This window comes from Onychomys torridus, chromosome 8 (assembly GCF_903995425.1).
Source record: "Onychomys torridus chromosome 8, mOncTor1.1, whole genome shotgun sequence".
NCBI classification, from domain to species: Eukaryota; Metazoa; Chordata; class Mammalia; order Rodentia; family Cricetidae; genus Onychomys; species Onychomys torridus.
In genome coordinates this window covers 85,642,854-85,783,396 of record NC_050450.1, presented here as the reverse complement: position 1 = coordinate 85,783,396, position 140,543 = coordinate 85,642,854, and the positions used below count along the sequence as shown (strand labels likewise).

General features: G+C 51.8%; 2 protein-coding genes and 1 pseudogene across 23 annotated transcripts in view; 2 read left to right on the top strand and 1 right to left on the bottom strand.

Moving 5' to 3' along the window:
• The first annotated feature begins 17,315 nt into the window (after positions 1-17,315).
• LOC118588441 lies at positions 17,316-17,899 on the top strand (annotated as a pseudogene).
• A 13,822-nt stretch (positions 17,900-31,721) lies between these two features.
• Srcin1 (SRC kinase signaling inhibitor 1) lies at positions 31,722-115,157 on the top strand. Of its 22 annotated transcripts, none has more exons than XR_004945690.1 (22): positions 48,802-49,079; positions 56,175-56,237; positions 71,159-71,460; positions 74,460-74,558; positions 81,039-81,062; positions 85,603-85,798; positions 86,339-86,537; positions 86,990-87,083; positions 87,575-88,437; positions 89,000-89,092; positions 89,337-89,380; positions 89,650-89,840; positions 90,908-91,083; positions 98,877-99,007; positions 99,119-99,266; positions 99,543-99,789; positions 100,222-100,456; positions 102,528-102,682; positions 102,956-103,108; positions 103,684-103,806; positions 104,884-105,048; positions 105,852-105,902. XR_004945690.1 is itself a non-coding variant. In XM_036197387.1 (22 exons), exons 1-22 carry the CDS (start codon positions 48,956-48,958, stop codon positions 113,143-113,145), a joined length of 3,813 nt encoding a protein of 1,270 aa, XP_036053280.1. In that variant the 5' UTR covers positions 48,802-48,955; the 3' UTR covers positions 113,146-113,487. The 22 variants fall into 22 exon arrangements, 21 of the variants coding, with proteins under 21 accessions (XP_036053272.1, XP_036053267.1, XP_036053270.1 ...); XM_036197387.1 differs by lacking the exons at positions 104,884-105,048; positions 105,852-105,902 and adding exons at positions 107,206-107,355; positions 113,143-113,487; XM_036197384.1 differs by lacking the exons at positions 104,884-105,048; positions 105,852-105,902 and adding exons at positions 107,206-107,355; positions 113,426-115,157 and having other exon boundaries at positions 48,803-49,079.
• An 8,776-nt stretch (positions 115,158-123,933) lies between these two features.
• Positions 123,934-140,543, bottom strand: part of Arhgap23 (Rho GTPase activating protein 23) — an 87,236-nt gene continuing 70,626 nt past the window's right edge. The window contains exons 22-25 of the mRNA XM_036195296.1: positions 134,638-134,691; positions 133,582-133,678; positions 131,738-131,769; positions 123,934-126,155 (exon numbers count right to left, since the gene is read on the bottom strand). Coding sequence (XP_036051189.1) covers positions 125,139-126,155; positions 131,738-131,769; positions 133,582-133,678; positions 134,638-134,691 — 1,200 coding nt within the window. The 3' untranslated portion in view covers positions 123,934-125,138. The remainder of the gene's footprint in view (positions 126,156-131,737; positions 131,770-133,581; positions 133,679-134,637; positions 134,692-140,543) is intronic.

Genomic DNA, 140,543 nt, shown 5'->3' with positions numbered 1-140,543 from the left:
CTTGTCTCCTGAGTGCTGGGATTAAAGGCGAGCACCACCAACACCTGGCACCCTCTTTCTCTCCCTCTTTTCTTCCTTACCTTCCCTGACAGCATCTTCCTGCTTCAGCCTCCTAAACCCTGGGATAACAGGAGTGTACCACCACTGCGTGTGCCTCCCTGTAGCTCTTACACACACACACACACACACACACACACACACACACACACACACCGCCTACTTCTGTTCCAGCCTGCTCCTGTGCACGCTCCCTGCACCCTGGACTGTTGCCGCAGCTACCTCTGGATCCAGTTTCTGGAAGTCTGCCTTTTCTCTGACTCCTTTCCACCAGGCTTTCTTCTTACTTAGTGGGTTCCTCGGTTTTACTCAATGGAACCCCCTCGGCCTGTCATTTGGGGCCCTGTATTGTTTGGCCTTGACTCCCCTGTACAGCCTGGACACTTTACTTCATTTTACACACAGTGGGATCTACCACGCTGGAAAGTACTTCCTTCCCTATATATCCACTCCTTCCTTTATACTCATTCTCCAAGACCCATTTGAAAATGACGTATTTTCCATGGAATCTTTGATTCTCCAGTTGAATGTGACCTAAGCCACACCTAGATTTACTTTAGTGTGTGTGTGTGTGTGTGTGTGTGTGTGAGAGAGAGAGAGAGAGAGAGAGAGAGAGAGAGAGAGAGAGAGAGGAGAGAGAGAGAGAGAGAGAGGATGTGTGTCATAGAGGTCAGAGGACAACTCTGCAGAGTTGGCCCTCTCCAGCCACCTTTCCATGGTTCCCAGGGATCACACTCAGGTTGTCAGGTTTGCATAGCAAAAACTCTTCCAGGCTTTGGCGGCGCGGCGGCGGCGCCATCTCACTGGTCCTGGACTCCTCAATCCTCATTTCCTGGGAGGCACAGAGGAAAATAGGGCTTTGGGGTCAAATGCCCCTCCCCCTCCCTGTGGAGGACCTGGGTCAGGATTCTACTGTGCAGTCAATGGCCTGAGATAGCATGGGAAACAAGAAGACATTATTCCCTCCGAAAGGTCTCTCCGTAGACCCTCCGTGCTACTCCAGCTGAGTGGATTACCTTCTCTGGGCTTCCGTGTCTTCTCCTCAGACTCCTATTTCCTGGTGTTGACCTGCACTGAACTGGTCATCAACTGCCGAAGGGCAGCAACTCAGAGTCTCCTGTAGCTGAGCTGTCCAACTTGACAAGTTCTCTACGGAATATGTATATATATATTTTGGTTTTTAGAGACAGGGTTTCTCTGTGTAGCTTTGCGCCTTTCCTGGAACTCTCTTGGTAGACCAGGTTGGCCTGAACTCACAGAGATCTGCCTGAGTGCTAGGATTACAGGCGTACGCCACCACCGCCCGGCTAAAAAATGTTTTATTTTATTTTCAGAGCTGAGGATTGAACCCAGGGCCTTGTGCTCGCTAGGCAAGTGCCCTACCACTGAGCTAAATCCCCAACCCCTGTATATTTTCTTTAAGATAAAGAGTTAGGCCAGGCGGTGGTGTTGCATGCCTTTAATCCCAGTGATTGAGGGTGAGGGCAGAGCCAGATGGATCTCTGTAAGTTCGAGGCCAGCCTGGGCTACAAGCGAGTTTCAGGACAGGCACCAAAACTACAGTGAGAAACCTTGTCTCAACTCCTTCCTCCCCCGCCACCCCTCACCCCCCACCCCCCCCCCCGCAAAAAATGAGTTGGGGCTGGGCTAGTGAGATGGTCAGTGGGTAAAGGTGCTTGCTGCAAAACCAAAGGACCTGAGTTCAATCCCAGAGACCCATCGTGGAAGAAAAGACAACCCCTGCAAGTTATCCTCTGACCTCCACACTCATGCTGTGGTGGTGGTGCAAAAACATGTACACACGCATCCAATCACACACGCGCACGATCAGTCTCTCTGTCTCTCTCTTTCTCTCTCTCTCTGCCTCTTTGTGAGTGTGTCTCTGTCTCTCTCCTCTCAAGCTGGGCATTAATAACAAGGTTATAATCCTCTTGAGGTTTTCCTCACTATCCCGTGTTATCATTTAGTCTCTCTTGATTTGTTTATTCTAGGCCTTGGACTCAGCACCCTGAAGGCTTGTTTGATGTTAAGTGGGTATTCCACAGCAGAGTTGGGAGCGGCGCTTTGGCAGGGTGCAGTTCCAGAGTTTCCCCACAAGATGCCACTGTCTGCTAGCACCAGCAGAACACTGGCTGTGGATTAGCAGGAGAAGAAATTAATTCTCAGAAACCATTGAGTGCATTGCAGTGCTGGTCCTGGGCTAGGTCCTTCGCCATGAAGATGACTTACAGGGCCTCTGCTCTCAAGGACTTGAATCTGATGTCCAATGCTGTGCATGCATTATTTTGCTTTCTAAGCAATAAACAGTAACTACTCAAAGGATGAGGAACTGAGACTCAGAGAGGTCAATTGACTTGCCTGAGGTCACACAGCCATAGAGGAGAGTTTATCCTTAGTTGGCCTGACTGTTTTTCTCCTTGTAGATGCTGTAACACAGCATGCATTTTGATGGCACTTGCATGGAACCAGGCTTTGTTCTAAGTGCCTTTTTAAAATTTTATTATTATTTTTATTATTTATTTATTTATTTATTTATTTATTGGACCAGGGTCTCACTATTTATCCCCAGCTAGCCTGGAACTCACTATGTAGACCAGGCTGATTTAGAACTCACAGAACTGGCTGCCTCTGTCTCTATTCTAAGTGCTGTGTGTGTGTGTGTGTGTGTGTGTGTGTGTGTGTGTGTGTGTTGGGGGACATACACATAAACCATGGTGAACACACATGTGGAAGAAGTCAGAGAACATCTTTGTGGAGTTGGTTCACAGCTCTGTGCCAGAGCCAGAAAGACACAGAGTATGTGCTAGACCTGCCTGTGATAGCACAGGAAAAGCAGGTCACGTGTCCATTCTTTAGGACGTGGGGACTTTTGAGATGTGCTTGTCAACTCTGGCTGAGGGGTTTACTCTCTGAGCCTCGGCGTTGCCTCCTAAAATCAGTGGATTTGGTGACACACACAGTGGGTTCTCTCTACTGTTGTGGCTTAGGTTTTTGCCAATTTGACAGAGCCTGGGAAGAGAGAACCTCAGTTGAGGGACTGCCCAGGTCAGATTGTTTTGTTTTGTTTTTGATTGATAATTGATGTGGGAGGACACAGACCACTGTGGGCAGCACCATCCCTAGGTAGATGGATTTGGGCTGTGGAGAAAGCTGGCTGAGCGTGAGCCACCAGGCACTCCTCCATGGTTTCTGCTTCCCTTCCTGTTTTGACTTTCTTTCTTTCTTTCTTTTTTTTTTTTTTTTTTTCTGAGACAGAGTTTCTCTGTGTAGCTTTGCGCCTCAAACTCACAGAGATCCACCTGCCTCTGCCTCCCAAGTGCTGGGATTACAGGTGTGCACCATCACTGCCTGGCTGTTTTGACTTTCTTTAATGATGGATTTAATGAACATGTAAAATGAAATAAACCCTTTCCTCTTCAAGTTGTTTTTGGTCCTGGTACTTATTACAGGGATAGACAGGAAACTAGAACATCTCCCATGATGAATTATCACCAAATCAGAGCGGAAAGAGGAAGTGAAGGTGCTGTTCAGTGTAGGGCACCTGCCGGGCATGCTTGTGATCCCGGTTTCAGTCTTCTTTGGCACCGGGGTGGGGGTGAGGGGTGGGGGTGAGGGGTGGGGGTGAGGGGTGGGGGTGAGGGGTGGGGGTGGGGGGTGGGGGTGGGGGTGAGGGGTGGGGGTGGGGTGGGGGTGAGGGGTGGGGGTGGGGTGGGGGGAGGAGTGGTGGGGGCGTGTGGTAAAGAGAGTGAGGGGAGAGGTCAAGACTGAAATTGCACACAGTTTACCGTGTCTAACTTTACTGTCTGGTCCACATGAAGACCTAGGTTCACAACATTTCCCCCGGGGCTCCTTCCAGTCAATTACCCTATCATGTTGGCTCCTGGGTTGGCGTACGGGACAGGCTGAGAGTTGATAAAGTCCTGTTATGAACCAGGGTCTGGCCCAGGTGCCCAGGTAGGTGATGGGGCTGACGGGAGGTTAGAAGGATACATCAGCGCAGGACTGCTCAAGAACAGCCCAGGAGCCGAGCGATGGTGGCGTACATCTTTAATTCCAGCATTCGGGAGGCAGAGCCAGGGGGAATCTCTGTGAGTTGGAGGCCAGCCTGGTCTACAGAACGAGATCTCCAGGACAGGGAGGTTGGGGATTTAGCTCAGTGGTAGAGGGCTTGCCTAGCAAGTGCAAGGCCCTGGGTTTGATCCTCAGCTCAAAAAAAAGAAAAAAAAAGAAAAAGAAAAAGAAAAAAGAGAAGAGCCCAGGAATGTGTGGAGAGAGAAGAGGGACCAAGGACAGAACCCTGATAACATCAGAGGGCAGGGAGCCGGGGGGGGGGGGGGGGGGATGCAGGGTGCCCTGGGGCCATAGCTAATTGTCCACCAGTTTAGGTGCTTAAGGCCTGTCCAAGGGAACTCTTTCATACCTCCCTTGCAGTCAATGTGGCTGTGTGTCTGCATTCTCATTAGTGGGCTGCAGGGGGCAGTGCTCTGTACCATCCAGCCTGGCTGCGCCCTTTCCCCTTCTGGCTTGCACACCCCAGGATGGCAGTCACCCAAAGTGGTCATGAGACCAGGAGGGTGTCCTAGAGGGTGGTACAGTGGTACATGGAAAGAGCTGGAGTTTCTAAGTAGCCCTGACAACTGAGTCCCAGCTGACTTGTGCTCACTTGGAACTGGAGGTAGAAACTTCACATCTTTAAGGACCTGTCTTTTTTATTTTATTTATTTTAAATAGTGTCTCCCTATATATAGCCCTGGCTTGGCTAGAACTTGATATAAAGCCCAGACTGGCCTTGAATCTGCAGTGGTCATCCAGCCGGTGTGCCTTCCGAGTATTGAGAGTCAGGCATTAGCCACAACTACCTGTTTGTTTTCTGAGCTATAGTGTTTATACTTTGTTCTGAGACAGGGTCTCTAATAGCCCAGGGTAGCCTTAAACTTTATACTTTGTTCTGAGACAGGGTCTCTTATAGCCCAGGCTAGCCTTAAACTCTATACTTTGTTCTGAGACAGGGTCTCTTATAGCCCAGGCTAGCCTTAAACTCTATATGCAGCCACAAATGACTTTGAATTCCTCATGCTACGAAGAACACACCTGTCTAAGATACAGGTTGTTTGTTTTTTTTTTTTTTTTTTGTTTAGTTTTTGGTTTTTCTTTTTCTTTTTCTTGTTTTATTTATTTATTTATTTATTTATTTATTTACTTATTTTGGTTTTTCAAGACAGGGTTTCTCTGTGTAGCTTTGGAGCCTGTCCTGGAACTCACTTTATAGACCAGGTTGGCCTCGCACTCACAGAGATCCTCCTGGCTCTGCCTCCTGAGTGCTGGAATTAAAGGCGTGCACCACCACCTCCCAGCTAAGATACAATTTTAATTGAGAGTTCAAGCATTAGGAGATAGAAAGGCACTTAGGAAAAGGACTCCAGTGGGGAGGCAGAGGCAGGTAGATTTCTGTGAGTTCAAGGCCAGCCTATACACAGACTATACACAGAGAAATCCTGTATCAAAAAACAAAACAAAACAAAATAAAACAAAACAAAAAACAAAAAAAAAACAAAGCAAAACAAAAAGGACTCCCCAGACATCGTCTTCTATGTTACAGTATTTAATTAACTAATACCATTTGGCCTAATTAAGAGAATGCAGTTTAGCATAATCCAACTATATGACTAATTCATCTAATTAGCAAAATTTGTCTAATTAGCCAGGTGTGTGGTGCACATACCCCCACACCTATAATTCCAGCATTTGGGAGGCAGAGGCAGAAGACTGTCCTATTTTTGAGACCAGTCTAGTCTACACTCTAAGTTCTAAGCCAACCAGAGCTTCATGTGAGACGCTGTCTGGAAAGGTGTGGAAGCAGGAGCAGAAGGGGCCTGACCAGATGACTCAGCAGGAGCAGAAGGGGCCTGACCAGATGACTCCTTAGGAGCACTTTACTCTTGTCCTAGGTGGCTTCCTGTTGCCATGACAAACACCAGGACCAAAAACAGCTTGTGGAGAAAAGGGTTTATTTGACTTACGTGTCCATCATGGAGGGAAGGCAAGGCTGGAACTCAAACAGAGGGGAGCCTGGAGGCAGGAACTGCAGCACAGCTCATGGAGGAGAGCTGTTTACAGACCTGTTCCACGAGGCTTGCTCAGCCTGCTTGCTTAGACCGGCCAGGACCACCCACAGTGAATCCAGCCCTTCTAGGTCAATTATTAATTGAGGAAATACCCGATAGGCAATCAGGGGAAGTCATTTTCTTACTGAGGTTCTTTCTTCTCAGATGACCCTAGCTTGTTTTAAATTGACAAAAAAACCTGACCAGGACGCTGCTGCTCTTGCAGAGGACCAGAGTTCAGTTCCCAGAGCCCATATCAGGTAGCTCAAAACTACCTGTGACTCCAGTTCCAGGGGACCCAAAAAGTGTTTCTGAGAACAGTTGCATGTGTGTAGTGAATGTGTGTGTGTGTGTGTGTGTGTGTGTGTGTGTGTGTGTGTGTATTTATATATATGCAGACCTATATGCATACACACATCCTTCTTCCTATTTTAGGCAGAAAGTGTCAGGGAACTTTAGAGAGGGAGCAAGGATGATTCAAAGTTTGGGTCGGATAGGGAAGGAGGCTGAAACCAGGGACGAAAGGCTTCTGGGTAGGACTATGAATCCAGTACAAAGTAGAGAAGTGGAGGGGGTGAGGGGTAGGATGGGGGTGATGGGGTGGGGGGTGTCAGAGGAGGCTTCCTACTGCCTGGATTTTGCCCGACCCTCCCCCCACCCCCAGCCGCCTGCTCCATACTCAGGAAGACAAGTTAGAGAGGCATTGTGGAAGTGAAGGTCCAGAGGTGGGTGGAGCTCCCAGAGACAGCAGACGTGGCTTCTTTTCTCCTTCTGCCTCCTGCCCCCCCCCATCTTCCCTGAATTCCCAGCTCATCCACTTAGGAAGGACTGCCATGTGCCTGGTGGTAAGGCCAAGCACATCACTTGTTTATTATTGATTTATTATTATTTATTTTTAAAGCATTGAATATTTATTCCTTATTTATTTATTTGTTTGTTTGTTTATTTATTGGGTGTGAGTAGACACGGTGCGCATACATGTGAACATTAGAAGTATTTACAGGAAATGGTTCTCTTCTCTCACCTCGTGGGTCCTGAGATTGAACTCAGGTAGTCAGGCCTGGAGGCAAGTGCTTTTACCCACAGAACTCTCTCTCCTACCCTTTCTACCCCCTTTTTTTTTTTTTTTTTTTTTTTTTTTTTTTTTTGCTTATGTTCTTTGAGACAGAGTCTCTCCTGGTAGTCTAGGTTGGCCTTAAACTCTATAGCTGAGGCTGGCTTTGAACTTCTGATTCTCTTGCCTCTATCTCCCAAGTACTGGGATTATAGGTGTGTACCACCATACATAGCCATTTTAAGTTTTTATTTATTTGTTTGTTGTTTTTTTTTGTTTTTGTTTTTTTGAGACAGGGTTTCTCTGTAGCTTTGGAGCCTGTCCTGGATCTCACTTTGTAGCCCAGGCTGTCTTTGAACTCACAGAGATCCGCCTGCCTCTGCCTCCCAAGTGCTGGGGTTAAATGTGTGTGCCTCCACTGCACCCGGCTTTTTCTTTTCTTTTCTTTTCTTTTTTTTTTAAATTGATCTATTTTTATTTTATCTTATTGCCTGCATGTACTTAAGTACCATGTATGTGCCTACATGTACTTCTGTGTACCACATGTGTGTACATGTACTTCTGTGCACCACGTGTGTCCCTGCATGTGATTAAGTACCATGTGTGTCCCTGCATGTGATTAAGTACCATGTGTGTGCCTGAATGTGCTTCTGTGCACCACGTGTGTCCCTGCATGTGATTAAGTACCATGTGTGTGCCTGAATGTGCTTCTGTGTACCACGTGTTTGCCTGCATGTACTTCTGTGCACCATGTGTGTACCTGCATGTACTTAAGTACCACTTATGTGCCTACATGTACTTCTGTGCACCACGTGTGTGCCTGCATGAACTTCTGTGTACCACTTGTATGTCTGCATGTACTTCTGTGCACCACGTGTGTGCCTGCATGTACTTCTGTGTACCACTTGTGTGCCTGCATGTATTTCTGTGTACCACATGTGTGTACATGTACTTCTGTGCACCACGTGTGTGCCTGCATGTACTTAAGTACCACATGTGTGCCTGCATGTGCTTAAGTACCACATGTGTACATGCATGTACTTAAGTACTGTGTGCCTCCATGTACTTCTGTGCACCATGTGTGTGCCTGCATGTACTTTTGTGCATGTGTGTGCTTGCATGTACTTAAGTACCATGTGTGTGTCTGCATGTACTTCTGTGTACCATGTGTGTACCTGCATGTACTTAAGTACCACATGTGTGCCTGCATGTACTTCTGTGCACCACGTGTGTGTCTGCATGTACTTCTGTCTACCACCTGTGTGCCTGCATGTACTTCTGTACACCACATGTGTGCCTGCATGTACTTAAGTACCACGTGTGTGCCTGCATGTACTTCTGTGCACCATGTGTGTGCCTGGTACCTGCAAAGGCCAGAAAATGTTGCTGGGTTCCCTGGAACTGGAGCTAGAGCAGTTTGTAAGCTGTCATGTGGATGCTGGAAACTGAACCAACCAGGGTCCTCTGCAAGAGCAACCAGTGCTCTTGACCACTGAGCCATCCCTCTAGATCCCCTCCCACCCTTGTTATTTATTTTGTTTATTTATTTTTTAAAATAGCTTCAGGAAGTCCCTGAAACTGACCAGATTCTTCAGGCCCATCTGTCACAGTAAGCAGTAAAAGTGCAGGGTCCCTCTCAGAGGAGCAAAGACCCTGAGACCCCAGCCTCCCACCTTTCCCCATTGTACCTGCCTTAGGTAGCCGCAGGGGCTGCTCTCCTGACAAGAGGAAGGGATCCTTCCCTGCTGCTTTCTCAGCAGCAAATTTAAGGTCAAGTGACAGTGTCCGTGAGGGATACAGAAAAACACCCTGAGAGATCCTGAGCCTAATTATCATTCTGGTCTACTCCGCTTCTTTGTATCTACTGCAAAGGGACCAGGACTGTGGGTGTAGGGAAGATGGGCTACTGCACTAGCCCTGGCCTGGGGAGAGTGGGTATGGGTCCAGCTGCTGCCTGGAACAGCCATCTGGAACTCTGATCGTAAAGCCTGTCCCTTTCTAGACAGAGTGGTAGTGTACACCTGTAATCCTAGGACTTGAGAGGCTGGGACAGGAAGAGACTCAGTGAGCTTGAGACTAGCCTAGGCTACATAATGAGTTCAAGATCAGCATGGGCTACATAGCAAGACCCTGTCTCCAAACAAAAACAAAGAGGAACTGGAGAAATGGCTTAGCAGGAAGAGCATGTGCAGCTCTTCTAGAGGTCTGGTTCTGTCCCCTGCATCCATGTGGGGCACCTCACAACAGCCTGTAACTCCAGTTCTAAGGATCCCGACTTCCTCTTCTGGTCTTGGAGGGAAACACCCCTCAGCAAATATATAAAAAAGAAACTGTAAGCAATCTATAAGCTAACAACAACAACGTTGCTAGAGAGATGGCTCCCCAGTTACAGACTTGCAGAGGCCAAGAGTTCAGTTCCCAGCACCCACTTGAGGTGGCTCCTAACTGTAGTACAACTCAAGATCCAGAGGATGCAATGCCCTCTTCTGTAGCAAGCTTTCTTGTTCCCACTGCCTTTGCGTCACCAATCCCCAAACATGGACACTTATTATTAATTATGAAATTTTGGCCTTTAGCTTAGGTTTGTCCCCAACTAGCTCTTATAACTTAATTAACCCGTTTTTTTGTTTGTTTGTTTTGTTTGTTTGTTTTGTTTTGTTTTTCGAGACAGAGCTCTGTGTCGCTTTGGAGCCTGTCCTGGATCTCGCTCTGTAGACCAGGCTGGCCTCAAACTCACAGAGATTCACCTGCCTCTGTCTCCCTGTTGCTGGGATCAAAGGCATGTGCCACCACTGCCCAGCTAACCCATATTTTTTCATTTATATTACGCCATGTGGCTGAGTTGCCTCTGTTCTGTACCATATGTCCAATCTCACCAGCAACTCTGCGCCTCTTCTTCCCAGAGTCCTCTCTGTCCCTGGAAGTCCTGTCTAACCTCTTCCTGCCTAGCTAATTGGCCACTCATCTCCTTACTAAACCAATCACAGTGACACATCTTCACACAGTGTAAACAAATATTCTGCAACACTCTTCTGGTCTCCAAGGGCACCCGAATACATGTGCATGTACACACACACACATGCACTAAAGTAAAATAAAAATAAAAAGTATTATTTAAAAAAGGTGTTTTCTTGGAAAAAAGGTTGGTGTCTTTCCTACCCAGTGCCCTCCAACAAGACCACTTGCCACCCCAGCCTCCCTAACATTCTCTTGATCCTAGGGAGAACTGTAGGTAGACCTTGGCTGAGGAAGAGGACAGAGCGGTAACTGACTGGGGGAAGAGTCAAGACAAGGCTCTATTGCCCTCTCCAGCTGTTGCTCCACCCGACCCCCCAGGTGGGCAGGGGAACACACAGTCTGAGCCCTTGCCCAGGGATCAATAGCATGGAAAGAGCTCCTACCCCAGGAGTGGAATACACCAGCCAGGGAGATGCCTGCTGTCTGTCTGTCCAGTGCTGGGCACTGTGCTCTGGTCATACTGGGGGCTGGGAGGGTGAAGGTCGGGGTTATGCCTCTCAGTTCCTCCCTGTTTGAATTCCTGCCTTGGCAATGGGTTGTCCAGGTGCCAGGCCTCCTGGGGGAGCCTGCTCTTCCTGTGCCAGGGCCCTGTGCCCACCCTGCATCTGCTTCCCACTTCCTCCACAGTCTGAGCTGGCACAGTAGCAGCAGCAGCACCTCCCGTCAGCACCTTCCAACTGGGCACAGCCAAGTTGCGCTCAGCCCACAGCAGCAGGAAGCTTGCAGCAGCCGGGAGCTGGCAGGCTCCCAGGTGCCCGATCCTCTTCTTTCCAGCCTCCTTCAGCCTCACCTCCCTGTCTTCCATGTCCTGGGGGTCTGAGGAGAGCCCCCTTCCCATGCTTACCTGCACTGGGGCCCTTCCTGGGTTAGGGGCTCTGTTTTGAGTATGTCGTCAGTCCTGGTCATGGTGGGCTCTAGGCCACCCTGGGTCAAATGTAGGATCTCATTAGCACAGGCTCTTGAGGTAAACTAATTCTGAGACAGAGCAGGCTACCCTCTAAATCCAGCATGGGTTCTGTGATACCTTGAAGTGACATGAAAACTTTCATTTGTCATACTCAGAGCTTGGGTCACTAGGCCCTGCGGTCTCTTCTGAGTGCCAGCCCTGTGAGCTCCCTGAAACTCTGGCTTGGGTTTTTCAGGTCACTGTGAGGAAACAAAGACACTATAGTCCTTGGCCTGCTGGGTACTGTGGACAGATGTCACACGTACAGGGTCACACATATTCTAGAGTCCTCTCCTAAGGCTGGGCTTTTTGTTTGTTGTTTGCTTGCTTGTTTGTTTTTGGTTTTGTTTTTCAAGACAAGGTTTCTCTGTGTAGCTTTGGAGCCTGTCCCAGAACTCACTCTGTAGCCCAGGCTGGCCTCAAACTCACAGAGATCCACCTGCCTCTGCCTCCCAGTGCTGGGATTACAGGCCTGCGCCACCACCGCCCGGCTTCAATTGAGTTTTAAGACTCTTGGCTTTGTGCCCAGAGTGGTGTCACACGCCTTTGATCCCAGCACTTACGGGGGTGGGGACAGAGACAGATGGATCTCTGAGTTGCAAGCCAGCCTGGTCTACAGAATGAGTTCCAGGACAGACAGGGCTGCATACTGAGACATTGTCTCAAAACAAACAAACACACACACACACAAACAAAACAAAACAAAGAACTTGGATTCCTGTGGATCTCTGGGATTCTGGAGCAGATGCCCAATCAAGTTTCTGGAAATATAGGTTTAGCCCCCAAACCCTCTTCATGGTCAGTTTGGGTTAGCCCAGACTCAGGCGTGAGCCCTACTGATTCATCTCCATGAGCTTCATGACACCATAGCCAGCACAGTGCCACGTCAGAGCCCCGGTGGCACAGGGGAATTGAGGCATGCTCCCTGACTCTCTAGCCCCCCTCTTCTCTATTGCTTTTTGGCCTTTCTATCGTGAGGCCTTGCCTCTAACCAAACTCCTGTTCCCTTGCTGAGGCGGCCAACCACACTGCACAGAATACAGGCACAAAGGGCTTTTGTCACGCCCCTCCCAGCTTGGCTTTGGGGCTCCTCCTGACCCCCTCCTGCCGGCCTCCTGACTCAGGCCATCCCAGCTGGAGGCTGCTGAGGTATTTTTCCACAGGCACTGCTCTGCCTTGCACACATTGGAGAGAGAGATCCAAAGTCTGTGTCTATATATATATATATACCTCCCCACCCCCGGACAGCGTGCATCTCCCTCGCCAGGCTGCGGTCGTGCAGTCTGTCGCTGGTGACGGTGCTTCTCAGATTTGCGTGTTTAATATTTTATCCAGGAAGCACTTCTGGCTGGGTGCTCTGGAAGGTGGTGTGAAGCTGACAGAATGTCCAGTCCTTGCTTACAGCCGCTGCTGCTGGTGGGACAAACATGGGGGTCTGGAGAACAGTGACAGTGGCTTCTGGCTGTCAGAGGCTTCCAAATTGTGGTCCCAAGGCAAGGTGGCATTGGGGAGAGCATACTGGCTATGGGCGCTTGCAGGTGGCACAGAAACATCCCTTTCTTGGGACGCGTAAGCAAGGATGAAAGTGGCTTCTTGGGTCCAGCTGCTCAACCAGGTCTTGGTCAATCAAGTCCAGGTTGGGGGAAGTCTCCAATGGGAAGAAGTACTTCAACTCCATGGGGAAGTCACCCACTGCCCACGGTCCACAGTGCAGGGACACACAGGGGGAAGGAGTAGAGGGCTGGATCCGAGGGCCTGGCCACTGCTGTGTCCCTGAACTCTCTGGGTTCCTGTGGGTGACAGGGAGGGCCATCAACATCTAGCTTCCTCGCTAGCATGTTGGGGAGCAGAGACAGTGCCAGCCACACAGAGAACTAAAGACAGCCCCTCTGTTTCCAGCAATCTGTGTAAGACACAGGGTCTGGAGGGGAAGGACTGAGAGGGGGGAGGGTGTGACCCAGGGGCACATGGAACAATCCCGAGATGGAAGGGAGTGGGGAGCAGACAGACACTGGCCTTTCATTCTGACCCTTCTGAGACATGAAATGCCTGATTGTGCCTGGGTGCAGAGGGTGCGGTGTTTGGGGAAAGCCTGTTCCATCCCCCAGCCCTTGGGGAACAAGATCTCCATACATCCCACTGCTCCTGGCAAGGCTCTGACAGAAAAGAGTTCTCAGGCAGTGGGGTGAGGCACAGCCCCCCAGTCTGGCTCTACCCCTTGCTGAGCTGCAGGAGATTTATCTGGGTAGGATTCTGGGACTGGGCTCTGATGGGAGGGATACCCTCTTATCCTATCCCAGACAGCTCTTCCCCCAGGTGCTAAGTTGGAAAGTTCTTCCTGGTATCAAACCTCAGTTCTTTTTTGAGACAGGGTTTCTGTGTTTTGGAACTCACTCTGTAGATCAGGCTGGCCTCGAACTCACAGAGATCCACCTGGCTCTGCCTCCCGAGTGCTGGGATTAAAGGTGTGCGCCACCACCGCCACCACTGCCCTGCTAATCCTCAGTTCTTTCCACAGTTGATGGAGTACGATGACTCTGTTCTGCTTGGGAGACAGTTAGTAAAGGACCCTCACTTCCATCCTGGGCATCATGTTCTGACAGGGATGCCTGCAGATTTGCTCTTCCCATCCTGTCTGTTTTCTATGCATATACACAGAGCCCTTGGCTTTTCGGTACAGTGTTCTTTCACATGCACATTCTGTTCCTACCAGTGGCAGGAGCTGGGCAGGAGGCTGAGAGAGCCCCCAAACAGCCACTCCAGAGACACCAAACCATGCCCTCCAGAGCAGACATGTTAAGACAGGGACTCTTGCCAGGCATGGTGCCGCATATCTTTAATCCTGGTGCTCGGGAGGCAGAGGCAGGTGGATCTCTGTGAGTTTGAGGCCAGCCTGGTCTACAGAGTGAGTCCCATAATACCCAGGGCTACACAGAGAAACCCTGTTTAGAAAAACAAAACAAACAAACAAAGGCAGAACAGAAAGGGAACCTTTTGCTTCTCATTCCCCATCTGGCTGAATGGCTGGCGACTGCTCTTTGGGACTTATGTCCACTTGGGACTTTTTTTTTCTTCCTTTTTTCTGAGACAGGGTTTCTCTCTGTGTAGCTTTGTACCTTTCCTGGAACTAGCTTTGTAGACCAGGCTGGCCTCAAACTCACAGAGATCTGCCTGGCTCTGCCTCCCGAGTACTGGGATTAAAGGCATGTGCCACCACCCTCACTTGGGACTTTTTATCCAAAGGATATGATACAGAAGCTCAGAGAAACAAAACCTAGAAGGGCCGAGCTGCGGGCTGGCTCTACCCCTGCCAGCACCTCCCATCATCCCTGGAAGATTTCAGGGGTCCCTCAGGACTCCAGGGCCTGGCATGGTAGCAATGGAAAGCAATGGTTGGCAAAACTGACTTTTTCAACTCTTGGTAACTAACTATGGAGGTAGGTATGGAGCCCACAGACCCACGGAAGCCAATTGGAAGACAGACAGAGGGACAAAGGAAAGCACTGAAGGACAGCCTTGCAAACCAAAGGTCTCTGGAGACATTTTTAGGGGTTACTTTGCTCTTCAAGAACCTGCATGGCTGGATGAATCCCAGCAGGTGCTCGGAGTGTGAACCAGCAGTCAAGGCAAGATCGGTTCTGTGGAAAGAAATTAAAAGAGGAAAAAAAATTTTTTTTGGAGGCAGGGATTCATGAAACCCAGGATGACCTTCATCTCACTGTGTAGTCTGGGGTGACCTTGAACTTGCCTCCAGCTCCAAAGTACTAGGATTTTAGACATGTGCTACCACTCCTGATTTATGTGGAATTTGGGATTGAACCCAGAGCTTTGTGCATGCTGGGTATGTATTCTACTAACTGGGCTGTATCCCAAACCAAGATTAGCTGACTCTTTCTTTCTTTCCTTCCTTTCTTTCTTTTCTTCCTTCCTTTTTTCTTTTTTGAGACAGGGTTTCTCTGTGTAGCCCTGACTGTCCTAGAACTCACTCTGTAGACCAAGCTGGCCTGGAACTCACAGAGAAGCTGGAACACACAGAGATTCTCATGTACCACCACCGCTGCTGCCACCCAGCTTCTTTCTTAAATTTAGACAGTCTTTTCTGTGTAACCCTGGCATGGTTGCAATTTATTATGTAGGTCAAGATGGCCTCAGGGATGAAGTAATCCTCCTGCCTCTCCCTCCTCGGTTTTGGGATTACAGGTGTGTAATACCACTGTCTATCAAGAAGAGAAATTTGAAAGCCTGCTACAATATTTAAAAATAAACATATAGAACACTAAGTCCTTAGCTCAAGGAGTATGCTGACTGGTCTTAGGTATCTGAGTGTCCTTCTAAAAATTGTTTTTAATTAATTAATTTTTGTGTTTTTGTTTGTCTGTTATTGTTGTTGTTTGTTTTTTTTTTTTGTTTGTTTTTGTTTGTTTATTCGGAGCTGAGGACCACACCCAGGGCCTTGCACTTGCTGGGCAAGTGCTCTACCACTGAGCTAAATCCCCAACCCCTTGTTTGTTTTTAATACAAGGTCTGGTGTAACCAGATGGGTTCACACTTTCTATGTGGCTCCTCCTGCCCTCACCTCCAAGGGCTTACAGGACACACCACCATGTTTGGCTTGAGTGGTGGTTTTCAACCTGGGTATTTTTTTTTTTTTTTGTCGAGCTGAGGATCGAACCCAGGGCCTTGCGCTTGCCTATCACTGAGCTAAATCCCCAATCCCAAAAGCGTTTTTTTTTTGTTGTTGTTGTTTTGCTTTGTTTTTTTCAAGACGGGGTTTCTGTGTGTAGCTTTGCACCTTTCCTGGATCTCACTCTGTAGCCCAGGCTGGCCTCAAACTCACAGAGATCCGCCTGGCTCTGCCTCCCAAGTGCTGGGATTAAAGGAGTGTGCCACCGCCCCCCCCCGGCCAACCTGGGTACTTTTTCTGCCTATTCCATACTAGACAATGTCCGGGGACATGTTTATTTGTTCCAGGTCAAGGGTTGCGTCTATCACTCATCTGGTGAGCCAAACCCAGGATGTTGCTAAATAAAGATGGAAAATGTCCAGCGCTCTGAGGTTGGGAAAGTCTGCCTTAGCTTCGAGAAGATGTGAGAGTCTTCATCGTTTATGCCACCAACCCCCTGCCCCAAAGGAATGCACCTAGACCTTACTTACAACAGTGAGTGCCTCCTTGTCTTCGGCATTGGCCTCAGCCCTCACACCCAGTAGGCGCTTTACAAGCATTTGTTAGCTGAATGTGAGAATAAATGACTCAGGGGGCGGGGCTTCCCTTTCTCCGCAGAGCCCTGCTGTCCATGGCGTCTGTCAGGGGTTCCTGACCCTGGCAACTCTGGGAGAAAGCTGGGGAGAGCTCACCCAAAAGTCCTTGAGCTGTTGACTCAGAAATAACAGATGCTCATTCCCAACTCAATTTGCATCTCATTTGCATATCGCTTTGCCTAAAATTTGCATGCTGCTCCTTTAAAGGCAAAAGGCATGGATCTCCCGGCCTCTCTCTGTCTTGTCTTTCCTCTCTTCCTTAGGGATACCACCTGGCTCCACCCCTATTTCTGCTCACCTGGGAATCACCCACTTGGTGAATTCTCCGTAAATTTTTGTACAGCAGAACCGACTAGTGGGCCTTTTAAATTCTACCTACCCTTCCTTTATTGTCAAAAGCCTGGCCTTTGGTGTTTCTACCCCTCACACTGTGGTATTGTGAGTTTCTTCATCTCTGAAATGGAGATTGTGGGTTTTGACCACCCAGAATTACTCCGAGGCTTGATCAAAAGACTGTTGTTCTTCTGGTTTGTGGAGATCCAGTCTTGCTGTATCCTCTAGTTGAGGTCTCTCTTCTTCCTCAGCCTTCGAGTGCTGCAATTACCACTGCCTGGCTTGAATTACCTCCTTAACCCCATCCATCACCAACCATATCTACTTCCTACTCTCCCTCATCTCTGGTGGCAGTGGTGTCCCAACTCAAACAACAAAAAAAAAAGTTTAGCCAGGTGTGGTGGCTGAGGCCTTTAATCCCAGAGTTGGGAGGCAGAGGCCAACCTGGTCTACAGAATGAGTTCCAGGACAGCCACAGCTACACAGAGAAACCCTGTTTCAAAAACAAACAGGAAAGGTAAAGCCACACTTACCCGGCTGTAATATGGATACCGCCTGCGAAAGTGTAGAGCAAGTTTCTGGCGAAGTGGTGTCAGTGGCCCATGCTCTTTCTCTCCCAGCCAAGTCATATGGCAACGACACTGATATTGAGATGGCTTGGGCCATTTGAGCAATGCAACATGCCGAAGTCAAATTGATTTCATCAGCTGACCCACAGTTCCTGAAACTCACCCAAGTAGATGACCGAATCCACTCTAAGTTCCATGAAAATTTTGAGCAGCTCAGGGTAGATGTACTGGACCCAGAAGAACTCAAATCAGAATAGCTAAAGAGAAGTGGAGGCCATTCTGCTTAAAGTTTGAAGGGATCGTGGAAGAGTACAGCTATGGTACTTTGCTGTGACTGGATTGTTCCCAGGGTTACACTGAGGAGAACACCATCTTCGCACCCAGGATTCAATTTTTTGCAGTTGAAATTGCTCAGGACCAGGAAGGCTATAACAAAGCAGTTTCCATCAGTCTTCAGGACAAAGAAGGAGAGAAAGGAGCTGCCAATGAAGAAGAGGAAGCTGAGAAAGGAGCTGCTAGTGGAGGAGACAAAGAGGAAGGAGTCAACGGAGAAAAGTAAAAACTAGCCAGGGAGGAGAGAAGGAAACATGTGACTCAGCTGAGCCCACGAGAATCAGGTGCTACTTGCCCTGACCCTTGGATTGCCCTGTGCAAATGGAGGACTGAGACGGACTTCTCTCTAGCTAGGGAGAGAAGTTGCTCGGGTGTAATAGATTAACACAATTAGCAGAGTCCTTAGTTAACTGCTGCTTCGTACCCTGTTTCTTCGCTCCAACTGTTGCTGAAGTAAGACATTTTGTAAACAAATTCCTTTTGGTTTGTATTATGACTGGTTTTGGAGAGTATTTACATTTATGTGAAACTTCAAAAAAATTCAGGTATATGATCTCATCACCATGTCTCATATAATACTGTCTATTTGTTCTCACTGTTTTCAGTAATGACATTCTCTTAATGTATTAGCCTGTACCCGGTATTGGCATTAGAAGGCCATATGCAGGAACTGTAATTCCAAGGAAGGATGAAATAAGAGAATTACATGACTTTGAGGCCAGCCTGAGTTATAGAGTGAGACTGTGTCTCAAAAACAAATTGTTTAAAAAAGAAAAACAAACAAAAACACACAAAAAGGTTTAAATTTTTATTTTTATTATTTTAACTATGTGTAGGTGTGTGTATCCGCATTTGGGTATGTGCACATGAATGCAGGTGCCCTTGGAGGCCAGAGGTGTCCGATCTCCTGAAGATGGAGTTAGAGATACTCCTGCACTACCATGTGGGTGCTGGCAATGGAACTCTGGTCCTCTGGAAGAGCAGCAAGTGTTCCTGACTATTGGGCCATATCTCTGGGCACCCTCAGTTGTGGATTCTTTTCTGCTGCTTTTGTCTCTAGGCAATTATTATCTACAAAGTGGCAAATGGCCTTGGACGCTGCTGTGGCTCAGAAGTAAGGGTTCTACTTAGTGATGAACTAACTGCATCTGCCTTTATCCTGCCTCCTTTTACAAGCTCACTAGGATGATGCTCTGTCAGGAAAAAGGAGGGTACCAGCTCATGTATCAGAATTGCTAATTCTGGGGAGAAAGATTTTCAGCATTGTCCTGGGTGCTTGGACAGGATACAGGAAGAGTCATCCATTCAGTGACTAGGATGGTGTCAGGGGATAAAGAGGAGGAAAGGGGTCAGGCATAGGCACGTGCTTGTAATTCCAGTGCTTAAAAGACTAAGGCTGCAGGATGAGGGGTTTGAGCCAACCTAGGTGTCTCAAAAACAAAACAAAACAAACAAAGAACCCGGTTAAACAAAAACAACTCTGTGAGTTGGAGGCCACCCTGGTCTACATAGTGAGACCCAGTCTTTTGTTTTGTTATCTTGAGATGGGGTTTCTCTGTGTAGTCCTTGCTGTCCTAGAACTCACTCTGTTGACTAGGCTGGCCTCGAACTCAGAGATCCACCTGCCCCTGCCTCCCAAGTTTTGCCTGTGCACCTGGAGAACCCTCATCTTAAAAATAACAAAAACAAAAAAGCAGGGGCAGGTTTGGGGGTGTAGTTCAGCTGGTAGAGCATGCACAAAACCCTGGGTTTGACCCCCAGCACAACATAAAGCAGGCATGGTGGGGGCACCCAGCGCTAGGAGGTGGAAGCAGGCAGAACAGGATTGCAAAGCCGTCCTGGGTTATACATTGAGTTCCAGACCAGCCTGGGCTAGACAAGACCCTGTCTGAAAACAAAACACTGAAAAGGAGGAGGAAAGGGATTTGGGGGTGCCCAGTGAGGCAGAGGCGTGGCACCTGATGGACAGAGGTTGACTCTCCCTTTCCATTGCTGCCTTGACAGAAAGCTGAAGACTGGAGCTGTAACTCAGGAGCAGGAGTGCTGGCCGAGCATGTTCAAGGACGTGGGTTCAATCCTCAGTATCCAAGGGGGGAAAAAAAGAACTATTTTGCTGGTGCACCTTTAATCCCAGCTCTCAGGAGGCAGAGGCAGGCGGATCTCTGAGTTGGAGGCCAGCCTGGTCTACAGGGCCAGTTCCAGGATAGCCAAGGTTACATAGGAAAACCTTGTCTTGAAAGAAAAAAAAAAAAAAGACTGAAGTTTTCTTATCTGGAGGAACTGAAAGGCTTCCAAGAAGCAATTTCAAATCCTAACACTCGGAAGGTTTTCAGTGAAACCACTGCTGGCTGAACGCCCGGTCACGAAAGAGCCAGCTCCGCTGCTGTGACACCCATGTCAGTCTCTCTACAGAATGCACTTAAAATCTGCTTTCTAATGCTTTCCCCTTAAGTTCAACCAAGGACCACCGACCAAAACTCCTTTGTTAGTACCTGTCCTCAGGTTAAGATGTGTCTCTCAACGAAGCCTCTTGTCTGTCTTACCTTCCTGTTATATGGGCTATGGTGTTAAGATATGATGGGAGGAATTTCTGCTGCCATATTGTAGTCATGGAATGAAAAGTTCTCAAAATGCTAAAGATGGTGTATAAATGGAGGTGGAGCTTTTCTGCCCAGACCGCCTGGTCTCAAATAAACACACAACAGCTTAAAAAATAAAATAAAATAAAATAAAAGATGTGTCCCTCAAGGGCCCGGGGCGGAAGGCTCTGTCCTTGGTCTCATCTGATACTATGGGGAAGTGGGAGGACATTTGGGAGGCAGAACCTAGTGAAAGAAGTTAGCTCACTGGGCCTGTGGCCTTGATCAGGTGGAGGTGGTGGTAATAGGCATCTTAGCCCTCCTCCCCTCTTTGCTTTCCAAGCGCCTCCTCTGCTGCATTCTCCCGTGCTGTGACATGACCAGTCGAAGGCAACAGAGGCTGGGGACTGAAGCAGAATCCAACCTTTCCTTTACTGAGTTGATTTGTCCCAGGTGTTTGTTATAGCAAAGAAAGCTAACTAACACATCTTGGGGTCAGGGGACAGCTCCACACAGAATTAGAAGTACCAGAAATGAGGTGGGCTGTGGTGGTGCATGACTTTAATCCCAGCACTCGAGAGGCAGAGGCAGGCAGATCTCTGTGAGTTTGAGGCCAGCCTGGTCTACAGAGAGAGTTCCAGGACAGCCAGGGCTTTGTGTAGAGAGATCCTATTTCTAAAAACAAAACAAAACAAAACCCCAAAACAACATTAAACAAAAAGGAAGGAAAGAAATTCAAGGACATTTTTGGCTACATGGTGTGTTCCTGTAGAGGGCTCCAAAACAGCTTGACCACACAGCAGCCATGAGAGACTTAGGGGCCTAGACACAGCTTCTGTGACAGGCTTACTGGCAGGCAACACCAGGATCCAGGAAAAGCCTTAAGCTGATACTACCTAGAGATGAGGAAATACCTAACATCCCAAACATTCCACATTAGATAAGGTGGCCAGATGTACCTGAGTTTAGCACACACCTATTTTTGTCTTACAAATTACTCCTAGACAATTGTCAGCCAATCAGGGTCCTGAACCCTGGTAATCCCCTCACCCCAACCTCTGCTATGGTAAAAACTCTACCTGAGCTCAGGGCTCTCTGCTCTCACCGCTGTGTTGGACAGAGAGATCAAGCTCAGAGCTTGAAGATAATAAAGGCTCTTTGCTTTTACATTTGGGATTCGGTCTCCATAGTCATCTTTTGGGGGTCCCTGAAATCTGGGTATAACATTCCATGGCATACTTGAGACCTTATCTCAAAATGTGCACACACAGGAATAAAGAAAAAAAAAAGGCTAAGTGAACAGTATCTCTAAAACTTTTTATATCCAAACTAAAACCCAGAGAACTGAATGAGGTTAAAAGAATCAAAATGGACCCGGGCAGTGGTGGGCACGCCTTTAATCCCAGCACTGGGGAGGCAGAGGCGGGTGGGTCTCTGAGTTCCAGGCCAGCCTGGTCTAGGTGAGATTCCTAATCGTGTGAGTGTTCACAGAGTGTCCACCACACTAGCATGCAGTGGTGCTCTCCAGCAATGCTCCACAGCAATGCTCCACAGCAATGCTCCACAGCAATGCTCCACAGCAATGCTCTCCACAGCAATGCTCTCCAGCAATGCTCTCCAGCAATGCTCTCCAGCAATGCTCTCTCCAGCAATGCTCTCCAGAGCAATGCTCTCTCCAGCGATGCTCTCTCCAGCGATGCTCTCTCCAGCAATGCTCCACAGCAATGCTCCACAGCAATGCTCCACAGCAATGCTCCACAGCAATGCTCTCTCCAGCAATGCTCTCCAGCAATGCTCTCCAGCAATGCTCTCTCCAGCGATGCTCTACAGTGATGCTCTCTACAGTGATGCTCTCTACAGCGATGCTCTACAGCAATGCTCTCTACAGTGATGCTCTCTACAGCGATGCTCTACAGCAATGCTCTACAGCAATGCTCTCTACAGCGATGCTCTCTACAGGATGCTCTACAGTGATGCTCTCTACAGCAATGCTCTCTACAGCGATGCTCTCTACAGCGATGCTCTACAGCAATGCTCTACAGCAATGCTCTACAGCAATGCTCTACAGCAATGCTCTCTACAGCGATGCTCTCTACAGCGATGCTCTCTACAGGATGCTCTACAGAGATGCTCTCTACAGCAATGCTCTACAGAGATGCTCTACAGCGATGCTCTACAGCGATGCTCTACAGCAATGCTCTACAGCGATGCTCTACAGCAATGCTCTCTACAGGATGCTCTACAGCAATGCTCTACAGCAATGCTCTCTACAGCGATGCTCTCTACAGCGATGCTCTACAGCAATGCTCTACAGCAATGCTCTACAGCAATGCTCTCTCCAGCGATGCTCTCTCCAGTGATGCTCTCTCCAGCGATGCTCTCTCCAGTGATGTTCTCTACAGCGATGCTCTCTACAGCGATGCTCTACAGCGATGCTCTCTACAGTGATGCTCTCTACAGCGATGCTCTCTACAGCAATGCTCTACAGCGATGCTCTACAGAGATGCTCTACAGTGATGCTCTCTACAGTGATGCTCTCTACAGTGATGCTCTCTACAGCGATGCTCTACAGCAATGCTCTACAGCAATGCTCTACAGCAATGCTCTCTACAGCGATGCTCTCTACAGGATGCTCTACAGCAATGCTCTCTACAGCAATGCTCTACAGAGATGCTCTACAGCGATGCTCTCTACAGCGATGCTCTACAGCGATGCTCTACAGCGATGCTCTACAGCGATGCTCTACAGCGATGCTCTCTACAGCGATGCTCTACAGCGATGCTCTCTACAGCGATGCTCTACAGTGATGCTCTCTACAGCGATGCTCTCTACAGTGATGCTCTCTACAGCAATGCTCTACAGCAATGCTCTGCAACAATACTCTCTGCTCTGCCGTGTAGCTCCAAGAAGAGGGGGCTCAGGAGGAACCAGGCCTCTGGGCATTCTCCTATAATCCCAGCACTTGGCAGTAGGCACAGAAGTAGAAGGCTATCCTCAGCTACCAAGTGAGTTGGAGGCCAGCCTGGGTTACCTGAGACCCTGATTCAAAACAAACCCACAAACAAAGGAGCAGTCAAGATGTAGATGGATTTCCAGTGTTATACAGGGTGTTCCTGAGAGGTGAACACAGGAGAAGAGTGAGGACATGCCACAGAGAGAGGAAAGCTTTTAACCCCTAAAATGAACAGGCAACATAGCTTCTATCCAAGATGAGTAACAAGAGGTGGGTTTATTTATTTATTTGTAGCAGAAATCTTAAAAGGTCTTATTAATAAAATCAAACCTGGAGTCAGGTATTGGGGTGAATGCTGAAAGATCAAAGAAGCAGATTAAGCCACAGCTTCCTCACCTCGCCAGTTCCTCAGCTGGTCTTCTTTCCTCAGACTGGAAGCTTCTGAGTCCAAATGAATTTCAGCTGAACTGTGTTGTTCAAAGTCTAAAAGTTTAACCAGCCAAATGTCTCTAGTTTCTGGTCCTCATGCCTTATATACCTTTCTGTTTTCTACCATCACTCCCTGGGATTAAAGGCTCACCTTCTTGGATTAAAGGCATGAGTCACCAAGCTTGGCTGTATCCTTGAACAGATGGATTTCTGCCTCTGGAATGCTAGGATTAAAGGCGTGTGCTACCACTACCTATTCTCTATATTTAATATTGTGGCTGTTCTGTCTCTGACCCCAGAGAAGTTTATTAGGGTGCACAATATTTTGGGGAACACAATACCACCACATTTATTTATGTTAGTTTTTTGAGACAAAGTTTCTCTGTTCTGGAACTCACTTTATAGACCAGGCTGGCCTTGAACTCACAAAGATCTGCCTGCCTCTACCTTCCAAATGCTGGGACTAAAGGTGTGCACCACCACTGCCTGGCTGGATTTTTTTTTTTAACCTTCCTGCTTGAATCAAGTACAAACATAGGCTAAATATATGGTGTTTTCTTCTTGGTTTGAGAAAGGTTTCATATAGCTCAGGTTGGCCTTGGACTTGTTAAGTAGCCCAGGCTGGACTTGAATTTCCCCATGTTCCCATCTCTACCTCTCAAGAGCTAGAATTAAATGCACACAGCACCAAGCCTAGCTAGTTGTGTTTTTGGTTGTTGTGGTTATTCTTTTCCAGATGGAGTCTTGTGATATAGTCTAGGCTAGCCTCAAGTTGGTGATCCTCTTGCCTCAGCTGCCTGGCTCACTGTGCTCAGCTCAACTATGGGGTACTGACACTAGGGTTCATTTCATAGTGTTTGATTAGGTTCAGATGACCACAGGTTACTGTAACAGTCTTTCTTTTGGGTCACCAAAAGCTCCCCAATCATGATATAGAGACTTATTATTAGTTAAGAGTGTTTGATCTTAGCTTAGGCTCATTTCTTACTAGCTCTTATAATTTAACCTGTTTCTCCTCATCTACATTTTGCCTTAGGGCTTTTTACCTTTCTTTCCTCTGTATATTTCACTTTCACTGCTTCTCATGTCTGCGCTAGTGGCTGCCTGGCTTCTGGCCCAGGGTGCCTCCCTTTCCTTCTCCCTGGTTCTCTCCTCCTCTCTCTTGAACCTAGATTTCTCCTACTTATTCTCTCTGCCTGCCACCCTGCCTATCCCTCTCCTGCCTAGCTATTGGCTGTTCAGTTTTTATTAGACCAATCAGGTGCCTTAGGCAGGCAAGGTGAAACACATTTTTACATAATTAAACAAACCCAGCATAAACAAATGTAACACATCCTTACATCATTAACAAAGGCAACAGAAACAATTATAAAATTGTAACACACCTTCACATAGTTAAAGTAATATTCCACAGCATAAACAAATCTAACACATCTTTGCCTAGTTAAAATAATATTCCACAACAACTTACCATAGCTGTATGGCTTTAAACAATGAAGTTGTAACTATCCCAAGACCATGAAAGTAATTTTCCATGACATTTCTTTTTTGAGATTCTATTTTTAATCTTTCATACTTTTTTTTTTTTTTTTTTTCGAGACAGGGTTTCCCTGTGTAGCTTTGTGTCTTTCCTGGAACTCACTTGGTAGCCCAGGCTGGCCTCGAACTCACAGAGGTCCATCTGGCTCTGCCTCCAGAGTGCTGGGATTACTGGTGTGCACCACCGCCACCCGGCCCATACTTTTTTTTCTTTTTTTGGTTTTTCTTTTTCTTTTTCTTTTTTGGTTTCTCGAGACAAGGTTTCTCTGTGTAGTTTTGGTGCCTTTCCTGGATCTCCCTCTGTAGCCCAGGCTGGCCTTGAACAACTCACAGAGATCCACCTGCCTCTGCCTCCCAAGTGCTGGGATTAAAGGCGTGTGCCGCCGCCGCTGCCGCTGCCGCCGCCACCACTGCCACCACCATCACCCAGCTAATCTTTCATACTTAAGCTTACTGTCCATTTCAAATTGATTTTGGAATGTATTTGAAATAAGAGCCAGGATTAAATATTTCATTTGTAGATATCTAATTATTTATCATTTATTCCTGCAGCTGTGTCTATGTGAATTAGGTGATGATATATGGAAGGCTTTTCAAGCTCTATTCAGCACTTAGGGTCTAGCTGCACCCTAGATTCATCCTTTACTATTGCTTTATACATGTACACATATAAAATTCAAAGAAACTGACTAATCTACTTTGCATTTCCATACTAATTTGTTTTACTTGGGTCTGGAGAGATAGCTCAGTGGTTAAGAGCACCTGCTGTTCTTGTAGAGGACCTGGGTTCAGTTGCCAGCATCCACATGGTGGCTCACAATCATCCTTAACTCCAGTTCCTGGGACTCTAACGACCTCTTCTGACCTCCACTGGCCCATGCAGCTGAAATACTCACACACATAAAACAAATAAATCTAAAACAAGTCTTCAAATTTAGCGGGTGACAGTGAAGCATGCCTTTAATTCCAGCACTTGGGAGGCAGAGGTGGATCTCTGTGAGTTCAAGGCCAGCGTGGTCTACAGAGCGAGTTCCAGGACAGCCAGGGCTACACAGAGAAACCCTGTCTCCCTGTCTCGAAACACAAAAACAAAAAAGATTTAAAAATTTTTTGAGGGTTGGGGATTTAGCTCAGTGGTAGAGCACTTGCCTAGCAAGCGCAAGGCCCTGGGTTCAATCCTCAGCTCAAAAAAAAAAAAAAAAATTTTTTTTTAAAAATTTTTGTTTTATGTGTGTGAGTGTTTTGTCTGTGTGTCTGTCTATGTACCTCATGTATGCAGTGCCTGTGGAGGCCAGAAGAAGGCATCTGGAACTGGCGTTTAGACAGTTGTGAGCCTCCATGTGGTTGCTGGGAATCAAACTTACATCCCCTGGAAGAGCAGGCATTGCTCTTGACTGTTGAACCATCTCTCCAGATTCTTTTTCTAAGATTTAATTTCATTTTTAGTCATGTGTCTGTGTGTGGAACATGTATGTGAATGCAGCGCCTGTGGGAGACAGAGGGCAGTGCCAGATGCCCTGGAGCTGGAGTTACAGAGAATTGTGAACAGCTGCTGTGGGGGGGTCTTTCTGTATACTGTGACTATGTGTTGCTACTATTGGTTAATAAAGAAGCTGTTTAGGCCTGTGGCAGTGCAGAATACAGCCAGGTGGGAAATCCGGGAGAGGTACACGAAGAAAGGTAGAGTCAGGGAGCCATAGCAAGCTGCCAGAGGAGCAAGATGTAATAGAACACAGGTAAAGCCACTAGACACGAGGCAATACATAGATGAATAGGAATGGGTTAATTTAAGATATTAGAGCTAGCTGAGCCATAGACCAGTTTGTAATTAATATAAGTCTCTGAGTGATTATTTTATAAAAAACAGCTGCTGCCCACGCAGGACCGGACAGGACTGAGAAACTTCAGTCTACAAACAGCCTTATATGAGTGCTAGGAACTGAACGTGGGTCCTCCGGGAGAGCGGTGTATGCTCTTAACTGCTGGGTCATCTCTCCAGCCCTCCAGCAGCCATCTTGAGTCAGAAGTCCAATGCTGGTTTGTCAGAGGAACACAACCATCACAGACCAGGGCAGGGAATTGCAATGATTTGGTCAATCGGGTACTTTGAGCCAGTGAGGGAAGAGAGCAAAGAGCCAGGGGAGCTGGGGAGAGCATCCCTGTGTCTGTTGCTAGGACGCTGAAGGAGATTGTATGTGCGAGGATTGTGTGAGTAAAAGGCGTGGAGGACACAGCTAAAGATATTACTGCAGTGGTTACATCTCCATTAGAACAAGGCCGGAGAGAGCGTTCGGACCCGGGATGGGGGTGGGGGTGGGGGGTTTGCACAACCAAGAGACTGGAACTTGGGAGTTTCCCAGCATACACTCAGAAGCAAATGAAAGGCCAGTGGGAAGAGCTAACAAGTGGGGAGGAGGGAAGGAAAATGATGGACAGGATTCCAGAGGTACCATCTTGAGGGAAGGCCTGACATCACTCTTGACCCTGAGGGTGGCAGTGAGACTCACCAGGCAGCTACCCCTCAAGGGGATGGATGAGGAGGCAGCAATAACCAGGGGGAGCTGAGAGTCAGTGGAGGGTGTTCTCCTCAATTCTGGGAGCCCTTCCTCATCCTCTACAGACTTCAGCATTGAAGAAGAGCCGTGACCCCATTGCTCCAGGACGAAAGTGTCCTCTGAACAGCAGGGGCTTGCAACTTTCACAAAAATGCACAGAGCTGAGCTCTGTATGGAATTTGGGGAGCTGTCCATTAGCCATGAAAGGAGCCAAGGAGGCTGTGAGTCCTAGAAAGACCTGAGGGATGGGGTTGTATATGCCATTATTACCAGCCTGGGCCACTGGCGATGCCTGAACAGACATGGCCCGATGGAGCAGTGTCTTGTTAGGGTTCTATTGCTGTGACCAAACACCACGACCAGAAAGTGAGTTGGGGAGGAAAGGGTTTATCTGGCTTACACTTCCACAATGCAAGAACTCAAACAGGGCAGAATCCTGGAGGCAGGAGCTGATGCAGAGGCCATGGAAGGATGCTGCTTACTGGCTTGCTTCCTCTGGCTTGCTCAGCCTGCTTTCTTTCTTTCTTTTTGTTTTTTGTTTTTCAAGACAGAGTTTCTCTGTGTAGCTTTGCGCCTTTCCTGGAACTCACTCGGTAGCCCAGGCTGGCCTCAAACTCACAAAGATCCGCCTGCCTCTGCCACCTGAGTGCTGGGATTACAGGTGTGCGCCACCACCGCCCGGCCAGCCTGCTTTCTTATAGAAAAGAAAAGATGGCTGGGCCCTCCCCCCCTGATCACTAATTGAGAAAATGCCTTGCAGCTGGGTCTTACGGAGACATTTTTCTCAACTGAGGCTCCTTCCTTGACTCTAGCTTGTGCCAAATCGGCACACCAAACTAGCCAGTACAGGCAGCAAAGTGAAGAAGGGGCTGGTCTCCCTGGGTTAAAATGAGGCTGCTCAGCAGGGTTCCCACTGGTGCCCTTGTTTTCTTGATCCTGGAGACAGGCAGAGTGAGTGGCTTATGCCGAGCCAGCTCAGATGTAGGCCCATAGTGATAACAGTTACTGCTTACTGTCTCTATCCTTGGTCCAGCCTCTCAGCTCATCTTAGCACCTACTTCAGGAGAGCAGAGGCTCGGCGTGTGTTTCCACTGGCATCCCAACACCAGCAAGATGGTCCTGCTCCTAGTAGGTGCTCAGGAAATTCTAGTCGAACGCTGAGCCGACGGAAGGAATATGGCAAGCAGCTTCTCTCTGTGTGTTCTCACTCCATCTCTCCAGATCCACTTGATGGATGAAAAGTCTGGAAGTCAAAATGACCAAGTACTTAGGGAGACAGAGGTGCAGACTGTTTCAGGCAAAGGGACCTGAGTTGGAATCCCCCCTTTACAATACACATGTGTCCATGGGCAGAGTCTTGGCTTCTTCATCCTAATGGCTATCATGGGGTTGCTGTGGCTAGGTCTGGACCTGGAGGTCTGGGCTAGGTAGAGATGGGGTAGTGATAAAAGCTGAGACACTTGTCTAGTTATTTTGGGTGTGGTGAGGGGGCGAAGGGGATACGTGGACCTAAATTCTTAAGCTGGGGACAGGACTTGAGCTTTTTTTTTTTCCCCTTCTGTGACAGTGTCCTTCTGTGTAGCTCTGGCTGTCCTGGAACTCCCTCTGTAGACCAGGCTGGCCTCGAACTCACCAAGATCCACCTGCCTCTACCTCCTGAGTGCTGGGATTAAAGGCAGGTGCCACCATGCCCTGCTGACACCTATTTTATTTATTTGTTTGTTTGTCTGTTTTTGTTTTTTTTTCCAGACAAGGTTTCTCCATGTAGTTTTTGTGCCTGTCCTGGATCTCACTCTGTAGCCCAGGCTGGCCTCGAACTCACAGAGATCCACCTGCCTCTGCCTTCTGAGTGCTGAGATTAAAGGCGTGCGCCACCGCCGCCCCCTATTTATTTATTTATTTATTATTATTATTATTATTATTATTATTACTAGTAGTAGTAGTAGTAGTAGTAGTAGTAGTAGTAGTAGTGGGGCTGTAGAGATGGCTCAGTGGTTAAAAGCACTGGCTGCTCTTCCAGAGGTTCTGAGTTCAATTCCCAGTACCCACATGGCAGTTCACAACTGTCTGTAACTCCAGTTCCAAGGGATCCAACACCCTCACACAGACATATATGCAGGCAAAACACCAATGCACATTAAATAAATAAATAAGTAAATAAAAAAGTAGCAGTGGTGGTGTGTGTGTGTGCGCACATATACATTCATGTTACGATGGCAGCTGGTTCTCTCCTTCTATTATGAAATCTAGGGATTAAATTTAGGCCATTGGTTTCGCATGGTAAGCAATTTTATACTGAGCATCTTGCTGACCCTGGACTTGAACTTCTTAACCTTGTTTCCACATCAGGAAGAAGTGCACCCATGGCATAGGCCTCTGGTAAGGACCAAATGAAGCTATGTATCAGAGTGCCCATAGCAGAGCCTTAGGAAGCCCTAACTTCCAGGGCTCTCCTCTGCCAGCTTTTCCAGGAAAATCTCTGGAAATGCGGTCCCCATCCTGACCTTAGCCCCTGAAGACAGTAACTTTATCTCTACAGAGACCTTTTTGTTCACACAGGCCTCCTGTCCGCAGCTGGGAGAGGTCCAGGGCCAGCCATTTGGAGGAGGATGAACAAAGTTCCTCCCACAGTCCCACCTCTCCCAGCCTGTTGCCTCCCTGCCCACAGCCACATGCTCTTTCTGAATCATGTTACTTAAAAGCCTGGGGTAGGGGAGCTGGAGAGGCGGCTCAGTGGTTAAGAATGCTTGTTGTTTTTGCACAGGACCTGTGTTTGGCTCCTGGCTCACAACTGCCAGCAACTCCCGTTTAGGGGGTCTGATGTCTCCAAGGGCTCCTGCATGCATATGCTGCACACACATTCCCTCAGACATGCACGTACACAGAAAATTATATATATATTGTATTTTGAGACAGGGTTTCTCTGTGTAGTTTTGGTGCCTGTCCTGGATCTCGCTCTGTAGACCAGGCTGGCCTCAAACTCACAGAGTTCCACCTGGCTCTGTCTCCTGAGTGCTGGGATTACAGGTGTGTGCCACTACCGCCCGGCTGGCACACACCTTTGACTCCCGAGTTCAAGGCCAGCCTGGTCTATAGAGAGAGTTCCAGGGCAGCCAGAGCTACACAGAGAAAACCCTATCACAAGCAAACAAACAATGCTGGACAGCCAAAATAGACAGTAGGTGAAGGTGTTTGTTTCCTGGGCTGCTAACAACAGAGCTCCATCTCCAGTATCCACCTGAGCCCACATGGACCCATCTGATGGGAGGATTCCAGCCATAAGCTGTCCTCTGACCTCCACATGCATGCTCCTCTCACCCCACCCCAAATAAGTAAATAAATGTGAATTTTCTTTAGAGTCTTTCTGAGTGCACCTGCAGGGCACACCCAAAGCTGGCCATTATGCATGCAGCTTCTCCAAGGATCTCTGTCCTCACCTGCCTCTCCTGCTGCTACTCCCGAGCCAGGTTCCCACCCCAGCCCTATGACTCCAGTACACCCCAGGGGCCCTGGCTCCCCCCCCCCCCCCCCCCCCCGCCCCCTGCCTGCCTTCCACAACCCAGTCACATACCAGTCACCCCATCCCTCCCCCAGGACTGTTTACTCTTCCCTAAGGGCCCTGCTGTCAAGGTGACGCCCCAGGACCCAGCTGTTCCACTTCTGTCCTTCCCATCCTGGCTAAGGGTGCTTGCACAGAATCCGGGGGTGGGGGGGCGGTGGCTCTCCCCAGCCCCAGTCTGGGCTCTGAGCCCCAGAAGCAGCAGGTGTACCCTCATCCGGCAGGAAGCCTCTGGCTCCACCCTGCTTGGCTGCACGAGAAGCTTTGGTACAGATGGGGATGTCGAAAATATCTGTGACATATTCCAAACTGGCCTACTTTCCTATCACAGGAGTCTGAGATAGAGGCGGGTGAGGACCAGAGAGGTGGGAGTTTGGGATTCGCTCCGTCCCTCCCCAGCTCAGGTGTTAGACCGGAGATGGACTCATGGCCTTCCCTGCCGACTCCTCTCTTCTGGGGCTTCGTGGCGGGGCTCTTGGGAGGTGAGTGGTACCATGAAGCAGAGGTGTAATGGACTTGAGGGAGTGGGTAGAAATACAGAGTCCTGGGTCCTGTCCAGGAAGCTTCCAGTTCAGGAGGAGGGCTCTGGCAGTCCTCCCATTGGCTGTGAGGACGGAAGGCCTGGGCCCAAGCCCTGGCTCTCCTAGGAGGCCTTAGACAGGCCTGCGACTTCCCTAGGCTTCCGGTTTTTGTTTTTCGTTCTTCAGCAAATGCGTTGCTCATAAGTTTGGCTTTCCCTCCTGCAAACAGTGGTGGTGGGTGGCTTTGGGGCGATAAATTTCTGGGACTTGCTTCCCTAACCCAGCGCTTGACCTTTTGCCCTGGGGACCGCCAGGCTGTATGTACTCTGTCAGCTTTAGTGATCACCTGTCCCTGGGCCCCGCCTCCCAGCAGGCCTGGCTGGGCCGCTACCCTTCATCCTCAGCTTAATGAGCTCGGTGAAGAGTCCTCCAGAGTCCTTCCCCCTGACGCCGGGGCTGCATCATGTCACTCCTGCACTGCCGGGAAGTTCACACTCAGAGCTAATTTCAGTCTCTCTTGCTGACATGAAAGCCCTTGGGTGTTCTGCTTGCCTTCTTCCCACACGAAGCGATTGTTATTTTAGTTTCTCTCTTTGCAGGGGAGATGAGCCCTCTGCTGATTCTGGGGTGGGCAGGATCCTGGAGGCATTTTTTTTTCCTTCTTTTTTTTCCCCCCTCGCTCTCATGATGCTGGGCTTTTTCCAGATTTCATTTAAGTACTGCTATGATTTAAGTGTCCCCCAAAGAAAGGTTGGGGATATACCTTGGTGGTACCTAAGTGCAAGGCTTTGAGTTCAAGTCTTAGCATGGCCCCCCAAAAAAAGTTCCCTAAAAATACATGTGTTAAACGAAGAAGAAGAAGAAGAAGAAGAAGAAGAAGAAGAAGAAGAAGAAAAAAAAAAAAAAAAAAAGAAAAAGAAGAAGGGTATGGTGGTGCATAATCCCAGCATTCAGGAGGTAGAGGCAGTGGATCGCTGAGTTTGAAGACCAGCCTGGTCTAGAGAGAAAATTGTAGGACAGCCAGGGCTACACAGTGAAATTCTGCCTTGAAAAACAAAGAACAGGAAAACAAAACAAAACAAAAATCCATGTTTTAGGGGCAGGAGAGATGACTCAGCTCTTAAGAGCCTGGCTGCTCTTCCAGAGGACCCATGTTTGAGTCCTAGTACCTACGTAATAGCTCACACCTGTCTATAATAGGGGATCCAGCACACTCTTCTGGCCTCCTTGGGCACCAGGCAATAAGTGTTACACACACACATGCAGGCAAAACATCTATGTATGTAAAATAAAAACTTAAACTTGTAAAATTTTGTTTTGTTTTGTTTTTTCGAGACAGGGTTTTCTCTGTGTAGCTTTGGAGCCTGTCCTGGAACTCACTCTGTAGACCAGGCTGGCCTCAAACTCACAGAGATCCTCCTGCCTCTGCCTCCTGAGTGCTGGGATTAAAGGTGTGCGCCACCACTGCCCAGCAAACTTTTTTAATTTTGGAGATTATAATACAGTTACCACATTTCTCCCTTTCCTTTCCTCCCTCCAAACCTTGCCATACACTTCTCCTTACTGTCTTTAAATTCATGGCCTCTTTATATATATATATATATATATAATGTTTATATGTATATATTCCTAACTATATCCTGCTCATCTGTAGAATATTAGTTGTATGTATGTTTCCAGGGCTGATGATTTGGTAACAATGGTATGCTCATCCTCGAGGAAGACTATCCCACACCCCCCCCCCCAAAAAGTCTGTATAGTATGCCAGGCAGGCGATGGTAGCCCACACCTTTAATTCCAGCATTCAGGAAGCAGAGGCAGGCAGATCTCTGTGAGTTCAAGGCCAGCCTGGTCTACAGAGTGAGATCCAGGACAGCCAGGGCTACACAGAGAAACCCATCTCAAAATACCAAGGGGAAAAGAAAAAGGTTCCTATACTAAAGGTTTGGTTTCTAGGGTCTCTTATCGGAAATAGTGGAGCCTTTAGGAGCTGGGCCCTAGTGAGAGGGATTAGACCATCGGAGGGGCGTCCTTGAGGGGCGTCATGGGGGCCTCATTCTTTCCCTCCCCTCTGCTCTTCGGCTCACGATGTTCACGGACAGTTTTGCGCCCCACGCGCTTCTACCATGATGCACTGCTTCACCTTGTGGTTAAGGTGGTGGGGCCTCCGGTGCCGGACTGCAGCCAGCAGCCCTTCTCTCTCCAACACGACCAGCTCGGGTATTTTGTGACAGTGAGGGAAGAGGCTGACTCTCACAGCTTTGGATCCCGCAGCGGTCCTTCTCTCCCTCAGTTTCTCCGACTGCCACATAACTAGGAGACGGAGTGACCAAGAGAAAGGTTGGCTGCTATGGGTCTGGGAGTCAAGACAAAAGTAGGCGTAACGATTCATGGTTAAATTGTTTTGAACTGGCGGTGTGACTCAGTGGTAGAGCACCTACCTAGTATGTGTGAGGCCGGGGGTTAGAGCCTCAGCGCCACCAAACAAAATAAGGGGAACCAACACTGGCTGGGGCGGTCCACACCTTTCATCCTAGCGCTCTGGAGGCAGAGGCAGGAGGATCTCTGTGAGTTCAGTGGTAGCCTGGTGTACAGAGTGAGTTCCAGGGCAGCCAGGGCTGTGCAGTGAGATCTTGTCTCAGGCAAAACAAAGCACAAGAGAACAACAACAAAGTAGAACAAAGTGGAACAGCAACCCGAGAACTCACCTCCCTTCTCCTGCCATCGAGCTTTAGAGACTGGATCCACAGACGCGCTCTGCCCACTCCAGGGAGAACCAAGGAGGGTTTTTCCTGTGCTGGAGGCCGTTGAACATCCATTAAGAGGCACCTCACCTGCACTGACAAAGCAAGAACTCCGGTGTGAGGTGTTGGTGTGCATCCTGTCCATGTGTGGGTAACAGAATACAACGGCCCACATTATGGAACCCCTGCAAGGCTGGGTCGGAGCTGGCTACTTCTGGGGCGGGACCTGGGCAGGGAAACTGACTTCTTACTATATTCCTTTAAAACATTTTTTTATTGTTGAAAATTAATCAATTACTTTTTTGTTTCTTTGTTCAGTTGGCTTTTTGAGATGGGTTTCTCTGTGTAGCTGTCCTGGAATTTTCTCTGTAGACCAAGCCTTGAGGCCTTGAACTCACAGAGATCCACCTGCCGAGTGCTGGGATTAAAGGTGTGCGCCACCACTGGCCGGCTCATAATTAGTTTTTGAGACAGGGTCTCACTGTGTAGCCATGGCTGGACTGTAACTTACTATGGAGCTAAGAGTGACCTTGAACTCTGACCCTTCTGCCTCCACATCTACAGACGAGTGCTTTCTCTTTTCACTGTTTGAGTTTTGTATCACACATATACACACACACACACACACACATACACACCCACACACCCACACACACACAATACACCCCCCCACTCCCCCCTACACATACACACATACACACAAACACACATACACACACACATACACACATATACACACACATACACACACATACATACATATACACACACATATACACACACATACACACACACACACACACACACACACACACACACCCAACATGATTTCCTACTCAACAAATATGAAAAAAATTCATACCCCCAAACCTGCAGTTCTTAATATTTTATATGTCACTATATTTGTCCCCAGTCGCATATCAACAGTTATTGCTGAGAGAGTCAGACCCCAGAGGGAAGGGGCTATGACACCAGGGCTGGGACAGAGAATATGAAGGAGACTTAGATCAAAAGAATCTACCCACCTAGCACAGTGCTAGGTGCTCTGGAGGGTGGAGAGGCCAGGGCGCAGGGGAGCAAGGCTCTGGCTCATTTAGAGCCTCGAACTCACTCACGGAGATCTGCCTGCCTCTGCCTCTGCCTCTGCCTCTGCCTCTAGAGTGCTGGGATTAAAGGCGTGGACCACCACACCAAGCAAAATAAATCAATCTTGAAAAACAGAAAGAAAAAAAAAAAGAAAAAAAGAAGAAGAAGAGAAAGCTAAGTGTGTTTTTCAAGAGCCTGAGGGAATTTTAGCTAGAACTTGTTGGTGTGTGTTTCTGAGGAGAGGGGCGGGCTCTGGAAGAACTTTCTGGAGGAAATGAATCTGAGCTGGCCTCAGAGTGGGAGTCAGGTATCCACGGGTGCAGAGGAAGGGAAAGATAAGCCCGTGCTGGGGAACAGTATTAGGCTGCTGGGCAAAGGCCTGGGCTGTGAGGGGAAGGTACAGGATGTGTGCTCCTGTCCTGTGTTGCAAGAGGCAATCAGAGATAAGGCTGGCAGAATTAGGCCAGATCCTGTAGGCTGGGGCTTCGGACCCTGAGATCATCCCATCCCACACCACTCACACTCCCTGGTTGCTCAATCTGTGTTCTGAGGATCATCTATAAAGGAGGGTTCAGTGTTAGTTCTTTCAACTGTTTGCAGAATACAGGGAAACTCTGAAATACTTATTTACATTTACTGGTTGATACTGTTTCTTTCTTTCTTTTTTTTTTTTTGTTTGTTTTTCAAGACAGGGTTTCTCTGTGTAGCTTTGTGCCTTTTCTGGAACTCGCTCTGTAGCACAGGCTAGCCTCAAACTCACAGAGATCCACCTGGCTCTGCCGAGTGCTGGGATTAAAGGTGTGTGCCACCACCGCCCAGCTATACTGTTTCTTATTTATTTTCTATCTATCTATCTATCTATCTATCTATCTATCTATCTATCTATCTATTCTTGAGACAGGGTGTCTCTGTATAACTCTGACTGTTCTGGAACTCACTCTGTAGACCAGGATGGACTTGAATTCACAGATTCACCTGCCTCTGCCTCCTGAGTGCTGGGATTAAAGGTGTGTGCCACAATTGCCTGGCTGATTTTATTTATTTATTTGAGACAAGGTCTCATATAGCCTTGGCTGACTTCCAGCTGGATATATAGCTAAGAATGGTTTAGAAGTCCTGACGTTCCTGCCTCCACTTCCCAAGGGCATGGGATGCACCCGTGCCAACCTTTCTTTCTTTTTTTTTTTTTTTTCATTTTATGAGACAGGGTTTCTCTGTGTAGCCTTGGCTGTGCTGAACTCACTCTTAGACCAGGTCTGCCTTGAAATCAGAGATCCGTCTGCCTCTGCCTCCCAAGTGCTGGGTTTAAAGGTGTTCGTCACCACTGCCTGGCTTCCTTTTTTGTTTGTTAAAGATAAAATCTTGTTATGTTGTTAGGCTGTCTTCCTGTCTCAACTTCCCCAATGCTGACGTATCCTGCTGCTGATTTATCTTTTATAAAAGGTATCACCAGAGCTGGAAACAGTTCAGCGGGTAGGAGTGGTTATTATAAAAGCATGATGACCTGGCTTCAAATCCCCACACCCATGTAAAAAGCCCAGTGTGGCAGCTTGTACTCAGTGGGACACGATGGGGAAGAGTCTGGAAGATCTTTTTTGGACTTGCTGGCCACCAGCCTAGCTCCAGGTTCAGGGAGAGACCCTTCCCCAAGGGAATAGATAGAGCGATAGAACAAGACAGCCTGTCTTCCTTCAGCCTTTGTGCATGCTCACAAGCATGTGAATGTGCACATACACATGGGCATACACCACACACACACACCACACACATTCATACACACACATACACACACACACACACACACATACATGAACAAAAATTAAAAAGTAACAAATAGGGGGCTGGAGAGATGGCTCAGTGGTTAAGAGCACTGGCTGTTCTTCTAGAGGATCTGGGTTCAATTCCCAGCATCCACATGGCAGCTCACAACTGTCTGTAACTCCAATTCCAGGGGATCTGACACCCTCACATAGATATACATGCAGGTAAATACTAATGCACATAAAATAAAAATAAAAAAATTTAAGTAAGAAATAAGCCAGGCGGTAGTGGCATACACCTTTAATCCTAGCACTCAGGAGACAGAGGCAGGTGGATCTCTATGAGTTCGAGGCCAGCCTGGTCTACAGAGTGAGTTCTCCGGGACAGGCTCCAAAGCTATAGAGAAACCCTGTCTCGAAAAAGCACAAAACAAAACAAAACAACAACAACAACAAAAAGAAATAAAGGCTATTCCACAGAACGGATGAATTGCTGCACGTGTGAGGCATCGGGAAGGGCACGGAACTCCCATATCGTCTTCTGGGCACCCTTCAGCAACCTCCACATGTCTAGCCATCCAGAAACTTCCCAGATCCTGTCCTGGGTTTTCATGGAGGAGTCAGGGCAGCATCATGATAGTTACATACACAGAACACATACACACAACACATACATACGCACACACACACACACATGCACACATACATATATATATATACATACTCATACACACATAACACATATATTCACACACACATAACACACACACGCACACATACATACACATACATCCATACACATGCATACACACACATAACACATACATACACACATAACACATACATACACACATACACACATGCACATACATACACACATACATATATATATATACATACTCATACACATATAACACATATATTCACACACACATCACACACACACAGACACAGCAGTGCCTTTTCAAACCTTTATGATAGAGGGACTTGGTTTTTAAGTGTCCCAATGGCTGTGCATCATGCTTTTGTAAAACACAGCAGAAATAGTCATGTGCTTCAATGTCAAATGGCTGCTGTGGTTTTTTCAAGGTTATTCTCCGTTTCTGTCTCCTTGGCAAACAGCAGCTAGGCCAGCCCCAATCCATAGACCTCACTCTGAGTGGCTGTGCCCTGGGGTCCTTGGATGCGCTGCAGAGGTCAGGAGGGCTTGGGCATTTATTAGAGATGAACATGCATGTCAGTTTGACTGAGAAGAAGATGAGAAGCTTGTCAGGACCTCAGATTGCTGAGGGTCTCTATCCTGTCTGTAGAGCTGGTGGGAGTGGAAGCCTCTGTGAGGGGAGCAGTGTGCTAGTGTGGATTATTCTGGAAGGCCTTGTACTGCCAGCTCCCTAGCAGCCAGCCCAGGGCCTAGCACCTTGGAAAGGGACAGAGAATGTGAGCAGTGTGAGATTCCAGAGGTCTTAGCTTAGTGGTGATAAAAATAATCACAAGTGGGCTGGAGAGATGGCTCAGAGGTTAAGATCACAGGCTGCTCTTCCAGAGGTCCTGAGTTCAATTCCCAGCACCCACATGGTGGCTCACAACCAACTGTAATGAGATATGGCGCCCTCTTCTGTATACATAATAAATAAATAAATCTTTAAAAAATAATAATCATAAGTGGTTTGTTTGTTTTTTAAAAAAGATTTACTTATTTATTATGTATACAGCATGTATGACTGCAAGCCAGAAGAGGGCACCAGATCTCACTACAGATGGTTGTGAGCCACCTTGTGGTTGCTGGGAATTGAACTCAGGACCTCTGGAAGAGCAGTCAGTGCTCTTAACCTCTAAGCCATCTCTCCAGCCTCCAGCCTGGTTTTTTTTTTTTTTTTTTTTTTTGAGAAAGGGTTTTCCTGTGTAGCCCTGGCTGTCTTGGGACTCACCCTATAGATCAGGCTGGCCTTGAACTCAGAGATCTGCCTGTCTCTGCCTCCCATTATTTTACAGTGCTGGGAATAGAACCCAGGTTCTTGGATGTGCTGGGTAAGTGCTCAACCTATAATACTCAGCCCTTTAAATTTTTCTTTTGCTTTGTTTTGTTTTGTTTTGTTTTTTCCTGGAACTGAGGACCGAACCCAGGGCCTTGTGCTTGTTAGGCAAGCATTCTACCACTGAACTAAATCCCCAACCCCAAAGTTTTATATACATTATCTTTTTTATTGTTGTTTTTTGTTTTGTTTTGTTTTGGGTCTCTCTCTCTCTCTTTTCTTTTTGAGACAAGTTTTCTCTGTATAGCTTTGGAGCCTTTCCTTGAACTTGCTTTGTAGACCAGGCTGGCCTTGAACTCACATAGATCTGCCTGCCTCTGCCTCCTGAGAGCACCACCGCCTGTGCACCACCAGGCCCCTAATTAAAAATTAAATTAAAGCTGGCCAGTGGCCAGGTGGACGTGGTGCATGCCTATGATCTCAGCACTCAGGAGGCAGAGCCAGGTACATCCCTGTGAGTTCAAGGCCAACGTGGCCTACAGAGTGAGATCCAGGCCAGGCACCAAAACTACACAGAGAAACCCTGTATCAAACAAACAAACAAAAAAGAAGAAGAAGAAGAAGAGAAAAAAGCTGGGCGGTGTTAGCACACACCTTTAATCCTAGCACTGGGAATGCAGAGGCAGGTGGATCTCTGTGAGTTCGAGGCCAGCCTAGTCTACAGAGCAAGTTCCAGGACAGGCTCCAAAGCTACCTAGAGAAACCTTGTCTTGAAGAAGCCAAAAACATTTTTTTTTTAATTAAAATTTTCTAACAATGTTTTTAGATTTATTTTACTATTTTTATTTTGTGTATATGTGTATGGGCTTGCATGTGTTTGTGTACTGTGTGCATGTAGGTGCCTGTGCAGACCAGAAGTGGGCATCACATTCCCAGGTACTGGAGTTCAAGTGATTTCAAGTGACCATGTGAGAGCTGGGAATCAAACCGGAGTCTCTTGCAAGAGCCGCAAGTGCTCTTAACAACTGAGCCATCTCTCCAGCCGCCTTTCATTTATTGTATGTTTGTGTGTGTGTGTGTGTGTGTGTGTGTGTGTGTGTGTGTGTGCGCGCCATGGTGCATGTGAGAGAATCAGAGGACAACTTGTGGGAATCATTGTCTCCTACCTCACCTCGCAGGTCCTGGGGAATCAAACTCAGGTTTGGTGACAAGTCCCTTTACCTACGACAAGGAGGAGGTGGGCCTGGTGGGGGCAGCAGATGGTTCAATGATAACTGAAGCACAAAGCTGAGCTTCTCAATGCAGATCGGTGCATGCCACCTGCTCAGGAAGGCAGCAGTTCTGGAAGGCAGGGCCTGGAAGGGAGGCTCTCACTCCCCAGTGGAGGAGGAGATTTTGGGACAGGCCACCTCCCCGCACAAAGAAGCATCTTGGGGCCTTTCAACCACCATCCGAGACTTCAGAGCAGGTGTTTGCTGCCCTTGGGCATGGGGAAGGTAGTGACATGTGGGCGTAAGCGCTAGTTTCCAAAGAAGGTTGGAGAAATGTTGAAAGACGTAGACTCAGTGACTCCCTGACCAACTCTTAGTTGCTTTACTTTTTAAATTGAAAAGTGTTTTTTTTTTTTTTTTTTTTTTTTTTTTTTTTTGAGAAAGAGGGTCTCACATAGCCTTGAGCTCACCACGTAGCCAAGGTGACCTTGAATTCCGGATAGCCTGCTTCTACCTCCCAAGTGCTGAGATGACAGGCATTTTCTACCAAAGCCAACTAGCCTTTCATTTTTTATTGAGGTGAAATTCACATAACATAAAACCAGCCATGCTAAAGTGAATAACTGCCAGAGCCAGGGGAGATAAAATCAAATAAAAAGGACTCCAAAGGGCCTCCTTCTTTCAGGATGCTGGGCAAACCCTGCTTCCCATCTTATTTCTAAATACTCCCTTTACTCCAAAAGGAAGCCAGACCCACTGGGCCATTGCCCCCACTTCTGCCTTCCGATGGGCAGGTCTACAGCTGCACCCATTGTGAATCTTTCACATAGAGGGACTCATAGAGCATTCTTCGGATGTGTCTGGCTTCTTCCCTTAGCACGGTCTTCCAGACTCAGCCACCTTCAGTCCTTTTTAGGGTGGAACAGAGGTTCCACTGCGCAGACACAGCACAACTTGTTTATCGACTCCCCCACCTGAAGACAGGGAGACGCTGGCTGGGCTGTTGGATTCCGAGGGAACTGTCACGTGACTTTCCACCCGTGGCTGCTCAACTATTTTCATTCTTATCCGGAATACCCAAAAGGTTCATCTCCCTTCATTATTAAACAAGGGATGGTTAAGACCTTGGGGGTCAAAGAGGGTCACCAGGTGCTAGTATGTGTGAACTAGGTCGGTATGACATCTGCCCCGTTCCCTCACCCCACCATAGGCTTGTCAGGTTAGCCTGAGTGGACTGGTGGAGGGTGTCTTCCTTTCTCTCACTCATCAAGACGTAAGCTGGTTAGATCTAGAACCGCAAGGCAAGCTAGGGGTGATCCTGCTGAGCGAGGCCCTCTTCTCTTACTGGTCCTTTCGCTCCTTCCTCCCCCTCCTGCCTCCTCACTCCTACCCCCTTCTCTCCTTTCCTCCCCCTCCTGTTCTACATCCTCACTTCTGTGGGCCTCCTCTCCCTTCCCTCTCATATTTTCACCTTGCTCAGCCCCATTAAAGTTCATTCACCCCCTTCCCCATGGCAATTTCTTCCTTCTCTCTGTCTCTGTCTCTCTCTCTCTCTCTTTTGGTTTTTCAAGACAGGGTTTCTCTATGTAGTCCTGGCTGTCCTGGAACTCACTCTGTGGACCAGGCTGGCTTCAAACTCACAGACAGATACATGCCTGTGTCTGCCTCCTGAGTGCTGGGACTAAAGGTGTGTACCACCACCACCACCCAGCTAGCTCGCTCTTTCTTCTTTTTCTTCCTTTCTTCCTTCCTTCCTTTCTTTCTCTCTCTCTCTCTCTCTCTCTCTCTCTCTCTCTCTCTCTTTCTTTTCTTCTCCTTCTCCTTCTTCTCTTCTTCCTCCATCTCCTCCACCTCCTCCTCCTTCTGTTTTAATTGACAAGGACTTACTGGGTATTCCAGGCTGCCCTCACACTAATTTCGTAGTTCAGCTTGCCTTAAACTCTTGGTCCATGTTCCTCAGCCTCCTGAGTAGCTGAGATTACACATTGACACTACCTCGTGTCCAGCTCAGAACAACAGGGGGGTGGGGGAAGGGGTGCCGGAGAGTGAGGGTAGAGAGTTGCATGTGTTTATGGACTGCAGTCAAAAGATCCCTCCCACCCCCATCTAGTCCCCAGGAAGTTCCCCAGAGGGGTGAGGTGCTGGGAAGCCACTCTCCGTTTTTGATTGTTAGGATAGAATGCCAGCATCACGAAGCATGGACCTGACACACAGCAGGGTTTCAGGAGACCACCCCCATCTCTCAGTGTGGAGGGTTAAAGTTTCGGGAGACAGGAATGGCCAAGGGTGCTCCAGACAGCAGGGAACTTCCTTGATGGTGTGAGGAAATCAGAAGAGATTCATGAGAGCTGGGAAGGCCTCTTAGACACTTCCCATGTGGGCCAGGCCCTGCCAGGACTTGCCTCTGTGGGCAAAGCCCTAAACTGGGAGAGCCAGATGGCAGTCACCACCCAACTAGCTCGGCAAGTGTGTCCTGGCCCTGCAGCAGCCCCACTCCTTGGGAACTTGCACATCCCCTTGAACTTACCAAGTCTAAAACTTGGGGGACAGAACCTCTCTTCCAATAAGCCCACCAAAGGGCTCTGCTTTTCCATTCAGTTTGCGGAGACCTCCTCTAATGAGGGAGATGCAGCGTCTACCACAAGGAGTTCCCAGTCTGAAAGGAGAGCTTAGGTTCCTTGCTAGGGGACAGGGCAGCCAGAGCCTGGGGCTCTGAGAACGCTGCCCATCACTGTGGGGGCTGGGAGGCTGAGTGACGGCTGAGGGTCTGTGAAGGGGACCAGCCTCAGAGAACCCCTTCTACTTTCTCCATCTTTGGGAAAGCAGTTTGATGTGCTAATGAAGGCATCAATTATTGAGCACCGTTTGCATTCCCTACAATAACAAGAGGGGGGGGGACCTGAGGGAGGCAGGAGAGTCTTTTGAAATTTACAGCCACTTACTGCCATCCTGTAGAGTGGGAGTGGGGGTGAACACCGAGCTCCATGAGAAGAGAGGTATCCAGGATTTAGGGTCCCAGAGGCTAGCCTGGCTGAGGGGCAGCGCTGTCTTCCTCCTCAGCTGCCCTGCCTCATCTTCTACCTCAATGCATGGTTACTGCTTTGTGCTTTCTGGATGGCTCTACGGGGCTCATGGAATGCCCTGGCCAGACAAACGGGGGGAGGGGGGCATTCTTTTTTGTTTGTTTGTTTTTTTCCAGACAGGGTTTCTCTGTGTAGCTTTGCGCCTTTCCTGGAACTCGCTTTGGAGACCAGGCTGGCCTCGAACTCACAGAGATCCGCCTGCCTCTGCCTCCCGAGGGCTGGCCACCACCGCCCGGCTAGGGGGGGCATTCTTAGGGAACCTCACCTCACGCAGATGCTTCAAGGTGCAGAATGGGCCGTTCGAGGGTCAGCCTCGATTTCCTCACCACCCGCTTTTCTCCGCGAATCCCTGGAGTCCTCGTGCTCCTTTATGCCCAGATGTTTGTCAAGGTGTCAGGCCCTACTGCTACAGTGTCTTGGGGAAGAGGAGGAAAGGGTGAGAACTCCCGACTCTCCTTTCTGTCGCCCTTAGAGTGGGCCAGGGCCCTGGAGCATTTCAGAAGGACAGGAGCAGTGGTTAGAAACTGTTTTCCCAATCCTCAAACATGCCAGCTGCTGGCTAGGAAGAGCATCGCCAGCGCCACAGGGGAGGAGGACCAGAGGGAAGTTATGTTGAGGAATGAGAAAAGGCGGGGCAGCACCTGAGGCATCTCAGGTGGAGGCAGCTGGCACTAGGGTTGTGCTGGGCACCATGCCAGCATGGAGAAGCCATTCTGCTTGCTTCTGCTGGATAAGGAACACCCAGGCTGTTCAAGCCCTCAGCAGCGTCCTCCTAGGGACTCTCCTCTTTCATAGGCCTCATGGGAGGTGGCATCCCTGAAGGGTGATGGTCAGTTCCTTGTTTGGGACCGTGAGACCTATATTTCTGTTTAGACTCTCTGTTTACTATCATGCTTCCATGGAGCCCCAGGGCTAGTTGTCCTGGTGTATGTGTATGTATAGAGAGGGCCTTTGGAGAGTAGAGGGTGTGTGTGTGTGTCAATGAGTTCTTAGCTCTGAGACATCAGAAATGTGAAGGATTTACCTTATTAAAACATGACCTTGGGGTTGGGGATTTAGCTCAGTGATAGAGTGCTTGCCTAGCAAGCACAAGGCCCTGGGTTCGGTCCTCAGCTGGGGGGGGGGGGGGAATATATGACCTAGAGATAGAGCATGTGCCCAGAATGTGTTGTGTGGGCTCTGGGTTCAATCCCAGCACTGAATTTTCAGCACTGAAAAACAAAACAAAACAAACAAACAAACAAACAAACAAACATGAGCTACATGAGCCACACCAGGTGTCCAACGTCTTTGATCCCAGCACTAGGGAAACCAGTGCAGGAGGACTGTGGGCTGAAGGTCAGCCTGAACTATGTAGATTGTTTCAAAAACAACACCACAACAAAAATAGAGAGGCGCCCCACAAATGAAAAACTACTTAAACCTGATGATTGTGTCTTGCCATGGAGGGCTTCCTCTGGAGCCCTCCTTGGAGCTAAGATTCCCAGGTGCTGATTCAACCTCCTTTTCCACCCATGAGTCAAGTGTTAAATGCAGCAAAGAGTCCACAGAATAGAAGAGAAGAGACATCTTTCCAATTCTCACCTCAGAGAGAGTGCTCAGGTCCTTGGGGACGAGACAGCGAGACAGCCCCTGTCCTAACTCTGCTTCATTGGTCCGCTGCTGTCTGCTAATAGTTGTATGGGTGTGAGACTTGGGATGCCAGGGCTGCTCTCTGCTTCCGGTAGTCACAGGGAAGACGGTAGTGGAAGCAGAAAAGAGGCTGGGAGTCCTAGAGTCAGGCCAACCTGGGTCTCAATTTTTGCTTGGAGGCTCTTGGATTGATCAGTTGTCTAAACTTTTTTGGAGACTTCCTTCCTTCCTTCCTTTCTTTGTTTTTTGTTTGTTTTTGAGACAGGATTTCTCTGTGTAGTTTTGGTGCCTGACCTGGATCTCACTCTGTAGACCAGGCTGGCCTCGAACTCACAGAGATCCGCCTGCCTCTGCCTCCCGAGTGCTGGGATTACAGGTGTGTGCCACCACCGCCCAGCTTCTATTTTGTTTTGATTCTTGGGCAAGGTCTCATCATGTATCCCTGGCTAGCCTAGAACTCACTTAGGAAGATCAGACTAGCCTAAAATTTGTGTTGATCCTTCTTCTGCCTTTACCTCCCAAATCTAGGATGGATGACAAGTGTGCACCTTTATTTCTGATATGTGGCTAATGTGGCAGGATTAAATTAGAGACTATTGGATAAAGTACTGGCTGATGCCCTTCCCCTTAGATGGGCACAGAATAGGGACGAAAAGACATTTTGTTCCTGGTGGGGGGGTTCTAGGTTGGGATGACCTCAAAGGCAGAGTAGTCTTATGGAGCACTGTGAAGTTCTGAAGGGGGGAGAGGTGTGTGCCAGACTGTGACCCCTCCCATGCACAGGGCCTGCGGTCTCCTAGTGCCCATCTTAGGCAGACAGCCAGGCAGAGAGCTGGCAGGGTGCCCAGTGAGTGCCCAGAGGCCAAAAGATGGGCACCATCCAGTTGGCAGAGGGAAAAGCAGCTGGCCCAGGAGAGAAGTCATGGTCTTAACTGCTGGGGTTGTGTGCCCAGACCATGTGTCCAGGACACAGTTCTTGGCTGTCCTCCTGAGACGGCCAGCTGGAGCCGAGTCCCTCTTACCACCTTGTCTTGCCACCTGAGTTAGTGGATCTGGAATTGATTTGTAAGGGGCATTTGGGGCCTTGCCCCTAGCTGGGCATGTGGCTGGCTCAGAGGCAGGCCTGGGGGCGGGCAGAAAAGCAGGAGAGCCCAGATTAAGGCTGGGACTGGGTAGATGAAGAAGTGGGGAAACCGGTTTGTCATCTGGGCCACTTGGGGTGGGGTCTCCTCTCCTGGGCTCTGTCTGCCAGCCATTCTGCTGGGTGGACTGAAGGGAAAAGATGTGGGCACTGGGTGGCCTCTTCTTGACCATCTGAACTCCCTCTGGGAATGCCAGGAGTAAATAAAACGGACAGAGGGCTTAGCCCACCTGCCCCTCTTGAAGAGAGGGTTCTGAGAGGGGGAACTGGCCACAACACTCGAGGGAAGGAAGGAGGGAGAAGCCTGAGCACAAAAGGTCAACGAGTGTCTGGGTCCAAGCTAGAGATGGAGAAGTCTGCAGAATTACCAGGTAGGCCAAGGAAGGTGAACCAGGGTGGGGCGTGCCGAGATGGCGCTTTGCAGGCTGCCGTGGAAGTGGCAAAGGTGTCACCAGAAGAGGCGTGAGAAGACTGTCTGAGCGTCCTACTTTGGGGTCCACTTCAGAGTGAATCGATGTCTCCTCCCTCACTCGCATGCAAGTACCTGCTCGCGCCTGAGGTAGGGGCGGGAAACCCATGTAGGGGCTAGGAGGCTGTCCAGCAGGGGGCGCGGGAGAGCTGGGTCCCTGGCCGAGGGGTGGCTTTAGAAGGGGGAGCGGCAGGGATGAGGGGGTGCGACCGAGGAGAGGCACACTGGGGGTCTCGACACTGGGTGTAGAGCAACTGTGGCGTTCCGAGGTCACCTTGGCTGAAGAGTGCTCCCCCTTCTCTCGTCCCCTCCCCCATCTGCTCCGCCGCGCCCGGAGTGCTTGTCTGTCTGTCCCAAGGCGTGCTTAGAGACCCAAGGCGTCACCTCCCCAGGTGCCTCCTTCGAGGCCACTCCGGGGTCAACGCGTTTGTTTCGACCGCGGCTGGAGGACGGCTTAGGGTGTGTGTGTGTGGGGGGGAGCAGGTGGAGTGGGGGGCGGAGCGTGAGCGCGCCCCGCACCCCAGTCCGGGCCGTGTGCTGCGGGATCCCGGCGTGCTGCTGGAGGGCGCGAGGAAGCGCAGTGCCCCTTCCCCCTCCCCCGCTCCCCGCCACCCCCGGCGGCCCTTTGTACCATCCGGCCACACGCGCGTGCCCGCGTCGCGCGCGCTCCCGCCCGCAGTGACACACCCGCGCCGGCCGCACGCGCGCACTCGCGCGCGCGCGCACACACACACACACACACACACACACAGACACACAGACACACACACTCGCTCTCGCACACTCGGTGACACGCCCGCGCGCGCGCGCACCCACACGCCCGGCCGCCGGCGCCCTCCCAAGCTGGTCCACCCCGGCGGGGCCCGCGCCCCCGGCCCGCCCGCCTGGCACCGCGCCCCGGGGCTGGGGCAGAGCGAGGAGCCCGCGAGGCGGCGAGAGGGCGAGCGCCAGGCAGGCCGGCCCGGGGCCCCCGCCCCCCGCGCCCCCGCCCGATGGGGAACGCTCCGTCCCAAGGCATGTCCCTGTCTCTCTCCTCCCTAATGTGCCTCCATGCTTAAGTGGAAGGTATTTCTGTTTTCTTTGTGTGTTTTCCCCTCGGCCGGGGGCGGGGGCGGCGGCCGGCCGGGTTAGGGATGCTCCGGGCGCAGGTGTTGCAGGGGGGCGGGGGGACAGGGGACAGCTGCGCGCCGGGCTGGGGAGGACCAGGGCGGGAGAGCGCTGGGAGCCGGGAGGGTCTGGAGCTGGCGAAGCTGGCGACGGGGCGAGGAGGGCCTCTCGGTGCCCGGGGGGGGGAGGGGACCTGGGGTTACAATGTAGGGGGGAGGGGTGGGTGAAGGGGGATGGCGAGGAGAGTGGGGGGAGGGGAGGGGTCCATTCGAGGAGAGGTCAGGGATGTTTGGGGGGGAGGGGTCGGGGATGAAGGGAAGAGCATCATCCCCGCCTCAGCTCTTAGGATGGGGTGCAGGCGCTGGGCGGGTAGTGCTGGACCCTTCGCGCCCTTCCCTTAGGGAAGCAAGGGACTGCGAGCGCTCTGGGCTTGGCTGTGTTGCCAGGAGACAAGGCTGTATTCTACACCCCACCCCCTGCACCTCGAGGCCCTAGCCCTGGAGACCTCCTAGCCTCCCCAGCAGTGGCAGAAACTGGGGACCTGCTCCCCGCTCGCCGGGCGGGTAGGGAGGGCCCTGGAGAGGGAGGGGCTGAGGGAGGGGCTTCTGGATCTTAAACCCTCCCCCTGCAGAGGCAAGGGGCAAAGGAGGGCGCCCCCAGCTGGGGAGGGCGTCCGGGGTGATGAGGAGGTGGGGACTGCAGGGGGCTGGAGAAGTAGAGGGGCGGGGCTGGGGAGGGGATTCGTCGTGGCTCCCCCTCCTCTCCCACGCACCCCCCTGCTACGTCAGAAGCTCCCGGGCCAGCTCCGAGTCCTGTCGGTGGGGGCAGCAGGATGCTGGTGGCAGTAGTGGGGGCCGACCGGGTGCCTCCGCAGCTCAGCTGGCAGGGCCCGGTGGGGCGTGTGTGGCTGCTGGTGCGCACCCCCAGCCCCACGCCTCCCCATGCAGCCCTGGCAGTGCCTCCGGCGCTTTGCCCTGGCCTGGTGGGAGAGGACCGCGGAGGGTCGTGCCCGCTCTCCCAGGGAGGAGGTTGGACCAAGGGACCCTGGGGCCCGAGGGGAGCCAGGTGAGCAGGATCAGCAGTGTGAGCAAGGCGGGCTGAACTGTCTTTTCCAGCCCCTCTCAAATATTCCTGGACCTGGGGCTCTGCAGGCCTCAGCTTTGATGGAAGTGGGGTCCCCGGACGGGGCTTTTTGGCTACAGCTCCTCAGAAGGTGTTTGGGATGAAGGTGGGAAGTGGAGAAACTGAGCAGACTAGGGATCCGACTGTTCCTTTGGGTGGGGTTTGTGCCCTTTGGGGTGGGGTATTAAGATACCTTCCTCTACTCTGGTCATCTTGGTCTGGGTGACCTTGAGCCAACTGCTTGGTGGTCTAACTCTGTGCCTCAGTTTCTCCCTTTCCCTTCTCTGTCCCTGTGGCTGGTCTTAAAAAACTGACGATGTGTCTGATGGGAGATAGTTACTGTAGAGATGTGAGGCTGTCATCTCTGGTGGCAGCTGGGATGGTGTTGGTTTCCAGCATGGCTGGTGTGTGTTTGTAAGTGGGGGGCAGTTGTGGTATATGGGTATGGGGGGTCTGGTTGATTCTGGCCGGTGTGCGGGTCACTCAGGACAAGTGTCCAGGGTGATATTCAGCCAGAAGGAGTGCTTTTCAGTAGGCTGAGAGCTGGAGTAGACACCCAGCCTAGTGTAGAAGCAAGGGTGGGTGAGGGCTCTGGACATACGGAGGGGGCTCCCCCCCTAGGCTGCCTGGTACGCAGGCACCATTGGCTGTGAGTGCAAAGGCTTTGCCCTGGCTCCTTGCCACTCCATCTTGGGGACAAGAGGGTCTTTGTCTAATGCTGCCCCCAAGTCCTGCATCCTTCCTTCTTTTCCTGGAGGGCTAGCTCTCATTGACGACCCTGGGACGGAGCTTCGGGTGGTGGGTCTCCCTTCTGGCTCCTGTTCTGGAGATCTGCCTAGAAGAAACAAATGTAGGCTCAGTTTGGGAGAGGGGAGAGGAGCCTCACTAGGGGAAGGGTCCCTAGAACAAGCCCTCAGAGGCATGCTCCTACCCCAAGCTTTCCCCCTGCCCCTCTGCTCACCTTCCACTAGCACAGGAGGTCTGGGGGTTCCGTGGCCTTCCTTATATAACCTCTTAAAGGTAAGTAGTGACCTACCAGGATGCATGGCCCTTCTGAGGGTTCCCCCCTCCCTGTCCAGGGACCCACCCAAGAAAAGGGTTTAATTAGAGCCATTGATTCCTTTTTGGCTGTGGGCATCGATCTCGATGGTGTGGTCAAGAGCAGGGGAGGGGGGAGGGGGTGGCACAAGCTCTGTCTGCCAGGGCTAACCTTGGCATTCTCTGCCAAAACCCCAGCCCTGGAAGTGCTGAGCAGGGGTAGGGCTGGGCTCTTTGAAGCTCCCCACCTCCACCCCAGATAGGTGTTGAGGGAAGAAGAGCACCCCAGCTGAGGACCGAGACTGCCGGGCACTGTGTTCAGGTGAGAGGAAGGCTAGCCACGTGAATTTGACCTCTTTCAGTGAGCTGGGAGCACAGTGAGAAACGGCGGTGGTTGAGAAGGCCTCTGCTATCACAGGGAGTCTGGAGGAATGGAGTGGCCTGCAGGTGCCCAGGCAGGTCAGGGTCCAGGGGAAAATCCCAGGCTGGCCATGAAAGCATCTCTTTCGAGGAATTCTAAGCACTTATTTCTAATCTCTGGCAAGGAGATTCATTTTCCTTCTTCATTTCTGTCGTTCAGGTCCAGATAGGGACAGTTCCTGCCTAGATGCCCAACTGGCCCATATCTGGCCTGGCTCCCTGACCTTGTGGCCCCTGCCTGGACACAAGGTGCTGAGGTTGAGGCTTCTGGCATCCTTGGCTCAGGTTTCTGGAGTTGGGGGTGCTGGGGAGAAGTTGTGCCCCCAGCCCGCCCCTGCTGTGGGTGGGCAGGAGCAGGTGCGGCTTCAATAAGGCACTCAGAGGCTCTTTGAAGACTCCTTAGCTGGTTTCCCAGGGCCCATTTGAGCAAAGATAATAAAAATCTGGCCGTCAGCGGGTTTGAGGGCTGCTCTGGCTTCCCTTCTTTCATTCCCAGCTCTGAAAAGAGGAGATGAAGGCTTTGGATTTGGCTGGGAAGCAGCTCCTGCCCCAAGGGAGAGAGGAGGAGGGGAGGGAGGGAGGGCCGACTCCTTGGCAGCCAGTGATGGGCAGAGGCACGGTCCCCAACCCCTGCTGACAGTGTAGCACCTCAGTGGCAGGACTCCATCCCCAGTGCCCGGGCTCTAGTGTGGTCCTCCAGTCCCCTAGGACCCCACACCATCCTTCTCTGCCCTTCTGTTCCCAGAGTCCTCTCTTGTCACCTAGGCCCCCCCCTCCTCTCTGCCAGTCTCCCACCTCCCATCTCCCTGCCCCTCCCCCAGCTGCCAGTGTCCCCTCTCCTTCAAAAGTCCCCTTGCCCTCTCTGGCGGCCCCTCCCCTCTGTCTGTCTTCTCTGCCCTAGCAGCAACCCTGCTTTCTAGGACTGAGTGGAAGGTTGCTGCTGAGGGGAGCAGTCGCTGAACAGCCATAGCTGCAGCCTCGGCAGGGATGGGCCAGCTGACTATTATGGGCTGTCAGGTGCCATCACTGTCAGAGTGCAGGCTGGAGGGGTTGCTGTGCATTTGAGCACACTCAAGGCTGCATGGTGTGTGTGTGTGTGTGTGTGTGTGTGTGTGTGTGTGTGTGTGTCCCCTCCCACACCACCTCAGGCACCTCACCTTGACATTGGGCTCTTCATGCCCCTGCCTCACACACTTCTGTTACCTTCTGGCACTCACCTCCCCAACAGATTTTTTTTTTTTGGCCCGGCCCTTCTGGTTCCTGTTCCCTAAAGGGAGGGCTGTCACACAGCTGTCTCTCAACCCGTGCCCATCAGACTACCTTCAGGCTCCAGGGAGGCAAGTGGGATCCAGGAAGCTGCTGGGCACCATGCCAGGCCCTGGCCACTCTCCCCTGGTTAACCCCCCCAGATAACAGATGATCATCAGAAACAATACTGAGCCTGGAGCCTTGCACTAATCCTGTCTCAGGCCTGGATGTCTGTGTGACCTTGAGCAAGTCCCTTCCCTGGTCTCCCTTCTCACCTGAAATGAGGGGGCGGGGCCGGATGATCTCCAAGGTCTCTTCTGACATTCCTTCGATGTTGTGTCTCTCTTCTGGATGATTTGCATATGCTTTGCATATATTAATAGCGCCTGCTTGCAAGGGGAAGGACACCACCCACATGGGGCCCAGAGTCCCGCCTATCTTTCCAGCTCCCCGCACCCATTGGCTCAACTCCCATGGCTCCAGCTTCTTAGAGGGTGGGAGCTAAGTACCAGGAAGGTGGGTGGGAAGGTGGGTGTCGTGTCACGTCCCTCGCCCCGTCCTGTGTCCCTACTCTAAAGCAGGATAGAGTATGTATGGTCTTGGTACTGGAGGGGATCCTGCAGGGCTGGGCAGTAGGGTGTCAGATCGCTAGCGCTTCTTGTAGCCTGCAATATGCTAGGTGCTTGGCGTGGTGCATCAGGCCCTTCGGCTTCCATTGGGGTCACAGTGCACAGCGAGGCCAGTGGTGTGCTTTCCCTCCTGTTCCAGACCAGGCCCCTGAACTCTGAGAGTGGAAACTTGAGCCTCAGACATGGAGGCCAGGAGAGAAGAGGTTATTTCCTGCCTAGCCTGAGACCATGTGTGAGTGAGTTTGTGTGTGTGTGTGTGTGTGTGTGTGTGTGTGTGTGTGTGTGTGTGTGTGTGTGTGTGTGTGTAGAACCCCAGAGGCCCAGGTCCGCCCATCCTGATCTTCTGCAAGCTCTGCCTCCTTGGCACCCTTGTGTACTCTTCGGTGGCTCCCTTCAAATACGTGTCCCCTGTTAGCTGGGCAAGGCTGGGATAAAGGCTGGTGGCCTAGAAGAGGTAGCATGAGACCGCTGAGTTATGATGGCAGCTTCCGAAGGACAAAAATGAACTCCATCACCAGGGACTGGAGCAGAAGCAATGCAGCGAGTGGGAACAGGGTTAGACTCAGTTTTAGGGCAGCACTGACCCTGGGGCAAAATTAGTTTCTGCTCATGGAATAGTGAAGGGTACGTGAGATAATAGATTACGTCTAGCTCGGCCTGGCTTGTGATAAGCAGACTAGGGTTCTTAGAGACTGCTAGCCCAGGCTGGACTTGGGGGAGGATGTGGTTGGACAATTCCTAGAAGAGCTCTTTTCCTATGTTCGGGTTGCAACTCTTCCGCCATGTGCAAACCGGGCATAGGGCCAACCACCAGGACACTCTGCCCCGTCCTCAATGCTGGCGGGGTGTGGAGGCTGCTCTGCTCCCCTCTCCCTGTCCCTGCATAGGACAGCTTGAGAGGAACCAAGCCCACACTACAGCAGCAGGAATGGAGGTCACATAGAGAGAAGCATTTCCCAGTGTGAGAGGAGGAGGGGTCAGCGGTGTGGGGGTACACGCTAGTGTTACAGGTAAGAGCAGGGGACTGGTCAGCATGGCAACCTCTTCCGGAAGCTAGCTAACTCTTGTGTGTGACCGAGGGGGTCCTGAGTTGTGGAACAAAGGAGCAATGGCAAGTCAGTCCCTTTTGTTCCCTCAAGAACAAGCTTAGACTGGTGTCTTCTCTGTTGCTGTGTGACCTTGGCAACTTTGATGCCCTCTCTGGTCCTCCGTGTCCTTGATATAAGTAAAGAAGTTAGAAATAGAGGGTTTTAAGCTCCCTGTCAGTTGTCTAAGATTCTCCCCGCCTCCTGTCCCCTGAGATAAGAAATGCCTTGTCACATGAAGGGTAGGAGGAATCCTTCTCAGCTTCAGCTGAGCCAGAAGAAAAGGCTCAAGGCCAAGACATTTGGGCACACACACATGCACACACTGGCGGCTTACAGACAGCAGCTCCTCACTCCCTGACTGTGATATACCTTACCAGCATCTGTCCTCCAGCCTCGGGGATGGATAAGGTGGCTGGAAGCCCCTGCCAGCCCTGCACTCCGTTCTGTGGAGAAGCCATAATCCAGCCCTTGTCTTCTCTCATGCCGCGGGTCCAGCAGGTGGCTGGCCTTCAGCCACTGCTCCCAGGTTTTTGAGAACTCTGGTCTGAAGGCTCAGCTGCCTGCAAGACCCGGGGTGGAATATCCCAACCCAGGAAAGAAGTGTTCATGGGTCTCATCGCCGGGGACCTCAGAACTCAACAAACCTCAGACCCAGCTAGAGGTGTTTGTACACAGCCTGGGAGAGGGTGACATATCCTTCTCCTGTGTCCCCCCCCCCCTTCAGTCGCCTGATAATTGCTGAGGGGTAGGTGTCCCTGCAGTGGCCCAGATACAAGCTGCCACCTCATTGAGGGGAATTAAGCTCCCAGCTCCCCAAGAAGGTGTGCAGGGCTTATCACAGCCCTTAGCGACTCGGACCCTCACTACCAACCCCGGCACTGGTTCTCAGAAGCCTAGGACTCTTGGTGGGTTAGACAGGAAGAGGCCTCTCAGGGACTTCCCTGCTACTGTTGCTAGATCTGGAGGGCCAGGAAAGGGGCTCCCAGAGAATTAAAGTTACCCACAGTGGAAGCTCAGGAAACCTTGAGCCCTGTGGGGGCTGGTGAGGGGACAGACAGACTGACAGGCGTATAAAGACAGACTCTTGTTGTCTTGTCCACTCTGTCATCCACCTGACATCCCAGGGTCAGTCACCTGCCCTAGGATGAGGCAGGAAGACAGTGAAAAAAAAATTCTGCTGGAGCATGTAATGGACCACAGCTAGACTTCAGGGAGAACCTTCCCAAATATTGATGCAAAGGGGAGGCTGGATGGGAGGAGTCTAGGAGCAGCTCGGGAACACTCGCTGGGGTCAAGGCTTCACTCCCCTGTAGCTTGAAGTATTCGTGGTGGCTGTCTTGCAGACTCCAGATTCAGTGAGAGAATTTGGACAGAGATGGAAAGATTCTGCAAGAACCCTTGAAGCTCCTGAGACTTAATGTCTCACCGGCCCAGAGGGCAGGGCTCTGGGGAGGGCCGTGAGAAGGAATTGGAGAGGGGTGCGAGCAGGATTGTAATTCCAGCACCATGGAGGGTGGGTCGGAGTTCAAGGTCATCCCGGACCACTCACGCTTCTCAAAAACCAACAAAAGGAATGGGGAGACTTGGGGTGTTGAGGCTGTCTTTGTACCCCGCGTCAGTCAGTCTGCCCCTCCCACCCACCCCAATCCGGGGCACCCTGGGGTGCTAGATTGGTGGTGCATTCTTTCTTGCTTTCTCAGTAGTCTGCCCACATCTGGGTACAGCATCTGTTTCTCCCTGGGGTGTCCCTGCGTCGGGTAATCGGTGGGAAAATTGGAACTGGGAGATTGGCAGGGGGCTCAGAGAGTGCGTGCAGTGAGTGTGGATGTGCCCGGGCTAGCCAAGTGAGAGCTATGCCCAGATGCAGTGTTTCCAAGGAGGAAGGGGCTTTGTACCTCAGGCCCCATGCCAAAAAATAGGTGGTATCTGTTAGCGTGGGGCAAGATAGATTTAGGAGGTTCTTCTGTGTAGGGAGGGAAGATGTAGGACCCCGCTACAGGAGCTGGCATAAGGCCTCTGGCAAGTATAGGGCTTTTCACTACGGAAAGGCCAATCAAGGTTTAAAAGCGGACACCTGTAGGCTGTGTAATGCCCGTCTTCTGTGTTGGGGGCAGCAGGACATTCATGGTTGGGGATGAGGTTGACAGACTGAGGGGAGGGTCTTTGGAGCTGGGGGAAGGGCGGTGAGCAGTGATGCTGACCCTCTGACCTTGACCCCATTCCTGCCCCAAATAGGAGACCTGGATAGGAGGAGCTGTTGGGCCCCCATGGGTGCTACATTTGGGGTCTTAAATGGGCACCCAAGCCAAGCGTCTGCTCCCTGTTCCCAGAAAGAAGATCAGGGCTGTCTGTCTGTCTGACTAGGGACCCATGTTTTCTATGTTGTTACTGTCTGTCCTCCTGTCTGCCCCAAGTGATGTCTTTGTCCTTTTATCCCCTGCCCCTCCTCCAGTCCCTGGTCTCTACCCCGAGGGGAGCCCCCCACACCCTGGTGACCTCGGAAAGGACAGCTCCTAAAGCTCTGCCTTGCTGCTCCCCGCCCCCTGGCCCAGCCCCCCTGCCCCTAGCCCATTCAGCTCATTCATTGGTTTCCTCCTTTCCTGTCCCTCACTCAGGGCTCCAGCGAGCAGCGGGAGGGAAGCCGGCAGGACTCTGTTCCCTCTGTTTAAAGTCTCCAGGTTAGTAAGCCAGGAGGGAGCCCACCATGGCCACCTAGTCAGCACCTTCCCCTGCTTGCAAAGGGGGAGGGGATGGCAGATCTCCATGTGGGGAGGGCGTCTTGCCTGGCAAATATGTGTCTGTGTGCACGCGTGCATGTAAGTGTGCCTGTGTAAGCTCACCTCGTGTACGCAGGTGTGTGTCTGTGTGGGCTGGGCATGGGCTAGAGGCAGGCCACCTCTGCCGGGAGATGAGGCCCCAGGGGTTCTGCTGGGGTAGGGGAGTGTGTGTGTGGGGGAAATGGGACCTGGGTCAGGTGACCTCAGGGCTTGTTTTTCAGTCCCCTCATCTCTCAGTATCCACTTCACTTTGGAGAGCCACTGAGCCGGCACAGGGTCCGGAGGGCAAGGGAGGGAGACCCGGCAGGGCCATGCCTTGCCACCCTGCTTGGCCAGTGCCGCCTTGGGGAGCCAGGTCGAGGGGCAGGCGTCTTGTAATGTAGCAGCTAGACAGCCTCCAGCAGTGGCATCTGTCCCCCACCCACCAAGGTGATAGCTGTCCCCCACTGACACCTTATCTGCTTAGCCTGCTAATGCTGGAAACCCCTTTGTACCATCCTATCCGCCCCTGGAGAGTGTCCTGAGACCTATGCTGTCACCCCATCAAGCAAACATTGACTCAGACTCTGATTCCCTGGAGGCTGGGAGCAGCTCAAAACATGCTAAGGCCTTTTGGAACCTGGACTAGGCAGCCCCCTGGCCTCCTGTGCTCAGAGCACTGAGAGTCAGGGTGGCCTGTGTTCAAATCCCCACCTAAGCCATTGTAGCTGTGTGGTCTAGGGTGAACCCATTCCCTTCTTGGAGCTTCATTGTTCTGGCCTATGGGTCACAGTGAGAATTTGCATGTGACAGGCTGTGCAGAGGGACAGGCACTGACCAGTGGGGGTCCTGCCAAGCAGGGAGCAGGGTGCTCTGGAGGTGGGTTCTCTTTCTGCCTCCCGCCTGCCCGGGGCTGGGCTGGCTGTGCCTAGTTGCTGTATGGTACTGCCCACCTACTCCAGAGGGGAGGGGCTGCAGAGCCCATCTGAGCGGTTACTCTGTCCTCCACCCTCCTTTGATCCCCAATCCAGGCGGACCCGGGTTGGGGGGCGCGGGGGGGGGGCAGCCCTCTTCACTGCTGTGGCTGCCGCTGCCTTGATGGCTTTTTAATAACTTTGCTCTGAGACAATCTGCGGAGCGCTCGCTTGTCTGCCTCTTAATTAAAATTACCGTTTTCCTAAAAGAGCAGCCATGCTCCTGCCCTCCCCAGCCTCAGCTCCTAACCGAGAAGGTGGGGAGGTGCCAGTACTCCTTCCCAAGCAGGCCTGGTCCTCCCCAGACCCCTGACAGACCTCAGGGGGCCTGTGGGAGGAGGCCTGCTCTAGCAGAGAGGCCAACGCCCGTCTTTTTCTGTCCACCTGCTTCTGGAATACCCCCAGTGATGGGGGGGGGGGGCTCACTACCTCCAGAGACTTACTTCCTGTATCCATAGAAAGGTGTGGCAGCTCCCGGTGTGGCCTTGTTCTGAGTGGAAGATGCCGATGGATTTTAGAATGGGTGTGGACATTGTTAGAATGCTGTGGGAGTGGGAGCCAGGACATCCAGTGTGGGCTTAGTCCCCATGTTGATGTTTTCAGGTAGATCTATGGGTTCCCCGGGCTCTGAGGATAAGGCAGTGGAATACAGGGTGCAGGGACAACTTGGCTGGTGTGGTGAGACCATTAGCTTCTGGTGGTTGTGGGGACACCGTGAGAGGTGTGAATGCTTAAGACCTTTGTAATGATAGTTCCATAGTTCACTACCTCTGCTGTCCCCAGAGTGGCAAGGAGATGCTGTCTTTTGTGGGGGACAAGGCAGATATGATGGGAAATCATGTAACATGCCCAGAGTCAGACACATGACCCCAGGCTTCAACCCTGCCTCCTCTCACTGTCCTGCCTTTCTCCCAAAGCCTGCCTTGAGTCTAGCTTTAATCTTTCATGTTGTTGGGGCAATAGGAGAGGCTGTCCACTCACTTTCTGCAGGAGGCATTCCTTGTTAGTCCTGGATCCTGAGAACTGACTGTGAAGTTCTCCAGTCCTCTGCCACACCTTCACCGTGTCCTGGGGAGATGTACCCAGTTCCACCAGGCCTGGTTTTCTGTCCTCTACACTGGGTCTTCTGTGGCTCCCTTTCTGGGACTGTATCTGGTGTATACACGGTCATGTAGTCAATCAACACTCAGCACAGGCTTGTTGTGTGCCAGGCAGTGTGGTGGTGCCAGGATATATGAATCAGTTCAGCAGGACATGTGAATATACCTTCTGTGACCTTTGCTCTCAGCCTGAATAACAGGGTGACCAGGAGAGCAGTGACCACCCCAGGGACATGTACTGGTCACCTGTAGGGAAGTGAGGGCCCTTCTCCAGCCCCCCCCTTCTGTCCCATCTCGGCAGCCTGTGATGACAGAGTGGTGACAGGTGCTGAGCTGCAGAGATGACAGTGTTGCTCCTTCCCCCATAATTACCGTCTGATGAGACGCCAGAATTAGCCACCGCGTGAGCATGGGCATCAGATGCGGGCACGGTGCGGGGAAGTGGCTGGGGGTGGGGAGCCGAACTTCTCTCCTTTTGAGCCCTGGGGCCCTGGGCAGCAGGACAGACACAGAAGGGAAATAGGCCGGAAGGAGGAGGCACTGTGTGGTTCATGTGCATCAGATGTCCAGTGGTTTGTGGTTTCCCAGTCCTCAAGGTGGCTGGGCACATCCTGGAGATGGCCGGCGTCTGGACAGGGCTGCTGGGGCCCCGGACCATTAACCAGAGACCCACAGGTAGACTGAGTACATGCTGTGTGCCTCTTGGCTCCATTGTGCTGGACTGTGAGGAGCTGTGGTGTTCAGAGCTGGGGGCCCTGCACTTGACAACCAGGGCAGGCCTTGAGGTAGATGGCTGGCTGGGAGGAACAAGCAGAGAGAGCGAGGGGCACCTGAAGCTCAAGATGAAGCAGTGTGCTGGGGCGGCAGGGGGGTGATCCATTGGACACAAAGCTGGGCTGCTCCTGTCCTGGGCAGCCTCATGGGGCTAGTGTTTTTTTGTGGTGGGAGGTGGGCAGAAGGAGGTCGTCTAGTACATTCCTAAGACCTTGTCTGAACTACTGGAGCAGTTCTGAAGGACACCAGCTAGGAAGGGGAGGGACATCAGGGGGACTCCTCTAGCAAGGCCAGTGCAGTTGGGAACTGGAAGCCAGACCATTCCCAGAGGACCTGTCCAACAAGGAAGGTTATTGGTGTAGCAGCCTCCTTCACCCCCAAAAGGAGAGGTCATAACCTTCCCTGGGGCCCTGTGAGAGTCTGGGCTCTCCTTACAGCTTACTTTCAGGAAGAGGAACCCACATGATGATGGACACCTTTGCTGTAGTGAGGTCTCCATTCCTGGAGGCCTCCAAGCCCTGGCTACAGGGCTGATGAACAGGAGACTGTTTCTGTCACAGCCTGGGGCCTGCTGGGGGAGTGCTCTGAGCCTACCAGGTTGAAAAGGGGGTTTAGAAACTCTTCCAGAAGGACAGTGGGCAGGAGGGTTGGGAAGCGAACCGATGGGGAACTGGGGCTCAGTAGTCGAGGGTACTGGGAAAGGAGGGTGGGAACCCTGCTTCTCAGAGCAGGAGCTTCCTCTCATCCATGCCCATCTTGGGCAAAGTCACCCTTCCTGGGTTTTAGTCTCCTGACCTATACAGAGAGCAGCCTCACAAGGCTCCTTTGAGAGTTAAGTGAGTCAGAGCTGCGAGCGCCCTTTGAAGCGTCGTCATGCCCGAGGCTACACAGGGACAGGCCCTGCTCCTGCCTCATTCCTGCTTTCTAGGCAGCTCACTGGCTGGTTTCAACTTCTCTCTTTTCTCCCTTTCTCCCTCCCTCCTGAGAACCACTGTGAAGTTCTGTGAAGTTTGGCTCCCCTCTTTCCAGTCCTCTGCCACACCCTCACCATGTCCTGGGGAGATGTACCCAGTTCCACCAGGCCCCGTTTTCTGTCCTCTACACTGGGTCTTCTGTGGCTCCCCTTCTGGGACTGTATCTGGTGTATACATGGTCATGTAGTCAATCAACAGTCAGCACTGGCCTGTGCCCCCCTCTCTCCCTCCTTTTCTTTCCTCCTCTTTTTCTCCCTCCCTCCCTTTCTTGTACCCAGGATGGAGCCCAAGGCTTTGCAGTCTGCCACTCAGCTGGGTCCCCAGCCTTTCTCCCCAACTTTGTTGTTTGAAACAGCATTTAAAGTTACTCCGGTTGACCTTGAACCCTCTCTGTAGCCCAGGCAGGCCTTGGCTTGTGGTTCTGTGTCAGCCTCCAGAGTAGCTGGGATTACAGGCCTTCACATCAGGCCTAGCATTTTCCCTTTTAGTAGTGCTGGGGATGGAACCCATCACCTTTCCTGTACTAGGAATGCATCATGCCCTGCCCAGGGTTTCACCCATTTTACTCAGGGGGCCTGAGCATATGTAAGCAGAGGGAAGACCCCAGTCTTTAGCAGATGCCATGGCACAACAAGGGCTTGCCTCCTCCTTCCAGCCTGTGCTGGGGGGAAGATTCAGGTTGGACAGCAGAGAGGACTTCCCCTGGCGTCATGTAATCAGCCTCGCTTTCCTGAGCCTTTGCAACCCTGGCTCCTATGGCCCCTTCCTCTAGACCTCTCAGACACTAGGGAGAGAAATGGGGTGCAGGGGGGCTAGAGTGACTTACTCTGGAGGGGAAGCCTAGGGGCTGTGTGCCAGCTGATAGGAGCTGGGTGACCATGTGCCTCACTTGTACCCTGGAGGAGAGGCCAAGGTTCTGTACCAACAGAAGCAGGGCAGGACCCCAGGAAACCTCAGCATTGGCATTGGCTCGCTGGTTATCTGCAGAGTCCGCGGCCTTGAGGTCGATTGGGGGTTGATTTTGCTAGTTCCAAACAGACCAGACACTTAGGGAATCGGGGCGAAGGTGCTAGCTGGTGCCTCGGTGACATCCCCTGTTCCCTTTGGTTTGGTTTGTTTTTTGAGATAGGGTGTCACGTACTCCAGGCTAGCCTTGAATTCTTTCTTTTTCTTTTTCTTTTCTTTTCTTTTCTTTCTTTCTTTTTTTTTTTTGAAACAGGGTTTCTCTGTGTAGCTTCGGAGCCTGTCCTGGAACTCACTCTGTAGACCAGGCTGGCCCCAAACTCACAGAGATCCACCTGCCTCTGCCTCCCAAGTGCTGGGATTAAAGGTGTGCGCCACCACTGCCTGGTTGGCCCTAAACTCTTGCGTAGCCAAGGATGACTTGGAACTCCAGATCTTCCTGTCTCCACCTCTCTTGAGTACCGTGATTACATACACCAAGCTAGCATCCCATGGCTGTCCCTCCAAGTTGGAGCTCTACTGCTCTGATGAAGAGGTAGGACAGTCTCTCTGGGGACTCAGGCACAAGTGCCGTGTATAACCACAGCCTGGCTAGGACCTGTGTGTCCCTTTGTGTGGCAGTGCCCATGGAGTGTGCAAGAAAGCTGTTGGGGCTGGGTAGTAGCTGTGGAGGTAGTACCAAGTGACCCAGGCATGGTGTATGTGTGTGCTCAGGGTGATGGCCAAAGCTTGATGCTGAGACTCATCCCCAGGGGAATGGTCTCTCTCGCTCTCTCTCTCTCTCTCTCTCTCTCTCTCTCTCTCTCTCTCGCTCTCTCTCTCTCTCTCTCTGTCAAAGATTTATTTATTTATTATGTATACAGTGTTCTGCCTGCATGTCTGCCTGCAGGCCAGAGGAGGGCACCAGATGTCATTACAGATGGTTGTGAGCCACCATGTGGTTGCTGGGAATTGAACTCAGGACCTCTGGAAAAGCAGCCAGTGCTCTTAACCTCTGAGCCATCTCTCCAGCCCGGGAATGGTGTCTCTAAGGAGGTCTCTGAGGGGTCTGGTGAGGCAAGGTCTGCCCAACATTGAGGCCCAAGATGAAAACCTAGTGTGGAGTAGCCTGGGGTCTCTGTCTTGTCCATGCTGCCTCTAGTCACACCTGCTGCCAAGTTGCAGTGTCCTGTGTAGGCATGCTGAAGGAGAGTGGACTCTGGGAGGCTCAGTGACTCCCTCTTCCCTCCCTCCCTTCCTCCCGGCTCCCTGTGGGTTGCTGCTTTCCTCTCTGGTTGCCTCTCCAAGGAACTGTGGAACTGACAGGACATCTTCCCTGGGCGCATGAGCCGTGGTGATGCTGTGCAGGCAGGAGCTAGCTTGTTAACACTGTTCTGTGTGGGCCCATGCCAGGGCTGTTCCAGCCTTTCCAGCTCCCACTTCAGATGGAAGGTGACTGCTCCTTCCTGCATGTCCACCTCCCCTTTGTCGGGGAAGCCAATTAGTCAAGGCTTCACTGGAAGTGAGAAGAGCGCACAGCCCCACCTGACAGCCAGCGAGAGGCACTGAGGCTGGGGTAGACAGGCAACTGGCCTCCACTCACTCCCGTGGCCCCATGTCCTGGGCAGTGCACAGCTTGAGCACCTGTCTGTGATTAGCTTTATTTTGCTTTTGTTTTTGTTTTTGGCTTTGTTTTTTTGAACAAATGAGAGGACCGAGGTCTGCAGAGATGCCTGACCTCCTCAAGGTCATATGACTAGTAACTGGCAGAACTGGGTTTGAGCAGAACTGTCTTAGCTGCAGATTCAGTGATTTTGGGTAATGCCACAGCTTTGCCTGCTGTGTGTGGGAGGGAGGAGCTGGGACCAGAGGGAGGGCTGCGTGTTTGAGATTTTGATTTGTGGCTCATTTGGAAATGGGAATCATGTGTGAGTGTGTGGAAGGGATGAAGTGAGACAGCTTTGAGTCCCATATGTGAACCCCTCCCAGGCTGGGCTGGGGAGCTGGGCCGAGGTGGGGCTGTGACCCCGGGCTTGTGTCTTCTGGCCTGAGTGCTGCTGTGTTGTGTGATTTGAATTGGTTTTTATGCCCTTGGGCCCTGCTCCTGGAGAGGGGCTCCCTTGGGAGCTGCTTTCTGGGAAGTGGCATGGTGGAATGAAAATGTCCCGGTCCCCGGGGGCCCAGCACACTTGGCTTGTGCTTCTGCCTTGGCCACTGGCCTCTTTGTGATGGTAAGGTTTGTGCTCTGGGCCTTAGTTTCCCTTCTGTGGAAGACATTTGGCCGAAGTAAGAGCGCCGTGGGGTTTTTGGACACACCGATGGGGTCAGCAGGAGAACGTCATTATGGTGGCTTCACTCCTCTGTCTAGGAGACGGGAGCTGAGTGAGGTCACAGCCTGCCAGGTTATTGAACCACCTGTGCTGGGCTGGGCAAGCCAGTAGACGTGTGTGTGCCAGGACTACAGAGTGGATGCAGCGCCTGTCAGGCTCTGCGGAGCTGGCTCTTCCCAGGCCCTCCCTCAACCCTGTCTGGTGGTAGTCAGTTCTGGGGTACCCTCAACTTATAGGTCTGTTCTTCAGGACCATTCAGTGTGTCGGAATGGTACCTCTGCTGGAAGGAAGCCTTCTCAGTTCAAGGCCCCACCCTGAAGAGGCCCTCGACACCACGAGGAGGCCCTGAACTTAGAGAAAGGCTGTGTCCTGCCCCTGGAAAATAATGCTCAGCTGGATGCTGGAGTCCAGGTGAGGCTGGGGCTGTTTGGAGGTGAGGTGGGCAAGTATCATGCTGTACTCAGACTAAGGGGGCAGGGCTGTTCCCACTGGCCTCACGTCAGAGGACCCAGACACCTAGCTGAGGTCCTGTTTAGTGTCTCCCACCCAGGAATCGTATCCTGTGGAAAGCGAGAGAAATTCCACAGGGGCTGGGGAAGCTCAGACCCCACCCCACTGCTCCTCCTAGGCAGGTAAGTTCTCCCTCCTGAACCCTGAGGAGGTCCTTTAATTAGATTCCAACTCGTTTAACCAACTAAGTGGCCTTCGGTGGGTTTTAAATCTGCGCAAATTGGTTTGTGTTTTTCTGCCTGCGTGAGGTTGTGACTGGCAGGGCCAGTACCAATCCTGTGCTCTCCTGGCTTCTCCCAGGGCTCTTTCCCCTCCTGTCCTAGCTGATTCTGGATGCCCAGCTTCCTAGGAAAGGGAAAGAACACAGGGACACAGGCAACAGTCTCCTTCCTGTCCCTTAGCCCCAGAGAGGGAGGCCATGGGTGACCTCCCAGGCCCTCACATTCCCAGGAGGAGAGTCTGTCTTGAAGCTCTCCGGGATGGCTCTGTAATAACTGAGTGGGGTAGGGCAAGGCCTGGAGATGTCACCAGTGGGCACTCTCTTGCCTTGCTCATCTCGTGTCTGTGGCTATAGGCCCCCGGAAGCCTAGTGCACCTTTAGCTCTGCCTGGCCCCCTGCCTCTGTCTTCTCAGTTCCAGATCAAAGCCTTGGGACCCCAGGGATGATAGTTTTCTGTCGCTTTAGTGTCTCTGGAAGTCACCTTTATTGTCTACCCACCTTCCCCATGTTTTCAGCCCCTTTCCTCTCAGCTCTCCCTCTCGTGGGATCCCCTCCTCCTTCCTCCTTGTCCCCCCTCTGGCCCAGATGAGGGTTGTGCCACGATGACCTGGCATCTAGAGAGTGGAGCTGGGTCGTCAGAGCTTGGAGAGTTGCGGGGTGCAGGCATGGAGGTCCCTGGCTGGGAGCTGGGTGGGAGCTCCTGTCTCAACCTGTCAAGCTTGCGTCTCCCCTCCGGTCACCCTTCCTCCCCACCCCCACCCCTGAGGCTCTTGTAAGAGTGACAGCAAGACTCAACAGGGCGCTGGGCATTAGCAATTTAGGGGGATATTACACAGGAATGTTTACAGAAAGGCAATTGCCTGGAAAATGACTTTGGTGGCTGTGGTATGGGGCGGAAAAGCTGGTTCTGGAAAACAGACACAGATGGGCTTCTGCTCCAAGAACCCACAGACAGACAAGCAGGGTGAGAGGCAAGGCACCCACAGGCCACAGCATAGGCCTCCCCTGTGCAAGCAGGGCCGGGCCTGGCTCCTAGAACAGTGGCATTTAAGAAACAGATCTGGGCCTCCGACCTTTGTCCTCTGGCCTCTAGCCTCCAGGCTCATCAGGCTTCCAGACTGCATCAGGTGCCAGCAGGATGAAGCTGTCAGGCCCTATTGACTGTGGCAGCGCCTCAGGGCTGCTCCTGGGTGACTTGGGCACCTCTTGCTCTGGCTATAGAGGGGACACCAGGAGCTCTGTTGCCTGCACATGTGTGTGTGTTCATGAACAGGGTACTCTGGGGTGTGAAGCAGGTCCCCTTCTTTTCTGGAAACCGGTTGGGGACCGGAGGAGTTGCTGTCCCACTGAGTGTGTTAGGCCTCCGCTTTCTGCTACATCTCCTCTCCTTTGGGCCGCTGCCTCTGTCCAGGCTGTGGATTGGGAACACCTGTAACAGCCCCTTCTTGCAAGGGAGCAGCCTTGCCTAGCCTCTTGGTGTCCATGCAGAAGGAGCTGGCTGTCTCAGAGGCTCTGAGCATCCTTTCCTGCCACTGTCTGTCACTGCAGCTCTGATCTCCTCCGTTTTCTCTCCTTTGTCGTCTCTCCCCCTCCCAATCCTCTTCGGAAGATGATGTCATGTTCCAGTGCTGCCCAGCGACAGGCAGGGGACAGAGTAGATGGTGACATGCAGAATTAAGAAGCCAGGTGGGGACGAGAGTGAAGACTTAGGAGATGGTGTCATTGAGATGCTGGGGTCTTCATTCTTCTCATGAGCTACTGTGATCTCATGTAAAAGAATTCAGTGGAGGGTAAAAATAAATCAGGCCCATAAATAAACTGGGGGAGGGGTTGGGAAGCTGCTGAACAAGTAACAATGTTTCTATGAGGCACCTGCTCTTTAATCACAGCCAGCCACTGGGGGGAGCCCACTGCTTCCCATCACGCCACGGGGCCACCGTCCCCTTCCCTAGTGCTAGGCCCAGCAGAGGTGACATGTGGAGCCCCTCTCCAGTCCTGATGCTCCATCTGGGAATCTTAGAGCTCAGTGTATGCTTGTCATCCGGTACTTGGGCAGATGGCAGAGGCTGGACTGAGAGTTTGAGGCTAGCCTGGGCTACACAGTACATTTCAGGATATATGTACAGAATGTGTCTCAAAAGAGCCAAAAGGGACTGGGCGGTGGTGGCACACGCCTTTAATCCCAGCACTCGCGAGGCAGAGCCAGGAGGATCTCTGTGAGTTCGAGGCCAGCCTGGACTACAGAGTGAGTTCTAGGAAAGGTGCAAAGCTACACAGAGAAACCCTGTCTCGAAAAACAAAACAAAACAAACAAAAAACCAAAAGGGAAAGGAAAAAGAATCATAGTGGTCCTGTACATGTAGGGTCCTCGGAAAGAGGGGAGACCCTGCAGCCCTCCTTTAGCTCTCTGGCTTTTCTCGTGCCATGCCCCTCCCCCAGCACACCCCAGCCCTGTTTCCCCACTTGCTGAATCCCTGCCTCTGCTGCTCTCCTTCCCCATACTCCCCCCAGCCTAAACCCTGCCAGATCCACTACTGATCTGGTCCCTGGGCCTGGAGCCTGCCGCCAGCTCTCTGGACCCATTGACCACCCTGGCTTTTTTCCTTAAACTGCGCAGTCCAGAGAGAGTCAGGGCAGCTTGTAGACTGTGCTGGAGTTGGCTCAGAGGGGGCCAAGACTCCCCAGCCAGGCGTGTCTCTCACTGGAAATGACACACTTTCTCTCCTTGTCACATTTCTCCCCTGTGGGGCAGGGTTTAGAGGTTAACACCCCCATTTTACAAATTAGATACCTTGCTTGGCTGAATGACTGGTATGAATGACTGGTATCCCTGGGGGAGGAGCCGATTCAACCCAAGTGAGGGTGACTTGGCCACAGTCTAACTTCAGATGCCCAGGCTGTAAAAGACCGAGGCAGTTGGGTGTACCTTAGTTGTTACAGTGCTTGCCTAGTGTGTTTTTTGTTTGTTTGTTTTTCGAGACAGGGTTTCTCTGTGTAGTTTTGGTGCCTGTCCTGGATCTCACTCTGTAGGCCACACTGGCCTCGAACTCACAGAGATTGGCCTGCCTCTGCCTCCCGAGTGATGGGATCAAAGGCGTGTGCCCCCACCGCCCAGCTTGAGCTCTGGGTTTGATCTCCAGCTCTGCTTAAATCAGGCATGGTGGCTCATTCCTGTAATTCCAGCACTTGGAAGCGAAGAGGAGAGGATCGTGGCTATCCTTGGCTACAGAGGGAGTTTGAGACCAGCCTGAGTTTATGTGGAACCCTGTTGGGGGTAGGGAGAGAAATAGACAAAGAGAATGAATGGATACAAATCAATTTCCTTTGATTATTCCTGAGCTGATTCCCTCTTCAGGCCAGGTTGGTCCTCATATCTCCTCCAGGCCCTGTAGAAAGACACTCAATATATCCCCAGCAGGACATCAGGACTCTGGGTTCCTTCACTCTCTGAGCAAAGTCTATAATCTCCAAAGTTCTTAAACTGATCTACAGCCTTTTAGATCCAAGCCTCTCCTCCTCCCTACCACCACCATCCTGGGAGAACTGGGTAGCCCCTAGGGTTCCCATGGTCATCGCCTGCCTTGGACTAGTACACTATCTCCCCCACACCAGAAATGTGATGTCTTCCCAAGAGTAGGGAAGGAGGTGTGTGGGACAGGGGTAGGAGAGGAGATCTGGGACCAGGAGGGAAGTCCATGTGTGTCCAGAGTCCTCTGGGACAGAGAGGGCTTGTTATTTGAATCTTAGATGGTCTTTTAATTAAAAAACAAAACAAAACAAAACAAAACAAAACAAAAAAAAAACCCAGAGCCAGATATCAGGGTGAAAGCTGAAAGATCAGAGAAGCAGAACAGCCAGCTAAGTTCTTACCTCTATGAAATCCTCAGCCTAAAGGGAGTGAGTTCCTGTTTCCTCATGCCTTACATACCTTTCTCTGCCCTGCCATATTACTTCCTGGGATTAAAGTCATGTGTGCTTCCCAAGCAAAGACATGAGATCTTGTGCTGGGATTAAAGGTGTGTGCCACCATTACCTGACCTCTATGACTAATCTAGTGGCTGGCTCTGTCCTCTGATCCTCAGGCAAGTTTATTAGGGTATACAATATATCACCACAAGGGCTGGCAGGAGGAGAGGTAGTCTGGGCCCAGAGTTAGGTCTAGCAATAAGGCCAGGCAAAACACACATGGACTGGACAGAGAGGGCTACTAAGTGCCCAGTGCCCTTAGCCATGAAGGTCTCCTTCTCTGCTGTCCTCAGTGGGGTGTGACCCTCTTGGTGTCAGTGAGGGTGAGTGAAGGAGTGGGGAAGTTGGGGTCTACACCTATAGAGCTCTCAGCCTGCTCCCCCACATGACCCAGGCCATCCTTCTTGGCCTCGGTCACTGCCCAACCTGGCTTGCCACAAGGTCTGAAGCTGTCAGGAAGATGACCACTGTGTACCTAGCCTTACTCAGTCAGCAGGCTTCTTCCCCAGTTTTGTTATCAGGGACTGTTCACATTGTATCAACTTAGTATTGCTTCTGTTAACACAGGTTCGCTTTGAACTTGGCTGTATATCCTTAAGAGGATATTACCACCTGAGGGACAAGATCTATAAAACCAGAGATTTGGTCCCCTCCCTCAGATTTGTTCTAATCCTTATGAAAATAAAGGTGTAATCAATAAAGTATAAAACACTCCTGTAAAACTCCAGCTGAGGCAGGAGGATCAGTGATCAAGGCCAGCCTGAACTATATTTCAAGACACAAGTTAGTTAGGTAAATTATGTGTCTTATGTGTCTCATATATATATATATACACATACACACATATATAGATAGATATAGATATAAAACATGTCTTCAAAGTCATCACTGTGTGTCTGGACCTCACCTGGGGAACCTTACAAAGGATGGTAATTGTGGTGTAAGGGATACAGGGTGCCTGGAAAGTCAGAGGTGATGACTCAGACCTTGAACATTGGGGGGGGGGGCAGGAGGGAGACAAACCAGAGAATAAAGACGGAAACCTGCGTGATGTGTGGTATGCTCAGTGCTTGCTCTGCTCAATACACAATGTCATCTGTCCGGGGAGGTATGGCAGTGTAAACCTAGTAGATACTGGGTAACACCAGGTAACTTCCTGTCGCTTTGGACCTGTCACTGAACTTCTGCAGTTTGGCAGCCATCTTAGAAATGGGGACCACACGAATACCTACCAGACAGGAGTGTTGAGAGCCCTGGCGACGGTGGGGGCCCTTGGAAGCTGATGACTTAAGTACCTATGGGAGCTGTTGTCCTTGTAGTTTAGTGAGAGAGCCTGGGTCCTCTGGGGCTATGAACCCCAGTTGCACTTGCCTGGGCCACAGCCTGGGAGAGTGTGCTGTATGTGTCAGGGTGGTCCTTTTCCCCCTCAACCCCCTCTGTGTGTGTGTAAGTGAGTGGAGTGTCCATATGTCATTATTGGTGGTAGAATGGTTTGTGTGTGTGTGTGTGTGTGTGTGTGTGTGTGTGTGTGTGTGTGCGCAAATGCTTGTGCATATGTGTGTTGGCACTGAGGTAGCTAGTCTTGAAATGTGGCTCAGTCTCTTCTTTCCTCCTGTGGTTGGCATCGGGTGAGTGAGGCCTGGCAGCAGGTCTGGTAAATAATTGTGTGGAGGGAAGAGAGCTTTCATGAATCTGGCTGGGGCCCAGGATCCCCAGCCTTGTCTCCTTTTGCCCTAGTCTGTCCTTCCAGAAGTTCTGTGGAGGGACAATATTGGTGTGACTGCAAGCCTAGCTGGTGGGGCCTGGGCTCCAGCCTGCCTAGGTCATGCTCAGGGTTGATGGGATGTAGGGTTTAGATGGGATATATGGAGACTGCTTTCTCACTGGGATGACTTCTGGGGAGAGGGCAGGCAACTCTGTGTTCCTTGTCTGGAAAATGGCTAACATGGATACCAGCAGGACCTGCCTTCCTTAGGGGTAAGAGTCGGGGAAAGCAGGGCTTCCGGGGAAGGCTGGGAGCTGGAGGAAGAGGCTGAGGGAACTTGGGAGGGGGTGAAGAGCGTGGAGACCTCAACCCCCGGCCTCCCCCACCCACTCTGTTTGTCCTTTGTCCCCTGTATGTCACTTGTGGGTCTTGAGCTTGCCTATGTGTTGGGAGGAGAGCTTGGAATGGGGCGGGGAGGGGAGGGGCAGGGAGGGGAGAGTTGACCTGTTTTGTCTGCCTGCTTTCTCTTAAGTTTGTCCCAGTCCATCTCTCTGTCCTCTCTGTGCCCAGCCTCTGCTGTCTGTCCATCTGTCTGTCTCTGGGGAGGGAGGGGAAGGGAGTCTCTCTACCCCAGATTTTGGGCCTCTATTCGACTCTGGGAAGAAGCCCTGTGACTGACCTTTGCCCTCACCCCATCCCCCATAATTCCCTGGCCCCTGTCCTATATAGCCCCCAGGTGGAGGATACAGTCCTGAATGTAGATGTGTGGGGAAGGAGCTCATGGCTCCAGCCTCTCCTTCAAGAATGTTCTAGAGCACAGAGTGGCTCCTATCCCTTTTTTTTTTTTTTTTTTTTTTTTTTTTTTTTTTTTTTTTTGAGACAGGGTTTCTCTGTATAGTTTTGGTGCCTGTACTGGAACTCACTCTGTAGACCAGGCTGGCCTTGAACTCTCAGAGATCCACCTGCCTCTGCCACCTGATTTCTGGGATTAAAGGCATGCGTCACTGCCGCCTGGCTTCATTTCCCTATCTTTAGGAAGGGGGCGGAGTGTGTAGTTAGAGAGGTGACCAGGACACCTCCAATACTCCCCACACCTAACTGTTCCCTTGCCCAACAAAATTCCCTGCCTGCTCCAAACCCCACCAAAGAGCAACCTGCATCCAGGACCTGCTCCCTAACCCTAACTTGGAATTCTAGGTTTATGTCAGACTGTTCTTCCCCCTTTCCATCTCCCAAAGGCCTCTTTGCCCTATCAGACCCTGCCCTGCCCCACAGGGATCCTTGTGGGAGATGGGCAGCCCCTTGGCATGGCACCCTGCTGACCCTCGATCCTCTCCCCCTCTCGCAGATCCGGAGCGGAGCAGCCCCCCCATGCTGTCTGCCGACGATGCCGAGTACCCTCGGGAGTACCGGACCCTGGGGGGCGGGGGCGGCGGGGGCAGCGGGGGCCGGCGCTTCTCCAATGTGGGGCTGGTACACACCTCCGAGCGGCGGCACACGGTGATTGCTGCCCAGAGCCTGGAGGCGCTCAGCGGGCTCCAGAAGGCGGATGCTGACCGCAAGCGAGATGCGTTCATGGACCACCTGAAGAGCAAGTACCCCCAGCATGCCCTGGCCCTGCGAGGTCAGCAGGACAGGATGCGGGAGCAGGTGAGTGTGAGCAGAGGTGGGGTCTGTAGGGGGTCACCCAGTACGTTATGGCTCTGGGGCAGAGCTGGGAGCCTGGTGTTGGGGATTTTTGTCCCTGGGCTGTGGCCCTCCTTGATCTTTGCTGGAGCCTGGGGGAGAAAGGAATGGGGCTTAGTCTCCAGGTCCCTGCCATCTGCTTGACACATGGAGTGTGGGTTTGGGCAGAATGTGGGAAGAAGGGCTGGAAGCTGTGTCTTGGAGGCCAAAGGAATGATTCAGAAGAAGAGAAAAGATGCTTTTGGCGCTGAGGATACTGGGCCTGGAACCCAGTGAGACATTTGAAATGTTTGGCTGTGGCACCTCTCTCAGGCCTGGGAGCTTCTGAATGCTGGATCTAACCTGTCCCCAGTTCTAGCCTGAATAGAACCCAGAACCGGGGTCACTACTTCCTTTGAGAACACAGACTGTCTGTGTGACTGAGCTGGAAGCTTGTGTGTGCCTTGGTTCTCTCCTGCCCCCCAGTAAGGTTTAAGGAGGGGCTGGTGCCTGTTCCTCTGGCCCAGGACCTACATGGGGTAGGGTGCCTCTCTTCTCAGCCTCCCCCAGCTTGGCCTCCTCAATGGCCCTCTCCACCCAAGCACTAGCTTTCCTCTAAATTCTTTCTCTCAGGACTAGTGTTCTATGTTTAGGCCTGCTTTGGTAAGGGGCCATTATGGCTGTGTCCCATCTCTGGGAATCCCGGGGTTGTCCTCTCTGGGAGAAGGTGAACAGTGGTCCACTTGCCAGCATCTCTTCAGTCACATTGAGGAGTGTTGGGCCACAGTTCCTTTTCTACGTCAGTGTGACTAGGGGTCAGAGGAGGGATGTGCCCCCCCCCCCCCCCCCCCGGCCCCAGTGCAGAGATCAAGGACATACTGCCATGTTTCTGGGACCTTGCTTGCCCCCAGACATCCTCTTTAGTTTGGTCTGGCTTTTGCATTTTCCTGGCTCCAGAGCCTCCTGGGAGCAGGATTCAGGTTGGTGAGAATCAGGAAGAGTTTTAGACTCACATAGGGCCCTGACCTCCTTAGCTGGGGGAAGAGAAGATTAAACATTGTGTGAGGGGTTCTGGTCAGCTGGGAGGGGCCTTAGGATCAGGGATATCAGTTACACAGGCCTTCTGGGAAGGCTACCCGGAGGAGGTGGGACCCAAATGAAGCCCAGCAGGGTGAAAGGGTTTGAACAGAGGAAGGGAATGCTGTTATCACAGGTGCTGGGGAAGCAGCATGGACTTGAGTTATTTGGAGCATGGCACTGGAGTCCTCTGGCTGGGACAGAAGACTATCGGTGGGTCCTTGGGACATGTGGTACCAGAGTGACAAAGTGGGGTGGTTCGGTAGGGGACAGGAGGGTTATATTTGTTATGGACAGTTAATTGAATCTGGGGGTTGAGAGGCAGGAGGAGGAGGAAAGGAAGGAGTTTGGGCAAAGGGGGAGGGGAGATGAGGCAAGGGTTGTTGGTTGTCTAGGTCTATAAGGGAATGACAGAAAAGGATACAGCTAAGGGCTTGGTACTAAGTGCTGGCCTCGTAGCAGGAGGCTGTGGGTTTGATTCCCAATACTGTGCAAACTGGCTGTAGTGGTGCGTGCCTGCAATCTCATTGCTCTAGACGGGGAGGCAAGAAAATCAGAAGTTCAAGGCCATCCTCAGCTACCAACCTGGGCTACCTGAGACTCTGCTTCAAAAACTAAAATCAAACTTTTTGTTTTTATTTTTATTTATTTATATTTATTTATTTAGTTTTTTGAGACAGGGTTTCTCTGTGTAACAGCCCTGGCTGTCCTGTAACTCACTCTGTAGACCAGGCTGGCCTTGAACTCAACAGAGATCCACCTGCCTCTGCCTCTCGAGTGCTGGGACTAAAGGTGTGTGCCACCACCACTTGGCTAAAATCAAACTCTTGATTGACAGGGAGACAGATGTCAGTCCCTGGGAAAGAAGCAGAGTTGAGTGAGAATCGTGGGGTTGGGGGAGGAGTTAGGAAGGAGTTTCCTAGGATACCAAGTGGACACTTTACATACGTTTCTGGACTCCAGAGGGACCATGGCTTCAGGAGACCCGAGAGCAGTCATTACAGAGACAGAAGTGGGGTGGGGTGTGAAAGGGCCGTTAAAGCAGAATATCATGGTCAGAGATGGGGCTGTGGGCAAGTGGTGCCTATACCTCAGAAGTCTAAGTGGGTCTGGGCAGGGGTCAGAAGAAGCAGTGGCCAGTTTCAATGGTTTGGGGATCAGGTATGGTGAGGAACTGGACACCCTGGTTACAGTCTGGGAGGTTGAGCAAAAAAAGCTTCAAGAGACACCAACCAAGTCTGGCATGGAACATTTATGTATGTTGGTAGGTGGAGGCTGGTAAATACTCAGCAAATAACTAGCAAATACTTCTGGAGTGAATGGTAGCTCAGTCATGCTCAGGTTCATCCGTTTTATCTGTCCTGCCCCCATCTGATCCCTTAGAGGCTTAGTGGCAGGACCCAGGACCCTTTCAGTTGGATGGAGTACCCTAGCATGGTGTGCAGCTGGGCAAACTTTTGGACAAGGAGTGGTTGATTGACAGAGAGACGACTCGGGGGGGGCCAGAGGACCAGGGGCAGGAGGAAACAGTCCTAGGAGAGTCAAGTCTGGTGGCCTTGGGTAGAAGGAAGTCTCCCTTACAGACAACAGGAGTGAGGTCACTCCTGTCCAGTCCCCGTCACTGTGAGGTCAGAGGTGACCTCCTTGGGAAGGAAAGAAGGCAGATCAAGGAGTGTGCAAGAAGGCAGTTAGGAGCTAGAAATCAGGATTCTATCAGGTGGAGAAATTCTGCCCTGTCAGGGGAAAGACAGACATTCGGAAAAAACCTGGGGCCCTAGAGTACCAGCCACTGCGGAGTACCAGCCTCCAGGACTCCAAGCCCTTATCCATTCAGCCCTGCACAGTTCCATCCCCAGCGGCTCCTGCCCGCTCCCCCTAATGGGGTGTCCCTTGCTTCACACACACAGGTCGGCGGCTGGACCGTGGACCCTGTGTGCCTCCTCAGCTCCCTCTGTTCCCACCTCCACGGCGATTCCACCCCCTCCGGGGCTGGCCAGCCTGCCCAGGTGAGCCACCCATCTCCCCCCAAAATCCATGGCGGAGCTTGGCTTTGGGGAGACCCTTTTTGTAGGGGGGATATTGATATTTTTTTATTTTGCACCCCTTCTATGTATGAACCCTCCATTTTCAGGAAACTTCCATGCCCCGTATTCACATCTCCCCTGATTGATTCCTTACCCTCGCCTCCCCAAATCTAGCTGGAACCTTTTTGAGGCATAGTTATGATTTAAAAACAAACCAATAGTCGTTTCTCTCTTTTACACAAGAGAACCTAGTCTTGTTCTTGGGCTTTCGGGAGCCTCTTATACTCATCTTACTGCCCTGTCTATGCCCCGCTCTTCGGTTCTGAGTAGAGTCCCCCTCTGTTACCCCCCCCCCCCCCGGTCTCACCACCAGGAAGTTCTGCGTGGTGTCTTTCTCTTACCCTTCTTGTCATTTTTAAAGAACTAGGGTGTCTAGCCCTTGCTTCTGAGCCTGTTACCCCATTCCTCACCGAGCCTCATTTTCCCTGATAAGAGAGTATATTTCAGCATATGCTCCCAGCCCAAGCCTGGGCACTGCCAGGGGAGAAATGACAGGCATGGGAGAGTCAGGACTTCAAGCTGTACCTGGAGCCAGGGAGTTTTGGACTTGATGGTTATGGTTGTAGGTAGAAGAAGGGCAGCAGCTGGCAGGTCACTGGATGGAAGAAGTCCGGTTCTTCATGCACCAGAGTGTGCCAAAGCTGGACTTTCCCAAGGAAAATGAACTGAAAAGATGTTGTGACCAGCTAGGAGACTATGAAGTGCTAGAGCCAGGGGCACCTGGGCTGAAGGAACTTGTCTAGTAACAGCTTGGCACACTGGGCATCACACTGGGCATCATTCTGAGGGTATGGAGCCGCTTCCTTTCCAGCTCTCAGCTCCATTTTGGCTGAATTTGGAAAGGAGAGAGCAGGGGGTGTGCCTGTTCTTAAGCCTGGATGACAGGTGGGAGAGAGTTGTCCCGAGTAGCCGAGTGTGGTGGGGACCACAGACAGACAGACAGAGGGTTGAGACAATGATATAGTGATGGACAGGCACAGGGTGAACAGGCAGGTCCCTGGTACCTCAGGTTCCTTAGATGGAGTGTGGGTCAGGACTAGTGCTGGGGAGGGGCAGGAATGAGGCTGAGTTGTGCTCCGTGGTGGAGCTAAGGTCTGTCTGCCTGTCTGGAATTCTGCTCCGATGGAAGGAAGTAGAGTTTGTAGGGGACCTTTATCCCAGAGCTTAATAATAAACACAGCATCTTGTCATCTCTTGATACAGCTTATCACATTCCTCCCCACCAGGGATAAGTCTGAGGTTCATTTTTGTAAAGCCCAGGCACAGAGACACCCAGCAAAGGACCAGAATCACACACAGCAAGGCAGGATCAGAGGCCAGCAAGGAAATTTAGGCGTGCTGGGCCTCCCGTCTCAGTCGGGGATTAAGTCACGGAAGGATTAAGGGGGCAAAAGGGCGCTGCTGAGAGAAGGCTAAGGGCCGGGAAGGTGGGGGTAACTAAGACCTTTGGGGATGGGTACAGTGAAGAGGATCCTGGGAAGGGACCAGAGGTTAGACCAAGCCACAGCCCCTCCCCCCGCGCTTCCACAAGGCTGTCTAACCTCCCTCCCTCCTGCTGCAACCCGAGTCCCGGGCGGCGGGCCGGCGTATCGGGTGACCGCGGCGACGTAGCCACCAGCCTCCTCGGCTCTTCGGCGGGGCTGCGCCGGCGGGGCCGCGCCGCGGGAGGGGGCCGAGAGGGGATGCGCACCGCAGCGCAACGCGCGGCGCCAGGTGGAGTCGCGGTTACCGGGGCGACCGGGGCCCGGGCCCGCTCGGCGGCGGCGGCGGCGGCTCTCGCACTGCAGCAAAGGGCACCGGCGGCGGCTGCGGAGGCGGCCGGGGGAGGGGAGAGCCTGCGCGGGTGGGAGTAGCGGGCGGTTCTCCCTCCCCCGCCCGACGCGGATCCGGGCTCCGCGCGTGCACCTGTGGCCGCAGGTAAGGGCGAGCGGCTGTGGGGGACGCGGTAACCGAGTGGGGTTCGGAGGTGGGGGGCGGGGACCTGGAGATCGAGTCCCGATCCACGGTTCGGAGGACTGGTCTAGGGGTGCGGGGCGTGCGGCTGCAGCGAGTTCCCGACCTCGGAGAAACGCCCCCTCCCTTCCCCCACCGCAGCAGGTGCCTTCCACGTGGGTCGGCCCCCTCCCCCAAATGCGGCAGGCGCCCCCTCCCCCAGCCTCGGAAAGTCATGACCTTCCCTGGGTGCGCCCCGGCCCAGGGCGCCGTGCGGCTCCCGCAGCGCACCCCCTTCTCTCACACTCAGCCTCCGCAGGGCTGCGAACCGCTGGTGTCGCTGCAAACCCCTAGGGGAGGGCCGTGTGCGGCGTGGCGGTTGCAGGCTGGCGGCCACCGGGGCCCGTGGCGGAGCCCTAGGCTGAGAGCTGGCGTAGTCTGTGGACTTGGATTTGCAGGAGTTGGGAGGTGGGTGTGTGCGTCGGTCTGGGGATTAAGGAAGGGGGCGCGACTCGTAGGTTGCCTTCCTCTCTGGAGGATGCTCCTTTGGGGCCTGAGGTCAAGGAGGGGTCATGCGGACACCTAGCCTACCCTAGGATGTCTGCCCAGGGGAAGGGGAAGGAGCTGAGGTAAGGTGCCCATGGGGATCCGTCCCGCCCCTCAAGGGCTGGAGTGGGCGGAGGAGGGCCAGCTGCAGGCGAAGAGACGAATCCCAAGACTAACTACTGGAGAGGTGAGGAGTGACAGGTTAACTCCTCAGCCCTGGAGGGAAACGCTGTTTCCTCCACACTAGGGGACTTAGCTTACTTCCTGGGCTCCCTGGGAGAGGTCCCCTCCCCCATGGCTGAAAGCTTGGTCTTGAGGGATGGTTGGCTCCTGTTTTTGCCTCTGCTCCTGCGAGCCTTCACCACCAGCGGCGGGTCCTGCTAAGTCTCTCTCCAGAGCAGCGATACTTTCCCAGTCCCTGAGTTCTGGGGAGGCGAGTCCTCCCTGCACGTAGAGATGCTTTGGTTTTGGTGATGTTTCTGTTGAGTGAAGGGAAGAGGGACCCTGGGTCACTTCTGTCTCTGCCTTATTAATTAATTAACTTATCTAGCCGTCTGTTTATTTACTTAGAGACAGGGTCTCTCTGTTATGTAGCTCTGGCTGTCTTGGGACTCTCCGGGTAGACCGAGCTGGCCTCGAACTCTCAGAGATCCACCTGCCTCTGTGCTGGGATTAAAGGCGTGTGCCACCATGCTCAGCTCCCTGCCATTCATTTTTTCAGGGGTTTTTTTAGACCCGTGTCATTCTCGGGAAAAAGGCTCAGAACAGCCAGGGCCAGGAGTTGGGAGGAGTGGGGCCAGGTCTAGTATTTAGAACTCCCCTGCCTGCTGGCCTTGCCTGGTTTGCTCGATTGGCATTTATTCATCGCCACAGATCTGCTGAGGGTATTGCTACATACCAGGTACTGTGCTGGGCACAGGCCGAGGAATTTACAACTAGGAAAGGGTCAGGGGAGGGACCAGAGGTGTCCCTCTTGCACAACAGAGGAGGAGCCTTGGCTTTCTCTCTTCAGGGATGGCCCCATGGGTTAACACCTGGAAGGGTGGATGATGGCCCATCTCCCCAGGGACTTCTTCCCACTGCAATTTTCCCCTGCCAGGACAGAGAGTTGCTGGGAGACCATGTACCTGGTTCCTGCTGGGACCAGCTGAAAGGATCCCTTTTCCCCATTTGAAGAGAGGTCCAAGGAAGGAGGCGGGACTTGCTTGAGAAGGCTCTGGTACTCAGAGCTGCAAGTTATAGGGCTGAATGGCAGTGCCATGAATCCATCCAAGCCCCCCAAACACAAACACAGCTTCTCTTCCATTTGTACCCTTCCCAGAGCTAGCATGAACTTTCCCAAACACTGATACCACCGCCCTGTCATCTCCCTTGGGCCTGTTTGTGAGCCAAGCCTTCCAGCCACTTCCCAGTGGGTGTGTACAAGCTTGGAGTCCACAGTGGGGCCTAGTCAGTGTGGCTCTAGCCAGGTCTTGCCTGCCCATCTCCTGGGAACACCAGTTGGGTCTCAGTCATCTGCACCAGGGATCCTGAGTCCCTTGTGCTGAGACAGGTGACCAAATTCGGGATGGGACAACTTTTATTGCTCTTGGTTCAGGAAATCAACTCCCTGACTCACAATGATGGTGCCATCATAGCCAATGAATGGATACTGGCTAAAGGTACCACAAATGTCCTGACCCTGCCATTAGAAGGGAACAGAGAAAGGACATTTTCTCTGAGTCTCTGTGTACTTCATACATTGCTCTGATTTTAAAAAGTTAAATTTATTTAGTATGTGTGTGTGTGGGGGGGGGAGTGTGATTGCCGTGGTATATGTGTGTGGAAGTCAGAAGACAGCATAGGGGATTTGGTTCTCTCAATCCACCATGTGGGCTCCAGGTATCGAACTCAGATCATCAGGCTTGGCAGCAAGCACCCACTGAGCTGTCTTGCTGGCCTTTGTGTACTGTTTTGTGTTTATTTCTGTAGCTAGCATTTGCTTATGTGTGTGAATGGGTGTCCTTGCCTCTATGGCTCTGTGGTATGCTGAGGGTATGTGTGTGTGACTGGTCTTACCACCCTCTGTGTCTTTGACTGGGCAGAGTGCTAGCTAGGGTTTTTGGAAGTACATGTGGGTCTGAATCGGGTCTCAGTGTGGATGTCTCTGAGTTCCTGTGTGTTCCTGTGGCCATATCTCGTGGTTTCCCTTAGTGCTGTGCGCCTTGGTGGGTGTGTTTGTTGTTCTGGGCATGTTTGTGACATCCTTGTCTACCCAAGGATGTGTCTTGAGTCTACCAGCTCCCGGCAGGAACAGTGTGCATGCTCCAGGGAGCTGTGGACGGCTCTTGTACCCACTGTGGGTTGGGTAGGGAGGATGAGCCTTTCTCTGCAGAGCCGTCCATCATTTCTGGTCTGCAGACATGACTTTCAACATAAACCTCCTCAGCCCGGCTCTGATGTCTCCTGTTAGTCTACTCTCCATGCTTCCCCTTCTGTCCAAGGTCACAGAAGCTGTGGCTCAAGTCTTTAAGCCTTGCCCCTTCCTGTGATATCTGAGGGCATCCCTTGTCACCTTGGGGGTGCCCTGTGTCCATACAGCCTTTGCTGACCCCTTTTCCTGCCTGGAATGTGTGGCTACTGTTCATCTTTTGGAGCCAGTAATTTGGGAGAGAGGGGGATTGTGGATCAGGTATGCGTGCAGCGTGGTGGCAGACAAACTTTATTCCAGATCCAGGTTGGCATCACTATGAAATCTGTACCCAGCAGTAGCCATCCTCAGCCCCGTCCCAGCTCTTCCCTGCTCCCAACACATCCAGGGGGCACGGGGCACCACAGCATGGTGTCCTTCGAGCGGGAAGCCTCCAGGTCCCTCTCCTCTGCCATTGGCTCTGGGGCCTGGGGAATCTTGTCTGTTCCTGCCAGGCACCCTGGGACCAGGCCATCTGCTGCCTCTGTCCTCCTGCTGGGGCTGGCACCGGTCAGCAGGGTACCCTCCGCTTTGCCAAGAACCAGCCCGCCCTCAGGGCTGTCCTTTCCTTGTTACTAACCATCTGGAAGGACCTTCGGTCTCTAGGGAGGGCAGGACGACCCTGGGTTACTGGAAGTGAGGAGAAGCCTCAAGCCCCTTACAATTCTCTGCTGTCTCCGTAGCTCCAAGGGCTGCCCAGGCTCCCCAACCACTGCCCAGTGCCAGAGGTCACTGGCAATGGTCCACTTTTCTCCACAATCCTTGCACATCCTGGCACACAGGCCTGCCTACCCTGGCCTTGGTCCCAGCTGCCACCATCTACTCCCTGTCCTTAGTCCTACTGGAGTCCTGTTCCCTTTGCAAGGTTTCGTTCCTGTGTTTTCTGTACTTTGATCTGTAGCTGCAACTCCCACTGCAGACTGGCCAGGATCTAGCCTCCGCCTTTGACCCCTCACCTCCATCTACTTCTGCCAGGGTACCTCCCAAAGCCTTATGTGGGTCTGCTCAGCACACCTTCCTCCCATCTCCAGCCCTTCACTTTCCTGACCAAGCTGGAATGCCATCTTTTCTGGGACATTTTACCTGGCCTCCCACACCAAGTACCATCTCTCAGATCCCACCGCCCAGATTTATCACTGCCCTCCCCTCGAGTCTTTCACCACCTCATAGTCATCTTTGCTTCTCCTTTGCCTGTAGTTCTCTCCGAGGTCAGTTACTATGGCTAGAAAGATGCTTAAAACATCTGGAATGTTCTGTTCTGCTCCCCCACCAGCAGACCCGGAACCTGCCCATCCTTGGTGAACCAGAATGTTCCAGCCTGGGGAGAGAATTGAGAGGCATAGGCGTTGCCTACTGTCTGTTCCCCAGAGGGTGGAGGCCCATGACCCAGGGTTGTGTCCTGCGGATCTCTGTCCTGTCCCTGCCTCACTTCCCTGGTAGCCCCTCATAACCATCTCTTCTCTTATTCCCATCAGCAACCAAACTACTGGAGTTTCAAGGTCAGTGCGCGATGCTTCTGCCTCTGTGACCACTGCATGTCCTGTCCCCACCTCCCTGCCTCTGCCTTGCACATGCTTTGCACTGGGGTGTGCGTCTGCAGGGGCCCCCTCCTTTGTGGGCGGTGGGCCTGGGGCTGCCGGCTATGGCTGCTGCTTGGGGGAGAGTCTGGGTTTGTCTGCCAGGGGCTTATGGATCCAGAGTGGGAGTTTTGCCACCTCTGCTGGAGGTTTGGCCTAGAGATGCTCAAGTCTCCAGCTCTCCCAGCCTGCTGGGAGTGAGAAGGATTCCTGACACTTCTCAGCCTAGAGAGTCAGCTGACAGAGGCAGGATCCCAAATGCATGAGTTCCCTGTGGGCCCTGGACCCTAAACTCACACTGTCCCTCAAAGGAAGTCTCATGGCTGCCTTTCTTACTTCCCACTGTGTCAGGACCAGGCAACACACTTGCCCTGTACCCTTAAATTTGTTCACTTTGGGGGCCAGGTCTGGGGAATGGATGCCTTCTTACTGCCTCTGAACAGTTTCTATTACTGAGAACTGGAAGGCTTTCTTTCTCCCAACTCCCAGGATACCATGGTGTCCCTGTGGGAGTCCCCTTAGGCACCCCCTCCATCTTCCTTGGCTCCCACACCCAGAGCTGGGTGAGACAAGCTCTGCTTATCATATAGGGTCTGTGGTCCCTGGAGCCTCAGGCATTATGAAAGGGTAGCAGGCTGTCACCCAGACTGACCAGGTGTCCTAGGTGCAAATGTTTTCTTTTCTGTAAGAAGCCTTGGAAGCAGAGAATCATGGGAGCCTGTATCTGCCTGTCAGCCTGCCTCTCTGGATGGGGCAGGAGAAAGGAGAGGGTTAATGTATGGGCCTGAGGGTCTGATGGCCTGATGGTGAATTCTAACCTGATACTAATTAGCTTAGTGACCCAGCTGTAACTTACAGTCCTCTGGGCCTTATTTCCTCCTTTGGAAGGTGAACAGTGTCTTCATCATAGAGGGGTTCCCCCACTCCCCTTGTGGGGATTAAATTCAGGCTTTTGAGCATGCAACTCTTCAGGGGTATTGTTTTTGTTTTGCTTGCTTTTGAGACAAAGTCTCCCTGACTGGCCTGGATCAGGCTATATAGGCCAGGCTGGCTTCAAACTCACAAAGAGCTACCTGCCTCTGCCTCCTGAGTTCTAGATTTAAAGGTGTGTACCACCATACCCAGCACCCCAACCCTTCCTTACCTTTTATTTTGAGAAAGGATGTCACTAAGTTGTCCAGGCTACGTCTGTAGCTCAGACAGGCCTTGAATTTGTGATCCTCCTGCCTCAGCCTCCAGAATTGCTGGATCACAGGCATGTGCCATCAGGGCTAACACAGAGCTGTTGAAAGATTGAAGAGACGAGAAGAATGCATGTCCAAGGCAGTTTGTCCTGTTAGCAAGCTTTACCTGGTAGCTGATTTCATCAGAGTTAGAGTCTTGACTGCTGACCTGATGCCAGCCTCTGGGTGCTCCAGTCACCTTGGGCTTTCTTCATAGGAAGTCTGGAGCTCCAGGCTCTCTCTGGTGCTTCTGCCCAAGTCTGTAGAGAGCTGTTGGGAGCCCAGACCTTTGTTTCACTGTCCTAGCCCTGGCTCCTTCTGCTTGGTCGCAGGCAAGGTCTCATTCGCTCCTTGGTGGAGCATGTCTGATGGCTGAGCTCATACCTCCCACGGCAGCCCCTTCCTGTATTCAAGTTCTGTTTGAATTCCTGTTTCCTTCCCTTGCTGTCTTCCTTAGCCGGCACATCTCACCTGTGACCAGCAGCCCTACGTGGCTATCATTGAGGTCAAATGCCAAATCATGAGTTTATTTAAAACATTATAAGATTTATTTTGTGATTTTTTTTTTTTTTTTTTTTTTTTTGTGTGTGTGTGTGTGTGTGTATGTAACTTTTGTTCAGTTCTCAACAGTGAATTAGGTAGACGCCATGACAAGGTTTCTCTGTGCAGCCTGGCTGTTCTGGAATTCTCTCTCTGTAGACCAGGCTGGCCTGGAACTCACGGAGATCCACCTGCCTCTGCCTCCCGAGTGCTACCACTGCCGGCTTAGGGTTTTCTATAGAAGTAGAAAGAACGGAAAAGTGCCATGGGTTAGGATGGAGGCAGGGACAGGCAGAGGAAGGGATGTGACTGCCTCTTTTCCCTAGAGTTCCTGTATCTGTGGCCAGCCGTTCCCAGGATCCTGCCCTCTTCATGCAGATCACCCCATCCTCTTCCTGACATTCATTTGTGTCCCCCACTCTGACCCAGTGGCCACCCCTATTCTCCATCTCTGCCAGCTGCTTCTTTCTGTCGCCTTTCATCGACCCCAGCCTGGCAACCACTGACCTTTCGGTTGCCTGGCAACCCCATGCCCACCAGCTTGATTCAGACTCCCTCAGTCCTGCGTAGGTTGCCCGCTGCAGTGGCTTCTCTGGGGATGAAGGTGGGAGGGCCTCTGTCACTGTTGGTCAGCCTGGAACTGAGGCCTAGGCTCTCAGGTCTGGACAACCCTGGCCTCCCAAGCAGGCTCGGTTCATAACACCACCTCCCTCCTTCCAAGACCCATTTCCTCCCTGCTGGTCAAGGTATTGTACTTGAGGCTCGAAGCCCCTTGGTGACCTCCAAGTCCATGTCCCAAGTTCTCAAGGCCACTCTGAGGACAGCTGGGCACACTGCTTGTCAGAAGATGCTCTCCCACTATGCAATCCCTTTCCAGGAGTGCTAATTGGATGAAACATTAACCTGGCTTTAATAGGAAGACAGAGATTAGTTAAGGGATAATCAGGATTTGGGGGAAGAGGGACTGGACAGGGGAATAAATTATTCTCTCTTAGAAGCGTTTGTGCTGGGCGGTGGTGGCGCACGCCTTTAATCCCAGCACTCGGGAGACAGAGGCAGGCGGATCTCTGTGAGTTCGAGGCCATCCTGGACTACCAAGTGAGTTCCAGGAAAGGCGCAAAGCTACACAGAGAAACCCAGTCTTGGAAAAAAAAAAAAAAAAAAAGGAAGAAGAAGAAGAAGAAGAAGAAGAAGAAGAAGAAGAAGAAGAAGAAGAAGGAGAAGAAGAAGAAGAAGCGTTTGTTAGGAGAGGTGGTGCTTGCCTGTAATCCCACACTCAGGATGCAGAAACAGGAGGATAGGCACAAGTTTGAGACCAGCCTGGCTGATATATCAAGTACTTGGTAGGCCAGTCATGGCTACATAGTGAGATCCTGTTTCAAAAACAGAAAACATAAGAGAGATGCTTTGCTATTGTCTTTTTAATTGCATAAGTAATATATTCCAATTGTTCAAAATTCATTTTCATAAAAGAATAAAATGAATAAAGAAAGCTCTCAAACTAGGCAGTGGTGGCACACGCCCTTAATCCCAAAACTTGGGAGGCAGAGGCAGAGGCAGGTGGATCTCTGTGAGTTTGAGGCCAGCCTAGGCTACAGAGCGAGTTCCAGGACACACAGAGAAACCCTGTCTTGAAAAACAAACAAAGCAAAAACAAATTAATAATAATAATAACAATCTAAGCTATGGAGCATCTATATAGTAGCTGGGTTTAGTGTGGGAACTGGGGCACATGACAGAGTTTGTGGCCTTGGGTGACAGCCAAAAGTAAGACAATAGAAATAAGGAGAGACAAACACCTCCCAGGAGATGGGAGTCAGGTGGTCTTGTGGCATCCTTCCCACTGAGCTCCAGCTCCAGGCCTTTATTTCAGGGAGGGGTACTGGGAATTGAACCTAGGGATCACTGAGCTATCTGTGACATCCTTCCCAATCTCAGCTCTAGATCCCTTTTAGCTACAGCTTTAGGGAAGGGGCTGTCATACTCATTGCTAGGGGAGGCCAACCAGGCTGTGTGACAGTATTTGTATCCCAAGGAGGGGTGGAGTCTGCACAGCACACTTGGCGTGTATCACACCTGGCTGTGCATGTAAACAGAGTGTACCATTTAATTTAAATTGTGGTTCAGTTGACTCAAGGGTTTGGGAGACTATCCTCCATTACAAAATCCTCCAAGTCAAGAACTCTGGGCATGGACACCTCCCAGTGCTGAAAGCCTGGGGTCTCTCATTCCCAAGCCCTCCCCCCACAACTCCATGAAGAATAAATCCGCCGCTCACACACCCGCCGCTTAATTAATGTCTGGAACTAATGCTCCAATTTGCTCAACAATTCTGCTGCTCACCTCGGTGACAAATTTACGTTGTTGTTCGTTGGAAGCTTAAAATAGCAAGCGTGCCCATGGGTCCAACTCAGATAGTTTCTTGTATGGCTTCCCAAGGTGCCTGAGTCTTTTGCCCACTGCCTACCTCAGAGTGGCCCAGGGGAGCCAAAGCCTTCGAGAGTTGGGGGATCTTTTCTGCAACTGCCCAGCAAGTCTGGAACCCAGGAGACCCTCCTCTGAGTGTGTGTGTGTGTGTGTGTGTGTGTGTGTGTTGCTGGCTGGCCGAAGCTCTGTGGCCCAGATGGAGGCAGTGGCAGAGCAAGGGATGGGGGTGGGGGCTCATGCTTGGTGCCTCTCGCCCTGCCCTGCCCCTGCAGACACGCAGCTCGAGCCATACTCAGGGAGCCCAGCCAGGGCTGGCAGACCAGGCAGCCAAGCTGTCCTACGCCTCGGCTGAGTCGCTGGAGACCATGTCCGAGGCCGAGCTGCCCCTGGGCTTCAGCAGGATGAACCGCTTCCGACAGAGCTTGCCTCTCTCCCGCTCTGCCAGCCAGACCAAACTGCGCTCACCAGGTACTGCCCAGCCTGCTGGTCTTCAGGCCCTGCCACAGCTCCTCCTCCCTCCCGCTCCTCCCGCCCTTTGCTACCCCATCTCCTGTAGCAGCAGTCACCTCCTCGAAGTCCTTGCTGTCCTCGGGCGCTCTTTCTTTCTCCTCTACTAGACCTTAGCATACCCTGCGGGCCCTTATGCTCTCTCAACCTCCCCTATATTCAGTCCTTTTCTCTTTCTACTAGGCTTTTTCCATTCCCCCCCCCCCCCCACCAGCCTCTCCAACTTTCCCGACTTGATTCAGTTTCTGCCCCGCCAGCTCCTGCCCCCAGCCCCATTTCCGCGTCCAGACTCCAACTGCCTGCGGTCGGTGGGTGCTTGGAGAGGCGGGCTGCAAACCGGCGGCATGAGGAGCGCGTGGGTGCACTTGCATTCGGGAGCAGCCTCTGGCCTCAGACCTTGCCGCTGTGGGACCGATGCCCCTCCCGAGGGCTCACCGCACTCGCCTGGCGCCAGGCGGGCTGATAGAGGCGGTGACCGTGAGGGCTGCGTCTCCTTCGCAGGGGTCCTGTTCCTGCAGTTTGGGGAGGAGACGCGACGCGTGCACATCACACATGAGGTCAGCAGCCTGGACACACTGCACGCACTCATCGCGCACATGTTCCCGCAGAAGCTCACCATGGGCATGCTTAAGTCTCCCAACACCGCCATCCTCATCAAGGACGAAGCTCGGAACATCTTCTACGAGCTGGAGGACGTCCGGTGGGCGAGGCCCCAGGGGTTGGGTAGACTTTCCCACACATCTCCTCTGCAGAGTGCTGGCCCTCTGGTGGCTCTTCCCTAGATCATTGTGCACCCTCTCTTCACCCTTTACCTCTCCTGAAGCCCTAGCGCCCCGCCCTTTCTGCTAAATCATCCAGTCCTGCGAGTTCCCACTGGCAGGAAGCTATGGAAGTGGACAGGTGGAGAACCCCCCCCTTCCTCTTTCCCCTCTCTCTTGCCCCCCCCCCCCCGTGTGCTTGCTTGCTGGTGTGCTGGTGGCAGGCACCTCTCCCCCACCCCACACACCAGGAGTCACTGAGAATAGGGGTTAGGAAAGAGGGTTGGGTGTCAGGGCCTTCTTGTCTGAAGTAGCTGCTGCCCCCTCTCCTCATTATGCATAGCTAGGGAGAGGGAACGCATGGTGACCCTCTACCCCCTCTCTTACTTGACAGGGATATCCAGGACCGCAGTATTATCAAGATCTATAGGAAGGAGCCACTGTATGCAGCTTTTCCTGGCTCACACCTCACCAACGGGGACCTCCGGGTAGGTCTGGGAGCGCCCAGGGCACTGGTGAGATTGGGCAGGTGAAATCTAGGCAGAATATGGAGCTAGATTGGTTTGGTAGGTAGGAACTGAGAGGCTGAGACGTGCTTGTCCTGGTCTAGTTGTGAGGTTGTGGGAGGTACCACCCCACTGCTCACATGTTACCTCCCTCACTGTCCATTCAAGATTTCTCTAAAGGGCTTTTAGAGACTGGAAGGCCTCTCTCCCAGTCTCTCCTTTTTCTCTTCTCCTTCTTGGTCCCCACCAAGGATGGGCTGAGGGTTGCTTTTCTGATGTCTTTCCATCTGCCGGTTTACTCCCACGCTGGGAGTACTGATGGGCAAGGGGCCGAGGATGCAGAAGGAGACAGGACAGAGGGCGCTTCCTAAGCCTGATTGGGGGAGAAGGTGAGGTGCTGGCTCCTCAAACAAAGGGAAAGAAATCCCCTTTGTGACCGGCTCCATGGGCTTTTCGGGCTGTTTTCTGCGCAGAGAGAGATGGTGTACGCGTCGCGGGAGTCGTCGCCCACGCGGCGCCTCAACAACCTGTCGCCCGCATCGCACCTAGCATCTAGCTCGCCACCTCCAGGGCTGCCATCGGGGTTGCCGTCGGGACTACCGTCGGGCTCACCCTCGCGCTCACGCCTGTCCTACGCTGGGGGCCGCCCGCCCTCTTACGCCGGCAGCCCGGTGCACCACGCGGCTGAGCGGCTGGGAGGTGCCCCGGCAAGCCAGGGCGTGAGCCCCAGTCCCAGCGCCATCCTGGAGCGGCGCGACGTGAAGCCGGACGAGGACCTGGCGGGCAAGGCGGGCGGCATGGTGCTGGTGAAGGGCGAGGGCCTCTACGCCGATCCCTACGGGCTTCTGCACGAGGGCCGCCTGAGCCTGGCCGCCGCCGCGGGTGACCCGTTCGCCTACCCCGGCGCGGGCGGCTTGTACAAGCGGGGCTCGGTGCGCTCGCTCAGCACCTACTCGGCCGCCGCGCTGCAGTCCGACCTGGAGGACTCGCTCTACAAGGCAGGCGCCGGCGGCCCGCTCTACGGCGATGGTTACGGCTTCCGCCTGCCGCCTTCGTCCCCGCAGAAGCTGGCCGATGTGTCCGCGCCCTCTGGGGGACCCCCGCCCCCGCACAGCCCCTACTCGGGCCCGCCCAGCCGTGGCTCGCCCGTGCGCCAGTCCTTCCGCAAAGACTCGGGCTCCTCGTCGGTCTTTGCGGAGAGTCCGGGAGGCAAGGCCCGCAGCACCGGGAGCGCCTCGACGGCCGGAGCGCCACCGTCTGAGCTCTTCCCTGGACCTGGGGAGCGCTCTCTAGTAGGGTTTGGGCCGCCGGTGCCAGCCAAGGACACAGAGACCAGGTGAGGGGACCGCAAAGAAGGAGGCACTGCGGAGGGAGGGAGGTTCTCTTTGGGCTTAGGTCACAGCGGGTGGCCCGAGTGTCTTCAGTGTGGCAGGATGGACACTGGATGGATGGGTGAAGCCTCAAGTGTTGGCAACAGAGACCTGAGTTTGTATTTATTCCCCAAGCCTCGGTTTACCCGGAGGGAAACTGGAGTGCTGACTCAGGCCTTTTAGTGCCCAGGCAGCAGGAGAGCTGTCCAGCACGGGGCCCCGCTGAAATTCACTGGCGCAGCCTCGGGATGGAGAGGAGTTGGGCCTTTTGTGTTTATGTTTTGTGTTCTTGAGACGGGGTCTTGCTGTGTAGCCCAGGCTACTCAAACTCAGCAATCCTTCTGCATCAGTGCGCCCTGTGGTGAGAGAGGCCGAGGAGAGCTAGCTGGTCCTTAGCTCTGGGTTCCTGTTCTGTGTGGCCCACAAGGGAAGACCCTCTGGCTGCTGATCTTAGGAGTGGGGAGTCGAGTGGGCGGGTGGGGCCCCAAACTCACCGGAGCACTTGCTCAGAGCCACCTTTCTCCCCAGGGAGCGCATGGAGGCCATGGAAAAGCAGATCGCAAGCCTCACAGGGCTGGTGCAAAGTGCCCTACTTCGAGGCTCAGAGCCTGAGACCCCAAGGTGAGAGTTCCTCTCCCAATACCACTGTCAGGGCCTGGGCTTGAGGCAGGGATGAGGGCAGTGAGCCACATTAGAAGCTCTGGACTCAGTTCTGCCTGTGTCTACTGTGCGACTCTGAGTGATTCCCCTTTCTGTGGCTCTATCCTAAGATCAGGGAGCTCAGGTGACATTTAAGGCCCCTCAGCTTTGATGGTCTGAGGCCAGTCCAAGCTCCCGTGACCATTTCCTTTCCTTTCTGTCACAGTGAGAAGATTGAAGGCTCCAATGGAGCAGCCACCCCTTCAGCACGTGAGTGACCCTTCTCTTCCTCTCAGAGTCTTAGGATTAGTTTGCTAATCCTTAAACTGGGCTAGTAGCTTAGTCATGGGGCTTTCTGCGGATAAATGAGTAGCCATCTTCCTTAGCCCAGGCACTTGACTTGTGCTAGGACTTGCCACCACTTCGGGTAGACAGTCATAACCATGTGCCTCTCTGCCTGGGTGTGGGGCCAGGAATAGAGAGGATGGCTCCTTCCCCTCACCTTTTGCTTCACTTCCCTTACCGCTGGTCCTGTTCAGCAGCGTGTGGATCAGGTAGTCGGAGCAGTGGGGCTACTCCGGTGTCAGGCCCTCCCCCGCCCTCGGCCAGCAGCACCCCTGCAGGGCAGCCCACTGCTGTCAGCCGCCTGCAGATGCAGCTGCACTTGCGTGGCCTACAGAACAGCGCGAGCGACCTGCGTGGCCAGCTTCAGCAGCTGCGCAAGCTCCAGGTACCGACCCTGCCCCACCCCCAGCTCCTGGCTGTAACTCCTCTCCCCCAGCTCTGCCCTCCCACCTTCCCCCACCATCCAGCTCTGGTGGAGTCCCTTATTGTTAAGTGGTCTTTCTTCCGGCCCTTTCTTCTCTTCCCTTCCCAGTTTCCACTTCCTCATTAAATCTTGGTCCACTCACTGAGACTCGACCCTTCACTGACCCTCAGTCCCCTTCTCCCTCCCTGAGCCCACCCCTCCCCCATGCACCATCCCTTGAGGCTGTCCCAACTTCTTCAGGCTCCACATCAATATTCCCAAAGTCCCCTCAGCTCTTCCTTCCTGAGCCTGTAGTGGCTGTCCTGCCCTGCCTGGCAGATGGTCCCACCTGTCAGGAGCCTGGCATCACTGTGCCACCTCCTCAAGAGGGGCTCAGGGCTTGTCAGGTGAGGATAATGAGCAGAGACAGGCTGAGAGGGGGAGCAGAGAGCTGCCATCTGGGCCGCCGGGTAAGATCTCGCCCACCCACGTCCTTTGGGCTCGGAACTGGACCTTCATCTTGCAGTCCCAGCCACAGTGGCAGACCCTACCAACCGCAGAGTTTGAGTCCTTCACCCCTGGCCCTGTCTCCACTCAGGGATACTTGAGGCCATAGCTAGACAGTCCCACCGTCGTCAGAGTCCTACCTAGTCGGCAACACCAATTCTCATCCCATTTTCCTGCCCCTATTCTCCTCCAGAACACAGTCTTGGTCTCCGCACTCGGCTGTCCCACCCTTCGCTGCTGCGCGCAGACGCAGCCACAGCCATGCTCCTATAACTTGAGTGAAACCCATAATAACTTTGCCCTCTCTATGAGCTCTATCATCCTCGGGCCGGATCTCCTGCTGGGTTCTCCCCAACTCAGCCCTTGACCCCTGTGTCTATCTTGCCACGTCTTCGCGGCAGCTCGCCCAGCTACCCAGTCTTCTGTGGAGTTTTGCTTGCACGGGGCTGCCCTCTGCCAACCCTTCCCAAGCAACATGCGTCCTCCTCCCACCCGGTGCACGCGTGCATCCTTGCCCACGAGGGCATCCTTGCGTCCCGCAGCTCCAGAACCAGGAGTCGGTACGCGCGTTGCTGAAGCGCACCGAGGCGGAGCTGAGCATGCGCGTGTCGGAGGCGGCGCGGCGGCAGGAGGACCCGCTGCAGCGGCAGCGCACCCTGGTGGAGGAGGAGCGGTTGCGTTACCTCAATGACGAGGAGCTCATTACTCAGCAGCTCAAGTGAGGCTGGGCCCCCGCGCGCGGAGGGGGCTGGGGGGGGGGGTGACCCATGCTGATTTGCATGGGAGGCGCAGCTCCTTTACTAAGGAATCATAGATGACGTTGGTCCGTTCTGAAGTCTGATTTCACCCTCCACTGTGGCCTGATTTCTCCGTGACCCACAAACCTTTGGCCATCTGGCATAATTCCTGAATTTTTTTTTTTCTGGCTTGGTGCCTGCCTCTGCCATGGCGTTGCTTCCTGTGGCCTGCAGTCTACTCTCATGAAGCCAGCTGTCTATTTCCCCTCTGACCTCTGCCTGCTTTCCTTATGACCTAAGACCTATGCAACTTCACCCGTGGGTTGAGAAGGTGGCGTGTCAGAGGTGTTGCCACCTGCCCAGGTGGTTGCTGACCCTTTGCCACCCTGATCCTTGGGACCAAGAGTCAAGGAAAACCCGCTCCCCGTCTCAGCACGGTGCAGCTGGGCTCTAGTAGTCCTGGAAGGAGGAGGGACAGAGAACAGCCCACTCCGAGTGCTTAGACACAGAGGGTTAACAGAAGACAGTCTGATCCAGATTTAGCAAATGGCTGTCTGGCCACAATTCCATTGTCTGGCACCTGTGAAGGGAGATGCTGCTGTTTTTCCTGTGTCCATTCAGGAAGCAGCGCCGCCATCCACCGCAGCTTTTTCTCCTGAGTTACTTGGGCTGAGGCAAAGGACCCACCCGTCCTGTGGTCCCTTTTAGTGACACTGCTCAGTAGGGGATCCAGAAACAGCTCCAGAATCAAGGGGCTATGTGACCAAGGTAGCTGCTACCCCTGTCTGTGCCTCAGCGTCCTCATCAGTACTGAGCTTTTTTTTTTTTTTTTTTTCTTGCAGTTCTTTCTGAAGCAGTTGAGGGCTTGGTTTGTACTAAGGGGCTTGAGACCAGGGAGCCAAGAGCTGTCGGACAGTGCTTCCCTACTAAGTCATATTTAGAGACCTCACCAGGGGCTCCATGAGGAGGTCACAGTTCAGCCTCGGGGCCCATGCAAACTGGTATGCATCTTGGCAATGTTTAAGGCAAGGAGTCCTGGAGTCCTGTGATACCATGCAGCTGAAATGCAGTAATTGAAATAAGCCAGCAGCAGCAACTCCAACCCTCCATCATGTCCAGGTGGGGTGGGGTGGCTTAATGACAGCCACAGCCAGATCTCTAAACAGCTGCTGCTCTCGTCCAGGGATTCTGGTTCCCCGCTTCCCTGTCTCCGTTGTCTCTTTCCATTCTGCATAGAGGAGCTGGGCCAGGATTTTCAAAAGGAGTTAGACCGAGACATTAAAGGGAAATTAAGAAAACCATCAAAGCATGGAGACAAAAGAGATAAAAGGGCTGATTTATGCCCTGGTCTTCGTGAGTGTCTGGTTCCTGGATTCCTGGGGGCCTTAGTTGTCTAGGAGCATTGAGAGTCCCCATCCTCTGCCTCATCACACCCATTACTCAGACTGCTCACTGTAGAGAACTCAGGAGATGCTGATCGCCAGCCTGGCACTTGCCTCTTTTGACTGAGGCAGGGATTGGGCCTGATGATGGTTCTGGTCTGGCCTTCAAAACCATCCCCTGCCTCCTGCCCTAGCTGCCCCGCAATAGCCCTGCAGCCCCTACATGCTCACCTGTGTTCTCTTTCCGTCTCTCTCTCTCCCTCTCTCTCTCTTTCTCTCATGTCCATTTTCCTTTGTTCTTTCCTCTTTTCTTACATCTTGCTGGCAGCTGAGCCTGGGTTTTGGTTTCGTTCCTGCTGGGCTCACTCACCTGTCTGTCTAGCCAAAGGCTTGGGCTCTCTCTGGATGTTGTTCCACTGACTGAAGCCTGTTGGCTCCTGAGTCTATCTGCTGACCCATCGCTAGCTGCGGGAAAGGGCTGGTTTTTCCCATGTGGTAGAGAGAGGGCTAGGTGGGACAGTGGGTAGGTGACATCATTTAGTTTGGAAGTGAGACACATGAGAACCAGTGGTTGAAGTCCCACATGAGTAGATACTGCTATGCCACAGAATAGTTGTGTGACCTTGACCTAGTTCATTTCAGAGCCTCTACCACCACCCTTTTTGAAGGCCAAACTTCATTTATTTAAGGCAGCTGCTACAACAAAAAAGCCCCCAAATCATTTAATGGTTCTAAAGTCAGACATTAAACTGGGTGTGGTGGTATAAGCCTGTAATCCTAGTACTTCGGAGGTAGAGGCAAAACCATCATCAGTTCTAGATCATCCTGGGCTGCGTATCTTCTGCCAGCCTGGGATATATTGAGATCCTATCTTAAGAACTTAATTAAAGGGGACAGAACTGACTGTGGGGTTAAGAACACTTATTGCTTTTTTTTTTTTTTAAATGATTTATTTATTTATTATGTACACAGTGTTTTGCTTGCATGTGTGCCAGCATGCCAGAAGAGGGCGCCAGATCCCATTACAGATGGTTGTTAGCCACCATGTGGGTGCTGGGAATTGAACTCAGGACCTCTGGAAGAACAGCTAGTACTCTTAACCTGAGCCATCTCTCCAGCCCCACTTATTGCTCTTGTAGTGAAAAAAGACCCAGATTCAGTTCCCAGCACCCACATGGTGGCTCACAACCATCTGTAACTCCAGTTTCAGAGATTCTGATGTATACTTCTGGCCTCTGTGGGCACCAGGCCTGCACACAGTACTCATACATGCAGGCAAAATTCTTACACACCTAAAGCTCAATAAATACATCTTTCTCTCTTTCTTTCTTTCTTTCTCTCTTTCTTTCTCTCTCTCTCTCTCTCTCTTTCTTTCTTTCTTTTTTTTTTAAGATAGACAGATCTTTCTGTCTTAGAAAACACTAGATGGGTTAGCAAATTTCTCTCCCATATGCAGTCAGTCAGGGATCCAGGCTGATGGAGTTTCTGCCATGTTCAGCCTGTGCCTTCCAAAAAGATCACAGTCTTCATAACCAACCAGAAAGGGAAAGGCTGTAGAGGGAGCTGGCATAGGAGGTCTTTATGGACTAGATCTGGGAACAGTGTATGTCCTTTCCATCCCTGTTTCATGGGATAGGCCACAGTTGAATGCCCACTTCTAATTGCAAGGAAAGCTGGGAAGTGTAGTTTGGTTTTGGAACCACTGTTTGCCCATGTGCCCACTGGAAGTAATGTTCCTGCCTCCAGGACCTGTTTTAAGGTTTAAATGAGGAAATGAGTGTACAGGGCTGATGTGGCACCTGATGAACAGTGTTTAATGCAAAGTAGTTCTTTAACCAGCGGTACTGGGTCTTGGGATTTTGCCCTCGGCTCTGCCCTGGTCAGCCTTTTTACCTGCTGGTTGGATGGTGATGTCTAAGGCATGCTGATGAGTTTGGTTGATGACACTGAACTTGAGAGAGAGTGCAGACACATCAGATGGTAGAGCAGATTCAGGTCATTTGTACCTGCCCTGTCAAGTTGAAATCCAGCAGGTGGGACCTGACAGAACTGTATATAAAGTCCTGCACGTGGGTAAGGAATGCCACTGACCCAAGTACAGGACTGAGATGACTTACCTAACCATTGCAGCTCTTTCTCACTTCATCTGATGATTAAAAATATTTAATTCATAAAAATTATTTTAAAAAATATATGGTTGGGGATTTAGCTCAGTGGTAGAGCGCTTACCTAGCAAGTGCAAGGCCCTGGGTTCGAGATATATATATATATATAAAACCTCTGTGTCTGTGTGTGGGTATATGCATGAGTGTCCTGGTTCCCACAGAGGCCAGAGGTGTCAGAACCCACTGATGTGTGTGCTGGGAATCCAACTTAGGTCCTCTGCAAGAGCACTGTGTGCTCAAAACTGCAGAGCCATCTTTCCAGTCCCTTTCCACAATTATTGACTGTGTATCTGTTCCAAACCAGGCACCGAGCTAGGTGCTTTCCAGAGATGAAACTGGCAGATTGCTGCGGGCCGCAGGAATATATAATAAAAACTCAGCTGGTTATGGCAAAGCCACTACCTGGAGGGATCAGGGAATTCCTTCAGAGGAAGCCAAATTCCAAGGAGCATTTGGTGTTATTTGGCTTGTTATATATCAGCTGTATTCTGTTATGAAAATCATGTGTGCCTTCATAGTTTTCCCAATTGATTTTTCCCTAAGAATTGCTAACAGTGTGGACTGAACACTCTTTGGACACATACATTCCAGGTATTTGGAGAACAGCCTCAGGAAAGGCTTCCTCTGGAATCAGATATCTCCCTTAGCCACTTTCAAGGGCTAACAGAAATAACAGTCCAGACCACCACATGCTACTCTCCTGATTTAAGGAAAATTTCATAAGGAGACACTGCCTAGGTCAGGTGTAATAAGTAATATTAAGTAATAGCTTCACACAATTTAGCTCGGACCCTCCTTTTCTTACAGCCTTACTGACCTCTAACTCCTTACCTAACCACGTCTAGGAATATTTAGATAACTTTCTGTGCTGATAGCTATGCTCAGCCAGAACCCCAGTTCAAGCCTCCCTGTAATTATCATCATTGGCAGCATCTGGCCAGGTCCATCCCCAGACAGAGGAGAGTACCTTATCAGAGATACCTCTGCACTCTCTAAGAACATCCAGACTACCTGTTTGAGAAGGCCTGGCAGATGTGCCAATTAAGCTTAACTTTGTCCTTTCTAAAGTCTTATCTCTAGCTTTAGACCCACCCTTAACAATTAACTCAGAACTAAGGGTTCCAGCTGACAGGTACATCTGGCTGTGATGGAAGTTGCCTGGTTTAGTTGCCTAGCGACCAAGTACACTCACCAGAAACAGCGGGAGCAGAGATAGCTTGGAGAGATAAGGGTCAAAGGGATTAAAAGGCAGTTTTATTTTCAGAGGAGAAATATAGAACTTAGAGGTATGAGGAGACAGAGAGGAAGAGAGGAGTGGAGAACCTGAGGACGGAGAACTAAGAGGGAGGAGGCTTTTGACCAGAGAGAACGTGTGGATGAGATGGAAGATGAGGAAGAGGCAGATGGGGAAGTCCTAGCAGGGTCAGAACAAGATGAGAAGGACCTAGTTGAAGCAGAATTAAGACAGAACCTAGAGGGAGCAGTAGATAAAGGTAGAGAGAAATCAGGCAAGAAAGGAGCTGGACACAGAACAGAACTGAGCTGTGTAGGTAGGATTTTATCTCAGAGGAATTAAAGCAAGTGGACTAAAGAGCTCGGGTGCTGAGATTCTACTTCCCGAAAACGGACCTTGCCGTTTGCAGTTCTCTCTCCTGAGCCCCTGGCAAGTATAATATTAAGGCTGGTCCCTCTAATATTATACAAGAGAAGACGTTGTTCTTGCCTGCTTTGAGCTAGTGGCGCAGAAAGTTCAAAGCCAGCAAAGAGGATCCGTGGGCTGGGGAGGCAGAAGACTCCCAACCCTGAATGAGGAGATGGGAAGGGCTTCTTTTTGAGACCTGAGATGAAGTTAACATGGCAGTTAGTGTGTGTGTACAGGTAAATGGAATACTCGAGGCTGAGTATTCTGTGGTATTCTAAAGGGCCAGAGAGAGCAGCGCTCGGAAGGACTTTGGAGAACTTCTGAATGATCTAAGCAGAAGCAAGGAGGGAAGGTTGTGTGGAGAGAGAGAGAGAGAGAGACAGAGACAAGAGTCATCTCCAGGGACCACTGGCTACTTTAGTCCTCAGAGTAGCCGCGAGGGAGACACTCAGCATACCCATCTCTTTTTCTTTTTTCTTTTCTTTTCTTTTCTTTTCTTTTCTTTTCTTTTCTTTTCTTTTCTTTTCTTTTCTTTTCTCTTTTCTTTTCTTTCTTTCCTTCCTTCCTTCCTTCCTTCCTTCCTTCCTTCCTTCCTTCCTTCCTTCCTTTCTTTCTTTTCCATTTTTCAAGACAAGGTTTCTCCTTCTCTGTGTAGCTTTACGCCTTTCCTGGAACTCACTTGGTAGCCCAGGCTGGCCTCAAACTCACAGAGATCCGCCTGGCTCTGCCTCCTGAGTGCTGGGATTAAAGGTGTGCGCCACCACTGCCCGACCCATTTCTTTTCTTATCTCTCTTTTTTTTTTTCTTTTTCTTTTTAGGCTGGGTATAGTGGTACTTTCCATTCAGGAGGATCACATGAGTCTACATAGTGAGTTCCAGGCCAGCCAGGAACTTAGAACTTTTGATACCCTGTTTAAAAAATTACATGCATTTATTTATTGGGTGTGTATACATGAGTGCCACAGTGCATGTGTCCAGTCGGTTTGGTTCTTCTACCATGTGGGTCCTGGGGATGGAAATCAGGTCTTCAGGCTTGGCAGCAAGTATGCCTCCTTGCTGAGCCAGCTCACCAGCCCTAGCACACTTCTCTTTTGAGTGAGAAGATTGAGGCCCAGAGAGCCCAGGGACGTTGGGTGATTGTGCAAGAGCTTTCTGCTGGGAAAACAGAGAAGGGATAAGACTCAGAGCTCACTGACTGTAGAGCTAAGTTTAGGGTTTAGCCTCGGGATGATGGTTCCACTTAGGGCTTCATTTTAATTTATCTATTATATATAGATTTTGTGTGGTATACACATGTGGCTGTGGGTGCACATGTGAATGTGAGAGGGTGATATCATATGTCTATTACTTTCCACCATTTTTTAAAGATCTATGTATTCTATTCTATGTGTATGTTTGCTTACTTGTATATATGTGCACCATGTGCATGCCTGGTGCTCAGGGAGGTCAGAAGAGAGTGTTGGATCCCTTGCAACCAGAGTTAGGATTCTGAACCACCACGTGGGTGCTGGGAACAGAACCCAGGTCCTCTGCAAAATCAACAAGTGCTCATTAGCTGCTAAAATATCTCTCTAACCTCTCTACCTTGATTTTGGAGGCAGGGTTTCTCACTGGCCCTGGAACTGGCCAGTGAGCTCCCAGGATTGGTCTGTCTCTGCCCCCTCCTCACTCAACGCTGTGCTCATCTTTTGGATGGGTGTTGGGCATTCAACCTCAGCTTCCTAAGCTTGCAGCCACTGTTCCCACTGAGCCATCCTGGCCTCCCTCCCACCCACACTAAGAGATTAACAGAGAATGAAGACTTGGTTTGCTTTCGTTGGGTTTTTGGTTTGTTTGTTTGTTTGTTTGTTTGTTTTGAGACAGCTGTAGCCCAGGCTGGCCCTAAACTTGGGATCCTGTTCCCCCAGCCTTCCAAGTGCTAGGATTGCACATTTGTGCTGCTAGGCTCGGCTCCTGGTTTACATTTTAGGAAGATATGAGATCATAATGTTTACAATGAACCAGCTGAAAACCTGAGGTGGTTTTGTCCTCGAGGTGAAAGGCTCTGTGGCAGGATCATTTGACAGAGGTGATGGGCATGACTGTGCCCTCAGACATACACAGCTACCTCTAGGCTTCTGTAAGGCTCTGTGTGGCTTCCATGTTCTGCACTGCTTCTGTGGAAGAGTTAAGAGTCTGAGGTTGCACATGATAGGGAAAGGGGTGCATGCGGATGTTCCTATAGATTAGGGCTTGTGGGGAGGGCTGGGTACCTCTTAAGGAACTATGTGAAAATTCCATCTTTGAGGTCTAGCATTTCTGATTTCCCTTGGGTTTGTAGCTTTTGACTTCGTGAAATTTTTTTAATGTTATGTTTTGTTTGAGTGTGTTTGTGGGTCCTTACTATTAGCCCAGGCTGGCCTCAAACTTTCAACAATCCTCCTGCCTCAGGCTTCTAAGTGCTAGGATTACAGGAGTACGCCATTACACCTGGCTGTAGCTTTTAATTTTGATCTGATTGGTGGCATAATTTCTTTCCAGCTGCTCAATTTCAGGGGGCTAGGCTGGGGCCAGAGGGGCTGAGAAGGGTCTCTCTGTGCCTGCAGTGACCTGGAGAAGTCAGTGGAGAAGATCCAGAGGGATGTGGCCCATAACCACCGGCTGGTGCCCGGTCCTGAGTTGGAAGAGAAGGCGCTGGTGCTGAAGCAGCTTGGGGAGACGCTAACAGAGCTCAAGGGTGAGCCTGCCTGGCAAGGGTGACCCTGAGGGGGTCCCTGCCCTGCTCCCCTGCAGTGTGCTAGCTCCTCGGTGCTCCCTCCCAGCCAGTTTACTCCTCCTGCCCTCTCAGCTCACTTCCCAGGCCTGCAGAGTAAGATGCGGGTGGTGCTGCGTGTCGAGGTGGAAGCAGTGAAGTTCCTGAAGGAGGAGCCTCAGCGCCTCGATGGACTTCTCAAGCGCTGCCGGGGGGTCACCGACACGCTTGCCCAGATCCGCAGGTCATTCTCTCCTTTGGTTCCCATGGCGTTGCACACTGGGCCCAGACCCATAGGAACACCTGACCCCTTCTCCTTACTTGGAGGTCACTCTGTGCCAGCGAGATCTCTTCAACTTTGACCTGTGACCCCTACATGCAAATGCCTCGACTCTCCCTCACACCCCACCTTAGGCTCTCCCATCTCTCCTGTAAGATCACAGAGCCTTCCTCACATCTGCAGGTTCCCCTCCAGAGGCTACCATCTCTCACTCGCTGTTCCTAACTCTCTCAATCCTAGGCAAGTGGATGAGGGCGTGTGGCCACCCCCCAATAATCTCCTGAACCAGTCTCCCAAGAAGGTGGCAGCTGAAACAGACTTCAGCAAAGGCTTGGACTTTGAAATACCACCTCCAAGTCCTCCACTGAATCTCCACGAGCTGAGTGGGCCCGCTGAAGGAGCCCCTCTTACCCCAAAGAGCAGTAACCCCACCAAAGGCCTGGATGCTCCTGGGAAGAGAAGTGTGGACAAAGCTGTGTCTGTTGAGGTGATGGGCCAGGGCGGGGCACAAGCTAGGCTCACAGTTCTTGTTGCCACCTGGAATGGCAGGTACTGAAGGAACATGTGGGCCCTTTAGGAGGAGGATCAGAGACGTCTGCAAAGTATAATATTGGTGACATTTACGCTTCTCGATAGAAAGTATACTATAAAATGATAATTAAAGCAATATGGTGCTTGTATAAACACAGACTGGGTGGTCAGTGAAACAGAATGGAACATCCAGGAATAAACCTAATAATGTTGTATTTAATGAAAGTGGTCTCTCTAAGCTACAGGGACAGTGTGTAACACCCAGTAGGAGGGGCTCAATTCCGTGATGTTCTCTTCTTCAGTGCATGTGGCTGGGGAAGGGCTGATTGCCAGAGCTCAGAGTATCATGGGCAGGGGTCCTGACCCCAGCTCTGCATCTTCTCTCAAGGCTGCAGAGAGAGACTGGGAAGAGAAGCGGGCAGCTCTGACCCAGTACAGCGCCAAGGACATCAACCGGCTGCTGGAGGAGACACAGGCGGAGCTGCTCAAGGCCATCCCTGACCTGGACTGCGCCAGCAAGGCCCACCCGGGACCCACCCCCACCCCAGACCACAAACCCCCCAAGGCACCCCACGGTCAGAAGGCAGCCCCCCGGACAGAGCCCAGTGGGAGAAGAGGTTCAGGTATGGCGATTTAGGTCCCATCCTCAGAGCATGGCTTATGGGAAGGCACTAGGAGCGAGCGTCATGGTAGCCAGGCTGCTGGAGAAATGGTGTGCTAGCCATTAGCCATCACGGGAGGGACCGGGACACAGAAGGACAGGGTAAGCTGGAGTCCATCAGGTTTTCTCCCCACTGTTTCTGGAAGGCTTGTGCAAGGGATACATCCAAGGAGAGTGATCCTTGCCCACCTTGCCTGAGAGAGAGAGAGACAGAGACAGAGGGAGACGGGAAAGAGGCAGTCTGCTCTGAACAGTGCAGTGCTGACCAATATGACAGGGCCCTGACCAGAATGTCATCCCAAGCCTGCAGGATGGTGGGGAGGTAACATCTGAACCAGAGGTACCTGTGAAAGGTGCTTCAGAGAGCTCAGAACTTACATTTTTATGTGTATGGATGTTTTGCCTGTATGTATGTCTGTGCATCACGTGTGTGCCTGATGCCTGAGGAGGTCCAAGAGTGTTGAATCCCCTAGAACTGGAGTTATAGATGGCTGTGAGCCACCACAAGGGTGCTGGGAGGCAAACCTGGGTCTGGAAGAGCAGCCAGTGCTTTTAATTACTGACTCTCCAGCCCCAGAATTTTTTTTTTCCATTTTTTTTAAGATAGGGCTTCTCTGTGTAGTTTTGGTGCCTATCATGGATCTCACTCTGTAGACTAGGCTGGCCCTACCTCCCGAGTGCTAGGATTGAAGGTGTGTACCCCCACCACCTGGAGTTTTTTTTTAAATAATTTATTTATTTGTATTTTATGTGCATTGGTGTTTTGCCTGCATGTATGTCTTGTGTGAGGGTGTCAGATCCTCTAGTATAGGAGTTAACAGACAGTTGTGAACTGCCGTGTAGGTGCTGGGAATTGAACTCTGGACCTCTGGAAGAGCAGTCAGTGCTCTTAACCACTGAACCATCTCTCCAGCACCCCCCCCAAACTTTTTATTTAAAAGTTTTTAAATTATCTTAGTGTGGTGTGTGTGTGTGTGTGTGTGTGTGTGTGTGTGTGTGTGTGTGTATGAAAGTGCATACATGTCAGGGGACCACTTGTGGGAATTAATTTTCTCCTTCTGACATGGGATCAAATTCAGGTCATCAGGTTTGTACAGCAGGCACCTTTAACCTCTGAGCCGTCTCTACAGGCTGTGCTTAGCATGTAATGGTGGGACAGGCTGTGACATTTGTCGGGCACTTACTACATGATGCCTTCTGAGGGTCAGTCCTGATGACTGCAGCAGCTGAAGACACAGACCTCCCCTCCTTTCAAAGAGGACAGACCCCAAGTGGTTATGTAACCTGTCCCAGGCCACATTTAATGTGTCCCTAGAACAAAGGGGCTTAAGTGTGGCTCCTGAGCTGGGCTGGAGCTGTGCAGTTCTAGAAGGGAGGAGCGTGCTTTCCAGTGGAGCCTTAGGAACAAGCAGGCACTTCCCAGGCGTTAGTGCACTTTCCAGGGGGCAGAGCAGCAAGTGCCAGGGAGGTGCAGTGTTCTCACTGGGACTTAATGCAGAGCAAGGCTGAGACGTGGTGGAAGGTGCTGGACTAGGAACTAGGACTATTTGGGTTGGTGGAAAGCCACGGGAGAATCAAAGGCGAGGGTGTTATGGTTTGAGTGACCTTTTAGTAGGTTGCCATGGAAACCGGGCTGGAGGAAGGGGGATGGTGAGTGGGACCAGTCTCTTCAGAGAAAGGCTGAAACTCTGAGTCTGGTGGGGCCGAGGAACAGCTGTGGCCATGAGACGGCAGGCTTGAATGTGGCCATGAACCTCTGGGGACGTTAGGATGATGCCCATGCTGGGTCAGCAGCTCAGGGCAGGGGGCCTGTCAGGTGCTGCAGTCTTCCTGGCTCCCAGACAGCACTGAGTGGCTGAGTGCTGTTGGAGTGGGGCTGGGCGAGCCGGTGGCAGGCATGGGAAAAGGGAAAGAGAGGGGTCCCGCCTCCTCTTCCTCTTCCCTGAGCTGTCCTCTTGGTCATTCCTGGAGGAATGAGTACTTGGGGACACTGTTGTGGTGGGTCCCTGACTCCAGATCCTTACTGCTTACAGATGAGCTCACGGTGCCCCGATACCGCACAGAGAAGCCCTCCAAGTCACCCCCGCCACCCCCTCCCCGCCGGAGTTTCCCTTCTTCCCATGGCCTGACCACCACTCGCACTGGAGAGGTGGTGGTCACCAGCAAGAAAGATTCCACCTTCATCAAGGTACACTTCCAACTGGTGGGGTTTAGGGGTGCTTTAAGCTTGAGATGACCTCTGAGAGGATGGCAGTCAGCTGGTGCAACCCAACTTGACTTCTAGCTTGGAATTTAGGGCCGGGTGTTGTTCTAATCCCACAGAAGGATCTGGCAGGGTCAGGGGTGGGTCTTCCTGGCAGGGAACTGGTGGAGCTAGGGTTGGTGGGGCCTGGGTGGGGGGGTGAGTCCCTGATGGAGGGAGGGAAGGACTTAGGCCTGATAAGACACCCGGGCTTCACAGAAGGCCGAGTCTGAGGAGCTGGAGGTCCAGAAGCCCCAGGTGAAGCTACGCCGGGCTGTGTCTGAGGTGGCCCGCCCTGCCTCCACACCACCCATCATGGCCTCTGCCATCAAGGATGAAGATGATGAGGAGCGCATCATCGCTGAGCTGGAGGTGGGTCAGGCATGACTGAACAAGGCCTCAGCCAGGCCATGTTCCCTGCCAAGCCTTCCTCAGGGCTGGGCAGCAGGCTCTGGGCAGGCAGGAGAGTGCTAACCCTAGGACTCATTCTTCTAAGCTTCCATTTCTTCTCCACTGTGAAATGGAAGGAGACAATCTAAAGTTCCTCCTGGTAGGTTTGAGTTTTCATTATAATCTCTCAGCTCCTCCAAGGACCCAAAGATCCACTATAATCTGGAAGCCCCAGACCTGCGTATTCTGAGCATACTGAGACCCTACCCAAGCAATCTTGAGGATAGCTCCAAAACCCTCATGCCTCAGTATTCTGGGACCAGAATCTTGGAGACCCTCATGCTAAAGGGTCTAGCATTATTACAAGACGTAGCTTATAGGGGGGAGAAACTTGAGAGACTGCCCAGTGGGTCAGTGACCATGGTGAGGTGCCAAGGGTGACACTGGGGCCCATGCCATCCTGGGCCACTCTCCACAGGTGCCTCGGTACTCAGCCAGCACCTGGGTCCTCACTGGAGCCCCATCCTCCAAACCTGCCCCTGCCTTCTGCTCCCCAGGTGTTTGAAAGAAGTTCAGTATCTTCCCTTCCCCCTACGCCCCGTCGCCAGCCGATCCCCACCTTGCTGTCCCCCCAGGACCTGGGGTCCCCTGGGGGCTCAGCTCTGGGCTCCCCATGGAAGGTAACAGGCCTCCCGGGCCTCCCCCCGCCTCTCACGGCTCTCTCTGCCTGTTCCTCCACAGCTCCCTTTTCCGCCCTCTCACGCTAACCCGCTAACACGCCATCCACGCCAGCCCCTCTGCCACTGCCCCAGCTTCACGCCTGTGGACTCAGTCTCCTGCACATGCCAAGGGCAGCGCACAACTGCACAACTTGTCCCTTCCTGAGCCTTCCTGGGGGGGGGGGGGCGGTGTCTTCCTTGGAGACTGCAGCTTGGGTGTCTGGTGTGACCCTTAAGTTCGCTTCCAGACCTGATTCGCTCTGGCTCTTGGGTGTTTTGTTCCCATGTATAGCCTGAGTTTAGGCTGGGTCCAAAGCCTGTGAGTTGTCTTGGGCCAAGATTGGAATTTGGATCTTGTTCAGGAAATGACTTAGAGTCCAACTGGATCTGACCTTGACCTGAGACCTTGCCTGGTCCCTCCCTTATGCCCTGCTCTGCTGCTCTTGCCAGGAAGGCGCTCTGCTTCTCCCACTGAAATCTATGCCTTGCACTGGGCTGCTCAGGACAGACCAGGGGGATGGCTTCCCTAAGCCTCTCCCTGCCCCATGGCCATTCCTGCCGCCTTGGTCACGGAGCTTGCAATGAGAGAAGCGGGCCTCGGCCTTCCTTGGCTGTTTCTTTTTCAGCATTGGGAAGTTCTTCCTTCTTCTAACCCCGCCTTTCTGCTCTTCTGCTGTATTTACTTCCTCTCGGGATTGTTGGGGGTGGGCCTGCTGCAGTCCAGGGGACTGTCCTTGAGGAGGGGGGTGGAGAAAGGTGGGGGAGCTCTCCCTCTGCCCAGCCAGGTTGGGTAAGAGGACCTCTGTCCTCAACTTCCCATATGCACACACACCCCTCCCCTTCCTTGTGTGGTTTTTCCCAGCCCACAGTGGGGTCTATGATGGCAGCCACCTGCGCTGTGGCCTGGCTTGAGGCCTGGTGGCCTTTGGTTTTCTGGCAGGGGTGCAGACAGGCATTGGAAGGTGGACAGTCCACTCCAGCCATCCTCAGGGGCTGAGCAGTGTGAGAAGGCCACTTCCTGACTGGTTTTGTCCTCAGCACCCAGCTCTGCCCCTTTCTGGTTCTGGGGCTCAGTCATGAGGGGACCCAGCAGGCAAGCCCCCTTCCCTGGCTGCCTCTCTGCATCCTGAGGCGCTGTCAGGCAGAGGAGCCTGGCGAGCTAGGGGCCCCTCTCTGCCTTCCCTGTGTGCACCCTACTTCCAGGTAAGCAGTGGTGGGGCTGGGTGGGTTGCCTTGGGAGGTGTAGGAGGGGTCTCCTCATAGCTTGTTTAGTGCAAAGAGCGCTGGACTTGAACCTAGGCTATCTGGGTCCAGATCCAGGCTCTCCCACTAGCTAGCTGAGGGTTGGACAAGATATGAGTGGTAATGCTCCTGACCTGTGAATTGGGGACAAGGAAAGTGACAGACATCTAGTGGGTTGCAGAACGCATTGAAGATAAGCCATAGTTTCTGACATGGGCTGATGCTTACAGTTAGAGCAGAATTCACTGAGCTTCACAGGGTCCCTGAGTCTAGTCCTGAGCCGTAGCCAAGGTGCTCACACAGAAACAGGTGCCTAACTGCAGCATTGCCCAGTGTGTGAGACCGAGGAACTGGCCATGGCCAGACTCCTCCCTTTATAGCCGAGTTCACCGAGGAAGGCCTCCCAGGTGTGAGTCCAGAGCCCAGGAGGAGGAAGATGGCCCCTCCTGAGGTAGAGGCCAGCATCTACTCTCTGTTATTTGGCTCACTTCAGCCAGTAGCTTATGTTTGCTCAAATGATGCCAGTGTCCTCATGGACTCGTTTACTTTGCTGAACACCCCGTGTTACTGTCTCATTGTGCATGGGATGAAGCCTGAGACTTACTCCCAAGTTTACCTGGGTGATGGAAAAGGAACACACCCCCATGCTTCTGCAGCTGGCGTTGATACTGGGATCAGGAGACCTCAGATGGAAAGACACCAGTACTCTAGGCTCAGGATTTAGTCTTCAGGGATCACAGTGCTTCTCATTTTCTGTCCCCCAGGCTGCCTCAGGTCCCAGGGTCCTCTGTATCCCTCAGATCATCTTGACAGAATGCACTTCCAGCTCTCCCTCTCTGTCAGAGACCAGCTTAGAGGAACTGGGTCCCAGGACAGTCCCCACACCGAGACCTCGGACCCTGGCTGGCAGGGGAAGGGCTTGGAATGACCCACAGGCCTTGCCAGGACCAGCTGCTGAAGTACTCTGGCCCAGGAGCAGCTCTCTATCTAGAAATAAAACAGCAGTTCTCCAGAGCCCACACAATGCAGAAGCTGGAGTTCTCTGTCCTTGGGGACCATCTCCAGATGAAACTCAGAAGCCTTTTACTGCTGAGAGCCACTCAGAGGAGACCCCTCAAAGATCTGAATGTGATACTCAAGCTTGTAACAGAGCTCAGCAGGCCATCATCAGCTCAGGCAGCACAGTACAGGATGCGACCCCGCTGCGGATGGACAGCCTGGAGGAGACGCTCCAGGAGCTAGAAGCCACCCTGAGCGAGATGGGCGCCAACACTATCAAGTGTCCGGGCAGCCCCCAGCCCCCACCCCCACGCCCCCAGGTGGCTGCCTCCCTCTTCTCCCCTGCTGCCTTCCTTCTCCAGTCTCTGGGCCTGCGGAGTGGAGAGAGTGGGACCACAGGAGCTCTGCCCACCTCCCTCATCCCCACTGTCTTTGTTTCAGCCTCCCACCCTCTGGGAGCCTGTTTCCAGGCCAGGGCCTATGGGCAGAGCCAGGGGCGGCCGGGAAGCCGGCCCACCCAGGACTCAGCTCTGCTGCTTGGGCGTGAACCAGGTGGGCTCTGTCCCTGCCTGCTCTCTGTAAGCCAGAGAATAAAGCTTTCTCCTCTTCTCCACCCCTTCTCCCCGTCCTGCCTCCGAGTCTTTCTGTCAGCTGTTTTATTGCTCGCCTGTTACATGACGGAGGGGGGGGGGGGGGTATGTTTCACCTTTTGCCTTCCGCTCTGGAGGTGGTGTGGACCTGGGGATATTCTCTTCTTCGAGACCCCAATTCCACTCTGTCTCCTGGACCAGGATGGTGTCCTTGGCTTGGCGTTGAGTGGTCCTGGGGCCTTTCGTGTATTAAGTAGCTTCCTAGGAGGGTACCCGCTGCCCCTGGGCCACTCAGGAACGTCACAAATGAGCTCTCACTCCGGACAAGGCCTAGCCTGATCATCTTCTGCAGGGAGGCCTTGAACCTGGCCTCAGAGGGACTTGAGTCTTGGATGCTTATGTGGAAGAGGGGAAGGGGCCTCCAGGCCTCCAAGGGCCTCCCTGCAGAGGTCCTAACCCCAGAGACTCCACCCAGCACTAGAGTGCCACGCAGAACTGTCCCACCCCAGCCCTGTTTCTCTTTCCACAGAGTGGTGGCGGCAGCGTGCCACCCATGAAGGTGGTGACTCCAGGAGCGTCTCGGCTGAAGGCGGCGACCCAGGGCCCAGCAGGCAGCCCAGACAAAGGCAAACACAGCAAGCAGAGGTCGGAGTATGTGAGGATCCAGGCCCAGCAGCAGGTGAGGGTGGGATATGGGGCACCCCAGACCCCTGGAGGGTCGTACGCCAAGCCTCTGCTATATGCCACTGTTCCAGTGATGGTTTCAGTCACTGTGGGTCCCTCCCCCATGATGCCCCGACCTCCATCTTGTTCCTCCATCCAGCCCCAGTGCTTTGGATCTGGTTTAGACAGAAGTCCCTGAATTCACAGCCAGTTTCCTGCTCAAAGACAGAGGAGCCTCGCTCCCGGCCTGTGCAGTGCCTGCCCTGGGCAGTTTCACCTCCCTCCTCAGTGGTTGGGTCCTTTCTAAAGCCAACCTGTCCCACAGCCATCTTACCCTCCTGCCCACCTTTGCTCCTGTGCATGGCTGCCACCTGCTCTGCCCTCTCATTCTCTCTCAGCTCAGGAAGAAGCTGCTTTGGCACCTGCTTTTCAGTCACAGGTGGGTGGGCTCAGCTGACTTTGTAAGGCAGATGAGGTGTGGTAGGAATCCTGCAACAATGCCTTTGGGTCCCCTTTGAAGGTTTGGAGTGGACGGACTTTACCCATGGTACTTGTGGCCCTGGAGCCTGCCTGTGTGGTCTGCCTGGTCAGAAAGTAGAGGAGGGCCCCGGATGTAGCTGTTGAGAACCCTTCAGTGCGCACTTGCTCAGTTCAGTACCTCTCCTGAGTGGCTTCTATGTGCCAGGCCCATTTGAGGTCCGAGGCAGGCCTTGCTCTGTCCGGATGGAGACCCTAAGCTCAGAAGTGGAAGTTTAGGGACGGCCAAGGCTGGCTATGTAGTTCAGCTTACAGCAGGAGTGAAACTTTCCAGCCTGCACAGCAATGGCATTAGAGCCAAGACTGACCTAGCTACCTTAAAACCCTTCCCACCGCGGGCCCCAGATAGCCCCGGCACACACAGCCTTGTCTACTTGCTGGCTCCTGGGAAGACAAGCAGTCAGTCTTCCCCCAGCCTTTCTTGACCAGACCCCACTTTCTCATGAGCCCCAGGCCATCTGGTGAGCCCCATCTTCTCAGTTCTTTTTTTTGGTTTTTCGAGACAGGGTTTCCCTGTGTAGCTTTGCGCCTTTCCTGGAACTCACTTGGTAGCCCAGGCTGGCCTTGAACTCACAGAGATCCGCCTGGCTCTGCCTCCCGAGTGCTGGGATTAAAGGCGTGCGCCACCACCGCCCGGCTCTCAGTTATTTTCTGCTACTACAGTGGGTACCTCTTGTCTTGTCTGTGGTAGTGGGGTCCCTCATTTATGCCCAGAAAAAGAGCTGGTAGCTGTGGACGTTTTCTTGTGCTGGTCGCATGCAGTGTCTGTTTTTATAGCAGTCTGAGGTAGGACCTTACCTCAGTTGTTGAGGTGAAGAGACAGACTGGATGAAAATCCACGCCATTGGACAGGCCTCCACCATGTACACGCCTGCTTCTAGCCAGTCAGTACCCACCACTACAGTTCCACATCGTCAGCCCCACCCTGTGTTCTAGCTCTCCTGAAGCCCCGCCCTGCTACCTGTTGTCCTGTGGGTCAGCTTTGGACATTCTGGGCCTCACCCTCCACAGCCTTCCTACCTCTCCCCAGGGTGTGGCCAGGCCTGCAAGGGCCATACAGGCAGGCTCTCTGCTCTCTCTCCCTACCTACCTCTGGATCATGTGGCTGTCTAGACATCCCCCATATCTATGCCTGGCTTGGTACTCCCCACCCACAGCTCGCCCATCAGCCCTCCCTGGTTCCTTTATGAACCTCAAAAGCTTGGTTGAAGGTTTGAGCTGGAGAGTGCATCTCCTTGTATGCCCTTGGCCCAAGGATGGTCTTCTCTGGAGGAAAAGGAGAAGGTTGTCCTCTTGGACCAACCGTGCAGCCTTGGGAGGGATGCATATGGCGCTATGAGGAAGAAGGGCTACCCACCTAGCCAGACAGATCAGCCAAATCAACCCTGACAATCAGTAAGGCCACAGATGTCACACCCAGGCCACTGTCACACACCTGGCACCTTTCTCTTCCTACTTCACCCTGCCACTGTGGTGGGCTCCTCCCTTCCCCTCCCCCATCACCCCCCCCTCCCACCTCCCCACCCCGCCACCCCGCTCTGTCGGTGTCTCCAGCTCCTCCATTGTCTGGACATGACAGCCCTTCCAACCTGTGGCTTCTCCAGCTGTAGTCCCCTCAGAACCACCACCCAGCCCCCAAAACCCACAGCTGCTGGGTGCCACTGGTCCCTTCCTGCCCCTCCCCACCCAAGGGCAGGCCTCTTTCCCACCCTGCTGCCCTTGGCCAGCTACTCCTGCCCCCTGTGCTGTGCCAGGGTCTGTCTTTTCAAAACATAGTCTCTTTCTGACAAAGCCGTACATGTTTCTTAGGAGATTTGTTAAAGAAGGAAAACAGTAAAGTAGCAGATATGGGAAGGTTGGGCTCAGCGGAGGATCGCCTGCCTGCTAGGGATGAGGCCCCAGGTTTGATCCCCCAGGACTGTAGAAAAAAAACAAAACAAAACGGAAAACCAAACCAGGCGGTGTCACCACCTAAATTCATGTCTTCTAAGGTCATCTGTGGCTACTGTCAACTCTCATCAATTTTCTAAGACCTGTGAGGACTTTCTAAAGTGCAGATTTAACCATAGCTCACCACATAGCAGTTTTAAATCTGCGCCCTCAAACCCCAGACTGAATCCCTTCACTGCTGCCCTGGGCCGTTCACCGGCTGCTCAGTTCACACTGCTGGTCCTCCGTTAGGCTCTGCTCCGGTGTGCACACATGCTCCGGCCACCTCAGTGAGTGACAAGGTCTCACTCAGTTTCCCAGGCAGACCTTGACCTGTGGATTCTGCCTCAGCATCCTGAGTAGGTCGGATGACAGGCCTGCGGCACCAAGCCTGCCCTCGGAACTCTCATGCTGATGAATGAAGAGAATTGGAAGTGGTGAGGAGCAGGGACGCAGGTGCAGAAAGGAAATTCCAAGAGGGCTGGGCATGGCAGTGGACAAGATAAGGCACCGCTGTGCGTCGGATCTAAGGTGGGTGGGGTGGGAACTGCATTCCCAGAGCTGAGGAATCCGGCCAGAGCTTGGTGTCCATGCGAAGCCATAGATAACCTCTTTTAGGCCAGCTACTTACTCTGTCTCTTAATGCCTCACACGAGGGAACCCCCAGAGTACTGAGGGAGCAGAGAGACCAGGGACTAGTACTAACTGGAGCTATGAGCACCCTAGGGGGAGAGAGTTGGGATAACAGCTCAGAGTTCGGTTCCTGGTAGTCCCTGGGTAGCACAAAAATGGCCTGGCTAAGGCAGCCAGCGGGGTGTGTGGCTCCAGCTTGAACCAGTGAGACTTGAACTATAGGAGACTCGGAGTCAGAGCATGGAGGGACAGGTGTCCTGCAGTAGCATGAGTACCTGGTGCAGTGTGATCTCGCTTTGTAGACCAGGCTGACCTCGAACTCACAAAGATCCTCTTGGCTCTGCCTCCTGAGTGCTGGGATTAAAGGCGTGCACCACCACCGCTTGGTGTTCTGCTACTTTTAACAAAATCAAGACCCATGGGGTGGAGGGAGGGGCTGGAGAGATGGCTCAGTGGTTAAGGGCAATCACTACTCTCACTGAGGACCCATATTCAATTCCCAGTGCCCACAGAGTGGTGCACAACCATCTGTAGCTCCAATCACAGAGGATCTGGTACCCCATGGGTACATCTATGGGCATCAGGCGTAGATGTGGTGCACAAACATACATGCAGGCAAAACATACATACACATAAAATAAAAATAATAAATCTTAAAAAAAAAACACAGAGGACCATTGGCAGGGGACATGGACATACAGAAAACTTCAGAGAAACCTAGGGAACTCTGGACGGCATAGAGTTGCAAGCCTGTTCCCTTTGCCTTAGTGGATCATGGATGGAGTAATAGCCATTGTATCCCTAGGTGGAAGCAGGCTCGTAAGAATTACCCATAAACGTGTGGATACAGCCAGGTGTGGTGGCGCATGCCTTTAATCTCAGCACTTGGAAGGCAGAGGCAAACGGATCTCTTGAGTTCTAGGCCAGCCTGGTCTACAGAGCCTCTGCCTCTTGAGTGCTGGGATTAAAGGTGTGTGGTACCACCACCAGGCTTAATTTTTTATTAATGTGCACAGTTGTGAGTTAGAGTCAGTTTGTATGCACCTGTGTACCACATATGTGCAGGAACCCATAGATGCCAGAAAAGGGCGTTAAACCCCTCAATCTAGAGTTACAGGTGGCTGTGAGCTGCCATGTGGGTGCTGGGAGCTGCACCCAGGTCCTCTGCAAGAGCAGTAAGCACTGTTAACCACTGAGCTGCCTCTCCAGCCTCTGAGCTATATAACTTTAAGGGGAGGGACACTAGGGCAGAAGTGGGGGCGGGGTCAGAACTGAACCCAAGCAATTGGCAGAGAGGACTTAGGTGCCTGATTTAAGTTTGTTCTGAGGCCCGGGTACTGGAGCCAGGAGGTCTGGGTCACACCGGGCCCATGGCAATGGACCAAAAATGCCGTGGGGTAGGACCCTGACTGATGACGAGGGCCTTGGTAGAGGGTACACTACTGAATCCACAACTTGCTTTGACTCTCCTGAAAGGGAAGCCTTGGCTACCAGCTGAAGCTTGGTAAACCCTAAATAAACCACTGGTGGGCCACTCACACACCTGCCAAAGAGGAGGACACAGTTACCAGCGATGTGGCAGCCTCCCGGTGTCCTGAAGGCTGCGGTAAGCAGGGCTTGCTTGAGATGGTAGTGTTCCACTCTAGAGAACTTGAGAGAGCCCTCTATCAGCTGGGTGGCCCCACAGGTCCTTAGGAAAGGACAAGCCCAGTGTTGACTTAGGAACCTCAGCCAGGTCATGGAGTGTGCCTCTCACTTTTTCTTCATAGTGACTTTTGTTGGTTGGTTTGGTTTGTTGATACAGGGTCTCACCATGTAGCTCAGACTCTCACCTTAGCCTGATTTGTTTTGTTTTCTTGAGATGGGGTTTCTTTGTGTAGCCTTGGCTGTCTTGGAACTAGCTCTGTAAACCAAGGTGGCCTCGAACTCACAGAGATCCGCCTGCTTCTGCTCCTGAGTGCTGGGATTAAAGGCATGCACTGCTGCTGCTACTATCCAGCTTTTTTTTTTTTTAACCAAGGCCTTTCAGTTACCACACTGGTAGAACTCCAGGTGAGTCATTGGATTTAGTTACAGGAACAGTCCGGTCTGTGTCACCCTCCCCCAATAGTGACACCTGCTTACAATGCACATTCCCACCCCAAAGTAGAGATGGTTTCGGAAAGGGTACCAGGAACCTGCATTTGTGATGCATACCATGGATTGTCCATTGGAGGTGATGCAGGTGGTTCTTAAACCATACTTTGGAGACCATGACCAGCCTGGCGGCCAATATAGAAGTGAGGAGTGTGTATGTGTGTGTGTGTGTGTGTGTGTGTGTGTGTGTGTGTGTGTGTGTGTGCGCAGCAGCTTCTGCCCTTAGGAGCACTCAGAGCTGGGGGACATGACCAGAGAGGACTACAGTGGGGATTCTGGGCTGGGAGGGACGCTAGTGGTGGAGGGATGCCTCCTCTGAGTTTCCAGGTGGGGCTAGCTCACTCCTGCTCACACCAGGGGCCTTCTGGTGAGCACTGGCCTCCCACCGAGGCCAGAAGCCCGACCTTTCCTGCTGGGCTGAGCTACTGACCCCCATCTGCCCGGCTTCGGATGCACCCCTGTTGCTGCTAACTTTGTACTTCTTCTCCCCCCTTACCCACCCTCCCACCCCTTGTCCCCTCTGCCTGTCCTGGGCTGGGTCTCTTCTCTCTTCTGCCTTTCCTCTCAGTAACCATGGACTGAAACCACCCCCACTCTGGTTTCCAGGCCTTTGATCAACCCCATGCTTCCCCTCGCCCTTCTTTCTGCCTCCCCCCCCCCCCAGACACTTCCCCACCCTGTCCTCCTAGTTGAGAGGACTGCTCTCTCCAGATGCCCCTCCGGTTTCTCGCTTTTGCAGTTAATTTTCTCTCGGACTCATGGAATTTTCCCATTTTCCAACACTTCAGCCGGGAGCCAGCATGGAGGCTCGCCTTTGCTCTCTCTGACCCCTGACCCTGTTTTTGTTCCAGGCCGCTAAACCATCTAAAGAGATGAGTGGGTCCAATGAGACCTCGAGCCCAGTCTCAGAAAAGCCCTCTGGTTCCAGAACCTCCATCCCTGTATTGACTTCCTTTGGGGCAAGGAATTCTTCCATCTCCTTCTAGAAGCCCCTCCCGCCACCATCCCGCCTGCCCTCCCTCACTCCCATCATTCCCCACTTCCTCTCATGCCCACTCTGCCCTCCCCACTCACACCTGAAGGGTTTGGGGGCCATGGCCCTTGGCTCTCTCATCTCCTCTTGGTGTTTTTGGTTTTTTTAAGTGATTCTCTCTTAATTACCTTTTTCCCCTCCTTTTTTAAGAGCAAAAGAGAAAACTAAAAACCAAACACACCAACTTCCCTTGACTTCCTGTTCCCTAATGGCTCCTGCTCCGCCCACTTCCTGTCATCTTCTCCCACTCTGCTCTTTCTCCCTCTTTCTCCCAAATCCATCCAAAGTTCCCACCTCCCCTAACTTCCCAAGAACACTTGGAACACACTCTGAGCCACGGAGACTTGCAGCGGAGAGAGATCCCCCTCCTGTTACTGGGTTCCTTCCTGGAGGAACAGATGGACATGGACTGACCCAGCGTCAGGCTGGACAATGGACAAGAGGGACCCTGACCTTGGAGACACCCCACTGCCTGCCCAGCCTTCGAAGAGACAGAACTCTGCTGCCGGTCTGCAGTTTCCTCTCGAACCAGGGTGGGCCTGTAAGCAGGCCTGCTGGATGGGATCCCCAGAGAAGAGGCCAAGGCTGAGTGTGGGGGAGGGGGGCAGGGGGGGACACAGACACTAGGTGCCAGGGGAGGAGCCGGCTCACTGTTGCTCAGTGTCTGGCTGGTGCTAGCAAAGGACAGAAGGAGGCCCCCTGTTCTGGAGGGGTGCTCCTGTGGACAGCCTGCCCCCGGGGCTCTGCCTTGGGAGAGGGCAGCCCTGAGCAGGGCACTTGGTACTTTTACTTTCCTAATTTAGCACTTTAAATGCCATTAACTTATTTTATGGGGTGGGGTGGGCAAGATGGAAGGGCCTAGAAACATGTTTGGAGGGTGGGAAGGGCCTGGTCGTGAGGGACAGAGGGAGAAAGGGGTGGATGCAGTACTCTGACCCTTAACTTGGGGCAACTTGACCTTTAGCCAGCCTTTATGATTTGAGGGTTTTCAGGGAAGGGGTGAGATGTGATTTGTCTATGGGGATCTGGTGACCACTGTGAGGTGTTTGAGGATCCCCAGGGCAGAACCACCAGCTAGTACTCCAGTCTGTGGGGAGCTTGCAGCAGGAGTCCTGAACAGGACAGACTGGCTTTTGAGTGGGCCCTGGAGGCAATGGGAGAGACTGGCTTGGTCCTGGCCTGGTCCCCAGCAGGCACAGAGGGGCCAGAGCAAGAAAGAAGGCGATATGGGAGGGCTAGAAGGCCGGCGGGGGCTCCATCTGGAGCACAACGTAGAGGAAGCACAGAGATGTGGTCTTGGGACGAGTCCCCAGTAAGCACAGAAAGGAACCATTGAAGGGACAGAACCCAGGGCCCCGGAGCCTGGCTGGGGAGGCCAGTGGCAGCTGTTGAGTTTAGGGAGGGAGGGAAAACTGGGTTGTGTGGTTTTTTTTTTTCTTTTTTTTAATTTCTGTTTTGTTGGTTCATCCTTGTTTTCTAGCTTTGGGTCATTTTTTGTACCAAGGCAAGCAAGCCTTTTTGAAAAATAACAAAAGAAGAAGAAAAAAAAATCCCTCCCAGAAAAAAAAACAAAAAACAAAAAAAAAACACCCCCAAAAAAACTACAAAAAACTTAAAAAAAAAAAAAACAAAAAAGAAAACAAAAAAAAAAACCCTAGAAAATAGGGGAGAAAAAAAAGGACCTCACAATGATGCAATTACTTTTAATTGCAAGCAACTCTTTACATTTAAGTGAAGTGTCTTAACATTTTATATTGTTTTAAAAATATATTTACATATTATATATATATAATATACGTAATATAAATATATATAAATATTTAAAAAAGAAAAAAAAAAAAAAGAAACCACAGCACACTCTCCCTGGCTGCTGTCTGGCAGGGGAGGGGGCTGGGGACAGGCGTGTGACCTGGCTTCTGTAGTCTGGTGAAGCAGTTTGATTTGTCTGTACAGAGACCCCTGGCTTGGGAGGGGAGGGGGAAGGGCCCCTCCACTCCATTTCTCTTTGCTTGCTACTCTTTGCTTGCCCCCACACCCCTTCAGCCCTGTGACTTGAGTGTGTGCCCCTCTGTCACTGTCTTGAGTTGAGTATCCTTTGTGGAGGGAGGGAGGGGGAGCCGGGAGAAGTGACCATCCATATGGGGGCTGCCCACTCAAGCAGGGCCGTGGGATTTACATAGCTCTTCACTTTGGTTCCTGCGCTTGTGTGTGCCGGAAGGCATTTGTATGGGGTTGTGTGCAGACTATGTGTGTGCACATTGGCACAAGCCTACATAACTTAAGTGTGTGCACATGCATGGAGTGTGTGTACATAGGCAGAACTTATATTGTACGTGGGAAGCTCTGTACATGTATGTGAACATAACCTGCCTGGGCATCAGCATGATTGTGTGAAAGGAACTATAAGAGTATAAGAACATGTGTAACGTGTGTGCAGACATGCCTGGCTATTCATTCGAGCACCATATATGGATGGATAGAGGTAACATGAGCTGTGGGTGTGGCTGTGTGTGTACAGATGCAGGCAGGTGTGTGAGAGGACCCTGTATGTGTCAGTATGTGTGAGCGTGTGTGTGTGTGTGTGTGTGTGTGTGTGTGTGTGTGTGTGTGTGTGTGCACGTGTGTGTCCCATCATCCCTGCACCACTCACCCGGCTCCCTCCTGAGGCCTCCCTCCCTGCACCTCTCAAAGCCCACAGCACGTCAATGCCCCTCTCAGCTGCATGCACCTCGCCGCCGCCGCTGCCGCTGCTCTGTCCATCAGTGTGTGCTTGCCAAGAGAAACTGCCACATTGGGGGACCCTGTACCTGGTCCCTGCACCCCTGCCCGCTGTGCTGAGTTACTCGCATGGGGGTTCTCTCTGGCCCCTTCCACAATATACTGTTTCCCCAGGGGCCCCAGGGCCAGGGCTTTAGTGGGGTCCCAAGTGGGGCCCCCCAAGTCCAGCCTGGTTCCACACCCACTCATCCACCCCGTAGGCCTGTGTTGGTGTAGCAGTGATGGCTTCTGTGGATATTCTGTGACCTCTGTCGGTGTAACTTGACAATTTCTAAATGGAAAGGGTTGCTGTGTTTTCTGTCTCTTTTTAAATGTCTTTTTTTCTTCCCTGCCTCCTTGCTTTCTTCTCTTCCCTTCTGGTTTTTCTAGCCGAGTGTTGGGGCTTTAATAAAACTTGTTCCTTTTTTCTCTCCTGGATCTTCTTCCTCTGGGCTCTTCTGCTTCGTTATTTCTCTTCTTCACCTTCAGGGGCCTGGAAGGAACTGGGGTGACTAACACAAGGGTGGGGACTCTCTGAAGTCAACATGCCTCACATCAGTGGGCATGACACGGAGCAAGGACAGACAGACAGACAGGAGCTGTAGAGCTCGCACTACCCGGGGCTCATGATTACTGATACCACTGGGGTACAGAAGAAAGACCCCACTAATTCTTATTTATTTGGACTTTCAGCAGGGTTTCTTTATGTAGCCCTGGCTGTCCTGGAACTGGTTCTGTAGACCAGGCTAACCTCAAACTCAAAGACTTCTCTGTCTCTGCCCCCCAAGTGCTGGGAGGCATCACACCCTGCTAACCCCGCTAATTCTGAAGGACCAGCTCTGGATTGGATGATGCAGGAGAGGCCCCATCTAGTACCCATAACTACTGGTGAGGTGACTCTCCACACCCATGAGTGACAAAGCCAGCCCAGAGATACTGAGTCACAGAACTAGCAATCTGTAAACCCTCAATTTGAATTCAGCTCCACCTGGCCCCAAAGCCAATGCTTAGAGGGGGAGCAGAGCCATGTTGAGTTTCAGCCTCTGGCCCTCTGGAAGGAATGACCCTTCATGTCATTTCTAGGACAATCCCTTTCAGACTTCTGGAACTAACAGGAATTCACACCTGAAACACCAAGATGTGATGAAATGTACCTGCTCCCCACACTGCGCAGGGAATGGGCAGGATATCCTGTTCAGGGTTTTTGAGTACTAGAATTCAAAGGTCTGCCACAGCTCCTGCATGTTCTGACATAGAGGCTTCCCTATATTCTCCTTGGCAAGGCCTGGGGTTACCATACCTTTTCGACCAGCCGTTCCCCAGTTACCTCTGTCCTGTGAGGTGGCAGGGTCCTGAAGCTACAAACTCGTAGCCATTTTTGGAACCTCTTCTAAGACCCACTAGCAAGCCAGAATTGAGAAACTGCTCACTGTTCACTGGGAATACTGCCTCATGAGCCGCCTCCTGCCATTGCCCCCCTCAGACGCCAATGCAGCCAGACCTCGGTCCACCTAGAGGCTGTCCCTGTGTCTTTTAGAATGTCAAGAGGTCCTGTTGTCGATGTCCCTTCATATTCTGGGAAAACGAGGTCAGGCCACTCTCCTCTCCCCCTTCCATTTAAAATGGAGAACAAATAGCACTGTCACCTGCTTGCCAGAGACTATGCCGGGCACTCCCTTACCCTCAAATGGCTTCCAAATAGCCCTGGCTACTGGGCCTAGCAGCCTCTGGCTGGGGCGCCGGCTGGGGAACAGGCACACACCTACAAACTGTGGCTGACAGCAAGCAGTAGAACAAAAGAACAAGTCTGTAGCGGTGGTGGCAATGAGCAATGTGGACTGCCAGGCTGACCAGGCCCTGAGCTCCCCCGATTCGGAGGCCATAAGTATGAGGATGAAAGAGCTGGGGTGTTGGCTGAGGTGTCTGTCACCCAAACATGAAGACTTGAGTTTGGATTCCCGACACCCATATAGAAGCCAGGTGTAGTGGTTCGGGTCTGTGACCCTAGAGTGGGAAGAGGGTGCTGGGGACAAATCCCTCCAGGCTCACTGGCCAGCCACCTTATCCAGTAGGTGAACTCCAGGTCCAGAGAGAGACCCTGTCTCAAAAAGGAAGCTAGAAAGCAATAGAAAAAGACACCTACTTTTGGCCTCTGTATATGTGTGAATGAGCACACACCCATAGTACTAACACACAGTTTTAAAAAGTGCAGCACATTTCCTAATGGAGGTGGATCTCTGTGAGTTCGAGGCCAGCCTGGTCTACACAGCGAGTTCCAGACTGCCAGGGTTACACAGTGAGACCCTGTCTTCGGAAACAACAAAACAGTCCCAAGAAGAGGAGTTGAGTCGGGAGTCAGCGCATGCCTGTACTTGGGAAGTGGGAGCAGAGGGTTAGGAATTAAAGTCAGATTGAGCTACTCGATGTGAATTGGAGGCCAGCTGTCTCAAAACAAAACAAACAAGACCTGAGAAAAGGCTTCACAGGTAAAGGTGGAACCCACCCACAAGGTCGGAAGAGACTCCTGCAAGTTGTCTCAGACTGCCACATAATACTGTGCCCTGCCCCAATAAAATATGTAAATCAAAAAATTGATAAAACGTGCAAAAGCGTGAGTTACGGTACGCCTATAACCCTGGCATTGGGGGGGGGGTATTTGTGTGCTGGAGCAGGATACTCTAGAGCCAGTCTGGATTACAGAGAGAGACCTTTCCCAGAAAAAATGAAAGTCAGACAAGGCTCACACCTGTAACCCCTGTGCTTGATGCAGGAGGATTACCTTGAGTTAAAAGCCTGAGTTTTGTGTGGGACTCTGTCTAGCCAACCAGACAAATAAGTGAATCACTTTGTAGAGTTGATAACTGAGAGCCCTAGGCAGGGAGTGTGCTCGGGGTGGGGGTGGGGGTGGGAGTTTAGGGGCAGAGTAGTCTTTGGATTCTGGAAAATAAAACCCAAGTAGCTCAAGGAGGCACAGTCAGGGAGATGGGCAGGGTCATGGGCCAGGGACAGGAAGCTGCATGTCTTCTAGGAGCTGTGGCAAGTGAGGAAGACGTTTCTTACATTTTTACATACATTTATTTATTTATTTATCTTTTTATTTATTTATTTTTGGTTTTTTTGAGACAGGTTTTTGACACCTTTCCTAGAACTCACTCTGTAGACCAGGCTGGCCTCGAACTCAGAGATCCACCTGCCTCTGCCTCTTGCATGCTAGGATTAAAGGTGTGTGCCACCGCTGCCCAGCTGTATTTTATTTTTAATTGTGTATGTTAAGGGTGGAGAGAGGAATTTGTGTAAGGAAGGAGCGAAGGTTCCTGAAGAGACTGGAAGAGGGTATTGGGTCCCCTGGTGCAGGAGTGGTTGTGAGCTGCCTGCTGTGGGTGCTAGGAACCGAACCCTGGCCCCTGTGGGAGCAATGTACTCTTCATGCCCAAGAACTGCCCACTTGGTACAGAGATGGCCCCTGCTGCAGCTTTCACAGCTGTGGGTGACAATTCAGCGTCTCAGGAGAGGAGAATGGAGTGTCAAGAGTCTTGGCAGACACTAAATAATGGTCTAGAATGAAGCCCAGGACTCCCTCCAATGGGCGCTATCCCTGGCCCCCGTGACTCATCTGACTACTTTAGTTGGCCCACATAACCATGATCCTGTCCTCACCTATGCCAGAAAAGTGGTAGTTGTGTGTATGGGGGCGGGGCATTTCTCTCCTGCCATATTAATAGAATTGGAATTTTTATTCCTCTTTATTTTTGTTTTTGAGAGACAGGGTTTCTCTGTTTAACAGAGCCCCAGCTGTCCTGGAACTCACTATGTAGGCCAGGCTGGCCTCAAACTCACAGATATCTGCCTGTCTCTGCCTCCTAAGTGTTGTTACTAAAGGCATGCGCCACCCATGCCCAGCAGAGCTGGAGTTTTTCGGAGAAACATTCCCGAGGAAACAGCAAACCTTACCGGCAGAGGAGCAAGGTCAGAGAGCAGCTTGCTTGTCCATCTTTATGGCTGTACTGAGGTGTATTTCACATGCCATAAAATTCCCACTTACCGTCTACAGCTCAGTGGGTTTTAGTGGGCTTGCAGATGTGCAGCCAGCGCTACAGTCTAATTTTAGAATATTTTCAACACCTGCAAAAACTCTGACCCCCAACTGTCATTATCCATTTCAGCTTCTTCCTCTGAGGCACCCCATCCCTAGGGAATTACTCACCTCCTTCCCCTCCCTGTGTGGACCCCCCAGACTCTCCCCATGGATGGGATCACACCGCAGCCTGGCTTCCCTTCTGACACCATGTGTTGCAGAGGCAGTTATGGGACAGCAGGCACCAGAACTTCATGCCGTTTCCAGCCAAGGCCTTCTCCATGTACATGCTACATAATATTTATGTGTGTATCAGTCCCCCGTTAGGTCGTTAGTACATGCATGCTCAGGTAACACATGCATGTCTGGTGGCAGACGTGTGTGGAGGTCAGAGAATAACTTTGGGGAGTAAGTTCCTTCCTTGTACTTTTGTGTGAATTCTGGGGATCAAATTCAGGTGGGTCCTGTCCAGCCAACCCAGCACATGGCATATGCTCTTCTGGCTGATTCACATCATCCGGAAGCAGCAGCTCTGGTCTCCGTTCCCACCTAAGAGGGTTCTGGTTTCTCCACGTCTTTTTCAGCTCTTCTTATGTTATTGACATTGCTCTAATTACCTGGTCTAGATATCAATATTGGAATCATTTTTTTGAGGCAGGGACTCGTGTATCCCATGCTAACCTCAAATTCTTTAATGTAGCAAAAGCTGATGTTGAACTTCTCAACTTCCTGCCTTTCTATCCCAATTGTTGAAATTATGGGCACACACCACTCAACCTGGCTTATGTGGTACTGGGAATTGAGTCCCATACCTGAACCATATATCTTGATTATAAATAAGTCTTTTTTTTTCTGTGTGGTCTTGTGCCACGGTGTTTGTGTGGAGACCAGAGGACAACTTTCTTCTTTTTCTTTTTTCTTTTCTTTTCTTTTGTTTTGTTTTTTCAGGACAAGGTTTTTCTGTGTGTAGCCATGGCTGTCCTGGAACTCACTCTGTAGACCAGGGTACCTTGAACTCAGAGATCTGCCTGCTCTGCCTCCCAAGTGCTGGGGTTAAAGGCATGAGTCACAAGGCCCAGCCTCAGAGGACAGCTTTCAAGAGTGGTTTTCAGCTAAGTGGGCATGATGACGCACACACTCGGGAGGCAGAGGCAGGAGGATCTCTGTGAGTTTGAGGCCAGCCTGGGCTACAGGTCGAGTTCAGGACAGTCAGGACTGCACAGAGAAAGTCTGTCTTGAAAATCAAGACAAACAACAAAAGAGTAGTTCTTTTTCCACCCAGTGGTTCCAGAGATCAAACTCAGGTTGGAAGGTTTGGCAGCAAGCACCTTACCTGATGAACCATCTCACTGACCCCAAACCTCCCAATTTCGAACTTAATCCAATCCTGGTTGAGAACAAGATTGGGTGACTTCTCTCCTTTGACATGCGTGGGGACTTGCTGAAGGCTGACCTCTGTGGTCTGCCCCAGAATGTCCCACGTGTACCTCTGTCCTTTGGAATGGTCTTCAGAACTCTTGAACCCAGCCGGTTTACAGTGGTCGGGCTTTCTTCCTTGTGGTTAGTTCTATCTACCACTGAGTATGGGATGTTGAAGTCTCCAACTAACATAGCAAATTGTATAGTTTCCCTTCAAGCCTATTAGACTCCCCGAATCTGGGCTGTCCTTGGGAACACACCTGCTTGATGGCCTGATTGGCTAGCTTATAGACTGTTATAAAATGTCCTTGTCCCTAGTTAGAATTTCTGTCTCATACTTGGAATAGTTACCCTAGCTCTCAGGAACTGCTCACATGGTTTCTTATTCTAAACTTCCATTTAAAAAATTATTCTATTTATCGCTGTGACTGAATCCCTGACAGAAACAGCTTAGTAAATAAAAGGTTTATTTTGTGTTACACTCTCAAGGGAGTTCTGATCTATCATGGTGAAGAACACATTGGAGCTAGCTGAGGACAGCAACAAGCTGCTGACCCGAGGGTGGTGTGAGCGTCAAAGGCTTGCTTCTGGTCACCTGCTTCTGCCAGCCAGGCCCCACAGACTTCAAAATAGTGCTTTGAGTGAGTTGGGAACCATGAGCTCATCTGAGCCTGTGGGAGATGGGTTGAATCAAACCATAAGCCAGGCATGGTGGCACACATCTGTAATCCCCAACACTCAGGAGGCTGAGACAGGAGGATTGCCTAAGTTTGAGACCAGCTTGGTCTACACTGTGAGTTCTAGGCCAGCCAGGGTTACACAGTGAGACCCTGACTAAAACAAAGCAAAACGAAACAACAAAAACCAAAATGATACTCCAGTGTCCATCCAGCCCCTCCCTCCCCCTTCCTTCATGTGATTAGAGTCATAGAAATCACACCTTTATGGACAACAGTTTTGCAATTTTTTTTTATTATGTATACAGTGTTGTTTGTAGTATATCCCTGCAGGCCAGAAGAGGGCACCAGATCTCATTACAGATGGTTGTGAGCCACCATGTGGGTGCTGGGAATTGAACTCAGGACCTCTGAAAGAACAGCCAGTGCTCTTAACCTCTGAGCCATCTCTCCAGCCCCAGTTTTGCAATTATTGCTTTGTGTAGTGAATTGTCTTTTTTGTCTTTGTTTTTCGAGAGTTTCTCTGTATAGATCAGACTGGCCTCAAACTTAGAGATCTGCCTGCCTCAGCCTACTGAGTGCTGGGATTAAAGGCGTGCACCACCACCACCCAGCTGAATTTTTTTTTTTATCTAGTTTTTCTTATCTAGCAGTAGCTTCGTTTGACCGTCTCATCTTTGGAGTCTCTGTAGTCTATAGCTGTCTGCAGAAGGTCACCCTGTGAGGAGGGAGTCCCTACCCTCACCCCAACTCTGTCTCACCCTCACTGTCTGCTCCCTGGCTCCATGGCTTACTAACAGGGTGACCTTGGGAAGATACATCCTGTGCCATGCCTCTGCTCTCTCACATCCAGAAAGGACGTCATCATGGCACTGAGCTTGAGGGCTGGAGGTGGGATTTAGGGCAAAGCTCTCAAGGTGGGTTCTGAGCACTCAGAGACACCCGTTCTGAGCTCACTCGAGTAGCGGCAGATGCAGAGCCCCGACTGAGGGAAGCCTGCAGACTTATATATATGATACAGAAAGTGAGCAAGTCCTACAGTGTCCTTTGGTAATGCTGCTGGGCCTGAGCTGCAGCCTATGGTGACAGCTGGCTAAGTCTCTTGGCTGTGGGGTAGTATCTGAGGCCACTCTGAAGGCTTGAGAAACAAGGAGCCTCTGCAGGTATTGCAGAGTGGGCGCCTGGGGCCTCTTGCTGATTTCGGGATGGAAGTGTGGGGACAACACACTACCCACTCTGTGTGCCTGTCTCATACCAGTCTCCTAGGACACAGCAAACCACCAGAGAAGAGATTTCCTCTACCCTGCCATTCAGCCCGGCTACCCTCCTCGCAAGGACGTGGATCTCACCATGTCCATCCCAATGCTGCCATGCCCCATCAACAAGCGAGACACTGGGTCATGCCTGAGAAAGGCCATTTATTTCCAAGATATAGACTGTACTTTTAAGACAGGACTTTCAGAAGCAGGGATCTTAGTTATCGCCTAGAGAGGTGGTGTGTCAGGGACACAGTGAGAGGAGCCATGCAGACATCTGTGGGAGCTTTATCCAACACTGTTACAACACTTCTTAAAATGAGCAAAACATCTTTAAAAATCCTTATAAATTCTTTATAATATGTTACACATTAGAGACAATATTTACAGTAAAGGGAGAGGGGGAAAGAGACTTTACAGCAAATCGTTGCAGAAACCAAGGAGACTGACAGACTTGGGCTGCAGGGCTGGCAACACCACAGGGCTTCCCTGGAATGAGTGAGGGCAGAGGGGGGGGGTGTTAGGAGAGTGCTCCAAGGTTTATTTACAATGTGGGGGTAGGGGAGCTGGGTCCCACCCACCCTGCAAGAACAGCCCAGCTGAGACCCTCTAAATCAATGCGTTTTTCTTGACTGTTCCCTTGAAGGGAGAAGGTGAGTCTCGTGCTAAGCTGTGGGAGGAGGGTGAATGGAGGAAGGCGCCAGCTGCAGGGGACCCTGACACTGCAAAGACTGGGGAGCAGGCAGGTCCACAGGTCAGAGCTTAGTGACTTCAGGGGTTGGCAAAGGGTGTGAGGAGTGACTTGGTAGTGGCGGGGTTCAGTCCTGCCTCTGGAAGGGGCCTCAACCCAGTCTCAGGCTCTGACAAGCTTGGGGATAAGGTGCCCACCAGAAGTCCTGGCCTCGGGACAGGTGGGGGAATGAACGGGTGGGGGCAGAAGTTGCTACTGGAAACACCTTTGCACAGTGACTACACACACTCACACACTAGCCCCCTCTCCCATGGACACCCAACCCTACACATCCGCTCCCCAGACATTCACCCTCCTCTCCTTGGCTAGGAGCTAATGGGGGTGAGAGGAGGCCAGAAGACAGACACAAAAATCCGGCTCTGTCCTTCCTTCAGTATGAAACTTGGGCGGTCCACCCACACTCCACTGTCAACAAGGGTCCCTAAGTGGATTCACAGAAAAGGGCCACTCGGTCCTTTATCCAAGGGACATGAATCCCAGCAGCCCCTTCCCTCTTCTGAAGACTTCCTCTTCGACTCTCCCCTGCCTATCCCACCAAACTCCAGCCCGCGGCACCAGCACTGCTCTTCCTCCCCACCCGACCACCGGACAGGGTGTCACAGACACTGGTGGAGACGGGCGGCGGCCGAGCGGCGCGGGGGCAGGCCCTGTAGGCCCCCTAGGTCCCCCGATGGCAGCGAGGCGGCGGAAGAAGCCCGTGCCTTGGTGGACTCCAGGCTGCTGAGGCCAGAGTCCTTGTTGTCACTGTGCGGTCGAGCGCCCGCGGGCTCCGGGGCGCCCCCTCCGCCCAGCTCCTTCCACTCGTTGAAGTTGAGGTCGGTCAGCGGGCTCTGCACCACCACCGTGTGGCGGCGCCAGCTGCTCCGGCGCCGCCGGGTCTCAGGCGACAGCGGGCGCCGAAGCCGCACCGCCAGCATGTCGTCGGCGGTGCCACGGAGACGCAGCCGCAGGGCTTCCACGCGCGACGGTCGCGATCCGAGCGCCGGGGCGGCCGCCGGGGGCCGAAGCGACTCCTGGCTGCTGGACGACGCCGAGCCCGGGGGCTCGGGACCGCGGGGACCCGCCCGGGCCGCGCCCGCGCCCGGACTCTCTCCATCCGCGCGGCTGCGAGACAGGCGACGGCGCGCCAGCGTGTCGCACGGCATAAGGTGGTGAGAGCTGAAGGACGGCCGGCGCGCCAGGCGCCCCCCGGGGCCCGCGCCGCCCTCCGTGTCCGTCTCCACGTGGCTCAGCTCGCTGCGCTCGTCGTCCGCCTCGTCGCCCGCGCCTGCGCGCCGCCCGCCGGTGCCCGAGCACACGCTGCGGTCCATGGTGGACAGGGTGGAGTAGCCCGAGACGATGGAGCGCGTGTCCGCCGCAGGCCGCTCGTCGGGTGCCGTCGGGGGGCTGAGGCGACCGGGGGCCTCCGCGGCTGCGGGGCCAGGCAGCTGCTCCTCGGGTGGCTCCTGCGTCCCCGCCGCAGCCTTGTGTGCCTCCTGCTCGGAGTCATCATCGGTGCTGCTGCCCAGGCCCCGCGCCTCCCGCCGCTTTTTCCGTTTGCGGTTGACCGCAGAGATGAAGGAGATCGCCAGCATCTCCCGGGCGTAAGGTTCTTTCTTGGGGACCCAGGAACCCTGTGGGAGGAGACAATGAGGGTAAGGAAGGACTCATCACCTTGCACAGTCCTACTCCCCACATGGCATCCGATTAGCATGTCCAAAACAAGCCAGCCCCCCACACCTACAGGCGAGAAGTTTCCCACCCACTGGGTGCCTGCTGGAGTGTCACCATCAACCAAGGATCACCACCGCGTATTCTTCTCCATAACTCAGTATCTTCTCTGATCTGGGAGCTGGGGAGGGTCTTCTCTAGCCACTTCCAGATAAAACCCTTCCGACATACTAGTGACAGACCTTGTCAGTGTGTGTGGTTATGGGATCCCCCATGTACTCCTCAGCTGGTCTTTCCTTGGCTACAAGAATCTACCCTTTAAATGGCCTCTATGTAGCTCTGGCTGACCACTTTGTAGACTAGGCTGGCTTTGAACTCAAGAGATCCGCCTGCCTCTGCCTCCCCAGTGCTGGGATTAAGGTGTGCACCACCATGACCAGCTTCCAACTCTTGAGTTCCTTCTTTCGTCTTTTCCCTTTTTTTTTTCTTCAGATTTATTTTTAGCTGTGTGTGTGTGTGTGTGTGTGTGTGTGTGTGCAGCTGAGTGCAGGTGCCTGAGGAGGTCAGAGGCATGGGATCTGGACCTGTAGGTGTTTGTTAGCCCTACAATATGGGTCTTTCCAGATTCTTTTTCTTAAATTTTTTTAAAGATTTCTTTCATTTCATGTGTTTGAGTGTTGGACTGTGTGAATGTATGTGCATCATCCATGCCTTTTGCTGTGAAGGACAGAAGAAAGCATTGGATTCCCTGGATCTGAAGTTACAGTCAGTTGTGAGCTGAAGCAGAGATCAAAACTGGGTCCCCAAGGTATTCAGCAAGGAAAGAGGACATCTGCAGATCCCCACCCCTTGATGACTGAGAACAGGCCCAGGCTTGCCTTTCCTATCTATAAAGTGAGGATGGAACGGAACTCAGAGGTCTGGTAAAGATGGCATGGAGTTGGTGAGTGGGGACTGCAAATGTGAACTCACACACTAGTGACTGAGTAACTAACTCACTAGAGTCTTGGATGTCCAAGTCAGTCTATACGGATACTTTCTGAAAAGCATGCTCTATATGTTTAAGGCTCTGTGGCTAAGCAGGGCCCTCCAGAGAAGCCACCAGGCTAACAGGGATTAAGGAGGCCCAGAATCTGGGGAGGTGTCCTGTCGTCTGCAGACAGGTGTGGTCATGGGGGATAATGAGGAGGACTTCTGTCCAGGGATGTCTTACATAGGACATCCCTATCTAGCACTGAGCTAGCTAAGCAGAGCAGCCTTCTGAGGCTTCCTAAACCCACTTCAGACTTGACTCAGTTGAGGCCCTTACAACCCACCACCAGGGCCCTAAGGCTAGCCATGTTTCCCCCTTCCTGTTGCTACCCCTGGGGGCACCTTCTCCTGCCTCCAGCAGGGAGGTGGAGGTCGGGGGCTGGGGTATGAACCTCAACCCCACCTCTTCTCTACAAGCCTCCCTCTACCTACAGGACTTTGCTTTTTTTTTTTTTTTTTCTCGAGACAGGGTTTCTCTGTAGCTTTGGAGTCTGTCCTGGACTAGCTATGTAAACTAGGCTGGCCTCGAACTCACAGAGATCCGCCTGCCTCTGCCTCCCGAGTGCTGGGATTACAGGCGTGCGCCACCACCGCCCAGCATGGATTCTGCATTTTTGTTCTGAATGCGTCTCAGCTAGGCTTTTCATGTCTGTTCATGCATTCCCCCAACCCCACTCCCAACCCCCAGAGATCTGAATTTCACCCAGCTTCTGCTTCCACTGTGTCCCAATAACCTACCAGCTAGTGTTGTTTGCTCATTAGTACAATACTGGAATCCAGACAAGCCCTGCTTGGATAGGAATCTAACTGCTCAGCTCTGTTTTAATTCTTGAAGTGTGTGTGTGTGTGTGTGTGTGTGTGTGTGTGTGTGTGTGTCTATAAGTGTGGCCTGTGTCTATAAGTGTGGCCTGTGGGGCTAGAGAGATGGCTCAGAGGTTAAGAGCACTGGCTGCTCTTCCAGAGGTCCTGAGTTCAATTCCCAGCAACCACATGGTGGCTCACAACCATCTGTAATGAGATCTGGTGCCCTCTTCTGGCATGCAGGCAGACATGCAGACAGAACCCTGCATACATAATAAGTAAATAAGTAAATAAATAAATAAACAAATCTTTTTTTAAAAGTGTGGCCTGTGGAGACCGGAAGAGGGTGTCAGATCCTGGGAACTGAACTCGGGTCCTTCAACCACTGAGCCGTATCGTCAGCCCCTTAGCTCCTTGTATCCTTAGCAATCGGTATAGTGAGGCCATGTCTGGGAGGTTCAGCTGAGATCTGTAGCATGACTGATGAATACTCCTTAGATATTGTGCAATGCCAGTGTCACACACTGAGCTGAGAAGTCCTGCCTCTTCTGCCTCCTGGAAGAGACTCTGGAGAATTGGTAGTAAGTTTTATGTGTTTCTTTTTTAAATTTTATTTTTTATTTTATGTGTATATGTAAGAGCATGCCTGTATGTTCAACATTGAGTGCAGTGCCCGAAGAGGGCATCAGATGTCCTGGGGCCGGAATTACAGGCATGTGTGTTACACCCCGGCTGCCATGTGGGTTCTGGAAACCAAAGCCAGGTCCTCTGCAAGAGAGGTCAGTACTTCTTAATCTCTGAGACATCTGTCTCTCCAACCCCTGTGGTAGTACTTCTATGTAAGCAATTAAACAACTTTTTTTAGATTTGTTTTTATTTTTGTGTATGTCTGTGTGTGTATGTCTCTGTGTGTGTGTGTGTGTGTGTGTGTGTGTGTGTGTGTGTGTGTATACATGTACTTACATGTGCATGCATACCTGCATGCGGGAGCCTGGGGGCCAAAAGAGGGTGCCAAAAGAGGGTGCCAGATCCCCTAGAGCTGGAGTTACTGATGACTGTGAGCCATCAAACGTGACTGCTAGGAACTGAACTCTGGTCCTCTGAAAGAGCAGTCCATGCTCAACAGCTGAGCCGTCATCCTTCTAGCCACTAGGTACACTTTAGTTAAGTATTTAAATACTGGACAAATAGAGTTGTGGGTCACTTCCTAGTGAGGATGAACTCTAAGAAACATGTCATGAAGTATCTTTATCATAGTATGTACTTATATAAACCTGACAGTATTAACCTCTACACACATAAGGCTGTGTGGGCCACTTTCATATATGTGGCCCGCTACTGACTAAAATGTCATTGTGAAATAGGAGACTTCTGGGTTGGGTTTTGGATTTTTGAGGTAAGGTTTCAGGGTTTCACTGTGTTCACAGTGTAACAGCCTTGGCTGTCTGGAACTCGCTCTGTAGGCAAGGCTGGCCTTAAACTCATAGAGATCCATCTGCCTCTGCCTCATGGGTGCTGGAATTAAAGGTCTGCATCACCACAGACCTTTAAATTATATTACTGTGCTGGGTGAATGAGAATGGCCCCGTCAGTTCATGTCTATTTGAATGCGGAGTCATCGGGAGTGGCACTACTGGAAAGGATTAAGAGGTGTGTGTGGCCTTGTTAGAGCAAGTGTGTCACTGGGGTGGGTTTCCAAAGCCCGTGCCAAGCCCAGAGCTTCTCTTTCTGCCTATGGATCAGGATGTAATTCTCAGCTATTGCTCCAGTGTCTGCCCACATGCCACCATGCTTCCTGCCATGATGATACTGGACTGACCCTCTGAAACTGTAGGGAGCCCCGTTAAACGCTTTCCTTATAACAGTCGCCCTGGTCGTGGTGCCTTTTCACAGCAATAGAACAGAGGCTAAAACAACCGTTTTATAACTAAGATTCTATAAAATTGGATAAATAGATTACTTATTTAAAATTTTAAAAAAATAAGCCAAGTGTGATGACATACACTTGGAATCCCAGCAGTCAGGAAAAAAGCAGGAATTTGGACTACATAGAGAGATCCTGTCTCAGAAATAAATGAATGAATGATTTGGCAGGTAAAGGAATTTGCCACTAAGCCTGAGGACCTGAGTTCAATCCTACGGACCCACATAGTGAAAAAGTTGCCCTCTGACCTCCATACACACACCATGGCATATACACTGCAATGCTTAAGTGTGCACATACACACACAATAAATAAATGTAATTTAAAAATAACAACAAAAAAAAAAACCCAAAACATTTTCCACTTAAAATATTTGGTAGACTTTACCAGTGGAGCCATTTGGACCTGGCATTTTCTCTGTTGGAAGGTTTTTTTTACACACAATTAAATGCAGGACTATTTAGATTATTTCTTATGCAACTTTTGGTAGTTTGAGTTCTTCTAAATATAGGTCTATTTCTTTTAAGTCACTGAGTTTATGGGCACAGAGTTGCTTGTAGTATTCTCCCAGTGTCTGTGTGGTCTGTACTGATGTCCTGTGCTGGTGTCTGTGTGGTCTGTACTGATGTCCTATGCTGGTGTCTGTGTGGTCTGTACTGATGTCCTGTGTTAGTGTCTGTGTGGTCTGTACTGATGTTTTGTGCTGGTGTCTATGTGGTCTGTACTGATGTACTGATGTCCTGTGCTGGTGTCTGTGTGGTCTGTACTGATGTACTGATGTCCTGTGCTGGTGTCTGTGTGGTCTGTACTGATGTCCTGTGCTGGTGTCTGTGTGGTCTGTACTGATGTCCTGTGCTGGTGTCTGTGTGGTCTGTACTGACGTCCTGTGCTGGTGTCTGTGTGGTCTGTACTGATGTCCTGTGCTGGTGTCTGTGTGGTCTGTACTGATGTCCTGTGCTGGTGTCTGTGTGGTCTGTACTGATGTACTGATGTCCTGTGTTAGTGCCTATGTGGTCTGTACTGCTGTACTGATGTCATCCTTAGCATTAGTAATTAGTGCCATCTCTTTATTCTGTCAGTCTGGTTAGAAGTTTATCAATATTATTGATTTTTTTCCCACAGAAACAGCTTGTAGTTTCATTGATTTTTTTTTCTTAATTGTTTTCAATTTCATTGATTTCTCACTCATCTTATTGTTTTCTTTCTTTTACTTTGTTAAGCCTTCCCAGACAGTGCCACCTCCCCCCTCTTTTTTGGTTTGGTTTTGAGACAGGATCTTGCTATGTATCCCTGGCTAACCTGGAACTCAGTATGTAGCCCAGGCTGCCCCTATCTCCCAAGTGTTGAAATAACAGGCATGAGCCACCACACTCAGCTTCCCCTAGGGACCTTAAAGCATATTTATCACAGCAGACATATTTGCTGTTACTTTCATTTTACAGAGAAGGAAGCTGCAATCCAGAAAGAATTATTACACCAGCATCCTAAAACCGAGTGGCAAAGCCAGGACTCAAACTCAGGATTTTCTGCCTCCAGAGCCTATTCTGATGACATACTGCCTCTCAGCCACCAACTCTAAGGTCAACCCTTCTTTACATCAGATGCCTCTCCAAGCACCACCAAGGTTAATATCTCAGCTTCCCCTGGACACTCAGTATTTCCCACCTTCCTTCCCACAGGACCCTCAACTTTCCCCCTGAGTCCAACCACCATTCTAATTCTCTTGACCAAACCCAAAGTGGGCCACCTTGTCCAAGCAGAACACATTTAGGGAGCCTCAGCACTAACCTTGGACTTGGCTGAACTACAGGTGGTGGAATCTGTTGGCAAAAAGAAAGAAAACTAGATGTTAGACCAGGAAGGATAAGTGCGGGTCATATTAACACATCTTTCTTGCCTCAAAGGTTCAGAGATGAAGGTGTTCTCCCAGGCCCTAGGAGTGCCATTGGTTCTGCTGGCATTTTCTATGGGATGGCCCAGAGCAGAAGATGATGTTAGCCACCACTTCCTTTAGAGGCAGGAAGTGACATCTGGCTGTGGGCCACTGAGTCTTCACTTGCCCAGGACAAAGGGGGCTCTTCTTTGGGCTGGCTCCTCTCCCCTCCCCCTCCTGCCCCATCACTCTGAAGCACTGGAGAGAAAATGCCAGTATCGGATGCAGTCCACAGAAATCACAATGGCGCGACACAGCACATCACAGATACTCTGAAGACCACATAGACCACACAGAGCAGAGAGAGGTGTGCGCCCCACCCCCACCCCACGAGAAGGAAGAGGGACTGCACTAGGTGATGGAGTGAAGGAGCAGAAATGAGGTGGGTGAGACACAGGGGGCAGTGGACTGGTGACAGAGCCAACATCTACCCGCCCTTAAGGGGCAAGGTCCCTTTTAAAGCCAGTTAAAACCGGTACATCCGAGGACTAAAGCCTCACTCGTTGGTGTCTCCAGGATGGAGAAGGAACCAGATAACAAAATCCGGCATAGCGAGCAGGTGCAGTTAATCCACACTCTCTGGCAGGCAGGTTAGCGGCCCCTCCCCAGCCCCCTCCCCTGCAAACGGTAAGAAGAGCAAGATGGCTGACCACACTCGACACACGGGGGCAGGCGGCAGCAGGTGATTAGAAGAGACGGGGGCTCGTCTGCCACCCCACTCCCAGTCCCAATCTCATAACTAGGGCTGCTGGGGGGCCTCTCTCTGGGGCAAGAACTGGACCTGCCAGGGCAGTGTAGCCAGTCATGAGCTAGTGTCTGGGACCAAGGAGAAAGGGCCATTCATTTGCCTCTGAGCGCAGAAGCCATCCTTCCTCTGGAACAGGAGTTCCGGGATGAGTGTCAGGGCCTGAACTGAGGTAGGAGCTGTCATTTCAGAATAGCATCTAGGGGTGCTATCACTGGTCCCAGCAGAGGCTGGGTCCACCGACAAGTTTTGCTCATCTTGGTCAACCTGAAGTGTTTGCTCTGCACAGGGAGGGCCACAGAGCTGGGGACTGGGAAAGGGGGCCATCTGGTGGCAGGGGGTCTGGCTTCCTCCCAAGAAGGGAACACAGAGATAGGAGGAGGCAGGGTGGGGCCACGGGACAGTTGTGGACCAGCACTGCCAACAGCTATGTCTGACCGGCCCTCACTGCTGGGGACATGTCTAGCACTCACGCCTGCCCAGCCTTCTTATAATCACCCGCCACTGTTAGTGACCGAGGCCGCGACACCGCACTATACCCTTTAAATCTCCAACAGGTCCGCTGGAGGAGGAGGGCAGGAGAAGAGGAGGGAGGGGGGACGGAGGTGATGGGAGGAGATTGAGGGGAGAAGAAGAGGAGGGACAGGGTGCAAGGAGAGAAGGAAGAGAAGTTAAAAAAGAGGAATGCACTCAGAAGACCATCAGCAGTGAAAATGAAGGCTCAGGAGAGGCCAGTGAAGATGGCCAAACACAGCCCCACCCGGTCCTGGGGATGCGGAACACACAGCTGGATTTTCCCAGAGAGGGGAGAGCCCACTATGGCCCATCTTGGGGTGCTGCCAGGCCAGGACCCTTTGGGTGGGGGCAGAGAAGATGACCGCCTGGCCAGGTATCTGGGACCCTCCAGAAGGCAGAACCAGCCCCATCTCTCCTCTCCCAGGTCCCTGCACTCACCTGAGCCTGGATCACTGGGGGGCACTGTCCTGCCAATGTTGGGCAGGAGGTATTCGATGTTGGGCACCGACTGTGGCTCCTTGTCATCAACCGGGGTCTGCAAACAGGAGGAGGGGTCAGCCAGCAGCCTCCCAGACGGCTAGCCCTCAGGTTCATCAGAACCTGACCACAGGCTCCACCACTCCTCCAGGGTGGGCCGTCTCCTCAATGGGAACTAGATCTGACAGATCCCATGGTGCTGTTGGTGTCGCCCCACCAGGACGGAACCCGGAAGACTCCCTCAGCTGAAAACAAGGGCCTTATCTCTCCCATCCGACTGGACTATCCTACACGCTAAATACTGGGTTTCCTCAGAGTTTGATCTGCATCTCCCCCATCAGACCGGTGCTCCTGAAGGGAAGGGCTGTGTCTCCTCCATCAGACTGCAGGTGCCTTGGCCCAGGATTCTCTCTTGCTTCAGTCTTTTTTGTTGGTTTTTTTTCCTAGGATCTATTTATTATGTATACAGTGTTCTATCTGCATATACACCTGCAGGCCAGAAGAGGGCACCAGAGCTCATTACAGATGGTTGTGAGCCACCATGTGGTTGCTGGGAATTGAACTCAGGACCTCTGGAAGAGCAGTCAGTGCTCTTAACCTCTGAGCCATCTCTCCAGCCCTCTTTTATTTTTAATTACATGTAATTATCTGGGTCTGAGTGTGGGCTTGTGCACTTGAGTGTAGTGCCCATGGAGGATAGGTATGGGTGGGTGGGGTGGGCATCAGACGTCCTGGAGTTGGAGGTGGTTGTAAGAACTGACTGGACGCTGGGAACTACATTCAGATCCTCTGCAGGAACATTGGGTGTTGGGTGTCCTTAACCTCTGAGCCATCTCTCCACCGCCATACCCATTGGAATCTCTCTCTCTCTCTCTCTCTCTCTCTCTCTCTCTCTCTCTCTCTCTCTCTCTCTCTCACACACACACACACACACACACACACACACACACACACACACACCACTCCGGGACAAGGGGTCACCTCAGACCATTCCCCACCCACCCTCTCATCACTTACTCTCTCTCCTTTGTCCTCGTCATCACTGAAGAACCAGTCTGACTGCAGAAGAGACAAAGGACAGGGGTGACATTAGCATGGGGAGGGGAGTCACGGTTCCGCAGCAGTCCCGAGGTGACTCTCCTTTGAGTACATCCTAGGAGAGAGGCTCAGACAGCGCCACAGCTGTGAGAAACCCTTAGGGGAGACCAAGCGGGGCCACCATGTGGGAGAGAGATAGGTCAGAGCTAGGGAGAAACCACCACAAGCCGCTTACAGGCTGGGTCCCTCCCTATGGTATATGCGCCCCCATAGCCTGCCAGGAGGCCTGGGCAGCAGCGCCCTCTAGTGGACATTGGGTGCACTGACGGTGTGGGGCAGCCAGATTTTTTTTAGCCTGTAGGGCAGCATCTCCTACCATCCCTTCCTGGCTCCGCACTGACACCTGGGGTGTCACACTCTATTGAGTTAAATGTCCGCCCAGGCTATACTATGAATTCCAGTCCTTGTCAAACAAAACAAAACAAGTTAAAAGATAAAGTTAAGGGGTTGGGGATTTAGCTCAGTGGTAGAGCGCTTGCCTAGCAAGCACAAGGCCCTGGGTTCGATCCTCAGCTCTGGGGACAAAAAAAAAAAGATAAAAGTTAGAAACAAAAACAAACAAACAAAAACCCGGACCTGAGAATCCAGAGGAGAATCCAGAGGTTCAGACTACTTACAAATGACCGAATTACATTTCCAGCAGCAGAAGATGGAAGAAAACAAGGAATGTTTGCTCTCTGTGCTGAAGGAATACCGTTTTGCAACTAGAATTATTTATTTTTTTAAGGGTTTCTCTGTGTAACCCCAGCTCTCCTGGGTTCTGAAGACCAGGCTGACCATGAACGAACTCACCAAGATCCACCTGCCTCTGCCTCCCAAGTGCTGGGATTAAAGGTGTGCACCATATCACCACTCAGCTGAAACCAGAAATTTTATACCTTGCTACATTCTCATTTAAATTTAAGGACAAAACCAGGCATACTGGTGCATACCTACAATCCCAGCACTTGGGAGGCAGAGGCAGGAGGATTGCCACAAGTTTGAGGCTAGCCTAGACAGTCCAACTAGGGCTTCATAAGACCTTGTCTCAAAACAAACAAACAAACAAACAAAACAAAACCAAGTAAAAGAAATTGTAGCATATATGCTGTGGTTTTTAGTTTTTGAGACAAAGTATCATGTAGCCCAGACTGGCCTTCAGTTCCTGATCCCCCTGTCTCCACTGCCCAAATGCTGGGGTTATAGGTGTGAAGCACCACAGCTGGCTCTAACCTAGTTTAAAATCCTTTAAGGACAATTAGGGGCTGCAGAGATGGCTCTGGAGATAAAGTGCTTGTGGCGTAGGCATGAAGAGTGAGCTTAGATGCCAGCCCTGTGTTAAAAGGCAGGCACGGTGACACAAGCTTTAACTCCAGCACTAGAGAGCACAGACAGGTGGATGAGAGGGCTTTGCTGACCAGCCAGCCTGGCTGACACAGTGAGCTCAAGGTTCAGTGAGAGACCTTATTAATAACATGGAGAGTGATAAAGCAAGAGACTGTCCATTTCTGATCTCCAGATGTGCACACATAGGCAAATGCATCAGCACACACATATTCATAGATCTGCAGGAGACTAAAAAAGTATACACAGGGGTTATATAGATGGCTCAGTGGTTAAGAACACTGGCTGCTCTTCCAGAGAACCCAGGTTTGATTCCCAGCAACCACATGGCGGCTCACAATCTGCTGTAATTCCAGTTCCAGAGAATGTGGTGCCCTCTTCTGGCCTCTGCAGGCACTGCACACACATGGGTACACAGACACTCATGCAGATAAACACCCATACATATAAAATATTAAAATACATATATGCAAAAATATTGATTCCTTTAGCAACTCAATAGACAAATCTGAACTAGTGAACATACTTGGAACCTTGCCCTCAATTAGAGAAAATACATTCTTTTAAAACATAAACTGAAGCAGGGCAGTGGTGGCACATGCCTTTAATCCCAGCACTTGGGAGGCAGAGGCAGGCGGATCTCTGTGAGTTTTAGGTCAGCCTGGTCTACAAAGGGAATTCCAGGATAGGCTCCCAAAGCTGCACAGAGAAACCTTGTCTCGAAAAACAAAACAAAACAAACAAACAAACAAAAATCAATAAAAACATACACAAACCATTCAGAAGTCAAGCCTACCCTGGGCCACTGTGGGATTCCAATGGCTCTTCAGAGTCTGAACTGCACAATCCGTGTCCTCTACTCACAATGGAGTGAAATAAGAACTAGTGATAATTTTGCAAGAGCTAAAGCCCCTTCCAGACTTGACATTGGAGAAACATGTCATGGTACACAGAGTGACATCAGAACACCATTACCCATGAAAACCCGGGAAGAGAAACCCTCCATGTCCTCAATCCAAACGACACTTAGACATATTCATGAAAGAAATCAGTGATAAAGTGGACTTTCTGAGGAGAAGTTTCTCTCTATAGAAGATATTGGGAGTAGGCAAAGACAAACCATAGAGCAGAAAAACATATTCGCAAAGAGACATCCAATAAAGGCCTCATATGCAAAATACACAAAGAGCTCTTCAGCCTCAAACCAGGAAAATAAACAGACGTGGGCCAAAGATCTGGATACCCCACCCAAGAAAAAACAGACGACAAAGCAGTGTGTGAGGGCTGGGGCTGGGGCTCGGAGGTAGAGCCCTTGCCTAGCATGCGGGAGGCTGTAGGTTCAATGCCCAGTAGGCAAACATGTGAATGAGGCCCCATATCAGACATCCCCCAGGACACACAGATTAAACAACACAGTGCCCATGCAGTTGTTAGAAGGAGGCCAATGATCTTGACCACAAGAGCTGCAACAAGACTCGGTGTGGTGGGGTGGCTGAAGTAGGGGGATCCCTGTGAGTTCTGTGAGGCTCCACACCTCAGGACCAGACAGGGCGGAAACGAAAAACAAAGGAAGACTAGAAAACCATCAACTTTCGGCTTTCACTCATTGCTGGGACGAGACGGCAGGCCACTCTGCATCTGGTTGTTTACTAAGCTAAATCCACTCTGGGTGTGACCTGGCAGGTGTGCTCGCGTGTGTTAACCCAAGGCATGGAAAGTCCACACACAGGTGTGCACAGAGCTGTCTGAAGCAGCTGTGTTTGTAATGGCTAAGACTTGAGGGCAGTCAAGCTGTTTGCTGTGGTCTGGACAAGTCCCTCCTGGGCCCATACATTAAAGGCTTGCTCTCAGGTGGCTCTACTGGAAGGTGGGGCCTCGTGGGCACACCGCTGCCGGGGAGGGTGGGACCCAGCCTCCCAGTCTCCCTCTCTCTCTTTGCTCCCTGGCTAATAATAAGGTGAGAAGTCTTTCTCCTCTCTGCTCCAGCTACAGTCACAGTGTAGTACCTCACCAGAGGCCAAAAGCAACATAGGTACTTACATGAACCCAAAACCTCAGAACCAGGAGTGAAAATAAACTTCTCTCTCCACAAGTTAATTATCTCTGATATTTCACTACAATGACCGAGAGCTGACTAATCATATCCTTCAGGAGAGGAACGCATGCATAAACCATCATATATCCAATGGGATTTTATTCAGTATCAGAGCCAGGGATGCTGGCACACACATGTAATCTCAGCACTTGGGAGGCAGAGGCAGGAGGATGGATGCAAGTTCCAGGGCAAACTTGGTTTACTCATCAAGATCTTGTTTCAAAAGCAAACAAGCAAAACAGCAAAAAGAAAAGAGCCACTGAGTCATGAAAAGACACGCCTGCACCCCTGGAACCACTGCTCTGTCACCAGTGGGCTTCCCAATGACCAGTGACTCCAGCTACAACACTGTGGAAAAGGCAGACCATGGCACAGTGTAAGAAGCAGTGGTTACTGGGTTGTGGGGGTGCAGGCAAAGCAGACTGGGGGGCCAGGGCTGTGGCAAGGATGGTATGACACTACAGTGAGGATCCCATGCACATCTGTCCAGACCCACAGGACATCCCAGAGGGAAGTCTAATGTCGACTATGAGTGCCAGGAGGTGGTTAGGGTGAGCTGTCAGAGTCTCCCAGAGCTGTGAACTGAAGTGCGTCTAGTACCCCGGGTTCAATTCCCAGCACCCACAGGGCAACTCACAGCTGTCTGTAACTCCAGTTCCAGGGGACCTGACACATACACGCAGGCAAAACACCAATGCACATAAAAATAAACAAATTCTTTAAAAAGAAAAAGAGCTAAGGTGAACTAAAGAAAGTTGTGACCTTGTATCCAGTCGTCAGGAAATAGAGGCAGCTGGGGCAGCTGAGCGGAGAGTCCTACTCACTGGAGCTAAGGGGTAAAAACCAGAGACTCCTGAAGATACAAGAGGTAAGAAAAATCTCAGAGTGGGCAAAAATAAAGTGCAAAGTAAAAAGACACTGAATTTTTGTTGTGGTGGTTGAGACAGGGTCTTACAATGTAGAGTCACAGACATCTTCCTGCCTCAGCCTCTGGAGTGCTGAGAAACAGACCTGAACTACCCAACCATACCAAAAGATGTTTAAAATGAGGCTTTGCAAAAAGAGATACACAAATCTTTGACAAGTGTGATCAAGACAAATGAAGATGGGCTGGAGAGATGGCTCAGTGGTTAAGAGCACTGGCTGTTCTTCCAGAGGTCAATTCCCAGCACCCACATGGCAACTAACCTGTAACTCTAGTTCCTGGGGATCCAATACCTCTGCAGACATAATTCAGGTAAACACCCATGTACATAATAAACATTGGAAAACAAGCACCTGAGCTATGCTGGAGATGTAGCTCAATTGTACAAAGCCTTGGGTTTGATCTCTACAATGGCATAAACCAGGACCAGAAGTTCAAGATCATCCTGAGCTACTTAGCAAGTTGGAGGCCAGCCTGCTTATGGGAGACAAGTCTCAAAATATAAACATCCCGTGAAGCCTGACAACAAGGGGCAGTGCCAGTCAGGGAGGCTGGATTTGACCCCCAGTCCCAGGGTAAGAACCCCAAAGGCAGCTATAGAAAGCCAGAGAGTTGCCTGTTAACAGTCTAAAAAGTGGTCACATTCCGGAGGCGGAGGCAGGCAGATCTCTGAGTTCGAGGCCAGCCTGATCTACAGGGTGAGTTCCAGGACAGCTAGGGCTACACAGAGAAACCCTTTCTTGAAAAACAAAACAAAACAAAAAACCCCCTGAGTCTGAAAAGTGAATGTGGGGGCTGCTGTAGGCTCAGTTCAGGCAAGAAGCACACGACCCCACCCTGGGTAGGAGCAGATCTCACGAGCTGAGACTAAGCCCTGAGCCTCAGCTTCGAGAGTGAATCATTTCAGCAGCTACCTATCTGAATTCACTGCTGCAGAACCTGAAAACTCCAAGGCTTTACTTCACACCAGTAGCTCCATCCTCCAGCAGGAAGAGCATCGCTGAGGAGGCCTTAAAAGGTGGAAGACAGTCCTCCACCTGTGCAGATCTCTGTATTGAGGTTATTTCCCATACCCCCAACACATCTGGAAGAGCCCCACATCTGGAAGACCCCCCACCTTAGGGGTCTCAAGAAGGCTAGAAAAATCTGCCCGTCCTACAGGTGGCAAAGCTAAGTGTGGCCATAGACAGGGGTCAACTAAAGTAAAGAGATGCTCTGGAAAGAGCTTGTCCAACACAGTCTTGATCGACACCAACATAAACCCTGGGAAAGGCAGTGGACCACAAGGCCAGCCGACAGCGCCGCCCACTGCAGAGAACTGGCAAGCACCTCAGTTTTCCTTTTTAACCCTTCTGTGCTCCCCACCAGACTCCTCATCCCCTACTCTTCTTAAAAAACAAACAAGCAAACTAAAAAAAATGAAACACAAAATAAAGTCAAAACGCTACCAAAAAGCATAGAGGAGAGGAAATCAGAACAAAA

What these genes read in the sequence shown, in the direction of transcription:
- Srcin1 (XM_036197370.1), top strand. Translation starts at nt 48,956, where the DNA reads ATGCAGCCCTGGCAGTGCCTCCGGCGCTTTGCCCTGGCCTGGTGGGAG. An exon ending in GACGCTAACAGAGCTCAAGG is followed by an intron (nt 99,008 to 99,118) that starts GTGAGCCTGCCT and finishes CTGCCCTCTCAG; the next exon opens with CTCACTTCCCAGGCCTGCAG. An exon ending in CAGTGGGAGAAGAGGTTCAG is followed by an intron (nt 100,457 to 102,527) that starts GTATGGCGATTT and finishes TACTGCTTACAG; the next exon opens with ATGAGCTCACGGTGCCCCGA.